The sequence below is a fragment of the Cervus elaphus genome, unplaced genomic scaffold (genome assembly GCF_910594005.1).
Source record: "Cervus elaphus unplaced genomic scaffold, mCerEla1.1, whole genome shotgun sequence".
Lineage (NCBI taxonomy): Eukaryota > Metazoa > Chordata > Mammalia > Artiodactyla > Cervidae > Cervus > Cervus elaphus.
Genome location: NW_025316779.1, coordinates 623255 through 765713, shown reverse-complemented (window position 1 = coordinate 765713; position 142459 = coordinate 623255). Strand labels below are relative to the sequence as shown.

General features: G+C 50.9%; 1 protein-coding gene, 1 long non-coding RNA gene and 1 other non-coding gene across 3 annotated transcripts; 2 read left to right on the top strand and 1 right to left on the bottom strand.

Annotated features, from left to right (window-relative positions):
- Positions 1-43668: 43668 nt before the first annotated feature.
- LOC122691387 lies at positions 43669-67134 on the bottom strand. The gene is made up of 6 exons (XR_006340403.1): positions 67068-67134; positions 66484-66569; positions 64707-64776; positions 44707-44858; positions 44321-44476; positions 43669-43786 (listed from the first exon to the last, which is right to left on the bottom strand). It is a non-coding gene; the product is annotated as an uncharacterized LOC122691387 (long non-coding RNA).
- On the top strand, positions 50186-50258 carry TRNAE-UUC. Its single transcript has one exon. It is a non-coding gene; the product is annotated as a tRNA-Glu (tRNA).
- A 202-nt stretch (positions 67135-67336) lies between the features above and the next one.
- LOC122691386 (proto-oncogene tyrosine-protein kinase receptor Ret-like) lies at positions 67337-120372 on the top strand. Its single transcript, XM_043897963.1, is given in 21 exon segments — positions 67337-67501; positions 90018-90281; positions 92084-92371; positions 94737-94978; positions 96268-96463; positions 97739-97938; positions 100043-100301; positions 101010-101135; positions 102648-102758; positions 103555-103677; positions 104625-104890; positions 107367-107514; positions 108935-109042; positions 110252-110466; positions 110549-110671; positions 112791-112861; positions 114135-114272; positions 115320-115419; positions 116896-117043; positions 118336-118403; positions 118405-120372. Coding segments are annotated over 21 exon segments (3354 nt in total). The 5' UTR covers positions 67337-67431; the 3' UTR covers positions 118495-120372.
- Positions 120373-142459: the final 22087 nt, after the last annotated feature.

The window sequence follows — 142459 nt, the reverse complement described above, 5'->3', positions numbered from 1 at the left end:
CAGCTTCCTGCTCAAGTGTTCAGCTTCTCAATGCAGCAGCTTCTCTCAGTGCATTGTTCTGGATCCCGCTGCCAAGCCCAGCTTCCTGCTGCAGTGCCCAGCTTCCCACTGCAGTGGCTTCTCTTGGTGCAGTGCCCTGCTTCGTGCTGCAGTGTCCAGCTGCCCTCTGCAGTGCTTAGCTTCCTGCTGCAGTGCACAGTTCCCCACTGCAGTGGATTCTCTCAGTACAGTGCCCAGGTTCCCGCTGTAGTGCCCAGCATCCCGCTCAAGTGCACAGCTTCCCACTGCAGCGGCTTCTCTCGGTGCAGTACTCAGCTTCCCACTGCAGTGCCCAGCTTCCCAATACAGTGCACAGCTTCTCACTGTAGCAGCTCCCTCAGTGCAGTGTAGTGCCCTGCTTGGTGCTGCAGTGCCCAGCATCCCTCTGCAATGCACAGCTCCCAACTGCAGCAGATTCTCTTGGTGCAGTGTTCAGCTTCCCACTGCAGTGCCCAGCTTCACGTTGCAGTGCACAGCTCCCAACTGCAACGGATCCTCTCGGTGCAGTGCCCAGCTTCCCACTGCCGTGCCCAGCTTCATGCTGCAGTGCACAGCTCCCAACTGAAGTGGATTCTCTCAGTGCAGTGCCCAGCTCCCCGCTGTAGTGCCCAGCTTCCCAATGCAGTGCCCAGCTTCCCAATGCAGTGCCCAGCTTCCTGTTGCAGTGGTTTCCCTCGATGCAGTGCCCAGGTTCCCGCTGCAGTGACCAGCTTGCCGCTGCAGTGCCCAGCTTCCTGCTGCAGTGCGCAGGTCCCCACTGCAGTGGATTCTCTCAGTACAGTGCCCAGGTTCCCGCTGTAGTGCCCAGCTTCCTGCTGCAGTGCACAGCTTCCCACTGCAGCAGCTTCTCTCAATGCAGTGCCCAGCTTCCCAATGCAGTGCCCATCTTCCCACTGCAGCACCTTCTCCTGCTGCAGTGCCCAGCTTGCCGCTGCAATGCACACCATCCCAATGCAATGGCTGTCAATTCACTGCAGTGCACAGCTTCCCACTGCAGTGCACAGCTCCCTCCTGCAGTGGATTCTCTCAGTGCAGTGCCCAGGTTCTTGCTGTTGTGCCCAACTTCCTGCTCAAGTGCCCAGCTTCCCACCGCAGCAGCTTCTCTCAGTGCAGTGCTCAGGATCCCGCTGCTGTGCCCAGCTTCCCGCTGCAGTGCCCAGCTTCCCACTGTAGCAGCTCTCTTGGTGCAGTGCAGTGCCCTGCTTGGCGTGGCAGTGCCCAGCATCCCTCTGCAGTGCACAGCTCACCACTGCAGCAGCTTCTCTTGATGCAGTGCCCAGGTTCCCGCTGCAGTGCCCAGCTTCCCACTGCAGTGCACAGCTTCCCACTGCAGTGCACAGCTCACCACTGCAGTGGCTTCTCTCGATGCAGTGCCCAGGTTCCCGCTGCAGTGCCCAGCTTCCCACTGCAGTGCCCAGTTTCCCACTGCAGTGCACAGCTCACCACTGCAGTGGCTTCTCTTGATGCAGTGCCCAGGTTCCCACAGTAGTGCCCAGCATCCCGCTCAAGTGCCCAGCTTCCCACTGCAGTGCCCAGTTTCCCACTGCAGTGCACAGCTCACCACTGCAGTGGCTTCTCTCGATGCAGTGCCCAGGTTCCCGCTGCAGTGCCCAGCTTCCCACTGCAGTGCTCAGCTTCCCGCTGCAGTGCCCAGCTTCCCGTTGCAGTGCCCAGCTGCCCACTGCAGTGTCCAGATTCCCGCTGCAGTGCCCAGTTTCCCACTACTGCGGCTTCTCTTGGTACAGTGCCCAGCTTGCCACTGCAGTGACCTGCTTCCCACTGCAGTGCCCAGCTTCCCAATACAGTGCACAGCTTCTCACTGCAGCAGCTCTCTCGGTGCAGTGCAGTGCCCTGCTTGGCACTGCAGTGCCCAGCATCCCTCTGCAGTGCACAGCTCCCCACTGCAGCGGCTTCTCTCGATGCAGTGCCCAGGTTCCCGCTGCAGTGCACAGCTTCCCTCTGCAGTGCTTAGCTTCCCACTGCAGTGCACAGCTCCCCACTGCAGCAGATTCTCTCTATACAGTGCCCAGGTTCCCGCTGTAGTGCCCAGCATCCCACTGCTGTGCCCAGCTTCCCACTGCAGTGGCTTCTCTCGGTGCAGTGCCCAGCTTCCCGCTGCAGTGCCCAGCTTCCTGTTGCAGTGCCCAGCTGCCCACTGCAGTGTCCAGGTTCCCGCTGCAGTGCCCAGTTTCCCACTACCACGGCTTCTCTTGGTACAGTGCCCAGCTTGCCGTTGCAGTGACCTGCTTCCCGCTGTAGTGCCCAGCATCCCACTCAAGTGCCCAGCTTCCCACTGCAGCAGCTTCTCTCGGTGCAGTGCTCAGCTTCCCGCTGCAGTGCCCAGCTGCCCACTGCAGTGTCCAGGTTCCTGCTGCAGTGCCCAGATTCCCACTGCAGTGCCCAGCTTCCCACTGCAGTGCCCAGCTTCCCAATGCAGTGCCCAGCTCCCCAATGCAGTGCCCAGCTTCCCACTGCAGCGGCTTCTCTCGATGCAGTGCCCAGATTCCTGCTGAAGTGCCCAGCTTCCTGCTGCAGTGACCTGCTTCTCGCTGCAGTGCCCAGCTTCCCAATACAGTGCACAGCTTCTCGCTGCAATGCCCAGCTTCCCCCTGCACTGCCCGCCTTCCCACTGCAGTGCCCCTCTTACCAATGCTGTGCCCAGATTTCCATTGCAGTGCCCATCTTTCCGCTGCAGTGCACAATTTCCCAGGGCAGTGTACACCTTCCCAATGCAGCAGCTTCACCTGCTGCAGTGCCTGGCTTGCCGCTGCAGTGCAAACCTTCCCAATGCAGTGGCTGTCAACGCGCTGCAATGCACAGCTTCCCACTGCAGTGCACAGCTCCCCACTGCAGCAGCTTCTCTTGGTGCAGTGCCCTGCTTCATGCTGCAGTGCCCAGCTTCCCTCTGCAGTGAATAGCTTCCCGCTGCAGTGCACAGCTCCCCACTGCAGCAGATTCTCTCAGCACAGTGCTCAGGTTCCTGCTGTAGTGCCCAGCATTCCGCTCAAGTTCCCAGCTTCCCACTGCAGTGGCTTCTCTCGGTGCAGTGCCCAGCTTCCCGCTGCAATGCCCAGCTTCCCGCTGCAGTGCCCAGCTTCACACTGCAGTGGCTTCTCATGGAGCAGTGCTCAGCTTTCTGCTGGAGTTCCCAGCTTCCTGCTGCAGTGCCCAGCTTCCCACTACCATGGCTTCTCTTGGTGCACTGCCCAGGTTCCTGCTGCAGTGCACAGTTTCCCACTACCGCGGCTTCTCTTGGTGCACTGCCCAGGTACCTGCTGCAGTGCCCAGCTTGCCGCGGCATGCCCAGCTTTGCACTGCAGTGCCCTGCTTCCCGGTGCAGTGCCCAGCTTCCCAATGCAGTGCACAGCTTCCCACTGCAGCGCCCGGCTTCCCACTGCAGTGCACACCTTCCCAGAGCAGTGCCCAGTTTCCCAATGCAGTGACCAGTTTCCCACTGCAGTGAGCATTTTCCCGCTGCAGTGTGCAACTTCCAAATGCAGTGCCCAGGTTCCCACTACAGTGGATTCACTCACTGCAGTGCCCAGGTTACTGCTGCAGTGCACAGCTACCCACTGCAATGCCCACCTTCCCCCTGCAGTGCCCAGCTTCCCGCTGTAGTGCTCAGATTCCCACTGCAGTGTGCACCTTCCCAATGCAGTGCCAAGTTTCCCAATGAAGTGCTCATTTTCCCACTGCAGTATGCATTATGCCACAGCACTGTGCAATTTCCGAATGTGGTGCCCACCTTCCCACTGCAGTGGATCCTCTCGCTGCAGTGCCCAGGTTCCTGCTGCAGTGCACTGATTCGCAATGCAGTGCCCAGCTTCCCAATGCAGTGTCCAGCTTCCTGCAGCAGTGGCTACTCTTGATGCAGTGCCCAGGTAGCCGCTGTAGTGCCCAGCATCCTGCTGCAGTGCACAACTTCTGACTGCAGCAGCTTCTCTCAGTGGAGTGCACAGCTTCCCGCTGTAGTGCCCAGCTGCCCGCTGCAGTGCACAGCTTCCCAATGCAGATAGAGGCTGGCAAGCACACCGCAGCTTGCTGTCTCATCGTCCCTGCAGGACGCTCGCTTTTCCCGCCTCCTGCGAATTTCCTGTCCCAGGCTCCTGGAGAAGTGCTTCGAGCTGGAGGTCTCCCTTTGGATCAGTGACATTCCCGCTTCAAATGGAGGCTGGAAAGCACACTGCAGCTTGCTGTCTCGTCGGTCTTGAAGGAGGCTAGCTTTTCCCGCCTCCTGCGAATTTCCTGTGCCAGGCTCCTAGAGAAGCGCATTGAGCTGGAGGTCTCCCATTGGATGAGCAACATTCCCACTTCAAACAGAGGCTGGCAAGCACACCGAACCTTGCTGTTTCGTCGGCCCTGCAGGAAGCTCATTTTCCCAACTCCTGCGAATTTCCTGTCCCAGGCTCCTGGAGAAGCGCGTCGAGCTGGAGGTCTCCCATTGGATCAGCGACATTCCCACTTCAAACAGAGCCTGGGAAGCACACCGCAGCTTGCTGTCTCGTCGGCCCTGCAGGAAGCTCACTTTTCCCGCCTCCTGCGAATTTCCTGTCCCAGGCTCCTGGAGAAGCGATTCGAGGTGGAGGTCTCCCGTTGGATCAGCAACATTCCCGCTTCAAACAGAGGCTGAAAAACACACTGCAGCTTGCTGTCTCATATTCCCTGCAAGAGGCTCGCTTTTCCCACCTCCTGCGAATTTCCTGTCCCAGGCTCCTGGAGAAGCGCTTTGAGCGGGAAGTCTCCCGTTGGATAAGCAACATTCCTGCTTCAAATAGAGGCTGGTAAGCACACCGTAGCTTGCTGTCTCATCGTCCCTGCAGGAGGCTCACTTTTCCCGCCCCCTGCAAATTTCCTGTCCCAGGCTCCTGGAGAAGCACTTCGAGCTGGAGGTCTCCCGTTGCATCAGCGACATTCCCGATTCCCAACAGAGGCTGGCAAGCACACCGTAGCTTGCTGTCTCATTGTCCCTGCAGGAGGCTCGCTTTTCCTGCCTCCTCCGAATTTCCTGTCCCAGGCTCCTGGAGAAGCGCTTCAATCTGGAGGTCTCCTGTTGGATCAGCAACATTCCCACTTCAAACAGAGGCTGGCAAGCACACCGCAGCTTGCTGTCTCATCAGCCCTGCAGGAAGCTCCCTTTTCCTGCCTCCTGCGAATTTCCTGTTCCAGGCTGCTGGAAATGCGCTTCATGCTAGAGGTCTCCTGTTGTATCAGCGACATTCCCACTTCAAATAGAGGCTGGCAAACACACCGCAGCTTGCTGTCTCATCAGCCCTGCAGGAAGCTCCCTTTTCCTGCATCCTGCGAATTTCCTGTCCCAGGCTCCTGGAGAAGCGCTTCTTGCTAGAGGTCTCCATTTGGATCAGCGACATTCCCAATTCAAATAGAGGCTGGCAAGTGCACCGCAGCTTGCTCTCTTGTCATGCCTGAAGGAGGCTTGCTATTCCCGCCTCCTGCGAATTTCCTGTCCCAGGCTCCTAGAGAAGTGCATCGAGCTGGAGGTCTCCCATTGGATCAGTGACATTCCTGCTTCAAACAGAGCTTGGCAAGCACAGCACACCTTGCTGTCTCATCGTACCTGCAAGATGCTCATTTTTCCTGCCTCCTGCGAATTTCCTGTTCCAGGCTCCTGGAGATGCAGTTCATTCTAGAGGTCTCCCGTTGGATCACTGAATTTCCCGCTTCAAATAGAGGCTGGCAAGCACACTGCAGCTACTTGTCTCATCGTCCATGCAGGAAGCTCGCATTTCCCACCTCCTGCGAATTTCCTGTCCCAGACTCCAGGAGATGGGCTTCGAGTTGGACGTCTCCTCTTGGATCAGCAACATTCCCGCTTCAAATAGAGGCTGGCAAGCACACCGCAACTTGCTGTCTTGTCGTCCCTGCAAGAGGCTCGCTTTTCCCGCCTCCTTCGATTTCCTGTCCCATGCTCCTGGAGAAGCGCTTCGAGCTGGAGGACCCTGTTGGATCAGCGACATTCCCGCTTCAGAGGCTGGCAAGCACACAGCAGCTTGCTGTCTCGTCGCACCTGCAAGAGGCTGGCTTTTCCTGCCTCCTGTGAATTTCCTGTCCCAGGCTCCTGGAGAAGCGCTCCGAGCTGGAGGTGTCCCATTGGATCAGCGACATTATTGCTTCAAACAGACGTTGACAAACACACCGCAGCTTGCTGTCTCGTCGTCCATGCAGGACTCTCGCTTTTCCGGCCTCCTGCGAATTTCCTGTCCCAGAGTCCTGGAGAAGTGCTTCGAGCTGGAGGTCTCCCGTTGGATCTGCTACATTCCCGCTTCAAATAGAGGCTGGCAAGCACAGCGCAGCTTGCTGTCTCGTCGTGCCTGAAGGAGGCTCGATATTCCCGCCTCCTGCGAATTTCCTGTCCCAGGCTCCTAGAGAAGCGCTTCGAGCTGGAAGTCTCCCATTGGATCAGTGACATTCCCACTTCAAACAGAGGCTGGCAAGCACTCCACAACTTGCTGTCTCATCATCCCTGAAGGAGGCTCACTTTTCCCGCCTCCTGCGAATTTCCTGTCCCAGGCTCCTGGAGAAGCGCTTCAAGCTGGAGGTCTCCTGATTGATCAGTGACATTCCCGCTTCAAACAGAGGCTGTCAAGCACACTGCAGCTTGCTGTCTTATTGTCCATGCAGGAGGCTGGCTTTTCCCGCATCCTGCGAATTTCCTGTCCCAGGTTTCTGGAGAACTGCTTCAAGCTGGAGGTCTCCCATTGGATGAGTGACATTCCTGCTTCAAATAGAGGCTGGCAAACACAACGCAGCTTGCTGTCTCATCATCACTAAAGGAGGCTCGGTTTTCCCGCCTCCTGCGAATTTCCTGTCCAAGGCTCCTGGAGAAGCGCTTCGAGCTGGAGGTCTCCCGTTGGATCTGCGACATTCACGCATCAAACAGAGGCTGGCAAGCACACCGTAGCTTGTCTGGTATCCCTGCAGGAGGCTCGCTTTTCCCGCCTCCTGCAAATTTCCTGTCACAGGCTCCTGGAGAAGCACTCCGAGCTGGAGGTCTCCCGTTGGTTCAGCGACATTCCCACCTCAGATAGAGCCTGGCAAGCACACTGCAGCTTGCTGTCTTGTCTTCCCAGCAGGAGGCTGGCTTTTCCCGCCTCCTGCGAATTTCCTGTCCCAAGCTCCTGGAGAAGCGCTCTGAGGTGGAGGTCTCCTGTTGGATCAGCAACATTCCCACTCCAAACAGAGGCTGGCAAGCACACCGCAGCTCACTGTCTCGTCGGCCCTGCAGGAGGCTCGCTTATCGTGCCTCCTCCGAATTTCCTGTCTGAGACTCCTGGAGAAGTGCTTCGAGATGGAGGTCTCCCATTGGATAAGCAACATTCCCACTTCAAATAGAGGCTGGCAAGCACACTGCAGCTCGCTGTCTCATCGGCCCTGCAGGAGGCTCGCTTATCCTGCCTCCTCCGAATTTCCTGTCCCTGGCTCTTGGAGAAACGCTTCGAGCTGGAGGTATCCCATTGGATCAGTGACATTCCCACTTCAAATAGAAGCTGGCAAGCACACCGCAGCTAGCTGTCTCATCTTCCTAACAGGAGGCTCGCTTTTCCGGCCTCCTGCGAATTTCCTGTCCCAGAGTCCTGGAAAAGCGCTTGGATCTGGAGGTCTCCCGTTGGATCAGCGACATTCCTAATTCCCAACAGAGGCTGGCAAACACACCGCAGCTTGCTGTCTCGTCGTACCTGCAAGAGGCTCGCTTTTCCCGCCTCCTGTGAATTTCCTGTCCCAGGCTCCTGGAGAAGCACTTTGAGCTGGAGGTCTCCCGTTGGATCAGCGACATTCTCACTTCAAACAGTGGCTGGCAAGCACTCCACACCTTGCTGTCTTGTCTTCCCAGCAGGAGGCTCGCTTTTCCCGCCTCCTGTGAATTTCCTGTCCCAGGCTCCTGGAGAAGCACTTTGAGGTGGAGGTCTCCCGTTGGATCTGCTACATTCCCACTTCAAACAGAGGCTGGCAAGCACACCACAGCTTGCTGTCTCATCGTACCTGCAAGAGGCTCGCTTTTCCTTTCTCCTGCGAATTTCCTGTCCCAAGCTCCTGGAGAAGCACTTCAAGCTGGAGGTCTCTGGATGGATAAGCGACATTCTGCTTCAAATAGAGGCTGGCAAGCACACTGAAGCTTGCTGTGTCATTGTCCCTGCAGGAGGCTCGCTTTTTCTGCATCCTGCGAACTTCCTGTCCCAGGCTCCAGGAGGAGCGCTTCGAGCTGGAGGTCTCCCGTTGGATCAGCGACATTCCCGCTTCAAACAGAGGCTGGAAGCACACTGCAGCTTTCTGTCTCTTTGACCCTGAATGAGGCTTGCTTTTCCCACCTCCTGCGAATTTCCTGTCCCAGGCTCCAGGAGAAGCGCTTCCAGCTGGAGGTCTCCAGTTGGATCAGCAACATTCCTGCTTCAAATAGAGGCTGGAAGCACACCGCAGCTTGCTATCTCTTCGACCCTGAATGAGGCTCACTTTTCCCACCTCCTGCGAATATCTGGTCCAGGCTCCTGGAGAAGCCTTCGAGCCAGAGGTCTCCCATTGGATCAGCAATATTCCCTCTTCAAACAGAGGCTGGCAAGCACACCACAGCTTTCTGTCTCGTTGTCCCTGCAGGAGGCTCGCTTTTCCCGCCTCCTGCCAATTTCCTGTCCCTGGCTCCTGGAGAAGCACTTCAAGCTAGAGGTCTCCCATTGGATCAGCGACATTACTGCTTCAAACAGAGTCTGGCGAGCACACTGCAGCTTGCTGTCTCGTCGTCCCTGCAGGAGGCTCACATTTCCCGCCTCCTGCGAATTTCCTGTCCCAGGCTCCTGGAGAAGCACTTCCAGCTGGAGTTCTCCCATTGGATCAGTGACATTCCCTCTTCAAATAGAGGCTAGCGAGCACACCGCAGCTTGCTGTCTCGTCGTCCCTGCAGGAGGCTCGCATTTCCCGCCTCCTGCGAATTTCCTGTCCCAGGCTCCTGGAGAAGCGCTTCGAGATGGAGGTCTCCCATTGGATTAACGACATTCCCTCTTCAAATAGATGGTGGTGAGCAGACCGCAGCTTGCTGTCTTGTCGTCCCTGAAGGAGGCTCGCTTTTCCCGCCTCCTTTGAGTTTCCTGTCCCAGGCTCCTGGAAAATCGATTCTTAGAGTTTCTTTCTTAAGGGCAGTTACCCCTGAGCCTCAGCCACTAGGGAGTAGTTCCTGTTCAGAAGGAAAGTTACAGCCTCGTGCACACATCCCTTGCGTCCCTTTTGCTCTGTAGGAGAGGTCTGGTGAGCCAGGGTCTCTCTGGAAGTTTCTGGGCTCTGATGGGAACACACCCTGTCTGTTAAACTGTATTCCTGACCTAGGGGCACCAGGGCGACTGATTCTCCCAAGTGGGCCTTCATGTTGTTCAGATTGGCAAGGGCATGATCATCCATGCAAGTGCCCTTTTCCAACCTCTCACAGAGCCAGCTTGGTTCCACCCATTGGCAGGCTGGAAGGAACAGGGGCAAAGCCCTTCCCCGGTGGGATTTGGGGCCTACTTCGAGAGGAAAGGCCCCTTTGAAGAGCTGAGCCCAGGAGGGCACCCACTCATGCCAAACACACTCCCGCTGCTTTCTTCCTCATTGGGAACACTGCTCTCAGCCAGCAATGTCTGTGCTAGGATTGCAAAGAAAACGGGATTTTCACGGCCCTCTCACTTGAAGTTTGGGGCTCTGAGCAGAGCTGGAGGTCTCCTGTTGTGTCAGCATCCTTCTGGTTTCAAATAGAGGCTGGCAAGCACACTGCAGCTTGCTGTCTCATCTTCCCTGCAGGAGGCTCGCATTTCCCGCCTCCTGCAAATTTCCTGTCCCAGGCTCCTGGAGAAGCACTTCGAGATGGAGGTCTCCCTTTGGATGAACGACCTTCTTGCTTCAAATATAGCCTGGCAAGCACACCACAGCTTGCTGTCTCTTCATCCCTGAAAGAGGCTCGCTTTTCCCGCATCCTGCGAATTTGCTGTCCCAGGTTCATGGAGAATCACTTCGAGCTGTAGGTCTCCCTTTAGATCAGTGACCTTCTTGCTTCAAATAGAGGCTGGCAAGCACCCCGCAGCTTGCTGTCTCTTAGTCCCTGAAGGAGGCTCTCCTTTCACGCATCCTGTGAATTCCCTGTCCCAGGCTCCTGGAAAAGCACTTCTAGCTTAAGGTCTCACATTGGATCAGCGACCCTCTTGCTTCAAATAGAGGCTGGCAAGCACAGTGCAGCTTGCTGTCTCTTTGTCCCTGAAGGAGGCTAGCTTTTCCCGCATCCTGCGAATTCCCTGTCCCAGGCTCCTGGAAAAGCACTTCTTAGAGTTCTTTTCTTAAGGGCAGTTATCCCTGAGCCTGGGATACTACGGAGTAGTTCCAGTCACAGAAGGAAAGGTACAGCCACGTGCACACAACCCTTGCATCCCTTTTCCTCTGTAAGAGAGGTCTAGTGTGCCAGGGTCTCTCTGGAAATTTCTAGGCTCTGATAGGAACACACCCTGTCTCTTAAACTGTATTCCCAACCTAGGGTTCCCAGGGCAACTGATTCTCCCGAGTGGGGCTTCAAGTGGTTCAGATTGGCAAGAGCATGAACATCCACCCAGCTCACCTTTTCCTACCTCTCACAGAGCCAGCTTGGTTCCACCCATTGGCAGGTTGGAAGGAAGAGGGAAAAAGCCCTTCCCCAGTAGGATTTGGGGCCTACTTTGAGAGGAAAGGCCCCTTTGAAGAGCTGAGCCCAGGAGGGCACCCACTCATGCCAAACACACTCCTGCTGCTTTCTTCCTCATTGTCAGTACTGCTCTCAGCTGGCAATGTCTGTGCTAGATTTGCAAAGAAATGGAATTTTCTCGCCCCTCTTACTTGAAATATGCCGTGCTGAGCAGAGCTGGAGGTCTCCCGCTGTATCAGCAACCTTCTGGCTTCAAATAGAGGCTGGCAAGCACACTGAAGCTTGCTGTCTCCTCATGCCTGAAGGAGGCTAGCTTTTCCCGCATGCTGCGAATTTCCTGTCCCAGGCTCTTGGAAAAGCACTTCTTAAAGTTCCTTTCTTAAAAGCAGTTATACCTGAGCCTGGGCCACTAGGGAGTACTTCCAGTCTCACAAGGAAAGGTACAGTCACGTGCACACATCCCTTGCATCCCTTTTCTCTGTAGGAGAGGTCTAGTGAGCCAGGGTCTCTCTGGAAATGTCTGGGCTCTGATGGGAACACACCCTGTCTGTTAAACTCTATTCCTGACCTAGGGGCCACAGGGCTACTGATTCTCCCGAATGGGCCTTCAAGTGTTTCAGATTGGCAAGAGCATGAACATCCACCCAACTGCTCTTTTCCTACCTTTCACAGAGCCAGTTGGTTCCACCCACTGGCAGGCTGGAAGGAAGAGGGGCAAAGCCCTTCCCCAGTGGGATTTGGGGCCTACTTCCAGAGGAAATGCCCCTTGAAGGGCTGAGCCCAGGAGGGCACCCACTCATGCCAAACACACTCCCGCTGTTTTCTTCCACATTGGCAGTTCTGCTCTCAGCCGGCAATGTGCTTGGACTGGAAAGGAAATGGTATTTTCTCAGCCCTCTCACTGGAAATATGGCGCACTGAGCAGAGCTGGAGGTCTCCTGCTGTATCAGCAGCGTTCTGGCTTCAAATGGAGCCTGGCAAGCACACCGCAGCTTGCTATCTCTTCTTCCTTGAAGGAGGCTCGCATTTCCCGCCTCCTGCGAATTTCCTGTCTCAGACTCCTGGAAATGCGCTTCTAGCTGGAGGTCTCCCATTGGATCAGCAACCTTCTTGCTTCTAATAGAACCTGGCAAGCACACCGCAGCTTGCTGTCTCTTCGTCCCTGAAGGAGGCTCACTTTTCCCGCATCCTGCAAATTTCTTGTCCCAGGCTCCTGGAAAAGCACTCTTAGAGTTCCTTTCTTAAGGGCAGTTATCCCTGAGCCTGGGATACTACGGAGTAGTTCCAGTCACAGAAGGAAAGGTACAGCCACGTGCAGACATCCCTTGCATCCCTTTTGCTCTGTAGGAGAGGTCTAGTGTGCCAGGGTCTCTCTGGAAATGTCTGGGCTCTGATGGGAACACACCCTGTCTGTTAACCTGTATTCCCAACCTAGGGGGCCCAGGGCAACTGATTCTCCCGAGTGGGTCTTCTAGTGGTTCAGATTGGCAAGAGCATGAACATCCACCCAACTGCTCTTTTCCTACCGCTCCTATCTTCAGAGGTGTCATCCAGGGAAAGGATCCTCTCCAGGGAAGTGAATTGCATGGGGAGGGGTCCTGCAAGCCCCAGTCCACATAGGCCCCACTTCCAGGCACCTGTGTTCCCTGTGCCTCTTGCTAATCTTACCCCTGCTCCTCCAGCCTCACAGCTCAGAGCACCTTCCTATCCAGAACATTCCTACTGGGGCCTCTCTGTCAGCTAAGCCTGCCATACCAGACACCACAGACCAGGGAGCTAAATGACAGAAATTGATTTCTCACTGTTCTGGAGGCAAGGCTGGTTTCTGGTGAGGCCTCTCTTCCCAGATTGCAGGCAGCCACCTTCTGCTGTGTCCTCACATGCCCTGTCCTCTGTGCATGAGCAAAGAGAGAGAGAGGGGGGTGGAGAGCTTTCCATGTCTTTTCCTCTTCTTATAAGGATGCCAGTCCTGTAGGGGCCCCACACTTATGACCTCATTTAACCTTAATCATCTCTCTTAAGACCCTGTCTCCCTATACAGTCACATTCGGAGCCAGGGTTTCAATACAGGCATTTGGGGAGGATACCATTTAATTCATAACTGCTCTCGGGGTGTGTCCCCTGCCCAGCTGTATGCCAGTGACCGCCAGAAGATTCAAGGCCCTCAGAGAGACTGGGAACAGATCCAGTGCATCCCGGGTGTCCTGTCTGCCCTCCCTAGAGTCCAGAAACCCTGAACCAGCCTCCCTTTAGAGGGATGGAATTCATTGACTCTGAGGACCCTTAGTCCCCAATTCTCCTCTCCCCACCAATCCCCCACTACTGTGCTGACCCCGTGCCTGTGAACACCTCTGATGACTCCAACAGGAGCTAGGGTTCCCATGAGAGATGCGAGACTTGTTATGGTCCTTGCGAGGGCAAGACCCTGAAAGAAAAGGGGCCTTGGAATCTGCATCCCACCTCCAATGCTCCAGAGCAGGTCCAAGAGCCCCATGAGGTCCATTCCCGGACCTCTGGGCCTAGGTCCTCTCCTGAGAGTTCCTTTCTGTGTCCCCCAAGGCTCTTGTGCAGACAGAGACCATTACTTCCTTTCAGAAAGAACTCTTTGAAGAAGGAGGACTTTAGAAGGAGATGTTTCGCAGCAGAGATTTCCAACCAGCCCCTGGTGTGGGATTTTTATCATTGATTTTATTGATAAACAGAGAACACAGCTTGACAGAAAACAAGAAAGGGCTATTATAAATACATGAAGATGGAGCAGAGCCTGTTTTCTGGAGGGAGTGGGGCTAGCAGACTTGCCCTGAGATGCCCCTCCCTGCTGCCTGCCTGGGCCTGGGCCCTGCCTGGGGAGGGGTGGGGAGAGGTGTTGGGGCCCCTGACACGTGGTGGTAACCTCCTTTAGTGGCCTCACCTGCCTCCCTGTGTGGGGTCCTGGGTCTGCTGCTCTGGGCTCTGCCAGAGCAGAGATGATGTCAGCAGTGGAATCCAGACACAAGGAGTGTGCTTAGGGAGGGGTGGTTCAGCCCCAGCAGGAGAGGGGACGCAGCAGAGGGTCCCAGGAGGGCTGGATGGGGTGGGGTGGGGAACTGATGCTCAGGGGAGGCCCCCTACCATGGGAGCCAAGCCTTAGTGGAGACACAGTCATCACCCCAGGGGGAGGCTGGGGTGGGGCCACCCCTACTCTGCACCTCACAGCTCTGCCCATTCCCAGGTAAATGGACCCAATTAGTTTGGTGGAGGAGGCTTCACTGGATTCTAGGGTGTGAATCGGGCTGTGAGCAGGAGAGAATGTCTGGGGTACACCAAGGCCTGTAAGCACCAGCACCTCCTGCCTGACTGCCCAAGCAGGGCTCCCCAGGGCTGCAGAGCAAGTCAACAACAGTGTAGATTCCCACTTCCCAGGACCAGGGGAGACAGCAGTGTAGGCCAGCAGTTCAGGTGGTTGTCTGTATTTTCTGGGCTACGAGATTGCTGTGAGAGGAAGGCCTTTCAGAGGGCATTCAGTCTGGCCCCAAGTGGGGAAGGACACCAACTTAGACAGGCTCTCAGTGTGGTGGGCCAAGTCTCAGACCAGGCTCTCCTGGCCTGGTTGTCCCCCTGAATAAAAAATGAGGTGACACCAAGGCTGGCAGGCAGCTGGGAGCTGAATCCCACACAGATTCTCCTGGATCCAGGGAGGGACAGAGCCCTGAGTAACAGAGATGCCTGGAGGCAGTCTCTTAAGTACTTTCTTGAAGCTTCATGTCCCATGTTCACGTTACTTTGGCCTGAGTGACGTTGTTTAGCTTTCTTTTTGTGAGGAAAAACCCATGGAATTTACTTCCTTTTTATATTTCCACTGGGCTGCAGCCTACACCTTAAATGTATGTCAGGATAAAGTGGGTCAGGGGATATGCTGAGTGACCACATCTCCAAGTGGTCCAGTAGGAGCATGCCCAAACTCTGTTGGCCCATTTGAGAATGGGACAGGTGCTGACTGGCTTCATGATGGTCATTCAGGCTCTGTTGAGAGGCTCCCATGGGCTCCAAAGAGATCAGGGCTGCTATGTAATTACACAGCCACAAGGCGAGAGCTGCCACCTATCTGCACAAGCTAATGCTCAGAGAAGCTCACCCATGTGGCCATCTTTCCCTCCAGGTAATGGGGTCATAGCTTTCCAAGGGAATCTGGCTTTTTAGGGAGTTGGGGATTCTGACTTTGATCTTTCAGCTCTAGTACCTTATCTGCCCATTTTCTGATTAGTTTTTGTCTGACAGGAGTGTTGGGTCCAGCGTTCAGCCCCAGGCTCTTAAGGTTGGAAAGGTCATATCCCAGATTTCCTACAGAATATTTGATCATGATCGAAGAACCATGAAACTTTCAGTTAAAATTGGCTGAAGGAGCATATAATTTATTTTCACTCTCTCCCCAAATCCTACCAAAATGATCATGAAAGAAAGAGAACTCTGAAAGCTAAAAAGACAAATAAACAAGAGGGTCCATCAAAACACACAGGAAGAGACAACCGAACAACTGATGTCAACACACTTGTGGGAACATGGAAAGCAGATAGTTTGGTAGAAACAGCACTGAGTCCCATGGAGGGAAATGAATGAGAAGCAGTGACTGAGCCCCAGAGTCAGGCCCCAAGACCCCCACCACACGCCTGCAAGAGGTGGGAGGAGTGTTCACAGGAAAAGTGATCCAGAAAGGTCCTGGTATTGGAAACATCAAGTATTAGTATTGGGATTGTAAACTGATATAGCCACAATGGGGAGAAGTATGGAGTTTCCTTAAAAACTAAAAACTGAACTACCATGTGACCTAGCAATCCCACTACTGGGCATATATCCTGAAAAAACCACAATTCAAGAAGACACATGTACCGCAATGTTCATTGCAGCACTATTTACCACAGCCAGGACATGGAAATAACTTAAATGTCCACCAATAGAGGAATGGATGAAGAAGATGCGGTACATATATACAGTGGAATATTACTCAGCTATAAAAAAAGAATACAATTGGGTCATTCATAGAGACGTGAATGGACCTGTGTCTGTCATAGAGAGAGAAGAAAGTCAGAAAGAGAAAACCAAATAGCCTATGTTAACACATATATATGGAATCTAGAAAAAAGGTACAGATTTGTAGGGGGAATAGAGATGCAGACATGGAGAACAGATGTGTGGACAGGGTCGGGGGGAGGGAGTGTGGGGTGAATTGGGGCATTAGGATTCACACATATACACTGCCCTGTGTTGGTAGCTGGGGGAACCTGCTGCAGAGCACAGGGAGCTCAGCTGAGTGCTCTGTGAGGACCTACACGGGTGGGGTGGTGGGGGGAGTGTCCAAAAGGGAGCAGGGGTGTCCAAAGGGGAGAGTATACATGTACACGCATAGCTTGTTCATCTTGCTGTACAGCAGAACTAACACAACACTGCAAAGCAACTATACCCCAATTTTTAAAAAAAAAAAATCTACTGAGAAGGGGAGGTGTCTTGTTGAAAGTGAGGGACAGGTGAGGAAACATTTGCCTCCTGAGCACACAGGCTCCCCATCCCCTCCCCCCCATGAAGCAGCAGCCAGTCCCATAGTCTCCAGGCCAGAAATCTGAGGGGTTTTCTCCAGGGAAGAGAATCATCCCAGAGAAAAGGCATTTAGGAAAATATCCCTTACTTAAATGCCGGCACATCTATGACATCTCTCTACACAAAGTTTCAAATCCATTTTTTTTTAATAAAATTTTTTCTTTTAGAAGAGCTTTAGATTTACAGAAGGATTGTGAAGATAGTACAGGGAGTTCTTGTATACCCCACACCTAATTACCCCTGTTATTAGCTTCTTTTGTCAGTATGGTACCTTTGTCACAACCAAGGTACCAATACTGATGCACTGTCATCAATTAAACAGCACACCTTGTTTGAATTTTCTTGGTTTTATCTGATGTCCTTTTTCTGCTCCAGGAGCCCATCCAGGAGAACACATTACCTGTGATCATCATATCTCCTTCAGTTCTACTTGACTGTGGCAGTTTCTCAGACTTTCCTTGTCTTTGATGACCTTCATAATTTCAAGGAGTACTAATCAGGTATTTTGTAAAATATCTATCAGTTGGGATATATCTGATATTATATCATGATTAGGCTGGGGTAATATGTTTTGGAGATGAAGACCACAGAGGTAAAAGGTCCATCTCATCCTATCATATCAAGGGTCTTTGCTGTTAATATGTCTTGGGATTGTCAATATTGACCTTGGTTACTTGGCTGAGATAGTATTAGTGAGGTTCCTCTACTGTAAAATTACCCTCTTTCTTCCTTTCCCCCCCCTTCTTTCTTCCCTCCCTCCCTCCCTCCTTTCTGTCTTCCTTCTCCTCCACTTTTTTTTTTTTGCAAAGTATACCATATTCTATAAAAGAAAGTAACTAAGAATAGCCCACACTTAAGGAGTGGGAGTTACACTCTACCTCTAAGTGTGTAGCATCTACAACAATTGTTTGGAATTCTTCTCCATGGGATATTTGTCTATTCTCCAAATTTTATTTATTTACTCAGTAATTTAATTATATAAGGCTTTCCTGGTGGCTTGGTGGTAAAGAATCTGCCTGCAGTGCAGTAGACCTGGTTTCGATCCCTGGATTGGGAAGATCCCCTGGAGAAGGGAATGGCAACCCACTCCAGTACTGTTGCCTGGAGAATTCCATGGACAGAGGGGCCTAGAGGGCTCTAGTCTCTGGGGTCACAAAGAGTCAGACACTACTGAATGACTGAATGACTAACACTTTCATTTTTATTTATATCAGTAAGGAATCATCAATATTTATTTTATACTTTGGGTTATAATCCAATACTAGTTTATTTTGTCACTCAAATTATTCCAGCTTTGGACATGAGAACTCTTTCACTTGACTCCTGTGCTCCTTTTAGCTCCATCGTTGTAGACTTTTTTCTTTTACTCTTCTGTTTTTATCATTTTCTTACTTTCTGGCAGTACAAGATGCTCCAGCCTCACCTTGTATGTTTCCAATCCCAGCCTAGATTCAGCCATTCTCCAAAGTGCTCTGGTTCCTTTTATTGGAGAATGGTTTGAGAAACCAAGATCTGAGTGCTGAATATGCTCATTGCTACTGGGGTGTTGTTGCTTCTAGGCTTTCTTAGCTGACAAAGCAAAGAAATAACTGCTTATACTACATGCAATGATTAGTTTTTCTGTGTCAGCTTGGCTAAGCTATAGATCATTCTACCTTTCCCTCCTTGTTCAGTTGAAATCTTGCACTCCAACAAGGAGAAACCTGACTTCCAGAATCAACCACCCTTATATTTAATTGCTCAGTTTCAGTATACATATAGAATGGCTTCAGAATTGTTAACTCATACTTTTGTGAGGAACGACTATATCAACTAGAATACAGTGCTTATGTACAGTTCCTTTTTAGTCTTACAAACTCCATTCATTTTTTTAAAAATATGTATTTATTTATTTATTTGGCTGCACTGGGTCTTAGTTGTAGCATGCGAGATCTATTTCTTCGATCAGGGATCGAAGCTGGGCCCCCTACTTTAGGAGCACGGAGTCTTAGCCACTGGACCACCAAATAAGTCCCTCCACTCATTTCCAAAGTTCCTTAGATCAGCACCTTTTTTCCCCCATCCTTTTCAGGGAAGTAATGTCAGACATTTCTAGTGCAATTAGATTCTTTTGTCACATTCTTCATTCTATTCTAGCACCCTCCAACTTCCTAAATTATTTATTTATTTATTTGGCTGTACCACATGGCGTGTGGGATCTTAGTTCCCCAAACAGGGATCCAACCCACACCCCCCTGCTTTCAAAGTGCTGGGTCTTTACCACTGGACCGCCAGGGAGGTTCCCTTAAATGATTTTATTTTAATCAAAGCTTACTGCATATGAACAGCTCCATGCCTAAGGCATTTGCTAACAGCGATGAGCAGCAAGCAGTTCTCACTCCGACTGTCTGAGGTAGCAATAGTAGTTGGGGCAGACAAGAGGCTGAACAAAAAACTGCAAAAGAAAGCCTAGGAAACATGATGCTTCTAACAGGGGGATTTAAAAAGCTCTGACACATTCCTGAGAATCTGAAAGGTCATATGCACATGCAGGTCTATGCACATGCTTAGGAAAATCTGTCATGAACCTAATCTCTCATTTCTGATGTAACTTGAGGCTCTCTGCAAGCAGAGAGTGAAAGTTAAAGCAGACTTGTAAACTGCCTGCCTGAGTGTTAAAGATGCCCCCTCACTCCCATTTCTCTCTCTCTCTCTCTCTTACACACACACACACACACACACACACACACACACAAGTCCCTCAGCCAAGGCTAATGGACTTATTGGTTCAAAGCATTTAAGGAAATCTTCCTAAACATTAGCTGATTGTTAATATGTCCACTGTAATCTTCAGGGATCTGTTAAGAAAATAACTTTAAAAATACAGTAAAAGAAACAGCAAGGACAGTAAAACAGTATGCTAGAATATATAACACAAAAGAAGGAAGATAAAATGGTGGAAATAAATGAAGCAGAGAGGAAAAAAGAAAAAAGGATCAAAAGAAATGAGGAAAACCTCAGGGACCTCTGGGACACTGTGAAATGCCCCAACATTCGAATCATAGGAGTTCCAGAAGAAGAAGACAAAAAGAAAGGCCATGAGAAAATACTTGAGGAGATAATAGCTGAAAACTTCCCTAAAATGGGGAAGGAAATAGCCACCCACGTCCAAGAAACCCAGAGAGTCCCAAACAGGATAAACCCAAGGCGAAACACCCCAAGACACATATTAATCAAATTAACAAAGATCAAACACAAAAAACAAATATTAAAAGCAGCAAGGGAGAAACAACAAATAACACACAAAGGGATTCCCATAAGGATAACAGCTGATCTATCAATAGAAACCCTCCACGCCAGAAGGGAATGGCAGGACGTACTGAAAGTAATGAAAGAGAATAACCTACAACCTAGATTACTGTATCCAGCAAGGATCTCATTCAGATATGAAGGAGAATTCAAAAGCTTTACAGATAAGCAAAAGCTGAGAGAATTCAGCACCACCAAACCAGCTCTTCAACAAATGCTAAAGGATCTTCTCTAGACAGGAAATGCAGAAAGGTTGTATAAATGTGAACCCAAAACAACAAAGTAAATGGCAATGGGACCACACCTATCAATAATTACCCTAAATGTAAATGGGTTGAATGTCCCAACCAAAAGACAAAGATTGGCTGAATGGATACAAAAACAAGACCCCTATATATGCTGTCTACAAGAGACCCACCTCAAAACAAGAGACACATACAGACTAAAAGTGAAGGGCTGGAAAAAAATATTTCATGCAAACGGAGACCAAAAGAAAGCAGGAGTCACAATACTCATATCAGATAAAATAGACTTTCAAATAAAGGATGTGAAAAGAGACAAAGAAGGACACTACATAATGATCAAAGGATCAATCAAAGAAGAAGATATAACAATTATAAATATATATGCACCCAACATAGGAGCACCGCAATATGTACGGCAAACGCTAATGAGTATGAAAGAGGAAATTAATAGTAACACAATAATAGTGGGAGACTTTAATACCCCACTCACAACTATGGATAGATCAACTAAACAGAAAATTAACAAGGAAACACAAACCTTAAATGACACAATGGACCAGCTAGACCTAATTGATATCTATAGGACATTTCACCCCAAAACAATCAACTTCACCTTTTTCTCAAGTGCACACGGAACATTCTCCAGAATAGATCACATCCTGGGCCATAAATCTGGTCTTGGAAAATTCAAAAAAATTGAAATCATTCCAGTCATCTTTTCTGACCACAGTGCAGTAAGATTAGATCTCAATTACAGGAAAAAAATTGTTAAAACTTCAAACATATGGAGGCTAAATAACACGCTTCTGAATAACCAACAAATCATAGAAGAAATCAAAAAAGAAATCAAAATATGTATAGAAATGAATGAAAATGAAAACACAACAACCCAAAACCTATGGGACACTGTAAAAGCAGTGCTAAGGGGAAGGTTCATAGCATTACAGGCTTACATCAAGAAACAAGAAAAAAGCCAAATAAATAACCTAACTCTACACCTAAAGCAATTAGAGAAGGAAGAAATGAAGAACCCCAGAGTTAGCAGAAGGAAAGAAATCTTAAAAATCAGGGCAGAAATAAATGCAAAAGAAACTAAAGAGACCATAGCAAAAATCAACAAAGCTAAAAGCTGGTTTTTTGAAAAAATAAACAAAATTGACAAACCATTAGCAAGACTCATTAAGAAACAAAGAGAGAAAAACCAAATTAACAAAATTAGAAATGAAAATGGAGAGATCACAACAGACAACACTGAAATACAAAGGATCATAAGAGACTACTACCAGCAGCTCTATGCCAATAAAATGGACAACTTGGATGAAATGGACAAATTCTTAGAAAAGTATAACTTTCCAAAACTGAACCAGGAAGAAATAGAAGATCTTAACAGACCCATCACAAGCAAGGAAATCGAAACTGTAATCAAAAATCTTCCAGCAAACTAAAGCCCAGGACCAGATGGCTTCACAGCTGAATTCCACCAAAAATTTAGAGAAGAGCTAACACCTATCTTACTCAAACTCTTCCAGAAAATTGCAGATGAAGGTAAGCTTCCAAACTCATTTTATGAGGCCACCATCACCCTAATTCCAAAACCAGACAAAGATGCCACAAAAAAAGAAAACTACAGGCCAATATCACTGATGAACATAGATGCAAAAATCCTTAACAAAATTCTAGCAAACAGAATCCAACAACATATTAAAAAAATCATACACCATGACCAAGTGGGCTTTATCCCAGGAATGCAAGGATTCTTTAATATCCACAAATCAATCAATGTAATACACCACATTAACAAATTGAAAGATAAAAACCATACGATTATCTCAATAGATGCAGAGAAAGCCTTTGACAAAATTCAACACTCATTTATGATCAAAGCTCTCCAAAAAGCAGGAATAGAAGGAACATACCTCAACATAATAAAAGCTATATATGACAAACCCACAGCAAGCATCACCCTCAATGGTGAAAAATTGAAGGCATTTCCCCTGAAATCAGGAACAAGACAAGGGTGCCCACTCTCACCACTACTATTCAACATAGTGTTGGAAGTTCTGGCCACAGCAATCAGAGCAGAAAAAGAAGTAAAAGGAATCCAGATAGGAAAAGAAGAAGTAAAACTCTCACTGTTTGCAGATGACATAATCCTCTATATAGAAAACCCTAAAGACTCTACCAGAAAATTACTAGAGCTAATCAATGAACATAGTAAAGTTGCAGGATATAAAATTAACACACAGAAATCCCTTGCATTCCTATATACTAACAATGAAAAAACAGAAAGAGAAATTAAGGAAACAATACCATTCAGCATTGCAACAAAAAGAATAAAATACTTAGGAGTATATCTACCCAAAGAAACAAAAGACCTATACATAGAAAACTATAAAACACTGATGAAAGAAATCAAAGAGGACACAAACAGATGGAGAAACATACCGTGTTCATGGATTGGAAGAATCAATATTGTCAAAATGGCTATTCTACCCAAAGCAGTCTATAGATTCAATGCAATCCCTATCAAGCTACCAACGGTATTTTTCACAGAACTAGACCAAAGAATTTCACAATTTGTATGGAAATACAAAAAACCTCGAATAGCCAAAGTAATCTTGAGAAAGAAGAATGGAACTGGAGGAATCAACCTGCCTGACTTCAGACTCTACTACAAAGCCACAGTCATCAAGACAGTATGGTACTGGCACAAAGACAGAAATATAGATCAATGGAACAGAATAGAAAGCCCAGAGATAAATCCACGAACCTATGGACACCTTATCTTTGACAAAGGAGGCAAGGATATACAATGGAAAAAAGACAACCTCTTTAACAAGTGGTGCTGGGAAAACTGGTCAACCACTTGTAAAAGAATGAAACTAGAACACTTTCTAACACCATACACAAAAATAAACTCAAAATGGATTAAAGATCTAAATGTAAGACCAGAAACTATAAAACTCCTAGACGAGAACATAGGCAAAACACTCTCCGACATAAATCACAGCAAGATCCTCTATGACCCACCTCCCAGAATATTGGAAATAAAAGCAAAACTAAACAAATGGGACCTAATGAAACTTAAAAGCTTTTGCACTACAAAGGAAACTATAAGTAAGGTGAAAAGACAGCCCTCAGATTGGGAGAAAATAATAGCAAATGAAGAAACGGACAAAGGATTAATCTCAAAAATATACAAGCAACTCCTGCAGCTCAATTCCAGAAAAATAAATGACCCAATCAAAAAATGGGCCAAAGAACTAAACAGACATTTCTCCAAAGAAGACATACAGATGGCTAACAAACACATGAAAAGATGCTCAACATCACTCATTATTAGAGAAATGCAAATCAAAACCACAATGAGGTACCATTACACGCCAGTCAGGATGGCTGCTATCCAAAAGTCTACAAGCAATAAATGCTGGAGAGGGTGTGGAGAAAACGGAACCCTCTTACACTGTTGGTGGGAATGCAAACTAGTACAGCCGCTATGGAAAACAGTGTGGAGATTTCTTAAAAAACTGGAAATAGAACTGCCATATGACCCAGCAATCCCACTTCTGGGCATACACACTGAGGAAACCAGATCTGAAAGAGACACGTGCACCCCAATGTTCATCGCAGCACTGTTTATAATAGCCAGGACATGGAAGCAACCTAGATGCCCATCAGCAGATGAATGGATGAGGAAGCTGTGGTACATATACACCATAGAATATTACTCAGCCATTAAAAAGAATTCATCTGAACCAGTCCTAATGAGATGGATGAAGCTGGAGCCCATTATACAGAGTGAAGTAAGCCAGAAAGATAAAGAACATTACAGCATACTAACACATATATATGGAATTTAGAAAGGTGATAATGATAACCCTATATGTAAAACAGAAAAAGAGAAACAGAAATACAGAACAGACTTTTGGACTCCGTGGGAGAATGTGAGGGTGGGATATTTCAAAAGAACAGCATGTGTACTATCTATGGTGAAGCAGATCACCAGCCCAGGTGGGATGCATGAGATGGGTGCTCCAGCCTGGTGCACTGGGAGGACCCAGAGGAATCGGGTGGAGAGGGAGGTGGGAGGGGGGATCGGGATTGGGAATACATGTAGATCCATGGCTGATTCATATCAATGTATGACAAAACCCACTGGGGAAAAAATAATAATAATAATAATAAAAATTTTAAAAAAAATAAAAAAAAAGAAGGAAGTAATGGAGAAACAGAGGAACAAACCACAGGTAGACTGATGAGAAAGAGAGAAAGGGAGGAGAAGGAGAGGGAGAGATAGAGTGAGAGGATTCAAATTATTAAAGTCAGAATTCAAATAAATAGGGAACATTATTACCAACCTTACAGAAACAAAAATGAATTATAAAGAAATACTATAACTGAGTTGCCAACAAATTAGGTACCTTGATAAAGAATCTATTTCACAGATGACTGAAATGGATTCAGGAATAAATAGAATATCTCAGTTCAGTTCAGTCGCTCAGTCATGTCCGACTCTTTGCAACCCCATGAATCGCAGCATGCCAGGCCTCCCTGTCCATCACCAACTCCCGGACTTCACTCAAACCCATGCCCATCGAGTTGGTGGGTGCCACCAGCCATCTCATCCTCTGTCATCCCCTTCTCCTCATGCCCCCAATCCCTCCCAGCATCAGGGTCTTTTCCAATGAGTCAACTCTTCACATGAGGTGGTCAAAGTATTGGAGTTTCAGCTTCAGCATCAGTCCTTCCAATGAACACCCAGGAATGATCTCCTTTAGGATGGACTGGTTGGATCTCCTTGCAGTCCAAGGGACTCTCAAGAGTCTTCTCCAACATCACAGTTCAAAAGCATCAATTTTTCGGCGCTCAGCTTTCTTCACAGTCCAACTCTCACATCCATACATGACCACTGGAAAAACCATAGCCTTGACTAGATGGACCTTTTTTGGCAAAGTAATGTCTCTGCTTTTTAATGTGCTATCTAGGTTGGTCATAACGTTCCTTCCAAGGAGTAAGCGTCTTTTAACTTCATGGCTGCAATCACCATCTTCAGTGATTTTGGAGCCCCCAAAAATAAAGTCTGACACTGCTTCCACTGTTTCCCCTTCTATTTCCTATGAAGTGATGGGACCAGATGCCATGATCTTAGTTTTCCGAATGTTGAACTTTAAGCCAACTTTTTCACTCTCCTCTTTCACTTTCATCAAGAGGCTTTTTAGTTCCTCTTCACTTTCTGCCATAAGGGTGGTGTCATCTGCATATCTGAGGTTATTGATATTTCTCCTGGCAATCTTGATTCCAGCTTGTGCTTCTTCCAGCCCAGAGTTTCTCATGATGTACTCTGCATATAAGTTAAATAAGCAGGGTGACAATATACAGCCTTGACATACTCCTAGATAGACTTATAATAGGTACAGAAGTTGAATTAATAATCAAAAGTATTACCCACAAAGAAAAGCCAAAGCCCAGATAGTTCACTGGGGAATTATACCAAACATTGAAAGATGAGTTGCTACAAACTCTTTCACATACTCTTCCAAAAAATATATGGGATCATTTACCACCTCATTCCATGAGGTCAATAATGTCTTGGTTCCAAAACTCAACAAAGACACCACAATAAAAGAATACAACAGGCCAGTATCCCTTATGAATATAGATATAAGAATGCTAGCAAATCAAATCCAGCAACATGATTTTTAAAAAGGATTACATACTATAAGCAAGTGAGATTTATCTCGGAGTGTAAGGTTCATATAACATCTGAAAAAGAGTCAGTGTAAAATGCCATATTAAACAGAACAAAGGAAAAATATTCACATGATTGTATAGATATAGAATAAGCATTAGACAAAATACAACTCATTTTCATCTGAAAAACAATCAACAAACAAGTAGAAGGGAAATTCCTTAATCTTCAGAAGGGCATCCATGAAAAGCCCACAAAATCATACTTAACAGTAAAAAGACTGAGTACTTTCCCACTAAGATAAGAAACAAAATAAGGATGTCTGCTCTCACCACTTTTATTCAGTACTGTCATAGAGATTCGAGCCAGGGCAATTAGACAAGAAAAGAAAAGACATATAGATCATAAAGGCAGAAGTAAAACCATCTCTACTCACAGGTAACATAACATAATCTTGTGCATAAAAAATTCTAAAGAATCCTAAAAAAACTATGAAAACTAATATGAGTTCAGCAAGTTTTTGAGATAGAAAGTCAACAGACAAAAATCCATGTATTAGTACTTTCATATACTTGCAAACAACAATTTGCAAATGAGATGAAGAAAAAATCCATTTAATAGAATCAGAAAGAATAAAATGCTAAGAAAAAAGTTAATAAAAGATGTGCAACATTTGTTCACTGTAAACTACAAAACATTGCTGAAAGGAATGAAAGAGGATCTAAATAGATGGAAGGGCAGGACTTCCCTGGTGGGGCAATGGTTAAGAATCTGTCTGCCAATGCAAAGGACACAGGTTTGATCCCTGATCCCAGAAGATTCCACATGTTGAGGGGCATCTAGGCCTCCATGCCTCAGCTACTGAAGTGCAAGTGCCTTAGAGCCCATGCTTTGCAACAAAGAAGCCACCACAATGAGAAGCCCACATACCTCAACTAGAGAGTAGACCCCACTTGCTGCAACTAGAGAAAGACTTCACACAGCAACAAAGACCCAGACCAGCCAAAAATTAATAATTGTTTTAAAAAATGGAATGGCGTCCCTACCACCCCTTCGTCAGTTAAACCCACACATAAGGATCTGAGATGAAACACTGAAAATCCCTGAGATAGATTCAGCACCCTGGAAACAGCAGTTGCTCTGGTAATAGCTATGAGAACCCACGTGAGGACTAAATAAATGAGATAATGCATCTAGAGAGCCAGGTCCAGCATGGCTGTGCAAGAAGCCTGAGTTCTCCTTATGTCCACTTCCCTAACCTCCCTGCCCAGCCCTGCCTTGCTGACCTCACAGAACGGCTGTATCACACAAGGTCCTCTGTGTGTGTGTGTGTGTGTGTGTGTGTGAGAGAGAGAGAGAGAGAGAGAGAGAGAGAGAGAGAGAGAGAGACCCTGGGGAGGTAGAACAAGGGAGAAGGGAAAAACCATGTGCCACTTTCCCCAGAAGCTAATGGAGCCACTTCCATCACCGCCAGCCTTGGCTTTAATCATCCACACTTTCAAGTGGAAGGCAGCACTCCCCAGACACCAGCCGGCTGTCAGCTTCCTACCCGGGCTGCAGAGCAGGGCTGCTGAGTGAAAGGAGAGATGCTGGACCTTCCTCACAGGTTGACCTCACTCGGGGCCAAGACGGCCTCCAGGCTAGGGGTGGGGCGAGGTGTTGAAATCAAACTGCTTCCCATAACCACAGCTCCCACGGTGGACCTTGGTGGGGAGGAGGTGTCTTGGACCTCCACAGAGCTCTGGGTGCCAGACTGGAAGTACTAAGTCCAGTCCTGAATTCAGCCTGGGAGTTGGCTTTGCCCCAGGTCTCCACACAGCCTCTGAACTATGTTCAAGAGAAATGTTACTTGGAGGTCAGATGCATAAAAACTGTTGGCTGGCACGAGGCAGGGGGTTGCTCCTTTTCTGCCCTGCACCCCGACTCCCAGGCTGTCCCTAAGAGGGCACTAAATGGCACACTTGAGAGGTCCACTCCACCCTACTCCTCCTCCCTGCAGCGACCACAGCTGGTGGGCAGCCACTGTCCCCCAAGACCATGCTGGACCCTCATCACAGGCTCCTCTCTGACCAACCCCTTTTCCCCCACCTGCTCCCACATACCTTTTCCAGGCACCATGGTTCCAATACAATGCTCACTCAGGCTCAGTGCAGAATGAGCCATGGGCCCCACATTCAAAAAGCAAGGACAAAGTTCTGAAATGTGAAGCTTCTTCCTTTCTTTCTCCATCTTCCTCTTTTGCAGTGTTTTAATTTGTTATTTAACGTCATTCTAAGGAAAGAAAAAATTTTAATTTTAATTATTAGCATGAACCTTACCATTTCACCTTTCTGTTTTAAATGCAAGTGTAAGAACATTTAACTGATACCCAAAATTCCCAAGACTGCTATAGCTCATATGTTCATGTATGTTTTTTTTTTCTTTTCTCATCAGAACAGTGAAAATACTTCACACTACTGACTCAACTGTTTTAATTTTGCTTCTTGACACCAGGGGACCAACACCCTCAACTTCAACTTACTCATGAGAAAGGAAGTCCCTCTCCTATCATCATTCTCATCCAAGTGGCTGACTGATATGAAAAGTGTCAAAGTGACATGAGAGAGAAAGGACATGATGGGCCCCTGTTTGGATTTCTTACACTGCCAATGCCCAGTGCATTCAGATTCTACCAGAAAGCATGGGCCCTCAGGTCTCACTGCCACCCTTACTCAGTGATCAATGTGACAAGCTCTCTTTGTCCTTGCTGAGTCACTGTCCCCAAACACTGTCCACCCAGGACCCTGTGCTCATGAGGCGTCATGAAGGCCTATGTAGTCCACTGAAAAAATAGTCACAACCTAAAAGTTGAGTTATATTTTGTTTGGCAGAAATTTTTAGGGCTTCAAGCCCTGGAGACAGCATCTCTAGTAACCCTGAAAGAGCTGCTACAGGGAGGTGTGGGGAGGAGTCATGTTATATAGAAGTTTTACAACACAGGTCAGATAGCCCTGAACATCAAGTGCATGCATGTGTAGTTGCTTTGGTTGTGTCTGACTCTTTGCAACCCTATGGACCATAGCCCACCTCTGTCCATGGGGCTTCTCCAGTCAAGAATATTGAAGGGGGTTGTCATTTCCTCCTCCAGGGGATCTTCCCTGGAGATTCAACTCAGGGATTGAACATGCATCTCTTGCATCTCCTGCATTGGCAGGCAGGTTCTTTACCACTAGTGCCACCTGTTAATTAAAGGAAACCAGATATCCCAAGTTAAGGCATTTAGTGCTTTTTTATGTATGGGAAGATGCGAGAGTCTGAGCTCACTGAAATCACTCTTCATCTGCTATCTGAGGCCAGTGTCCTGTGTTTTTCACATCCTGAGCTCACCGTAGGTAGTGGCTGCCTGGTAGCTGCCAGATAGCAGGTATTGTTCTCCTTCCTATTTGCCCTGAAGGGCTAGAATCACTGATGACTGTGATGTCCTTGTTTATTGATATGGCAGGAAATAATCCATTTCTCAATATAAAGGAAGCTGCAATTTACATGTCTCCCCTGATCACAGGTGCTCTGTTTTTCTCCAGAGCCTTACTCAGAGAACACAAGGTCAAAGGTAAAATGTTAAGAATTTCAAGATGGCCACAGCTGAGACTAGCCATGCCTCCCATCCCTTACTCTCTGCCTTGTCTGATTCTCTGTCTATGACCCTGGGACCTCACAGGACGGGGACCGTCACTGTGCCCCAGGGGTTCTCTCAGGGATCTCTCCTGCCACTCAGGCTGTTGTTTATGGGTCTGTCTCACCCACTAGAACACAAGCTCAGGGGACAGGGCTGTGTCTGTCCTATTGGCCACTGGCACCACACTGAGCCTGGCACCTGTGCTGAATAGCTATTAATGTTTGCTGAACAAACACATCAGCCACTCGCTGAGTATCCATCATACACCTAGGATGGGCTGGGCATCTCCAGGGTCCAGAGTTACAGACAACATAACAGCTTCTGCCCCCTGGGAGGCTGGGTCCTCCCAGCCTTATTCCCACCTGGATGGCTTCTAATTTTGGGCTCTGTGAGGTGAGTGGGGCCCAAAGGATTGACCCATCTTGCTGATGTAAAAGCCTGGTTGCCAGGAGCATCCCCAGGACATGGGCCGACTGTCCTTTTGGCCCTGGGCCCTCAGGACTCAGACCCTCAGGAGCCTGAGAATGAGAAAGGGCTGGGCAGGCGCCCTGTCCAGTCTGGCACCAAGCTCACCCTGGCCTCCCCACTGCCCTGGGCTGCTGGGTTAGGGAGGAGCAGCCTGTGCCTGGATGGAGGCCTTCCTGACTTGGAACCAACCTGCTCCACCTTCCACTTTCCACTTTAGAGCTTCCAGGCCTGTGCAAGACCAAACATGGGTCAACTGAATTTTGCAAAATGATTTGCATTTACTGATAGAACACCTGCTGTGTTCAACTGGCCTGTTTTTCCTATTTGTATACCTATTCTTTTTAGCTCAAGCTTGTTTCCCCAAAGATGACAAAGACTATTTCTAATGTATTATTTGAACCTGTGCATACTAACATGAATTGATCAGATTTACTGCTCACAAGTTTGCTTTGGGACACTGGGCATGTAAATGAGATGTCATCTGAGAGTTGGCTTCTTGCAGATGAGCCGAGGACGTGGCCTCTGAGCAGGGCCTCTGGCCCAGAAGACAGTTAGACTGGGAATGGTGGACCGCAGGAGCCAGTGCCGGCCAGATGGAGGGCGCCAGCCCCAGAAGGGCCTCAGCCACCGCTCTATCTAGCTGTGTGCTGGGTCACAAGGCGTGAACGTGATACTGTGGCAAAAGCTCTCGGTCTCGGGTGGTGATTGCATTACTATCCTTTCAGGCACTTCCCAGCTCTGAGCCTCCCTCCCTGGGGTCCACTGTGAGCAGACACCACGACCATCTTCTTGGGGGTGGGGGTGGGGGATTCAGGGCCCAGAGAGGCCACCCCAGCTCCACCCCCACTGCACTCTGACATGTAAACATGGATGGGCTTCTGCAGGAAAAATCAGATGTGACCATGGAATTCTTTGAGTCTAGAGAGTGCTGCGGGCTGTGGAGAGCATGGCAGCATGCTGGGCCCCTGGAACTTATTTCTGATTTTACCAAGTGCTGGTGAGAAATGAAGAGACCAGCTCCTGCCCACTACTGCCGGGGGGCAAGTATATGTGGGGGACATACCCCAGCCTCTGCCCCTGAAACCTGAGTAGGCCAGATGGGTGCAAGGGTCCGGTGAAGCCAGACATTAACATGAATCAGCCATGGATTTACATGTATTCCCCATCCCGATCCCCCCTCCCACCTCCCTCTCTACCTGTCCCACTCCTTGTGTCCCCATGGACTGAAGCTCACCAAGCTCCTCTGCCCATGGGATTCTCCAGGCAAGAATATTGGAGTGGGTTGAGATTGTTTTTATTTTTTCTTACTGATTTTTTAAGTTGCTAGTTCTCAGTTTGCTGTATGTTGGTTGCTTCTTATTGAAGCAACATCTTTTCTCTGTTGGTTACTTTTCTTATTGAATTGTTTTTGAAGCATAACACCACATAGTGACAGCATAGCTCAAAGGTGTAGCTCCATGAATTCTCCAGAGTGCCTACGTTGGTGTCACCCACCCAGGTCAGAGCACTGCTGGGTCCTAAAGTCCCTTTGCACCCCTCCAAACACTGTCCACCATCTGACCAATTAAAGAGTGGACTCTGTTAATACCCCTTCTACCAGTGTATTGCCTTGCTTACCAGAGGGATGGGCCTCCTGGTTGTGGCATATTATTTTATTTGCTAATAATTTAAGGTTTTTTGCATCTGTCTTCATAGAGGAGAGTGGTCTATGGTCTGGTGATCTCCATTTTTTTTGCTGTTTATTGAGTTATGGTATTCATGTTGGGCTGGCTCTGTAACTACCTTTCAAATATGACTTTGTATTGATAATTAATCCCAGAAGCTGTGTTAGGGATAAGAAAAAGCAGCAAAGAAATGCCCGTTTAACTCTGGGCATCGAGTGAAGGATCCATCCCATAAGCAGAAGCCTGCAGCCTAGGGCAGGTCAGGCTAGGAGCTCAGGGACCAGGGATGTCCGAGAACAGAGTGACAGATGCATCCTGCCCATTGGCTCATGCACTGACTCGTCCCCAGGCAGAGGCCCAGAGCTTGGCCCATGGGATGGAGCCTGTGATTCTGACTTCATCACTACGTCTGTGGTCCACTGGTCCAGCTGGGTAGGGCTCTGGAGGGATGGTGACCTGGTTACTGGACCCTTTTTCATCCCACCTGCCAGCAGGGCCTAGGGGAGGGGCAGGTAATGCCTAGCCCCTCCCTGGAGCAGAATAGCCTAGAGACTCAGAGAGGCAGGGGACTGGCCCTGTCCCCAGCCCTGCCATCACAGGAGGTGTCACAGAGGAGGCTCACCTGGGGACATAGAAGGGACAGTGCTGATGGTGCCTAGGGCCTGGGTACATGTGAGGCTCAGAGAATGGGGTGCCCTGGAATTGCAATGGGAGGGGCCAGGGTCATGGGTTGGCCAGTGGGTAGGGACTTTGTGTGGCATGATGGGGTGGCCTCCCCAGGGTCTTCATCCTGCCTGTGTGATGACAGTCCTTCTGTGCAGGAGCACTGGGCCTCAGAGGTGGTGGGAAGCACAAGGCCTCTGTCCAATGCTCTGTGGTGCAAGAGGAGGAGGATTCAGAGGCTGGTGCTAGTCTATGGCCCAGGCTTTCCCTCAAGGAGTCCCACCAAGCAGAAGGCATGGCCAGGCAGCCTCAGTTTGGCAGCTGGGTTGTCTCATGCTCTGAGGGGATATGCCCAGGTCATGGGAAACATGGGGTACTAGGTGCAGTGTTCTCCAGCTTCCATCCCCTGAGATGGCATATGCACGTGAAGAGCTAGAACAATCCATGATCAGGGAAAGCCAGCTTGGACAGATGCCAGAAAACACAGGAAAAACCCAGCCCAACTCCGGAGAAGGAGAGCACAGAGGTAACCCCGTGCTGGCACCGCGAATCAGAGGGGAAACTGAGTTAGAGGGCAAGGCTCCGGGGCTGCCCACTGGGCACAGATTGCAGTGCTGCAGGCTGAATTTCTGGTTGGCTACACGCAAAGGAATAAACTGTTCATCATCTCATTACAGGGAGGCATTCAGCTCAGCCCAGAGCCAGGGGAGTTAGCAGAACTAGGACATGGAGGGTAAAATAACAACCTGTGCTGGCTTGTGTTCATTATTTTTATTACTTCCATTCTTTCACACAGCACTGTCACTTGGACTTCAGGTGGCCCTGGAGCAGGCAGGGCAGACCAGCTCCCATGACATGGCTGAGGCCTGGGAGGTACAGGGGGCTTCCCCCACCCAAAGGTCCCCACCCTGGGTGGCTGGAGAGCGTTTTCTGACACTGCTCTTGTTTTTTGTTTGTTTAATAGAGTGTAATTGATTTACAATGTTTTGTTAGTTTTAGGTATACAGCAAAGTTATATAAACAATCAGTTATATGTATCTTTGTTTTAGACTTTTTTTCCCACATAGATCATTACAGAGTGTTGAGTGGACTTCCCTGTGTTATATAGGAGTTCCTTATTAGTTATCTATGTTATATATAGTTGATTGGGATTGGTCTTCCCTGGTGGCTCAGATGGTAAAGAAACCGCTTACAATGCAGGAGACCTGGATTCGATCCCTGGGTTGGGAAGGTCCCCTGGAGGAGGGAATGGCAACCCACTCCAATATTCTTGGAGAATTCTATGGAGAGAGGAGGCTGGCGAGCTATAGTCCGTGGGGCAGCAAAGAATTGGACACGACTGAATGATTAACACAAAGATGCAGATTGGGATTAACTGCTCTTGTTTTCAATCCTCTCCACATCCCAAATCTGGCTGCTGAAGGAGAGCACCTTGGAGAGCAACATGGACCCTGAACCTCCAGAGGACTTGCCCTGGAGGCCTGAGACAAGAGGTGACAGGAGGTGAATCCTACGAGAAGGAGGGTGTGTGGCCTCAGCTACCCCATCTCTGCCCCAACAGCCCCAGAAAACCCACAAACCTGGCTGGAGGAGTGGGTGCACCCTCCCTGTGTGGTAGAGCACAGGTGCTGAAGCTTCTTGCCCCTTGCCAGCTTCCAGGGAACCCCTGGGAATCCCCAAGGGCTGGCACTCTTCATCTTCCCAGGCTGGAAGATCTCAGGAGGCTCCAGAGGAAAAAGCAGAGTCTCCAAATAGGCCCACACCCAGCAGTGGAGGCCTGAACAGAGCTCAGATTTCAGTCATGAGCGTGACGGTCTCTCTAGCTCCTGTCACCGGGCCGGCTTTCTTGGGCCTATATCCTCTCATGGACCTTCCCAGCTACCTCCTGAGTAGTCAGGAACAAGGTCGCCTTTGAGGTTCCCGGCTTCCCCAAGGTCCTGCCACTAAGTGTGCTGGACCCCAAGGTCTCCCTCCCGCCCCACCCCAGTCCTCTCCATGACACTTCCCAGCACCTACTCGGGGTGGGACGGGCCTTCAGCACTTGTCCTGCATTTTCATCCTCATGGTGAGCCTGAGGGTGAGGTAGAACTGTTGCCCTGTTTTATAGATAAGTATACTGAGACCCTTGAGAGGTTGAATGGGGTGGAGCATCAGGAAGTGTGGCCTCTGAGATTCCAAAGCCTTTAGACATCCCATGACACTATCTCTTTAAAAAGCAGACCCAACTGTGCTACCTCTCCACCCCAGGCCTCTCAGTCCCCGAGGAGCGACTCTACACACTCACATGCACATGCATACATGCATGCACACACACACACACACACACACACACACACACACACACACACACATACACACAGGCGCACGTGCCCGCACACACGTACCTACAGGGAAGCCCACCTTCTGCCCACCTGCAGCCGACCACTCCCCAGGCTCCGGGGAGCTAATTACGTCACAGGGAATTGCAGTGTGAGTCTCACATCACCAGGGGTGTCCCCAGTGCAGGGTCTGAGACAGAACACATGTGGCAGAGCTGCAGGCCAGGCCCAGCTGCAGCAGATGTCCGCTGCAGCTGGAGGGCCACCAGGCGTTGGGCCATGTGTGGCTGGTCAGGGTCAGGGCCTCGCCTGAGGGTCAGCACAGGCCTTCCAGCCAGTGCTGGCCCAGCTGCCGCTCTGCTCACTGGGGAGCGCCCCTCCAGGGCACGGGGTATGGGAGGCAGTGTTTCCTCGTCTGTACAGTGGGAAGAAGATCAGCACCATGACCCAGTGAACGGAGCCCATGCAGGTCAGGGCATCACACCGTGTACCCGGCTTGGAGGCAGAAGGAGTACTGCCCTCAGTAAGCTGACAGCCTGCGGGGCAGAGGGGGGCACTCTTGTGCCTGAAGCAGCAACCATTCAGAGCATGGGCCAGAGAGGTGAGTCCCCTACTTCTGTTAGCAGAGAGAAGGCCAACAGGTCAATAAGGAACATGCTTGCCAACTCTGACCAGCAGGTCCGTGAAGGGGGCAGATGGGCCAAGGGGACAGGGTTTGCTGGGAGGTGATTCACGCAGGATGGCTGGGAGTACTCAGGAAGGACCTCTCCTGAGAAACGACAGTTGAGCTTGAGAGAGACAAAAAGCCAGACAGGTGAGGAGACAGGGAGCCCAACAGAAATATAAATGCAGGGACCTGAGGCTGGAAGGATGGATAGGTGGCAGCGTGGTCCCAGGGAAGTAAGTGGCTGAAGAAGGAGAGGAGTCAAGAGGCCATGAAGGGCCCTGAGGGCCATCAGAAAGGATGTGGAATTTATTCTGCTAGCAACAGGAAGCTGCTGGGAGGTTTGCATGAAGGAGTTTCAGGGTCTGACTGTCATTTGGAAAGCTCACTCTGGCTAATGCTTGTGTGAAGGAGGGTGTTGGGGGACCCGAGGGGAGCAGGGAGGCCAGTGAGAGGCGTCTGCTCTGGTCTAGGACCCAGATGCTGCTGCTATCCCCTCCCCCCTTTCCCCTGCCCTCTTCCCTCTGTGTCCCCTCCCTTTCCCTTTCTTCCCCCTCCCAACCCACCCCTCCCCGCAACTCACCACCCCCTGTGAGGAGGCCCAGGCCTGACCCCTCAGATAGGCTCTCAGCATCCGGGACTCTGCTCACCCCTATATGCTGACAAGACTAATACTTGACCCACAGGGGCTTCCTGGCAGGTGGGATCATCCACACCTCCAGTAAGTAGAATCTGGGCTCCCCCATCCCCACTCCCACCTGCTCAGCCCCACCCACTGGGCCACTCCAGGCCTGGCGGCTCAGTCTCCTCTCAGGAGGAAGGCAGTTGTACTCTCCTAATCCACAGATGTGCAGCCCTTTCATGATGAATTAGGCCAAGGATCCCTAATTGTCGGTAGTTGATTTTGGTTAAAATGGAAACACCTCCTGTGGTTTGCAGGCGGGAGCTGAAGTGGAGGTTGTGGGGTTGTTTATATAGACATGGAAGGTTGATGCTTGAAATGGGTCCATGGGCGTGATAGCAATTTATAACTATGAGCTGGGCTGAGAGTGATTTAATTAAGGCCAAACCAGCCCCGTGTCACTGGAAGACAGTGCCGAGCCTGTCCTTCTTCTCTTTTCTCCAGGACAGGTAAGAACACAGTGTTGGAGTGCACCAGTGTTCCATCTGCTTGCAAAGCCAGGTTCCAGGACCTCATACCTAGACTGCATTCCAGCCATGGTGAGGGAGACGGGGACCCTCAGAGTGCTGCCCTGGGGAAGGTCCAGCATGCACAGCAAGCACCCAAGGGCCCCCCACGGGGCTGCTCAGCAGGCCCTCATTGGCAGCTGTGCAGGGTTGGGACTCACACCCCAGTCAGTGTGACTGTGACGCCTTTGTCTGGTGCTGGGGGAGAGGCAACACCCTAGTGCAGCCACCTCAGAAGTGCTTGGGTGATGGCTGATGGGGAAGGAGATTCCTCTGGCCACAGGTGCCCCTGGCACCTTGAGACAGATCCCACAGAATAACTAGGATTGTTAGCTCAGAATGAAGGCTGCCAGCAGTTAACTCAGCCCTTTGACTGCAGGGGAACCCCTAGCAGATGCTGATAACAAAGACACAAAGGAGAGCAAAGGGCACAGTACACAAGATTCAGAGACAGACTAATACAGGGCACCACCGATGGAGCTGGCCGGGAGTCCCCAGTGGGGTCATTGACCACAGTCCCACCGAGAAGGAAGCCATGGTCTTGCCTGGTCTCTTTCTGTCCTGCCCCTCAGAGCATGGGGCCAAGCAGAGATTGGAAGGATCCCTGCACCTGTGTGTGGCTGCCTACCACCCCCTCCTTTCTCAGGGAAGAAGGGTGGGGGAGAGGCTGGCCGCCTTACCCGCTCCTGGGCGCTGGGGACCAGAGGCGGAGGGTATAAGCTGTGTGCAAACATCCCGCCTTCTCCCCAGGATATTTTCTTTAATAAAATACCATGGAAATGTCAGCTAGTCTAAACAAATAGCCAGGCTTTACAGAGGACGAACAGCCTGCATAAAGCACCCCCAGGGCCCGCTTTCCGGGGTGGCTTTGCAAAACTGTGTGCCAGGAAGGAAGCTCAGAAGCCTTCGTGGTGGGGCAAGCCTTTAGGGCCCAGATAGGTGAGGTTTACAGGGTTCCCGGGGAGGAAGGGGCAGCCGGACTGGGGCCTGGTGTGGGGGTGACTGTCCCAGGTGGTCCTGAGGACCTGGGCTCCCATCAGACCAGGGATCCCTCCTGAGGACCCTCAGGCAAGGCTGCACCCTGTGGGCAAGGAGGTGGAGGAAGGGACTGACGGCAGAAGACCCTCAGGTTCAGTTCCTCCTCTCCCCCTACAGGAAGCCCCATCTTCCTGGCCCATTACACAGATCTCTTAGATGTTAGGGGAGGCACCCATGGAGTCTGATCCTGAGGGGCCTCCCAGGATGAGGTGAGCCTCCCTGCATCCACTGGACTAGGGGACCAGGAGGCCCAGAATGGAGGAGAGAACTTACAACAGAGCATTAAGTGATGGAGCCACCAGATCCCCACTCCTCATCTGTGGAGCAGGGCAGTGATTTCCACTGCATGTGCCATGAAGAGGAGGCAGACACAGGGCAGGGCACTCAGTCAGTGGAGGTTTGTTCCCCCCTCATGATCCCTCCACAGTGGGCACCAAGATGGGTGCTTCTCAAGGCCGAGGACACCATCCTCAGGTCTCCAGGAAGGGATCCAATGTAGCAGGTGATGTTTTCCAAAACTGGCCACAAAAGTGCTCTTGTTCCACATGCTCTCTCAGAAATCTGCCACTCCCCTGCCAATGGGGAGTCCATTTCCTCTCCCTTTGAACTTGAGTTGGGTGCTGAGCATAGGAGGCTGGGCACCCACATTACCTGATCCACCTCTGGTCAGACAAAACCCGGCAGAGCCCTTGCCTGTTGGCGAGGCCTGACTCAGAAGACCAGGCCCCCTGACCGTTCTGTCCCTCCTACCCTTGGCCCCAGGACAAGACTGAACTTGAATTCCTTGGCCTAGAATTCCTTGACAGTCAGGAATACAGCCCCACCTGTCATGAACCCTCAGAGCCATGCCACTCACCATCCAAGTTCTGCTTCATTTAGTCCATGAAAGAATACCATGTTATCAGCCCTGTTGTTTTTCACATGAGAAAATGGAGGCTCCAAGATCGACTGACTCCCTTGTCTAATATGTCCCAGTTTGACCTTGGGAGAGGCACACTGGGGAGTGATTTAAAAGCCCCCACTTAGGATCACTTCCCGGTGCCCCCATGCCAGCCACCGCCCCACACTGCTGGGAAGAAGCAGCCACTTTCGGCCCCTGGTGCCCCCATCAATCAATATTTTTAATTACTTACATGATTGACTAATAAAATTCTCCACCAACTAATTGATTTTGTGGTCAAGCAAGAGCCTCTGTTTTTATTAAAAAGCTACTTAGATGAATTTTTTCCCCCACTGAAATGGGAGGCTGTATTTCTTTTGGTCATTTTGGAAGAAGAAAAATGGGAGGGGACAGCGACAGGAGGAGACTCAGAGGCCAGGAAGACTCCAGGCCCAAACCAAGAGGCCTTGGGATCCATGAATCGGCAACTGGCTCACTTCTGTGTCCTGCCAAACACCCAGAGGCTCCGCAGTGGGTCAGGTGCTGGCCAGAAGACCCCTCAGGTGCCTACTTTACCCAACTCAACTTGGCCAGAGCCATTTCTATTGTTTTTATAAGTAAACTATAAACTTTCCTCTGAATCTTAATGGAAGCATTGGCTTTTCAGTTATAAAGGTAACTCACGCTTGGTGCACAGATCAGAAAAGACAGGCTAATCTAGCAAAACAACAAAGTGATGAGAGGGCTCTCACCCTGGAGACTCGGCTGAAAAGGAAGTTGATGGAGATGCTGTGAGAAGAACTGAAGCACTGATCCCCACATTTCCAGGGGTCCAAAGCCCCAAGGAACCATCACCATAGAAACCACACAGAGCCCAGGGTCCAGAGAAAGCTGCTTATGGTTACTGCATTAGCAGACTTCTGGTTTTTGATTTTTTGTTTTACTGCATTGATTTTCGACTGGCTTGGAGTTGTCCTGTGATGTGTTTATAAATGACTCCAGTGTGGCCTGTCCTGTAGAGGAGCCACTGCCTGTGACCTGTCCCTGTGGTACAGGCCAAGGTCACCATTCCTGGGCAGCATGCCAGGTGGGGCCAGGGGCTCAGCATGGGCAGCTAGGGTGAGTGAGCATGGAATGTTTTGTGAAGGAGTGGCAGTGAGTGGGCTGAGGCTGGGAGAAGGGCACTCACTCACGACGCTGGGCAGCACTTTCTGCCCCAGTCCTCAGACTCCTCGCCTGGTGTGGGGCTGCTTCTGCAAAGGGCTCCCAGGCCTGGCCACTGTCAGTTCTCCACTAGGAGAGGCACTGCAGACTGGGCTGTAGCAGCAGCTCAGCTCAGGCCCTTGGGCCTGCCTCTGCTCATTGCATCCACAGTCACAGTCATCCTCCTGTTCCTGACCTTTGTTGTTTTTGTTCAGTCACTCAGTCGTGTCCCACTCTTTGCAACCCCATAGACTGCAGCATGCCAGGCCTCTCTGTCCTTCACTTTCTCCTGAGTTTGCTCAGACTCATGTCCATTGAGTCAATGATGCCATACAACAAGAGGATGAGATGGTTAGATGGTCCCTGACCTTACTCTGACTGCATCTTCCCTTAACTGCTACATACCTAGCAACCAGAATGGTGGATGGCACAGAGTGGGTGCTCAGTTACCACGTAACAGGTGAATGCTGAATAAATCTATTTTAACCATGGATACTTGTGATGGCAGTCAGATTGCCCTGCTGAGCTGGCCTTGGAGCCAGGAGACAATGACCTCCATGCCTGCCCTCTGAGGAAGGTCATGGCAGACAAACAGCATGGCAGGCAGTGATGCCCCTCTGCCCCTTGCCAACCCAGTGTGCAGAGGCCACTTTTCCGTCCTCATGGACAGAAGCAGCAGCACCACAGAGGGGACAAGAGACTCTACACAGGCTGTCTGAAATGGGAGTCTGGTTCTCTCCAGGGGAAGCTGCTCGGGATCACCTAGAAGTCCAGCCCCACTGAACCAAAACCCAGGTGAACTGTCCTCCCCTGGGTGTAAAGTCCCGAGACGCACTTGGTAGCCATGAGGTTATCACTAGCCCACCACTGTGCCTAAAGGATCTAGATTATGTCTGGAACCTAACTTACTTTTTTTTGGCTATGGACATTGAATTTGAAAAAATAAAAAGCAGTATTTGTGATACACAGTACAGCAAAGGATGCTGAAAGGAGGTATGTCTGTATTTAGGTCCTTTGCCCATTTTAAATCAAATTTCTTTCATTTTTTCTTTTTTTTTTTGCTTTTGAGTTGTAAAAGTTTGTTGTATATTTTGGTTATTAACCCTGTAGCTGATACATAATTTACAAATATCCTAACTTACCTTTAAATTAAATAAGATACACTGGTTTTTCTTACACAAAAAAATAACATCTGCTCAAAGTAGAAAACAGATTTTTAAAAAGTCATAAAGGAGAAAAGCTCAGATGTCCTCCTCCAGAGTGCTAATGACATATCAGAGATGCAGCAGCTCCCGAGGCAGCTGACCCCTCCTTCCTGAATCTCGGGATGTCTGAGGGATGCGCTCGCATCCAGGCTGTCATGCCCTCCACACTGCTGTCTGCCCTTGACGGGGTGAGTCACTCCCTCCTGGCAGCACTCCTCTCCCTGGCTGGGACCTGCAGAGCAGCAGCAGAATCCCGGCTCACACAGCTGGCTTGGAGTCTCACCTCACCTGCCACCCACCCTCCTTGGTTCCCTGGCTGGCCTCACCCTCTTGTCCTGACGTGTGGATTTTGGAATGTCCCAGGAGCCTCCATTCTTGGTAGCCTCCTCTCTTCCCCACTCCTTCCATGGTGAGCTCATTCAGGCAATGGCTTCATGCATCTGTGCACTGATGTCACCCACAAAGGTCACTCTGACGCTCTGGAAGGCACCTCCAGGGTAACTAGCAGCACTTGCACAGCTCTGCCTGGAACTCTCCCGCATAGCAGCAGGTGGCAACCTCGTCCTTCCAGTGCTCCATTCCAAAGCCTGGGAGCAGAGCCACCATGACTGTGCTGTTGTCCCCCATGGTCTATCAGCAAACCCTCCAGTCCCAGCTACAGTGGCCCTCAACTCAACCGTGGCAGATGCTCCTGACTGGTCTCCCCAAGCTGCATGGACACCCTGGGGCTCAGCAGCCCACCAAGCAGGTTGCCTTGGTCCCCACCAAAGCAGGGCCTGAGATAGGACTTGGGGTGGGAGTTGGTTGGGGAGGTGATGGCAGGAGGCAGGAGTAAGAGAGGAGAAAGTCCAATAGAAGGGTGGTCATCATGGGGACCGGGGGCTGCTGGGCCCCCCGAGAAGCTTTCAGAATCATCCACTAGGAGGATGTAAAGTTGGAACTCTGTCTATCCTCCCCTCCCCTGTAAGGACTACTATAACTTTATCTCCCAGACCCCCACTCTGCCTTGGGAAGGCCCCAAGTTACTACTTTTCCTTTTGTAATCAACAAGTTCATCTGCTGCTGATCCTCGTCTGTATCAGTTATCATTACAATTGTTGCCAAATGATAATTTTTCTAAGTTCTATCTATACTTCTTAGCTGACATTCTACTGTGAAGGCTAGCCTTTCCTTTTTTCTTTACTAGGCTTCTCAGGTGGCTCAGATGGTAAAGAATCTGCATGTCATTGCAGGAGATGCAGGTTCAATCTCTGGATTGGAAAGCTCCCCTGAAAAAGGAAATGGCAATCCACTTCAGTATTTTTGCCTGGAGAATCCCATGGACAGAGGAGCCTAGCAAGCTACATAGGGTTGCAAAGAGTGGAACATGACTGAGCAAGCATGCAATCTCATAGGATGCATGGAGTTTTTTAATTCTAGTGGTTATAATTCATTTTTGTAATTACTTATTTTGATGCTCAAAATACCCCAGTTGGGTCAATGGGAGCCTTCAAGTTGGCTCCTGTGTCCCTTTGACACACCCCATCATAGTTTGATTACTTTCTTACCTTCTGTCACAGCAAGCTATTCTAAGCCCATTTAAAAAATTATGTATTTATCTGGCCATGCTGGGTCTTAGTTGTGGCATATGGGATCTAGTTCCCTGATCAGGGCTCAAACCCTGGCCCCCTGCATTGAGAGCACAGAGTCTAAGCCACTGGACCACCAGGGAAGTCCATCTAAGCCCATTTTTAAGTTCCCTGCCCCAACCCTGGAATCAATCATTTCTCCAAGGAGCCTTGGTTCCTGGTTCCTTTTAGTGGGGGCTGTATTTAGAAACCAAGATTAGGGAACTGCATGTTGTGATGGGGTGTTTGCAACATTTTTAAGTATTGAAAGTATCTACGATTAGCAAGGCATGGATGAGGAGCACTCTTGTCCTCAGTCAGTGGAAGAGGGCCTGGGACAGGAGTAAGAAAGGGCACTTGGCCATGCCTGTCATACCTGTTTGATGGTGATAGGTGTGCACATGCACACAACTGTGCCATTTATAGGAACCCCTTTAACCCAAACTAGCACACAAGTACACAAAAGCAACACATTGGAAACAATCAGTGTCCATAGACACAAAGTTAACTAAGGAAATTGTAGTACTTCCTTCCTAAAATGAACCAAATTTAAGTCCATGAATTATTTTTGGAGAAGCAGAAATTTACAAAATGCCATGTATAGTCTGATTTTTTTTAATTTAAGATAAGAGATGTGCATCTTACAAAGGTGACTGTGTTTCTGTAGAGAAAACTAAAAGGACACACTCCAATCTCATAGGCAACATTATCCTTCTGAGTTATGGGGAAAGACCCTGGAGGTTGAAAACATAGGAGCAGAAAATCATACTTTGCATTTCACACACTTCTGAACTATGTTAAGGGTTTATAGCAGCCATGTATTTCCTTCACAATTGAAAAAAAAGCTGTAAGGACTTCCCTTCCCTGGTGGTACAGTGGATAAGGCAGGTAGATACCTGCCAATGCAGGAGTTCAATCCCTAGCCCAGGAAGATTCTGTATGCCTAGGAGCAACTAAGTCCATGCACCACAACTGTTGAACCAGTGTGCCTAGAGCCTGTGCTCAGCAACAAGAGAAGCCACCGAACTGAGAAGCCTTCACACCTCAACAAAGAGTAGCCTTGGTTTACTGAGACTAGAGAAAGCCCACACAGCAAAAAAGCACATTAAAATAAGTAAATGAATAAAGAGAAAAATGCTCTAAGTGATAATAGGTGAAGAAGAGACAGCCAGCTCCCCATCCTATAAGACTCACCAGTATTACTGAATACTGCTGCTGCTGCTGCTGCTGCTAAGTCGCTTCAGTCATGTCCGACTCTGTGTGACCCCATAGACATCATCCCACCAGGCTTCTCTGTCCTTGGTATTCTCCAGGCAAGAACACTGGAATGGGTTGCCATTTCCTTCTCCAATGCTTGAAAGTGAAAAGTGAAAGTGAAGTCACTCAGTCCTGTCCGACTCTTAGCGACCCCATGGACTGCAGCCCACCAGGCTCCTCTGTCCATGGGATTTTCCAGGCAAGAGTACTGGACTGGGGTGCCATTGCCTTCACCATTACTGAATACTAAAGTAGCTTTAAAAATAAATGAAAAAGATGTTCATCAGAAGTGGGGTTAATCAACTTGGGAAATGGGAGAAGGAAGAGAAAAAATATTGACAGTGTTCACTCATACATGCCCTGGAGCAGAGGAGGGGTCTTGGCTGTCTGTGAAGTAGCCCCAAAGGCTGCCCCAGCCCGAGGCTGTCAAACATTTCAGATCGCAGTTCCTCCAGCTCTGATCCTGGCTCTCCACCCTCCTTTAGCAGGTAGCTGGCTTCCCTGGAGAAGTGCATGAAAGGAAGGAATGAGGCAGCCATGAAGCTCAGGACAAGAAGCCTCGATCAGGGCTATGCTGGTCTCCCCTGACTCCTAATTGTAGAGAGAGAGAGGGTGAGTATCACATGTGACTGTGAGGATGGATCCTGGAGCCAGACTTTCTGAATTCACATCTTGGCTCACTGCTTACTAACTTGAGCAAGTTCCCTCAACCTCTCTGTGCCTTAGTTTTGACACCTGTAAAATGTTCCCCATGGGATTGTTGGAAGATCAGATGAGCCAATATGCTAACTGCTTAGGATAGTTGTTGGCATGTAATGAATACTCAGAAATGTTATTTGTATTGTTATCATTCTTGGTGGTTACAGCGAACACACCCCTATCTCAAAATGTAGTGGGAATGCAGGTAGGGTTTCACTGTCACCTGTGATGCTGGCTGATACTTTGTCATAGTGGTGTGCATTAGCCAGCAGTGCTTTCAGCTGCAGAAATTCCAAACACAACAGCTTAGACAAATAAAGCTTGGTTTCACCTCAGATTACAAGAGGCCTGTGAGTTGACAGCTGCTGGCCTAGGTTCAACAGCTCAGCCATGTCAAGCCCTGTCTCCATAAGGACTTTGCCTCTTTTTCATGTGTTCTGCCTCAGTGTTACAACATGACTGCCACAACTCCTGGTGTCATATCCACCTGCAAGGCAGGAAAAAGGGAAATGGAGAGAAAATTAGAAATACCAGCCACCTCTGGCTCTTTAATCAAGAAAACAAGTCTTCCCAGAACCCCCCAGCTGACTGCCAATTATATCTCATTTACTAGAACTGTATTATTTGACCACACTTAGTTCAAGACAGGCTGGGAATTTAATTAGCTTTCCAGCCGCAATTAGTGCAGATCATAAGGGAAAGGAAGGTAAGAATGACCTTGCCAAGTCTGCCACTATTTTCTTTATCCCATGAAAGGAATATCCGTGACCATGTTCAGTGAATCAGGAGTGGGTAGTGAAGTTCACCAAACGTTTTCTCAGCAGCAGAACCCTCTTCCGCTCTTGGGTTCCATCTAAATAGAGGCCCACCTGTTGTGAAACAAGAGGCAAATATTGAGCCATGGGGACCACCTGGGAGCCCACATTTTCTTGAGACAGCAAAGCTGAGAACCATGCAGACCAGGATCCGAGGCTTCCAAAGAACTCCTTTCCAACTTTCAAACCCAGACATCCTTCTGCCAGAAATGGCCATCACTACCAGCCTCAGGCCGGTGAGGAAGCCAGAAGCAATCGGGTTGCTGAACGAAGCCCTTGGCAGCAAAGGCATCTCTGCTCATTTCCTCCTGGACTTGTTAACCTGTTTTCCATCTTCCGGGCTCTCAGGAGCACTGGGCAGGCCAGCTGGAGAGTAGGCGACTCCCATGTGTGACTGCCCTAGTTTTCCTTCATGTCCTCTGAGCAGGCCAGGCTGATGCTATCTAGTTCCTGAGACCCTGCAGTGAACTCAGCCCTCAGATACCGCCTCTTGATAACAGTTTCACCTTTTCCATCTCTTTTAACAAATACCAAGTCCTGGCCAAAGCCCAAACTCCTGGCTGAAGACCAACTGCTGGCTGACAGCTCCTTGCTCCTTCCCAGAAGCAAACCTGGTCTGAGATGGCCTGGAGGGTGGGGCAGGGAGAAGCAGGCCAGGTGCCCAGGACTCCCTGCCTGCCCCAGGCAGCTCAGTGCCTTCTCTGGGCCCTGGTTCCCCACAGCAAAAGGAGTATATTAGATGCTTCCTGGGGTTGCTGCTCTCTGCATGCCTTCTGCAGGCTCCCCTGGCTCACCCATCATGGCACCTGGACTCTGCCGCTGTGCCAGCCACAGATTCTGTGACCAGCCATGGGCCACCTTCAGCAAAAGGGTCCTTGCCATGGTCCCAGGCCTCAGCGGAAAGGCAGCTCGTTATTTCTGAGTCTGTGGAAAGTGCACTTTGAACACATTTGCATCAATGCAGGACACAATATCTCCCCAAGGAGGCCAGAAAAGAAGGAAAATTCAATTTGTCAAGACATCCAGCCCTCACGTCCTGCTCTTCCTACCTGCTTTCTTGGCCCCTGAGAGGCAGCAAATCCTCCTGGGCCCAGACAAAGAGGAAGGGAAGCAGATGCTGTTTCAGACGGCATTTTCCCTCAGTTCAGTGGTAGGTTTATACTTTCACAGATATGATTTTGCACCACCCTCCCACCCATCACACAGAGCAACACTTCGACTTTCCAGGGCACTCTCCCCACCCCCCACCACTGGTGCCACCTGAGTCCCTCTCCCAGAAGGACACAAGGTCCCTCCCTGCCCACCTCCTGCTCCTGCTCTACAGCCTGTGAGGTGGTGTTCCCAGGCACGCCATTTGTCTGATGGAGAAACAGGCTTGGGAAGTCCAGCCCCACAGCGGGTGTCTGACCGGGGCTGGTCTTGCAGCCTGGCACACTCGGCATCCCCTGGCTGCACCCTCAGCTCAGACCCATGCCCCCTGAGTCTCTGTCCTTCCCCTCACTGGCACCTTGGAGCTCACTCAAAACGTCTTGGGTTGGTCTCTCCTCCCCTCTGTGAAGCTTATCAGCCCTTTTCTTTTTTTTCCCCAGCTTCTCACAAACCACATGAGACAAGGCTATAGATACAACATGAGATTAAAGGCTGAACCTCATCCAGGTCAGGAAATTCCGAAGGCAGTTGCCCAGTTTATCTCCAGCCCTGCTGATACCCCCAGGGTAACTAGTCTGCTAGTGAGGCGGGGGGCCGGGGGCAGGCATGAACTGCAGAGGCACCTGGGTCCTTGGAATTTCCCGAGGACCAGATGCCCTGACTCCCCACCAGCTCCCAGGGCTGTTGCCCTCTCCCTGTCTTGGGCCTGGTTCCCACTCCCTCCCTTGATGTTGTGTCCTGAGTGTGTCCCTCTGCAGACACACTGTGTCTGTTCCCACCAGATCCAAATATGCTTACTTCCTCGTCCTTCAGACAGGCCTCTGTTGGACTCACTCTACACTGACCGTCCCAGTTGCTAAGTCAGTGCTCAGCCTCAACTCTCGGTAACCCAGCACTTTGGTCCCATGCTGTCCTTGGCTGGACTACAAACTCCCTGCCTCACTCCCACCCCTTGGTCCTCTCCTCACCTACCCCCACACTCACTCCTGTCCTGTGGCCTTAAATACTGTACACACTGCCTGACCCAACTGCCTGCTCAGCCCTCCGCCTCAAGGTCGGACAGGCATCTTGGGCCTGTGAACCCCAACCGCCAGGTTTCCCCAAACCTGCCCCCTACACCCCACCCCTTAGATGTAGGAACTCTTCCCTCACACCCTACGTCTATTATTATGGTCACCTTTCATGTAAACTGGGGACCTGACACCTCTGGCCATCTCCCTGCTACCCTCCACCTTCCCTTAAACCTATCACCCACCTGGACCCTGTTGAAATGTGCATTTGCTCAAAGTCTTAAAATCCCCCTTTGCCCAAGTTCAGGGTCAAAAAAAAAAAATGCTAGCGTGACATCCTTCCATCCATCTTTTTCCTGCCCCTGCCTCTTGCCCCTCTCACTCTATTCCAGCCACCCTTGTAACTGCCATCCAAAATCCAACTTTGCCCCTGGAATCCCAAGGCTCAGTCTCCCCCTTCTTCAAGTCTTCTCAAATAATTCCTTCCCTCCTATCCTATTTTAAACTGCATCACCTCCCTGGCACTCTCTATTCCCCTTTGTGTGAGTTAGCTATTGCTGAGTAACAAGTTAGCCCAAAATGTAGAAGCTTAAAGACAGTATTTGCATGTTTATCTTACAGTTTCTATGGGTCAGGAATATGGGTGTGGTCTTGTTATTCCTCTGGGTCTCTCATAACTTCAGGCAAGCTAGGTTGGGGTCCTTTCAGGGCTGGGTCTGCATAAGGCTGTCTTATGAGGCTGTGGGCAGTAATTGTCTCTTCCCAGGCTGCCCTCAGTCCCTGGCACATGGGCCCTCCTGTGCTGCTCAAAACATCAATGTGAGCAAGGGGAAAGGGAGGGCGTGCCAGTGAGACAGACTCACAGACGTTTGTTTTGTTTTTTAATTAAGTAATTTGGCCGTGCCAAATCTTTAGTTGCAGCATGTGGGATCTAGTTCCAAAATCAGGGATTGAACCTGAGCCCCTTGCATTGGGAGTGCAGAGTCTTGGCCACTGGACTGCCAGGGAAGTCCCCTCACAGGCATTTGTAACCTATTCTTGGTAGTGCCAGCCCATCACTCTGCCTTTCCTAGTCATTAAAAGAAAGTCCCAGGTCCAGTTCAAACTTGGAGGGAGGGAGCTGCACAAGAGTGTGAGAACCCAGAGGTGTGAAGACCTGAAGCCCCGTCTGAAACTGGCAGTCATATGGTTTCTGCTGGTTTGGCTTTCTCATATCCTTCCTTCCCATCTGACGTACTCTCCTGTTCATTATCTGTCTCCTTGAATGCCCTGCAAGCTCTTTGAAGGCCAAGCTTTTCTGGGTTGTTGAAGGCTGTGTCCACACTGTTGCAGCACATAGCCAGCATTGAATAGATCCTTATTGGGTTGGTGCTTCAGGAAGTTCCTGACAATACAGAATAATAACAGCCCTCCACTCTCAGTGACTGTCCTTAATTTTTCCCAAAGTCAGCCAGTGACAGGCACTGAAGGCTGATTTCTGTAAGGGTGAAAGAGGCTAGGGTGTGGGACCCCAGGGCTGGAGTGTGTTGACTACCATGGCCACGGCCAAGGAATGACAGTCCCTATGCCCTCCCTGAGACTCAGTCTCACCCTTGTGAAATGACACTCAGTCGCAGAGCCTGATCTCAGTTTCAAGAGCTCTTTAAAGGAGTGAGGCTAATTCATTCTTTGACATATGGATTTTCAAATATTTTAAAAATTCAAAAATCATAATTTGGTAAAAAATATTTTTGGGTGACAATTTAGGATTATCTACCAAAGCTTTAAATGCACACACTCCTTGATCCAGCAAGTGCAGAGCCTGTAATTGTTGATTTTTCACTATATTCACACATAAATGCAAAGATGGGTGTACAAAGATGTGCAATGCAACTTTGTTTATTGTAGCAAAAGAATAAGAATGATAAATGTCCTCAAGTGAGGGGCCAGATAATTAAACCTGAGCATGTCCACCTGTGGAATAGCACACAGCTATTGGGAAGGCCCAGGAACCCACATGTCCTGATGTGGATGCAACATCATCTCATTTACTGAGTTAATCAACAGCTATTTGAGCATCTACTATGTTCCAAGTATTATTCTAGGCACTAGGGACACAAAAGAGCAAACTCCCTGTTCTTGGAAGCTTACATTCATGTAAACCCATACATGCACGTGCAAAGCACACCAACAAATATAACCATGCAAACATAACAGGATTCTAAAGAAAGCCCAGTGGAGCAGGGAGAGCATGGGAGACTGCTTCTTAGAGCATGGCCACTGAGGAACATCTGAGCCAACATCTGGGCAAAGTGAAGGAGAGGTCAAGGGCAAGCATCTCCCAGATAGAAGGGACAGCCAGTGCAGAGTCCCCAGTACCAACAGGCTTGCTATATTTAAAGAAGAGCAGTCCTGGGGTGGGCGGGGCACTTCCCAAGTGGCTCAGTGGTAAAGACTCCGTCTGCCAATGCAGGAAACAAGGGAGACAAGGGCTCTATCCCTAAGAGGCGACGAGCCCCTGGAGGAGGAAATGGCAACCAACTCAAGAATTCTGGCCTGAAGAATCCCCATGAACAAAGGAGCCTGGTGGGCTGCAGTCCATGGGGTCGCAAAGAGTTGGACACGACTGAGCAATTGAGCACACACCTACAACAGGCTGGAGAAGCCCAAGTGGAGTGAGAAGGAGGAGAAGAGGGAGGGGAGGAGGAGGCAGGGGGAGGCTGAGGTCAGGGAGGTGGGGTGAGCAGAGGTTGGTGGGTGAGCATCAGATGGGTGACAGCCACCCATCTGAGCTGGCTGTGGACTACTTACCCTTCAGGATGCAGGCTCAGGGGCAGGTGAGCTGGTGCAGCTGCTGAGATTCCACCCTGGTGGGGCTGGGACCTCAGCTGCCTGCTCCATGCAACGGGCTGAGTTTTTCCCCAGCACCCCTCTGGGACTGTGGGAAGGGGATGAAACAATGGTGGGAGCCTGAGAAGGAGGCCACTGTGACAGCCTGGAGAGGACAGCAGCTTGGACCAACGCAGACGGATGAGATTCTGAGTATGTTCTGGAGACCCAGCAGAACATGCCGTTGGGTCAGATTCAAGGTATGAAAGAGAGAAGGGAATCACTTGTAACTCTTTGGTCTTTGTCCTGAGAAAGTGAGTGAATATGAACCCTTTTACTAAGATGGGAATAAGTGAAGGACAAGCAAGATTTGGGGATGGGAAAAGTGGAAATTAAGAGTTTGTTTTTGGGAATTCCCTGGTAGTCTAGTGGTTAAGACACCATACTTTCAATGCTGAGGTCACTGGTTCAATCCCAGTTTGGGGAACTAAGATCCTGCAAACCACATGACACAGCCACAAAAAAAAAAAAAGTTTACTTTTGATGCATTAAACCTGAGATGCCCTCTGGGGGCCATGCAGAGAGTCCATGGAGGGCAGGCAGCTTAGTGAGTGGACTTTAGTGGGGAGGAGAGGCTGGGAATAGATGGGGGATGGAGGAGAGTGTTGGGGGTGGGGTGGACTGGGTTTCAAGCTGGGTCTGGATGCGGTCACTGAGGAGTCAGTGTGGGCTAAACTGACGGCCCAGGTTGGGGATCTTTTGTGAACACATCCATGTTTAGTAATGGAGACAAGGAAGGCACACAGATGAAGAAGAGGAGGAGGTGTATCCAGGAAGCCAAGTGAGGAGAGGCCTGGGGATGGGGGCGGAGGAGGGGGTGCGGGTGTGCAGGCAGGTGGAGGAGCAGTCCAGTGCTGCCAGGAGCTGAGTGTACATGGACAGCAGAGGGTCACTTCTGGCCCATTGGGTGGAGGTCCTTCAGCTTTCAGGCTTAGACAAAGCCAGAGTCAGGGCAGGGCGGGGCCCACAGGGGTTGCAGGGGGCTGCAGGGACCACAGGGGCCAGAAAAGGAGGTGGTTACAAAGATAACACCTGTCAAGAGAGCTGAGGGAATTCCCTGGCAGTCCAGTGGTTCAAACTCCATGCTTCTACTGCAGGAGATACAGGTTCGATCTCTGGTTGGAGAACAAAGATCCTGCGAGCAATGAGGCCCCTCCTCCCCCCAGAAAAAGAGCCAAGGAATAAGGGATAGGCACAAGGTCTTGGAGTTTGGGTTTGAAGATGAGGAGCATTCCAGCATGTTCTGACAGGGAGTGATCCAGGAAGCCTGAGAAGTGGGTTCAAGCTGCAGCAAGACAATGCACAAGGCTCAGGAGCTGTGACTGAGTGGGTGGTGCAGACGGACTGGAAAAGGCTGAGTAGGTCCTTCTAAGAGATCTGGAGGCCCAGGGAGGTGGCTGTGAGGGCTGCGGAGGCACAGAAGACAGGGAGCGAGCAACCAGGGTGGCTGAGACCACTGTTGTGGAGAGAGGGTCCTGAACACAGACAGCTTCCCTCACCTCCTCCAGCCAGGCGAGGACTCGGGGGAGGCAGAAAACTGGGCCACCCAAGGTCGAGCTTTGCCGGGTGAATAGGAACATTTGGGGGGCAGTGTTGGGAAGAGGAAGAGAGATGTCCGTGGATTGTCCTTATCACACTCAGTTCCCAGAGCCCTCGCCCATACCCTGCTCTGTTTCACCCCCACCCTGGGGCAGGCACCACTTTGAACCCTTTCTGCACTGATGACAGGGGGTTTGCAGCTGAGGAAGGGCTCAGTAATTGGACAGAATCTCTGGGAGGGGCCATGGGGATTAGTGACAAGGAGAGAAATGCGGGGGTCAGACCAGGAGTGGAAGAGGCTCCAAGGAGCCCAGGACCCTCACTTCCTGAGGACTCAAGTGCTCCCTTTTCTTCCATTGACCTTGGAGATGGCTGCAGTCCCTTCTGAGTCTCAGATCCAATAGTTTGATCCAGAATTTGGAGGGAACTCCAACCAGGGGTAGGAACACACCCACCCCAGCCCTCTGGGGTCCTCATAGCAGCCCTGCCTAGCATCACAGCCACAGCCCACTCTGCCCCGTCTCAGAGACCCTGAGGTCCATGTCTTCCTTGACCTGTTCTGAGAATGAGCAGGAGGCCACGGGACCCTGTGTGTGCCCAGCACTGTGCTAGGCCTCATGGGGAAAGCAAGGGAAGGAGGAGAGGGTGTGCCCCTGGCATCCAGCACTCCTGAAGCTGAGCCCTTTGCTGCCTGTCGCTGCCAGGTGAGTGTCACCTGTGAACAGGTGCACAGGCCTCAGGTGGTGGTGCACACTCACCCATACCAGGCAGTGGAAGACCAGGGCATGGGCCTGGGTGCTGGGTGCAGACAGCTGTCTTTGCAGCCTGGCCAGCTCCTCCCTTGTGTTGGGGTCCAGGGGAGCCCAGCTCAGGGTTGTTTTGTCTCACACAGGTGTCACAAATGTAGAGTGCAAGCTTGAGCCTGCAACCTCCACTCTATGATTTGGCTGGGAGGAGCTGAGCACCCAGGGTCCCTCTCAGGTAGGTGGGAGGAAGCAGCCATGGTACGGGCCACCGGTCCCCCCCATGTGCCCTCGATCCAAGCATCTGCCCTGGCAGCATCATCTCATGCCAGCTGTTTTTCCTAATGGAATCACAGCTTGCCAGACAAAGCAACAACATTCATAAAATGCCCCAGGCATGACAAATCTTCCCTTTGAATGGGTCATTTGCTGAAGGAGATGCCACTGATGACTCATTCCATAGATCAGAGAGTCCTGGCATTACAGACAGCTGAAGCTGAGGAGTCTTGAGAGAGGATTATTGCTGGTCTTTGTGCCAATGGGCCTACGGAGCCAAAGGGGACACAGGTGTGGCCTGTTCAGTGTTAGCTCAGACTCACTTCAGGAGCAGTAGGGAGGCATTTTTGGACTCTGTCCCTAACTCCTGATGGTGGACCACATTGGGAACCTGCCCCCTTGACCCAGACTCCCCAGTGTGACCTCTGGACCAGGATGTCGCAGGCTGCAAATGACCACAGCAATATTTCTGTCCTGCCGGCTCTTCCAGAATCCTGCCACCACCACCCCCATCCAGAGATGGATTCTGTTTCCCCTCTCCTAGAAATTGGGCTGGACTTTGTGACTGCTATGATAAATAGAATGTGATGGAGGGATGCAGGGGGACTTTGGAGACGAGGATACAGAAGGTGATACGACTTTGACTGCCGTATTGTAAGGAAGCCCAGCTCCTACAGGGCTGTATGTCTGTGCCCTGGTGGACAGTTCCAGTGAAGGCAGAGGGTCTGGGCTAGCAACCAGCACCACACACAGTCATGTGAGGAAGTCCATGTGATTCTACATGACACAAGTCATGTGATTCCAGTCCTGCTGTGAGCCACCCTAAGCTAAGCGGAGTGCAGCAGAGACAAGGTATGCCTGCTGAGGACTGCCCATGTTATAGACTCGTGAGCAAAAGAAATAACGGTGTTGTTTTAAGACAGTTTGGGGATGGCTTGTTATTGAGTAATAGACAGTGAGAATGCTGCCCTTGATGATCTCTTGGACTTCCCTGAATTTCTCTGACCCAGGGACGCAGCACCTGCTCTGTGGATGACCGACTGAGAATATGGGTGGACACAGAGTTCCTTGTCCTGGGGGAGCTCTAGTACATTTGGGTCAGTGAGAGCTACTCCAGAGGGTCTGCCATATGTGGGAGAGGAAGTGTCTCATTCCTGGAAGTGGTTTCTATTTATATTTTTTTAAGATTTTTTGATGTGGACCATTTAAAAAGTCTTTACTGAATTTGTTACAGCATTGAAAGTGGAAGTGTTAATCACTCAGTTGTGTCTGACTCTTTGCGACCCCATGGTGTAGCCTGCCAGGCTCCTCTGTCCATGGAATTCTCCAGGCAAGAATACTGGGGTGGGTTGCCATTTCCTTCTACAGGGGATCTTCCCAACCCAGGGATCAAACCCAGGTCTCCTGCACTGCAGGCAAGTCCTTTACTGTCTGGAGCCACCAGGAAAGTTCATATTTACAACATTGCTTCTGTTTTATTTACTTATTTTGCTTCAAGGCATGTGGGAATCTTAACTCCCCGACCAGGGAGCAAACCCACACTCCTTACATTGGAAGGTGAATTTGTAACCACTGGACAACCAGGGAAGTCCCTGGGGGTTTCTGTTTAATGGGAAATGTCTTCTTGGTAGCAAAATGTTTGGTATTAGTTTTGATATTTGGTCATTTTCCCAAAGGTTGTGAGGTCTGTGAATCCCTCCTGTGATCTTAGAGCTGTGGCCTGCAGAGAAATTGCTTTTTTTAAGCCTCCACTGAAACCCAGTAGTGACAGAGCTGCTGTGAGAGCAAAAATGCACTAAGCAGTGTGAGTCAACAGGGTGTCAAACAATACACTGAAATTCCCTGGAATAAGTTTCACCAAATGGGGGTCTGTGATTTTGTTTAGAATTCATATTGTGTGATTACACCTACAGCAGTAATGCCCACAAAGTCCTTTTCACTAGAACAACACTGACCTGTTTTTATGTGAAGGGACAAGCAAGCACTCAGTAGCCCATTGCTTCCATCTCTTTGGCTGGATGGAGGTGCCCTGTATGGGTCACCATGGGGTTCCTGATCAAGGTCACTGCCATCAGTGTGGACAGAAAACATCACTAAGACAGCGGGAAATGTGGGCTATAGTGTCCTCATCCATTTCACACTTCAGTGGCCCACACACATATCCAGCAATTCTCTGCCCTCTATCCCAGCAACCTGGGAACCCACATCCCAGGAGGGCCTCAGCTCCTGGAATGCACTGAGCAGACTTCCCCATCAGCATCCTCTCCTGAGTCTCTGACCGTTGATAAATACACCCCAGTTTGTGAATTCATAATGAAAACTAAAAGCATACAAATAATTGGAACTGGAGAAGGAAATGGCAACGCACTCTGGTATGATTGCCTGGAAAATCCCATGGACAGAACAGCCTGCAAGCTACTGTCCATGGGGTCACAAAGGGTCAGACACGACTAGTGACTAAACAACAGCAAAATCTGAAACACCAAAAGCACCCCCCCAAAAAAAGTAAAATTAATAGTGCTCTATGTTCATTACCAGGACCTTCTTTCCAGTCTGCATCAGTTTCCAGTGACTGCATGGCTTGTTATTATCTCACGGTTCTGGAGTCCGGAAGTCTGAAATCGGGGCTGGTTCCTTTGAGGGCTGTGATGGGAGGATCTTTCGACGGGCTCTCTCCTCAGCTTATGTCTCTTCACCTCACCTTCCCTCTGGGCCTGACTCTGTCCAAATTCCTTCTTTTTATAAGGACACCAGTGATATTGGATTGGGGCCCACCCCAGTGACCTCATTTTAACCTGATTACGTCTGTAAAGACCCTGTTTCTGAATCAGATCACATTCTAAGCTAACAGAGTCAGGACTCTAATATATGGATCTGGGGGGACACCATTCAACTCCTGATACAATGAAAATCATATTTGAGTTTATGTTTCTCCCTTTAGTAGGACTGAGGATGACTGCACAGTAGCCTAGACCAGCATCAGGGTGATTTGGCAGGCAGAGGGCAGAGGGCACTGCCCTCAGGCCAGGAGGCCGGCTTTACCCTGTGGCCTTGGCCAGTCTCAGTGGAACCTCAGTCTTTCTGTGATAAGGCTTAGACCGAGTGGTCCCTTTGGGCCTTTCTGTCCCTGAGATTGCTCAGGGTCACTTGTCCCTGGCTTTAGTTCACATGAGGCATGGAGGCCTGTGCTGGGCCCACTCAGTGTGGGTGTGAACAGAAGTGTGGCGGACACCGGGGCACTCAGCCAGGCTGCTCAGGGTGGATGTGCTAAGGAGACACCAGTAGGCCTCCCGGGGAAGGGCCAGGTTCTTGTGGGATCAAGAACAAGGAACCCTAGTTTCTCTTTCCTGCAGACTTTCCTCACTGCCAGCCCTACAGGAATTTCCCTTGAGGGCTGGATGGTCAGAGAAGAAGATGACACTCCTGAAGGGCAATGACTAGGCTTAATGCTAGAGCAGAGGGCTGGGCAGTGCATGATGAGAGGCTGGTGCCCCTTCCCCCAACAGCTGCTGCAACTCCAGAGTAGAGAGTGTGGCTGAGGGACCATGGGAGGCTTGGCAGGGAGGGGCTGAGGAGTAAGTAAACACTTTGTCTTCCTTGCTTTCGCCTCTTCCAGGGCCTCAACATCAAGGGCCAGATGACAGGATATTCCTCTGCCCCCCGCTCCACCCCCCAGGGGCAGCCTGGCTGGCCCTGACACCGGCTGGTCCAACCCACTGCCCAGCCCCTGCCAAGTGTGGCAGGTGCACACTGGGGCAAAACTGAGCAGGCATAGCCCTCACCATGGAGGAGTGGGGATGATGCACATCTCACCTAGCACAGCAGGGAAGCCAGCCCTGTAGCTGCGGTGAGGCCCATCTGTTTCTGGGCACGAGCCCCAGCCTGGAGCTCCCTCAGGGAAGCACCCCAGGAATGCCCAACAAGGGCTTAAATCCAACAGCAGATCCTAAGTCTGGGACAGTGGGAATAAATAGTTGCTTAGGCAAGTTTCACCCTAAACCAAGACTTGGGGACAGTAATTCTTGCAGAGCAAAGATGGCTGTGTGATTGCTTACTGTCAGGAGGTTTGCCCAGGCTTCCAGGGTTGGGGTGCGGGTCCCACTGCTCTGGTCTTGGCAGCACCTGGCTCAGCCTGCCCTGCCCTCCTCTCCCTAGGCCGCCTCCTGTAGGCCTGGAGGAGCTGGGCATAGGGGTGAGGACCAGTGGGACCATGGCCCAGGCTTCCAGAAACACATGGGCCACGGGTCTGGAGCTCACCAGTGAGGCAGAGGAAGGGGAAGAAAGGACAGACAGCTCAAATGGGTTGTTGCTCCTAGCAGCCTGTAGGGCTGCCCTGTGTCCCCTCAGTTCCCCTCCCCAGCCCTGCAGGCAAGCATGGCTGGGTGGCCCCATTTCTCACCCCTATCGATTATGCTGGCAGAGCCCTGCAGCACAGGATGTAAATCATCATCCTTGGGGTATTTAACCCAGGGAGGGTTAGCTGGAGGTGGCATCCCTTATAAATCCTGCATCTGATGTTTTTATATTAATTCCTAGAGTAGCCAGATTACTTTTTATTCCACTGACTATTTATTCCACTGACTTCTTCATTGACTAGGAGACATTTCTGAACAGTGCGTATCTTGTGGAGCATCAGTCATTTAGTGGGGTGCTTCCTCTGGTTGCAAGTTTTTTCATTAATGTAAAAGGAATGAAAATTCCTTTGCTTCAAAGACTCGGTCTTTGGAAATAACAATGCACAGGCCAGCCAGAGTCACTGCTGCCAGGACCACCACCGCCATGTATATGCGCTGTCTGGAGGGGCCTGTGAGCCTCTGACTAAGGGGCAGAGTCCCCTGGCATCCTCTCTTTCCTCTTTTTCCCCAGTCCCCCTTGGCCATGCACAGGACCTGAATTAGCCTCTGTCAAGGGACCATGGCTTGGCAGAGACCAGGTCCCCGAGAGCCAAACACGTGGTCATCAGGATGATGGCAATAACCGTCTTGCTCTGAGGACCCAGTTGAAGACATGGGTGTTAGGGGAAGAAAGCTGTCTGCAAATACAGGTGTGTCCCTGCAGAGGAATGGAGCAGGCATGTTCTGGGTGATGGTGACAGCCCACTTGCTTTGCAGATGAGAGAATCATGTTTGCTGGAGACTCTCTGAAGCTCCACCCCATGCAAGAGTTGGATGGCAGTAGAATCCAGCCAAAACAAAGAGATGACCACCCTTTACCTGCACAGTGAGTGTGCTGGATCACCCAGTGGACTCAGTTGGGTCTGAGTCTCCCATGAGGGACCCAGCTGAAAAAAACGGGTGTTAGGAGGAGACAGCTGTCTGCAAACACAGGTGGGTCCCTGAAGAGGAGCAGAGAAGGTGAGTTCTGGGTGGGCTCCCAGCAAAGCCAGGGCCATGGGCATCAGCCAGGGGCAGATGGAGGCTGCAGAAAGGGAGGAGACACAGAGGAGGGGAGGCTCACTGGGAACAGGGCGTGCGAGCAGCAGAGTGAAGCAGGCACCTTCCATTTTGAGATCCTCACCTGTGTCTCTCCCATTGCACCATGCTCTGGGCAGCTGATCCCCACCCAGTGGGCCGGGTACCAGCGGCATCAGCAGCCCCAGGGATCTAGTCCCGAGGACAATGTGTCACCCTACCCCCACACCCAGAGTTAGAACCTGGGGGGCAGGCTCACAGTGTGTTTGACCAGCCTTGCACTAGAATTTGGAAACCAACAGTGAAGTGAGGGCAAGAAGCCCAGAGAAGGAACAGCTGGGTTTGCACCTCAGCAATCTGCCTGGAAAATGGGGCACTGCTCCCACCCAGGCGGGTGTTGTGACCCTGAATGAGTTAGAAGCTCCAGTCCAGGGCTGCCCCCATGTAGGTTCTCCACAGCCATGAGCCATTCCCACTGTGCTCACTCAAGGCCGGCCTCCTCTTCTAGGAGAGATGATTCAGGCCTCAGAGCTTTGCCTCCCAGGGAAACCTCACTCAGCTTTTCTTCCAGGGGTCAGACATGCATAATTCAACCTTTAGGATTTTGAGATTGCTGATAAATTACAGATACAAATGGGTAACCAGGCAAAGCCCCTCTGCAGCCTGGGTATCCACCTGGGAAATAAAACAGAGGTCACTCCCTCCTGCCCCCCACCATAGGCAAGGTCGCAGGAGCCCCCAAAGACGAAGGCTGCTTGCATTTGTGGGCAGCTGCTTCCAAGACAACCGTGAAGAAAACAAAAAAAGGTTGTGAATGGTGTTAGAGAATCAGCTGTATCCAAGCGTCTGGATCCTGTAAGGAAACAATTATGAGGCAGGAGCGAAGCTTTAGAAGATCATAGGTGCTTCATCCAAACTCTTCTCTTCCATCCCTGAGGTGGACTCCTGATGAGGGTCTGGGCAAGTCCCAGGAGCGAAGGAGGTAAGCTCGGGGCCCCGGGGCGGGGGTAGGGAGGAGAGCAGGCACCCAGGTGCCTGCTCAGTCCCGGCCTCTCTGCATCAGTCTCCCTGTTCATTCATTGCCTGACACAGCCATGGATGAAATGACTAGGACAGGGAGTGATCTGGCCATTTAGATAAATACATCTTGTAGACCAGCCATCAGGTTCCTGTGGGTAGGAGGGGGTGGGGGTTGGGGAGGGGAAGGAGAGTTGCTGTGAGTGAGGAGGATGCTTCTAAGCTTCTGAATCAGCTTTCCATGAGACCCCAGGGATCTGGGGCAAAGAGAGGGTCTGAGACAGGCCTCTGAGGGCCATTGCTAGGGGGTGGGAGATGGAGGGGCGGAGTGGGAGGGCAGAATTATCCACAGACGTGGAAAAGCCGAGGTTCAGTTTCTCAGTTACAGCAGTTTCTCAGTTATAGGAGTGGTTGAAAATGTGGTTCCGGGTGTCCTCAGAAGTCACCTAAGGGAAACGAGGGGCCCTCCCTGAAATCAGTGTGGAGTCTTGGTGTATTGATTGATTAGAACCTTTCTCCTGCCCTCGGGAGATGTCCTGTGTGGAGAACAGCACAGACACAGTGGTCCCTTCTCTCCCATCCCCCACCACCTGAGTGCTCGTCTCACAGCTGTACTAGGAGGTGGACTGCTGTGCCCACAAAGTTCACATGGGCTTCCTTTCAGTTCCATCCATGTGGTTTCCGTGAGCCAGGTCCTAGGCCTTCCTGTGGGCCCCCAGCCCACCCACACCCACGTGTGGTGGAAAGACAAGCCCAAGTTCTGCCTGGCTCAGCCAGGGGGCCTCCCTGTGTGGCTGAGTCACAGCACAGACAATCTGTGGTGAGTTCTTCCATGGTAGCCTCATTCAAGGACAGGCTACAATTCGCAGAGGTTGCAACTGCATCCACCCCTCACAATGCAGCCCCTGTCTTGGGGGGCAGGGCAAGGGCTGAGCAGCACACATAGGGTAGTAGAAGCAGCCCCACCAGTGGCTACTTGGTGTCCGGGCTGGAGCTGGGCAGAGAGCAGCCGCAGGGCTCCCTGGAGGTCCTGGGACAGAGCCCGGGATGGGCAGGTAGGGGCCTGTCTCTAAGCCAGAAGGGAGAAGCTTCCAGACATGATTGCATCTGACCTTCTCCTCATGTCTCCTTTCTCTGGCGTAGGGCCTGCAGTGAGCCCAGCTCCTTCGTATTCCTGGGCTTCAGCGTGGGGGAACTTTGTAAAGTTTCCAACCCACAGAAAATTGCCAACCTCTGTAGGCTTGAGGGGGACCCACGATCTCCACACAGAGCCCTTCTCATTCCTGTGGACCTCTGTGGAGAGAGGAATTGGGGGTGGGGAGTGGGAGAGCTGCTCTGAGTGAGGAGGGTGCTTCTACGCTTCTAAATCAGCTTCCTGAGAGACCCTCACCCCCAACCCTGCTGGCCTGGAGCACTGAGGTCTTCAGAACCTTCCAGAACATTCCTCAGTTGAGCAATCCCAGCCCAGGGCCAATCCCCAGGGAACCTGGAGAAAGAGAAGCTCCCCTTGTTGAGGATCCCGGTATCCTTCTGTTTAAAGGGCCAGAGGGAGGAGAAGGATTCTGAGCTTTTAAGAGAAGGTCTCTCAACAAAACACTTCCTGATGCTCATCTGACACTAAAAACCTATTCAAGTCATAAACTTCTCCTGTGGAACACGTCTCAATAATGTATTTATCTAAAGGGCATCTGTGTTTGGTCTCAAACTCAAATGCTCCAAATGTCAGGCCCTGAATGATTTATTTGGGGCCTCCTGTTCCCTCCCTGTGAATTGTCTTCCGGCTCCAGCCCTGCTCCTGTCACCCTTTCCACTGATGTTTACAGACTCAACAGGCTTCTGTTCACACCAAGGAGGCAGCCCAGAGGGAGTTGGGGGCAGAGGGGTGTGAGTGTGCACCGGTAAGGACTGATGCTGTCACAGCAGATGGCCCTGCCCTACCTCCTGCCTCCTGAATGCACCTTGTGCCTCTGCCCAGGCTGTCTTCTTAGCTTCCAGGGCCATTCCTCACAGCAGGTCATCCAACTAGCACCCTGAGTCCTCATCATGTCCCCACGGAGAGGGCCGGGAGATAAATCCAGCACAGTTAAACCAGGAAGCAGGACTTCCCTGGCTGTGCAGTGGTTAAGACTCCATGCTCCCGATGTAGGGGATATGGGTTTGATCCCTAGTTGGGGAACTAAGCTCGCACATGCTGCAGGGCATGGCCAAAACAACAACAAAAACAAAAACAAAACAGGAAGCACACTGTGTGTGTGTGTGTGTGTGTGTGCTCAGTTGCTTCAGTCGGGTACAACTCTTTGCGACCCCATGGACTGTAGCCTGCCAGTCTGCTCTGTCTGTGAGATTCTCCAGGCAAGGTTGCTGGGGTGGGTTGCCATATCCTCCTCCAAAGATCTTCCCAACCCAGGGATCAAACCCACGTCTCCTGCGACTGCTGCAACGCAGGCAGATTCTTTACCACTGAGCCACCAGGGAAACCCAGGAAGCATACTGGGTTCCCTTCAAATTGTTTAGATGGAGCATCTGAGTATTGGCTAGGGAGAGTGGTATCCTGGAGCCCAGACTTCTGAGTGACAATTAAGAGTTGAACAACAGAGGGGGCCAGAGGCAGGCAGGAAGACAGAAGGAACAGCCAGTGGAGGTCAGTGGCCACAGAACACGTAGGGAGTCTGAGACCATTGGAGGCAGGGTGGCTCGGGAGCAGAGGGAGGTAGGCCCTGGAGAGGGGCTAGATGCTGAGCTCCCAGCCCCAGCAAGCAAGCCCTTGGGTCTCAGGCTGCTGCACAGAGTCCCCTGACAGCCCTTCATCACAACATATTAACATGCATGAGCTCATCAGCCCCTTTCCAAAGAGGCCCCTGAGAACAGGGCCCTCCAACACCCACTCTGCCTATAGGAGGCAGGGGTTTCAGTAGACGTGGTCAGGCTTGGTGCTGGGTCTGCAGGGGAACAGAAGATTCCCCAGGACGAGAGAGAGTGTGCCCAGGGGGAACCCCAGCAAGACTGCTGCTGTTGAGGGTGGGGGTGGGGGCTCTGGCACTTTCAATCCACCAGGAAACAGAGTGGAAGCTGCTGGATCAGACAGCCCACTGGGACTCAGCAGGCTCTGGTTTCTCTGCTCTCCCCACAGCGGGGGAGGTTTGGGCTAGGAGCCTGCCCAGCCCAGGAGCCCCAGGGAAAAGCCGGGAAGGTGTTTCTTAGAGCATCAATGTCCAATAAGTACATAGCCATGTATGACTACTTAATTTTACATTATTGTAAATTCAGTTCCTGAGTCGCACCATCCATATCTCAAGTGCTCCACAGCCACACTTGGCTAGTGGCCCTCACATTGGATGGAACAGAGGAGGAAGTTACCACCATCACAGAACATTCTGTGGACAGCACTGGGGATGAAGGCCAGGCTGGCCAGCTTCTCAGCAAACAGGGGTGCTGAGGGGTGCCCACCTGGGCTGGGTGAGGTGTCTACAGCAGAGCTGGGAGCTACCTCCCAACCATGCACCTAGGTTCAGATAGCCACCTTTAGGGAGGTGTTAGAGAGGAAGCAACGGTGGCACCCTAGATCTACCCGAGACAGCACTCCCCACCTCCCCTGGCCACCTGGGGCTGCTGCCATCACTGAACAAGGTCTTTAGGAGCACTTCCTGGATTGGGGTGGGGAGAACGGGGGTCAGTCAGTGCCCTGCTGCTCGTGGGCTTGTCTGTAAGCACAGGCGGCTGGGGGAGCCACACAGGTTATGCCCTCCCACAGGCAGGTGGCCGGCCCCCCTCCCCCTCCTTTCCAGGGACGGCGGCACCCCCACACACACACTGCCTCAGCACCCGCAGGCCTGAGATGGATGTAGAAGCAGCACACCGTGCCTGGAGCTGCACCCACCCCATCCTGGGCAAGGAGGCCTCAGAAGCCATTACAGGACATTAAGTCAATGGACTTCCTATTTGTCAGCACACCAAGAACACAGCAGACTTTTTCCACTCCTAAAGATTGCCTGGGTCAGAGCATTCACTCTGCCAATCCTGCAGGCTGTAACCCTCTCAGAGACCAGAACTGCACCTTCTAGAGGGGTGAGGTGAGGCTGCCAAGGAGGTGCTTCATGGGGAGACAAAGACCCCTTATCCCTGCTGGGGCAACAGAGGAAACCCCAAGGCCCACCCTGTCACTTCCCCCACTCCCTGTGGGCAGCACCATCCCCAGAGCTCTGTCTTCTTTGCCCAAAGTCAACTCCCCGGGACATCCGCCCTGACAGACACCCTGCCCCATGCCCCTCCCCATCTGGGGTCACTTGTGAATGCTCTGTGTGTCTGTACCTTATGTGTTGGTGATTGTCCTTGAGAAGCACCCCAAAGGAAGGGTCTTGGCTTAGCTCACTGTAGTTTGAAAAGGGTGCTGGGAAAATAGTGCCCAGCAAATATTTATTAAATAGATGAACTTTTCAAGAAGAAGAGTAAATGGTAAATGTGCAGATCAGGTGAAATACAGACTCGGATGTGAATTTTTGAGCAAAAACAAGGCTCAACTTCATGCTTGTTGATCATTTTAGGTTACATGGCCAGGGAGGGACATTCAAGGCCCCTCCTTGTAGACCCTGGCTAAGCAACCCTGCCACAAGGCAGACCTCCCTGGCTTTGTGATTCTGCCCACCTGAATATGACAGGTAGCATATGCTACCTGTCACCAGTTTTGTTTTGTTTTTCCACTGTGGGCCACAGAACAAATCGAGAGGCATCATCCATCTTACCTGAAGGTTTTGTCATTTCAGTCTGGAAACTGGAGAATTCATAAATAGGTTTTGTGATGGTAAAGGTAAGCTTAATTTTTCATTCACCTCTAGCTAATAACTGATGGAGAGGTTCGCCTTTGCTTCTAGAAGCAAAAGGGAAAAGAAAAGGCTTCCCAGTGACAGGATAATTTGTCAGAAAGTTATGAATGAGCACAAGCAGGACTGTATAGGAAGTGTGTATTGAATGATATGACATACTGGCTTCTAATTGCTGCTGCCTTTCTGATCAATAATACATGTTTTCAAAAAACCTTCTGTTTGCATTTACACAATGGGCTGTAACTACTGCAAAGGATCCATTAAGACCTATTTTAAAAAGTGCATTCGTAAAAACTTGTCTAAATCTGCATTACGAGGCAGATTATGAAACTGCCCTGGGAGATGTTTTTTCTAAAGAGCATTCAGGTCATACCTGTTGGACTGGCCAATTCGAGCTCCCTGTTACTGCTATGGCTTGCTTGTAAGCTAGGTCAGTCCTTCTCTTTGGTGTCCTTGAGGCAAGAGGCAGGCACTGCCAGGCCTGAGGCCCCATTAGGTTCCAGTGGTCTCCAGCCAGTGGTACCCTTGGGCTGGGGACTTGATGTGAGCAAAGCCCCCAAAGCCTGGGTGAGGTATGAGCAGAAATCAACCCACCACTCCCGAATGTGTAATTACATGCTCAGATAAGTGCTGCAGTGGTAAAGAGGACTCTGGGGTTCTAGGGCTCTCTCTCCTTCCACTGAGAAAGCTGTAGGTCCTGTGGGGAGGGCTGGAGACAGGCATTGGCTCCTGCAGGCTGGTATCATTGGCTGCCAGCCCCATGCAGGTGTGACTTGTTACCTGTGCAGGTGGGAAGCCAGAGCTGGGGCAGCAGACAGCCCGTTTTAGGGGTCACCTGTGTTCTGTGCTACCTGAGCTAGGTCCACTGACCACTCTTGCCTCAGCTCAGCTTCCACAGCTGACGGGAACCAGTGATAACAAGGACAGCTCCTGCCCATTGCCTCGGATTCACCTGTCCTCAGGCACCTAAAGGGAGAGAGCTCTGCTTTCCTGAGGCCCAGAGATGTTGCAAACATGCTGAGGTCACACAGACCAGAGAGAGATGGCTTCGATACAACTCAGAGCCTACCTGCAACCTTCACACCAGGTCACTGCCCCCAGCCTAACATCCAGACAGCACCTTGGACTTTAGAGGACCCCTGGAAGAAGAGCCAAAAAAAAAAAAAAAAGCTCATTTTCTAGACAACCAGAAACAGTGCTGATTCTGTCAAAGCTTCATTTGGGTTCAGCCTCACAGCACTGCCAGGTAGTTACTGTATTATTACTCCCATGTTCTAGTACATGATGAAGACCCCAAGGCCCCAGTGATGCAGCTAGCCTGGTTCTTGTGCTGTGGGGAGGAATGGAGAAGAGATTCTTCCAGAGAAGAGGGAGGGAAGCAGGCGAGGGAGGAAAAGGAAGAACAGAGGAAGGAAGGGAAAAGAGCAAGGTGGGGCCAGAAATTCAGAGGAGAAAAACAACTCCATTGGGGTGGCCCATGGAAGGGTGACTGGGGCAAAGAGTTGATGTCAGGCCTCCTGGTGGAGATGGGCCTTGTCTGGGACTCATGGGGGTCTCATAGATATGCAGGACCCAAGGCCAGAAAGCCCAACGCTTCACCTCTGCCCTCTCCTGGATGATTATCTGGTCAGGTCTCTGGGCATACACATGGGGGCGAGTGTACATCCGTGTCCTGCACATGACACAGGTATATGCTCATGCATACATGTGTACATACACAGACGGGGATAAAACTACACATAGGAGGCTCCCTGGACTTTTTTCTAAGAAGAAGGCAATACCCCCTCCATAGTCTTAGATGTCCTCTCAAGACCCCCAAGGGTGGTGGTGGGGAAGGAGTGGAAGGGCCTGAGGGGATCAGGCAGGAGCACAGTGTCCAATGGGCCCTTGAGGTGGTCACCCAGAGCACGACTGGACATCCGGCCTGACCAGTGTCAGCCAAGGCTTGGCTGGGGCAGTTCCACAAGGGTGGGGCCAGTTGGAAAGAATGCACCAGGCCACCCCTCTTCATTCTGCATCCTCCTGTCACAGAAGTCTGTGTGTAACAAAGAAGTCTTTCTTGGGATCTCCCTTCCTAACTCAGGTCCCTTCGCTGTGCACAGGCCTGAGCAGCTCAGCCTTGGTGGTTACTATTAGCACCAGAGGTAGCTCGCCCACACCCAGGGGAATCCCTCACAGCCAACTCCAGCCCCAGATGTCCAAGAGCCTGAAGCCCTGGGAGGGTGAGGCAGGCAACATAAGGTCTGGTGGCCGCAGGGTGGCTCTCCTGAGCTGATAGCACTGTGCCCTGGCCTTCTGCCAACAGGCTGGCTTGGACATCTCAGGGGGCAGAGCCCCCAGCCAGCCTGTCTTGGCAGTTCCTCCTCCTCATGGCGAGTGACTTCACTTTGACTTCATATCTGCAGTGATGTGCACAGCTCTTACTCAGCTCTGAGCTCAGCCAGGCAGGAGGGCGCAGCTCTGTGCACAGCAGGAAGAAAAGACCCTGAAATAGGGGCACCTCAGGCCTAGGGACCTGGGATCCTCCCACCCCAAGCTCCCATGTGCATCCCATTCCTCTGTGCCCTGGTGGGGGCTAGACCTCAAAAGGCAGCTGGGAGGCGGGAGGAGAACAGTGGACTTTTCCCACAGGAGCCTAGTACTCACCTCCCCTCTCACCCCAGGACCTCCCATGTTAGGGACCCAGAGTCTTCCCTCTTTAGTATCAGATGTGTTTATAGGCATCATTTCTTGGTGCAAAAATTAAATTCTTTTGGGCTCCAGTTCCTTCTTGTTACTTGCTCTGCTACCCTGTCAGCCCCACATCCTAAGAACTCTAATGTGTGGTGGGGGGGAAAGGGTATTACCCTCCAAGCATTCCGTTAACGCTGGCTCCAGGTCTCTTTGAAAGGTGTGCCCGGTCAGATCCCTGTTTTCATTGGCTGGACCAGTCCTAAAGAGGGGTTCACAAACTAACGCTAGGACACCCCCAGAGGGACTACAGAAGCCACTCACCAGGCGCACCCCTGGAGTGCACAGAAGGCGCCGGCTCAGGGTCCCTCGCGGGGGCTCTTCCCCTCCTCCCACCTTCGGCCGCCAGAGAGGCCGCGCACCCACCGCACCTCCCCCCTCCGTGAAATGGCGGAGGATGCGCCCGTGCCCGGAGCCTGGAGGCGGGGCACCTGCCTGGTCTGCAGGTCCCTTCCGGCTCACTCCCAGCCAGTCCGCCCAGAATCCGCATCCCCGCCTGGTTTCCCTGCCCTCTCTGGGCGGCAGGGAAGGTCGAAGCGCAGAGACAGCGAGAGGGCGCACAGGCTGAGGAAGAGTGACTGTGCGTGCGGAGGTGCACGGCTTGGGGCTGCGGCTGCCAGGCCGGTACCCGGATCCCGCACCTCGCCCCTACTCGTGCCCCGCCCGGCCTGCACCCCGCGTCCGGCTCTGGTCTACTAACCCTCGCCCTGGGGTAAGCGCACCAGGGATCGCCTGGGGAGGTACCCGGCGCCCCGCCTTTACTTCCGCACCCTGGCCCCGCCACCCCGCCACCCCGCCCCCCGCCCCACACGGCCCTCACTGCCCCGCCCCGCCCCTGCTCTCGCCTCGTGCGCAGCCCGCGCCCTCCCCGCCTCAGTCATGTGCTCCGAGCCCCGAGCACAGCTGCGGAGAGTGCCCTGGAGCCCGCGCCCTGACGCTCGGTGCCCGCAGTGTTCACTGTGTCCTCTGCTCCAGGACGGGTGGTGCTGAGCGCCGCACCCCGCTGCTGAGCCCCCCAGCCCAAGGAAGCGGCCCTCTCGCCGCAGCCGCAGCATCCATCGGCGATGGCGAAGGCGACGGCCAGCGCCGTGGGGCTGCGGTTGCTGCTTCTGCTGCTGCCCCTGCTCGGGGAAGGTGAGTTCTGTCGAGGACTGGTGCCCGCAGCGGCCGGGGTGAAGTTAGAGCAGCGCGGTGGAGTGGACGCGTTTGAAAATGCCTTTCTGTTCGCGGCGGGCAGCGGGCCAGGCAGTTACTGGCCACTTGGGCTCCACTGGGAGTGGGGTGGTGTGGCAGGCAGCGCGCCTCGGGCCCCAGGCTGGGTGGGTCTCGGCCGGAGCCGGACACGGGCCAGGCGCCTGTGCCCAGGGCCTGAGTCGCAGCCACGCTCGCCTGCCTGGTTGCGCCTCGGGCCACAGCAGCGTCTCGGGGGGAACCAAGCGGATCTTGTTGGCGTTTCGGTGCAGGTAGGGGAGGACGGGTAAGGTAGCCCTAAAAAGCCTGCCACTGGGGCAGGAGGAGTTGTGTTTCTGTAAACGATTGCTCCATTTTGGTTTCCTTGTCACACTCCACGTCAGTGCGTTTCTCCTCCAGCTCTGATATCCTCTCTCAGGTGAGAGCGGAGGGGATCTGATCTTTTTAAAACGGTTGCTTTTCCTTGTGAGTTTTTGCCACCCTACTTCTTAAAAATCCCCCAAGCCTGTGGTTTTTAGGGAGGCTGCCCTCGAGGGCCCGCTCAGGCTGGCCCAGCGCCACCGGCCCTGGCTCCAGTCCCACCCGCTTCTTTAGAGTCCCCTGTTGCTGCCCCGCAGGGGTACCTGAAGGTGCGGCCTTTGGCACCATTTGACAGTTCGGGGCCAACATGCACCAAGCGCTTTTACCATCCTGGAGTGGAGTAGGGCTGTGTGTTGTCAGCATCAGTGCTGGGAGGATTCGAAGTGGCTTTGCAGAGGCTGGTCACTGCCCCCACCTCCAAAACTCTCAACAGATGAATGAACCCCAAGGCTGTGGAATCTGCTCCTTACCCCCTGCCCCCCCGTGGCCACGAATTTTAGTTTCTCTCAAATTGTCCCTGATTTCTTTTTCTTAAATACTTATATGTATGTACTAAATTTCCCTCTGAGAGTAGCCCCCACCACCCTTCCCCACCTTTCCCTTCAGCCTTTGGGAATACAAGAGGCAGTGAGTGGTTCCCTGCTTCTGGCCCTGGGTCCTGCACAGACGGTGGGTTCACAGGCCTGCCCAAGGTTTCATTTGTATGACTGGATCCTAAACTCAAGAGTCAGATACTTACACTAGGATGGGCCCCCAGCCCATCACAGGAAAGGCAGGGGAGAAATACTTCCCATGCCCCGGGGAAGAATGGGGGAAGCATTGGGAGTCTGGGGTCAGGGTGCTGTGAGGCGGAAACAGACAGAAGAAGGATGAAGACTCCGCAGAAGTAAACACAGACAAGGCCTTCAGAAGATCTCTTGTAACTCTGCGTTGCAACTTTGTAGTAATGGGCGGGTGATCAGGTGAGAGGCCGAAGCCAGGGTGGACTTGGTGGCCTCAGAACCTAGAAGAGGACTTCCCATGCCTCTCCTGTGCTTAGCCAAGGTGTCCAGCTGAGGCTAGGAGGACTGGACTGGGAGCGGGGCTGCTAGCATGGACCTGTGACACTTGGTAGGAATGCAAGTGGCTTTTTCACAGCCTGGACTTAAGGAGTTGGGTGGTGGGAGAAAGGCCCTCCAATCCAGGGAAAGCAGGTCTCCTGCCCCACCCACTCTTCCAACAGGATGAGTAAGAAACTGATTGACGACACTGAGAGTGGAGAGGTGGCCCCGCGGTACTCAGGAGGAGACAGCTGGGCGTTTGGAGAGGCCTGCGGGCACACTACTCAGAGTGGCAGTTCTGGAGCTCTCTCAGTGTGGCGCTCCAGACTGCCGCAAGTGAGCCAGGGCCACTGCTCCGGGACTCACCCAGGCTGGGAGTAGCCCGGCCTCAGGGCGGCCCCTTTGGATGCAGCCCTTCAGTGGCCGTGCCTCTTACCTGGGGTATGGGCTGGGTCTCTAGGGGATGAAAGCCCTCCCTGCTGGCCTAGACCTACCTCCCCCAGACTGGAAGCTCTCTTCTGTGCTGGATGACTGATGAGAGGCAGGGTAGGGAGGCAACCAGATGGAGCGGCAGTGGCCTGGACCCCAGTGTTGGGGAAGGAAAGCACTGCCTCAGAGCTGGCAGGGATGGGCTAGAGGGCTCAGGGGTGCTCAGACCAAGGTCATAGGACATCACCAGACCCCTAGTGTGTGCCCCTCTCCATGTGTACACACTCTCATTGTGTAAGAATTCACACGCCTTCAGAAAAAGGCGCCATCCCAGACACAGACTCCCAGAGTAGGGCAGTACTCCTCACCCACACTCTGGTATCTGTGTGAGGGCACACATGGGCACACACACACACTCTTGAATCCATGCTCACACACTCTCATGCTCACTCTTGGTGATCACCGAGACACCACTGCCCTTTCTCAAGGATATGTGATCATGAGGCCTGTGGACACACTCACACCCATGCTCGGCCCCTCACACTACACCCTTATCTGGGAAACCCAGCCCCCCTCCCTGCTACTCCCACACATTGTGACCCCCATGTGTATACACAGGGACACCTGCTCCTCCCTATTCACACCCAGGGGGCACAGCCTGTCCACCTGGGGCATCCTGGACCCATCTAGAAGTTGTTCTCAGAAGAGTGTGTGGCGTTTTACTGCTCCAGTGCAGGTACAGATGTCCCCGTGGCATGGATGAAGAGACTGATTCCCAGCTTCCAGGGCTCTCCCTGAATGTCTCAGGCTGACTGCTCACCCAGCACCTTCTCCCTGCTCTTCCTCATGAGGCCTCGCACCTCCCATCTTCCTGGCCTGGCTTCTGGGTTCCCGTTTTGCTCAGTACCTCTGCCCACAAGGAGAGACCTGCCCCCTGTGCCTGCACGCCCCTGGGGCCTCTCACTCCCAGTACTGGCCATGACTTCCAGCCTGCTCTCCAGGCTGTGGGCCCTGCCCCTCTGCAGTTGGACCTGGGTGTGCCACTTTTGCTGGGACCAGCAGGTGCCAGCACAGCCCCTCAGCCAGGAAGACTGCTCTGCCGACCTCTTTGTTTCTCTTTCTGCCCCTTCCCTCTCTGGCCAGGGACGAGTGGTGGTGTGCTTCATCAGGCTCACCTGGGTCCCCCTAAGCCCTTCTGGCCTCTGAGAGCTGCCTGTGCTCCACACTGACTGTCCTGGGCCCTAGCAGAGTCCAGCCTTCTGAGGGAGCAAGGGGCTGGGTCAGCTGGTAGGCTCCTAAGAGTAGGGTCTGCAAGCAGAGAGCAAATGGGGAAGTTTATTGAGACCATTGCAAAATTGCCTTTATTCTGCAGAATTGCATTAAGGATGGCTAAGTAAATCACTGTTTCCTTGGTGGTGTGAAGAAAATGGGATTCTTTTACCTAATGGGGTGCTAATGGCCTTTTAGCCAGGGGAGGAGAAAACAAATGAAAAATTATGGGATCTGTTAACCTGAAGTATGGGGTGCCAAGCGGAAGTGGGGTGGGGGGGGCAGGAAACTGCTGCCTTGCCTGAGGGCTTCTCCCCCTGTGACCCAAAAGAGGTGCCCTCTGCCTATTGGTCTTAACTGGATAAGGTGATGCCAGCAACAGCCACCCCAGGGGGCCCACAGCATGCTGATCCTGTGCTCAGCACCGCCTGTCTGCTACTCACTGTATCCTCCTGAAACCCTGAGGGATGTGGCCTTGTATTCCCATTTCATAGGTAAGAAAACTGAGGCTCCCACAGCCCGTGTACCTGAGCCCGTGAAGAGGACTTCATGACTCTGTGGCCCTGGTCCTCTGGTTTTCAGCAAGCCCCTCCTCTGGGCCAGCGGTGGTGGGGAACTGCAACAGGGCTCAGGAGGAGTCCGGGGATGGGTGTGGGGAAGGTGGCCCTGAGTCTGCTCACCCACTGGTCACCCTCTGGTGGGGTGCTCCAGGGGCCCGAGGGACAGCCTGGCCTGGGTCTGGGACGGAAGTGTGCTGCCATGCTCCCCAACACCTGAGTCAGGAGCCCGCAGGACTCTGGCTGATTCTCAGATGGGACTGCTACTGTAGCTGATGTCTGGGAGTCCTACAGGTCCAGGAACTGCCTCCAGGTGGGATCCTGTCATAACTGGCCCCAGGGGAGGGAGCGTGCTAGTGGTGTAGGCTGAGAGTGTGACCCTTGTACCCGCCTCTGCCTGGGGACCTAGAACCTGACAGAAGCCACTGTGCTGAGGAGTGGGGGAGGGCAGGGGCTGGGCTTCAGGGCACATGGGTATGACTGTGTCTCCTTACCTGGACTCCAGGACATTCTGGGAGAAGAAAGTGCCCACTGGGCTCCCCAGGAAAGAGGCAGAGCCGGAGAAGTGCCCCCCAACAATGGTATTGCTTCCTTCTATCCTGAAGAAGTGGCTAGTCTCCACTCTGGAGACCCACCCCCTTCCTGTGGATGTGGGGGAGGACACTTCCTCATGTGGGGGTTGTGTTCAGGCTCCAGTCCCTCATCTTCTCCTCTTCATTTCTTTCTCTTCTTCCTCCTGATTTCTGCAATTGTTTTTCTGAGAGAGTGACTTAATAGTAACAATAACAGTACTGGTGAGCAGCCCACATACACGCTCCGAGGGACCACCTGCTACCCAGGCAGCTTCTCCAGGACTAGGGGTGCACCCGGGGAGAATGCAGAAGGTGACTTTGACCTCAGAGCTGTCTCCATATAGGAGAAATGGGCAGTAAAGGAAGCGCCAAGCTGTCATTTATCTCAAATGTGTGTGTGTGATATCAAATGGAAGTGCATGGCAGAAGGCAGGCTGTGGGGCCGGGTGGAAGCAGGGATGGTGGGCTGCCAGGCAGGAAAGGGGCCCTTCTGGGCTTGGGCCACAGGGTGTGAAGGCAGTGGAGGACATCCCCCTCCCTCCCTCCCTCCTGCCTTCTCACTTGCTTCCCCTGGGTCTTCAAGGGCAGAGTGCTATGCTTTATGGGTGGGCATGCTTCAGCTCCTGGAAGACTGGGGGGTTGGTGTGACTCAGAGAGATCACCCAGGGCCATGACCTGGGTAGTCTCAGAGGGGCTTGAAGGGGTATGAAGACTCAGGCCTCCAGAGCCCACATGGCTTTCCCTCCCTACCCCAGAGCAGCGGACTGGCAGCGCAGGTCCCCCTCCCCGACCCCCGTGTTCCCATGCTCAAGGGAGGCTGTGGCTCCCAAGACAGAGCTCCGCCATACCTGAGAGGACCTGAGGGTATTGTCCTCTTTGGGCTGAAGCCCTGGGAGCCCCTGTGGACGGGGCCCACTTCCTGCCTGGCTTCACCTCCCAATTCTCCCACCATCCGCCTTCCCAAGCTCTGGACCAGACGAGACCTGGGCTTCCATCAAGCTCTGGCCTCACAGCTGGGTAATTGTGGGAGCCCCTGGCACCTGTCCCTGAGGCTGGAGCCTGAAAGCCAGTGGCCCTATCAGCTGTCCACTGCAAGACCCTGGGCAAGGTAGGGTGGGGCGAGAGAGAGCAGGGAGGTAGAACTGATACCCCCTAGAAAGCATGGTTGTGGGTGTGATGACGCCAGCAGGAGCTTGGGGAAGGCAGATCAGGCACCACCTGGGCCCTCAAGGAGAGCAGGTGGCCAGCCCTGAGCAAACACCTCTGTTTGCTTTTGCCTGGTGAGCGGCTCCACAGAGTATAGCAGCCAAGGCACCACTGTAGAAAGGTCACCTGTGCACCTGGACAGGTGTGTGCCCACCTGTTGGTCCGGCCGATGCAGGCTCTCCATGACATCAAGGATACCTAGTGGGACTGGGGGCCTCTGTGGCAGGCAGGGATCAGTTCTGGGACCCACTCAGGGAAGACACCCCTGCCCCTGCAGACCCACGTCCTGGGGGCCCCAGCCCACTGCCCCCAGATTCAGGTACTGGGACTTTACTTTATCCCCATCTTAAGCCTTCACTCTTCTGACCTGGGAGCTACTGTCTGGGTTCCACAGGGCCCTGGGCTCCAGAGAAGTATCTAAGGGGCAGGGTGGCCGGGAGAGGGAGGCAGAGCTCCAAGCTGTGCCCTGATTACCAGCTCTGACTGCCCTGTGATTGAAGAAACAATTTGGCTTCTGAAACAGTCAGAACCTCTCTGGTGAGACAATGGACATCAGAACTGGTTCTAGTCCCCCATTCCTGCCTATGGGATTGCCAGAAAACTCCAGTGGTTCTTAGTCTTAGCAAAAGGGGGAAAGAAACCATGTAAGTTCCTAAGCTTTAATTAACAAAAAAAAAAAAAAAGGAAAAGAAAAACTATAAGTTCCTAAGCTTTAACTAACAGCCTGGAAAATGCTTGGGAAGATATATGTTCTGTGTGCCAGAACCTGAGAGTGAGACAGGTGTGGGGGTGGGGGGGCGATCTGGGGTGCACAGCGTGGTGGTGGGAGTCCGAGTGGAGGGAAAGAGTTTATGGAGTTTCTTTCTCAAGTTTTTCTACCCCTGAAACAGTCAAAGACACAGATACGGTGAAACAGGGAAAGACCCAGAAGCTGAGGGGCTGGTTCAGAGTGTGCTTTCTCCTTCCCTCCTCCCCTATCCTGCCTTTCCAGCATTGTCCATGGTGCATCTGATGCTCTTTTTTTTTCTTTCTGGGAAGGAGAAAGGATGGAATCAGCACTCCATTCCGCCACCTCTTGGCCATGACATGGGTGCAAGGTGACCGTGTACTCTGTGCTGTGAGCACATGCTTTGCCACTGGGTTGAGCCTCCTCATCAGATTGGCACCTGCAGGGGATCTTTACAGGAGATCACACATGTGACTCCACAGAGCCTTGAGAAGTCTCCCCTGGGACCCTCTTGAATCTTCTTCTGCAGCCTCCTATCCCCTGTACCTATGTGAGCAGGAAAGACTATGAACTTGGGGGTGACAGAAACCCCCAGTCTCAACGTCTCAACACTGTTCATTTGTCTCCTGCTCCCCGCCCCCTGCCCTTGGCAGCCACTCCACACCTGACTGTGTGCACAAGAGGGGCCCAGAGCTCTGAGGAGTCGGGTTTCTAGGGCCCTGGGCTCTTTGCCCATTTCCACAGGCTGGAATCCCATCACAGGGTCCTTTTCTCTGCAAGAGAAGCCAGTGTGCAGAGGAGAGCATGGTGGTTTGGTGGGATGCACACTGGGGCACCTGTGCAGGCTCCTGGGGTCCGCTCTGCACTTGTGCCCCTGCCTCTTCCAGGGTGGTCTCTCCTGCGGAGATGGGGGGAAGAACAGGGTGGTAAACAATTAAAATTCACTTCTTTTGAGGTATGAAATTCACATAACAAAATTAGAGTGAACAGTTGAGTGGGATTTAGTACATTCACAGCATTGCATATTCATCACCCCTGTGTAGTTCCAGAACATTATTGTTAACCCCCCAAAGAAAACCCCATACCCATTAGGCAGTGCGCCTAGTCCCCCCACACTAGCCCCTGGTAACTGCCACTCTGCACCTGTCTCTATGGGCTTGTCTATTTTGGATATTTAAAATAAATTGACCTTTCATTTGTATCAGGCTCCTTTTACTTGGTTGGAGGTATATCCGTGTTGTAGCATGTATTGGTATTTCATTCCTTTTTAAGGGTGAGTAATATTACATTGCATGTATTGGGTTGGCCAGGAAGTTTGTTTGGGTTTATGAACTTTAGGGCCAATGCAACATGTATCACATTTATTTATTCATTCATCTCTTGGTGGACATTTGGGTTGTTTACATCTTTTGACTTTTGTGAATAATGCTGCTGTGGATATTTTTGTGTGAGTATCTGTTTGAATCCCTGTTTTCAGTTCTCTTAGGTGTTTATTTTGGGGTAGAATTGCTGGGTCATGTGATAATTTCAACTTTTCTGAGGAACTGCCAAGCTCTTTTCTGAGGAACTGCCAAGCTATTTTCTGATAACAACTGAAACATTTTACAATTTTACCAGCTGTGTGTGAGAGTTCTAGTTTTACCACATCCTCACCAACACATGTTAGTTTCTGTTTATATTTTTAAATTGTATCAATCTTCTTGGATACAAGCAGTGTCCTCACCTATGGTTTTGATTTGCTTTTTCTTAATTATCAGTGATGCTGAGAGTCTTTTTACTTCCTTCTTGGCCATTTGTATCTTTTGGGGGGAAGCAACTATTTTGCCCCTGTTTCAATTGGGTGGACCTTCTTTTGTTGTTGAGTTTACTTTGCTTTATCAAATTTCCACCAGGTGTTGCCAAGAAGCAGCTTTTGGCCAGAGACATTTCAGTGTCTGAACCCCAGGTCCCTTTTGAAGAGGACATGGCTTCATCCAGTGTCCTTCTGTGGGGTTGAGTCATTGTGACCCCACTGGGACCCTAAGGATAGTCTCAGAAGACAGAGACCTTAAAGCCACATTGAGCTCAAATGTCCCAGAAGCAATGGTGTCCCTTCTTATAAGTGAGATGCCAGTGCCCAAGGATCATTCTGTAGAAGATCTGGGGCTGGGGAGGAAGATGCAAGGTTCTGGGGACCAGTGACCTACTCAGCCCACTTGACAAGGCAGGACTGAGCAATAGAAGAACCCAGGGCTGCCCTGTCTTCGGTTCAGTTCAGTTCAGTCGCTCAGTTGTGTCCGATTCTTTGCGACCTCATGAATCGCAGCACGCCAGGCCTCCCTGTCCATCACCAACTCCCGGAGTTTACTCAAATTCATGCCCATCGAGTCAGTGATGCCATCCAGACATCTCATCCTCTGTCGTCCCCTTCTCCTCCTGACCCCAATCCCTCCTAGCATCAGGGTCTTTTCCAACGAGTCAACTCTTCACCTCAATCCAGACTCTAAAAATAACCAGGCTGATCTGGCGTAAGTTGATTACCATGATTGCAGCTATGTGATGTCGTACTGCCAGTTCCTTGAAGCTGTTTTCCTGGGACAGCAGAATGTACCAAAGCAGTGTGCCACACCCCTCGCACCCAGAAGCTGCACGAGTGCTGGGACCCTGCTCAGGGTGGGAAGATCTTGACTGGGGGGTTATCAGGAAGCCTTTGTGGGCCCAAGGAGGTCTCATTCAGGAGTCAGGGAGGAGGCGGCTCCTTGCCAGGCTGTCCTGTGGATGCTTCTGGGACTTTGTATGCTTCCCTTTTTCTTCCTCTTCCCACACAGTATCTGGGAGATTTTTGCTCTTTATTCAGACTCCTGGTTATTTATTGCAGGTTGGCAAGTGCTTGGTTTGGAAATGAAGGGTAAGGCTGGAAAGGAGGAAGCAGGTTGGAGACATGGTCTTCCTGACCTTCCAGAGTCAATCAGCATCCTCTCTCCCTGCCTTCTGGGACCTTCCTGGTTTTCCAGAAGGTCCTGGCTGGGGGAGCTCTGAGCTCTGTGGTAGAACTGAGTGTAAGGGAGAACTAGTGTGTAAAGACACCACACCAGTATGAGGCAGAAACACACATCCTCCCAGCAGCCTGGGTCACCCTTGTACCAGAACTCGTCTGCTGGTGGTCAGCCCCTGCGTGATCCCTTCACAGCCCGAGGCTGGGGCCGCAGCCTGTGACCCAGCAGACACTGACCAGGACCCCAGTGCATTCCCTCTCGCCTGTCCCTCTGCCCTCCTCTTTCCTGGGACCGTCCTGCATCACTGCATCTGATTTGCCTCAGTGGCAGACCTGGGTCCAGTGTCCTCTCCTTGACTTTGTGATGAAGGTCAAAAGAGCACAGGGACCATACCCAGGTTAGACTGAACTCCTCCAAAGGGAAGAATTACCCTTGGCAATTTCCACGCCCCCACCCCCCGGCAAGACTCTCAAGGGAGGTGCCAAGAGACCCCGAGACTCCAAGGCTTCCTCCTTGGGAAGCTGCCCCTAGGATTCTGGACACTGGGCTGAATGAATTCAGTTAGTCTCACTCTAAGGGTCAGAATGTTAGTCTGATTTTATTTTTTCATTTGTTTTGTTCTTTGAATAAATGCTGCTGACGACAAGTTGTCTTTAATAAACCACAAGTTCTTTGCAAAAAAAAAAAAAAGAGAGGGAGAAAAGAGGAGAAGTGGCTCTGGCTCCCACCAGTAGGTGCTTGGTCCCAGCAGCCCTTCCAGGGAGGGTCCCTGTCCTTGTTCACAGCTGGGAACAGATGCAGAGAGGCTGAGCACTGAGTGGGCCATGCAGGAAGACAGAGAAGGAGCGTGGCCTGGGCCTGGCTCTGCACTTGTCTCTCTGCTTTCACGAGTCACACTGAAATCTCTCCTTTGTATCTAGACTCACTTCTGAAGGTGAAATGTGTGTGTGTACGTGCATGCATGTGCACGTGTGCACGCACACATGCTCAGTTGTATCCTACTCTTTGCAACCACATGGACTCTAGCCCTCCAGGCTCCTCTGTCCATGGGATTCTCCAGGCAAGAATACTGGCGTGGGTTGCCATTTCCTCCTCCAGGGGATCTTCCCAACCCAGGTATCGAATAGTAGGATCTAACAGCAGCAAAGAAAAGGACCCCTCAAGGCTCAGTCCTGTGTCCAGGGGGCATGGGCACATCAGGCCCCCAGCATCCCCAGGTACCTGCACACTCAGCAGCCTTGACCATGTCTGTCCCTGTTGGACAGCGCTGGCTGAGCAAACTCCCCCCTGTTCACGCCTTCCTGGGCCTTTGCTCTGTTTCACTGAGATATGAAAGAGCAAATTTCCACGAGGAGACTTTTAAGGGCACCTGCATTTTTGAGGAGACTGAAGAAGACTATGGAGGATTATTTAGGTTGCATTTTCCACCTGGTCAGCAAGCAGGTGGATGGGTGGCCTGGAGTCCCAGGTCATGGTGCCCTGGCTTTTCCACATGTGTGTGCACAGCCGTCACCGAGCAGAGGAGCCTGGTGGCCATGTATACCTAAGAGTAGAACCCTTAAGTCCTGGCTCACTCACTCTGTACAGCCTTGGGCAAGGTAGCCTCTCTCTGCCTTGGTTTCCTTGCTCTAAGACAGGAACCAGAAGTTGTCCTTACCTCTGGCAGTTGTCATGTCCATTAGTAGGGTGATGCACGTGAAGCATTTGGAATAGAGCCTCTCGGGAAGAATGCATTGGCTTGCCAAAAAGTTCGTTTGGGTTTTTCTGTAATATCATGCATTAAAAACTCAAACGACCTTTTTGGCGAACCCAATAAAGAAGTCTCACTCTTGCTGAGTTAAATCCAACTCTTTGCAATGCCATAGACTGTAGCCCATCAGACTCCTCTGTCCATGGGATTCTTCAGGCAAGAATACTGGAGTAGGTTGCCATTTCCTCCTCCAGGGGATCTTCCCGAGCCAAGGATCGAACCTGTGTCTCCTGCATCACAGGCAGATTCTTTACCTGATGAACCTTCGGGGAAGCCCTTGCTGGTTAATGGTAAACCTGGGCTGGGCGAGACCGGTGCTGGGGGGAGGGGCAGAAAGGGGCAGGACCATGGCTGTTCAAGGAGGTCCAATGAGGTGACACATTTGTTGAGATCTGAGTCATAGTGCCCTGCTGGGTGAGAGGGGGACAGTTGCTGGGCAGCAGCACCAGAGTCAAAGCCTGGGATGTCCTGGCCAGTCGCCAGGGCTGACCTGACCAGGCCGGGGCTGATACACCTGCCGTTGGCTGGGGTTACAAAGCACAGGAACCCCAGAGCCAAGGGAGCCTGGTGACCTGCAGAACAGTCATCATCAGGCCACTTGGGTGGCCAGTCTTTTTCCAGTCAGGCTTTGCCCTGGGTAAAGAAATTAATTGTAACCTAATTCGCAGTTTCCTTTGCATAGAAGCTGGAAGGAACTGCTAGTGAGGCTGGTGAGTAACTCAGCGGCAGCTGGGAAATCACATTTGGGCATGAGTGTCCATCATCTGAGCGAAGCTGTTGCAGCTGGTCCGGGTGGGTGGGGATGTGGGTGGTGGCCACGGGTGCCTGCTAGGTGCAGCCTGGCCCTCAGGCCTCTGGGAACAGAAGGTTGGGGCCTGGGCACAAGGGAGGAATTTGGGCTGCTGGCTCCATGCAGCTGGGCTGCAGATCTCATCTGCACACCTCACTACCCCAAACTTCAGCCACACCCTGACCCCTTCCTGCCCATCAGCAGAGGACTACATAGATGGCATGGCAGAGGAGGGGGTTGTCAGGAGACCTAGGCCTGGTTGCAGTTCCATTCTGAGAGCAAGAAGTGAATTCTCTTCCTCAGAATTGGGAAACAGACGGGGAGACTGAGGTCTACAGTAAGAGCTCGGGTAAGGTGGGCAAGTCAGAGCTTTTCACGTGTGGAGGAATGTACCTGTACGTACAGGTCTGTGGTGCCTCTGAGGCAAGGCCTGGCCCTCGGGTTTCTCCTCCTCTCTCCAGGCCACCAGCCACCCTGTCCAGGCAGGGCCCACGCAGACAGGTGTGTGGGGAGACACAGTACCCCTGCATGTGATTGCCTGCCCTGCCCACCGTGGACCACACGATGAGGCTCAGTCTGAAGGGATGATGGAGGGAAGGCCTGCAGAGCTGGGCTATGTGTGAAGTCCCTGACCAGACAGGCAGGCAGGTGCCTGGGCTCTGCACTAGACAGAATCCTCAGGAGCGTGGAGAGCCCCAGGCATCCAGGGTGTGCCAGGGTGGCTGCTCACTCCTCCTTGTGTGCCAGGCCTCTGTGCCAGCTGGCCTTTGTTGTGTGCCCAGTCCGGGCCAGGAAGGCCACTCAGCCTTGTGGCCACAGTGGCACACAGGCTGTCCACTGAGGGCTGCTGGCAGCATTTGGGAAGAGGGAATTTAAGACTGGAATTGAGGCTGCTCTCATGGTGATTAGTGTCCTCACTGGGCACCAAGTAAAGTAGCTAGCCCTGGCTTGTATTCACCACCCATGTATGCACTTAGCTGTTCAGCTTTGGGTACACCTGCACAGGCCAGAGTTTTCTTGATGATTTTGTAGAGAGGCTTCAGTTCCCAGCATGAGGACTGGGGCAAGCTGTCATATTCCCTGCAAGGAGGCACTGGCTTGTGACATCTAAGCTGAGCCCAGGACCCGTGAACAGAGGTGGCTGGCTCTCAAAGGGCCACCCAGGCCTTCCCTTCTCGCCTGCTCTGTGCCAGGCATCAGGCAAGGTTCTGGGAATGCAGCAGTGAACAGGACAGGCCCGGGCTGGCTTTGTGGGTCTTTCCAGTCCAGCTTTCTTCCCACATCTTATGTGGGTCAAACCTGGCAAAGCTGCTTCATTTGGAAGCCTCTGGATGCCTAGCAGAGTGATGATGGTGGCGATGGTTGGAGGGTGGAGTGATGGTGGGTGGTGATGGTGTAGGCATGGTCAGCAGTAGTGGTGAAGCTGGTGGGTGAAGGTGTGAGGTGATGGTTGTGGGGAGGGTGGTGATGGTGTCAGTAGTGGTTAGGGTGTGGGGATGATAATATAGTGGGGGCCTGGAGTTCAGGTGAAGTTAGTGATGGTGGTGGTGATGCTGTGTAGGTGAGGGGGGTGAAGGTGATGGTGCTTGTGGGGAGAGTGGTGATCATGGTAGTGGTAATGGTGTAGCTGGGGGTGGTGATTGTGGTTGGGTAATGGTGGTGATGGTGGTGATGGTTTTATGGCCACACACAGGAGGTACTGAGCATACCATCAGCCCCATTTATGGCCAAAGTGGGGCTGGCCTGCAGGGCCCTCTCTGCGCTCATAGGCACTGGTTCTCCTGACCTGTGCTTTTTTCCTAAAAAGCCAAAATTACATTACAATCCCTTGCAAAACCAGCCTCCATCTGGGACAAAAAATGGAGATCGTGGGGTGTGTGGAGCATCCTACAGGGTGACCCTGCCTGAGAGTGCACATGTGTGTGTGTGCATGTGTGTGTCATTCTGCCTAATGTCTCCCAGTTGGCAGTGTTCCTCAGTTACCAGGCCATCATTTCCTGAGCCGTGGTCAGTGATTTTGTTCTTAGGTGTCCTCAGGGTTTCTTTGCTCAATGCCAACTCTGGCCTCACCCAGGCAGGTCGTGCACTAGAGGGTGCTGTGTGCCCCACGTGAGCCTCATGGGGCGGGGAGGGGCATCCGTGAGGCTCCATTGCACTCATCCTGCCACTGGCCACCCACCTGTGGCTCCCTGTGCCTATCAGACCAAGCCAGGGGGTCTTGACCAAGGTGATATCACCCATCTCTCTGATACCCTGCCCCCTCTCCTATCCCAAAGTCTCACTGTTTTCCAAATGTGCCCAGCTGTTAACCTCCCGCCCACCTTCCCCCCGCCACTCTGTGCTTAAAACCATTTATGTATTAGTTTGTTCCTTCCTGGATTCATTTGTTGTTTCACTCACTAGTTTGTTGTTTCAGACAGATTGTGACATGATCTGACTGACCCTGGCTGCTCTGGGGCAAGTGGCCTATGGGGTCAAGAGTGGTCTCAAGGAGGGACTTCCCTGGTGGTCCAGTGACTAAGACTCTGTGCTCCCAAAGCAGGGGGCCTGGCTTCAGTCCTGGTCCAGGAACTTAAATCTTGCATGCCACAACTAAGATCCAGTACAGCCAAAAAAAAAAAAAGAGTGGGCTCAGGGAGGCTAGGTGGTCCTCTAAGCTGAACTGAGATGAGGGAGAGGATGGAGCGAGTTGGTACGGATGTCTCTGGTACTTGGGTGGAGGTCAGGGCTGGTGAACGTGGCATTCCTTGGCCCAGAGGCAGCCATTCGAGCTGTGGGACTGGCTGCCATTTGCTGAAGGATGCTCTGGAGAGAACACCTAGAAGATAAGCTGAGACGGAGGAAACCCACATGGGGGTGAGCAGGCTGGCTCATCAGAATGAAATAGGAAAGCACCAAACACAGGAGGTCCTGAAGCAACCAGAGAGAAGAGAGAACCAAGAAGGGAATCATCAGAACGAGTACAGAGCTCTCAGAAGCAGGACAGCAGAATCACGCTTTTGAAGGACAGAATAACTGTCCTGTAGAAGTCTCAGGGCTTCCCAAGTGGGCTTCCCAGTTGGCACAGTTGATAAAGGGTCTGCTTGCCAATGCAGGAGATGCAGATTCAATCCCTGGGTCGGGAAAATCCCCTGGAGGAGAAAATGGCAACTCCCTCCAGATATTCTTGCCTGGAAAATTCCATGGACAGAGGAGCCTGGCAGGCTACAGTCCATGGGGTCACAAAAGAGTTGGACATGACTGAACACTCACACACACAGAATTCTCTGCCCAGCAGAAGTGCCTTTCAAGAATAAGGTAAAAGTGTTTTAAAAAGAGGGGCAAGGGAAACAAAGACCCAGATTCATGTTTCTGTGAGTGTATGAGGTGGAAGGGGCGTGTGGGAGGGGCAGCACTGTTGCTAAACGTCCAGTTAAGTTGGCCACAGGTTCATGAGTGTCTGTTGCAGAACACTATTTTGACATAAATGTTCTGCAAAATATACTGCTTGTACATGTCAAATATTCAACTAGAATAAAGAGAAAATGTGAACAGGATATGAGAAGAGGGGCATGGGGTGGACGAGGAGAGGATAATGGTGCCAAAAGTTGCTGTCTGGGCGGTGGGGCTAGGGGGACCCTCCACAGGGACAGCTGGCCCTCAGGGAGAGGGGCAGTCCCTGGGGAGGAGTCCATGAGGTCTGCTTCCTGTTCCTGCAGAAGTGATGGCATTAGGAAACCACCGTCTGTTAAGGAGATTGTGCTGGGCCATAATAAAACTGTCATCTGCAGGATCTGGTGCTCGTCACAGGCAGGAGCAGGGCTGCCCGGTGAGTGGATTCTGCGGGAAGGTACTGCCTTGCACACACATGTGGGCACTATTGTCACCCCACTCAGTTCTTAGATCAGACCATCTTGCCATGTGTTTTTTTCTTGAGAGCCCCAAATTCTGGCTTTTACATTGCAGTCCTAGGACATTGGTTGTCTGGGGCCTTGTGTGGGATGACCACGGTGACTGCCACTCACTCTAGTCAAGGGTGCCCAGTTAGGAAGCACCTGCCTGGATCTGGGTTGGTATGGTCAGACTGGCAGCACATCCTCGGTCGAGGGTAGCAAGGAGGTCAAAGGAACCTCAGGGGAGTTGTGCATGGCCTCTCATGGCCAGGGCTGACCAGGGGGCACTGGTGAGGTGAGCCTGCAGTTAGGGCTGGGTAGGCTCGGTATGTCTCACTAAATGAGCAAGAAGATGGGGGAGGTGGGGGTGGGTCTGCAACAGTGTGAGAGAATGTGCATGTGACATGCTAAGTGTAAGAGAGATGTGTGTATCAGTCTGGGTCCAATCCAGAGACACCCACACAGCGACTGGACCAGAGGAGGTTAACATAAGAGTTGATCGGCAGTGATGAGTGTAAGAGAGCTGTGGGCCACCCTGAGGCAGAGGGCAGGAGCTTGGGGAAGGGGCTCCCTCCCCAGAGTGGGGTCACAGCTCACTGCATATTGAGAAGTTGGCTGGGTTGCAGGGGCCAGGACTGGTCTGCAGCCTCGGGGGCCAGTGGGAGGTGACCCTCCAGTACACGGGGGAGCTGAGGCTGGTGCACAAAGGCTGGTGATGGGTGCATCTGGGGGCTATGGGAGGTGATCGCGGGGCAAGGGCGTGGGCTACGTTGGCGCCAAGGGGCTGCGTGCATTTGGCATGGACTGAGGCAGAGCATGCAGGATGTCCCCACAATGTGCTGCAGAAGAGACGGATGACAACCAGAAACCCTCGTCCACCTGCGTGGTTCTCCACCGCACAGGAGGGCACTCACAGCTTCTGTGTGGGTCTGAGAATGTGTACGAGTATGACCAGTGTTCATGTGTGAGTGTTCACACAGGGCTGAGCTTGTGGACAGTTGAATGAGTGAAAGTGAAGTAGAGACTTGGGCCTGCTTCTCTCTGCATACAAATGTGAGTAAATGACACATCCAGCCAGGTGTGGAGCATTGAAGACTGCCTTTCCAGGATACAAAAAGGCTGGTGACTGCGTGTGCCGAATGAGACCATCCATGCCTGGTGGCTCTGCTTGTAAAGATGCTGGAGGAGGCCCTCCTTGGAACAGGACAGCCCGCTGTCCCCACTGAGTGTTAGTTGCACATCTTCTCCTGCAGGGGTGGGGCAGGGTGGGAGCATATGGGGCCTTGGGCCCACATGCCTGTCTCTGTTTCCATCTGCTGCATACCTGTGCCTACACATTCATGCATATACACACACAGGCCATGAAGGGGGCCTGGGGTCTCTGCAAATGCGAGCAGCAACCAGGACCTTTGGCAGGTATGTCATGAGCAGTGTGGGACCCATCCCCACTCCTGTGAGAGCAAAGCCCAGCTCCTCACCCTCTGGTGTGATGCCAGGGCAACTTGAGGGGCCAGAACCCCACGTGGTGCTGGCAACATCTGTCGAGGCAGAAACGTGGGACTAGGTGTTGGGGGAGGACCCTGTCACCCAGCAGCATTCGGGGTGGAAGGTGTGGGTGGGGCAGGTTTTACAAGTCCTGCTGTGTCGACCTGCCCCAAGTTCCAGGGGAGACTCTCATCAGAGGTTGGTCAAAAAGCCCTTCCTGGCAAAACGGTGCCAGCAGGGAGGGGTGGTCAGCTGGCAAGGCCTGGGGCTTCCTGGTGGGGCCAGCATCTGCCTTGCTCCTGAGTCCCATCGCCGCTTTGTTAGTCATCGTCCAAACCCCAAGATGCCCACCCTCCAGCTGTTTGACCATGGGAAGTCTTCTCACCTCCCAGCCTCCGTGTTCTTACCTATTTAATGGGGCAGTGAAGAGGTTTGCCCAGTGATTATAAATCGGAAGTGTGAACTTCATACCGCATGTACCTGTGCAAATGTGAGGCCTATACCAGCTCCTCCTCTCCCCAGCCTGCCCTTCTCTTGTTCACAGTCAGAGAAAGTGAGGCCCAGAGGAGGCTAGAACTTTACAGAGGCTGCACAGCCCCAGGAAACTGGACACCTCTGATGGCCCTTTCCGGGCTCTTCTCCTTCACCCTCTGGGGTTGGCCCCATCATCTGTAGGGCCCACCATAGAATGCAGATTGTTCTAGAATTATGAATTATTTTAGGACAATGACAGGAGAGCATTAAACCAAGTATGGGGAACTGTGGTCTCCCCAGGCTACACCCCCCTGAGGCCAGCCCTGCACCCACACCCTCGTTCCCTACCTTGGACCATGTGTTTTTCCATCTAAACGTGTCTGTGACAAGGAGGAGCATTAAGGCGGCCATGCCCTGAGTAGGGACCACCTGGGAAGCATTTTAAGTGCATTTAAGACTGTTTCTGCTCACAATCATCGCCCAACCCACAAATCACTTTTGGCAGCAACAGACCAGGCCCCACATGGATCCTGTAGGACCTGGCTCGGAGATGAGAGCAGGCAGTGCTCTCATCCTGCACGTGAAGTCTGTGTGGTGGTGGCTGGACCAGCTCGGAGGTGGGGGCTCCCTGGAGCTCAAGGCACCTCCCAGCCCCTGGACCACTGAATGTACATGTGCTCAAGGGGGCCCCAGGGGAGGAGCCCTATTCTGGATCTGCTCCTCACTACCTGGTAGGTGGAGTGAGCATCTCGCCCCCGCTTAGAAGACCGATCTGCAAGCCCTACCCCCCATGGGTGGCTCCCAGGGCTGCCAGTTCTTGCACAGCTGACCAAGGCCACAGGGATTATATCCCGAGAGAATAAGAAGGCAAAAGTCGTGATATTCTGCTGATGTGGGTGCAGGCGTCCCACACCATCCTTGACAGTACTCCGGAGACCAGAATGCAGACCTCACTTCTCCACGGAGAGCTCTGGCACACCAAGGAGAGCTGGTGGCCAGGCAGGCTGGCAGACACAGGCTGCCCTTGGCTTTGTGCCATCTGGGGGACCCACCCACACCCACCCTGGGCTTCCCCCCTCCCCACCAACTGAGTCTCCTGCAGCTCTGGGGTTGGGGCCCTGAAGGCAGCATCTCAGATCGCTAGTGGTTGGCGCTCACCTTTCTGCCAGGATGAGAAGGAGGCTGGCAGCACAGAGCCCCCTTCCCATCCAGCATGGTGTCACAAGCCTGGACTGCCACTAGGTCACCACCCTGTCAAGCCACTGGGAAATCTCTCATTCTCTTTGTGGCCAGAAAGTCAACCTTCCCGAAAGATGGTGCACCCTCCGGGGCTGCTTTCTACTGCAGGCCAGCGTCCCTGACTTGCGGTCACCGCTCAGGACTTGGGGTGGGGGTGGAGGGTGGGCACAGTAACCGTGGGTTCTGGACCATGTGACATGGGGTTGAGCAGGCCGGTGAGGGCTATGCTGCTGGAAAGACAGCCCTCCAAATCCCAATCCCCTGGCTGGCTGCACATGTGCCCTCGAGCATACAAACAACTTTCTTTCTGTCCTGCCCAGGTGTCTGTTTGCAAAGCAGTGATCCCATCAGCATCTCCATCTGGGGCTGCGAAGAAAATGCAGGGTCACCATGTGCCACGGGGCCTGGCCTCGTGCTGTGTGAGTCCACCTGGCCGTGCTCACCCCACTCTGCACCTTTGAGAGGCGGGGTGGGTGAATGCGGTGGGCCAGGTCCTCTGGAGAAGGTGGCAGTGGAGGGAAAAGCAAGCCACTCCTCTTGCTGTCCGCAGGGCTGTGAGCATCAGCTTCTGCGCTCCTTCCCCAGCCCCCCACAGCCCACCCCAGGCCTCCCCCTAGACTCTTTGACTTGCAACCTTCATGGAGTGTTGGAGGGAAAGGAAGCTGGGCTGCTGCTTATGAATCAGGCACTTGTTTTGGGGCAGCAGGGCTGTGCCTGGTGTTGACCCCCACTTTGAATCTGCCTTCCCAGACCTGGCCTTACTGGGGCAGGACAGGGGGCCACCGTGGGCTCGGAGCCCTTCTGATTTCTGTGAGGAGTGCAGACCCAGGTTTATTACTCTGCCAGGCAGTGAAGTGGGGCTTCAGTGCACTACAGGTGGGGAGCAGCTGCCCCTTCCCTCTCGTTGGCTGAGGAAACACCACAGGGACCCTCCTGCCTTTGTCACAAGAGCACTATGAGCAGTGCTGTAGGGTCCTCTTTGGGACCCCGAACTGTGTACTTCTCAGGAAGCGTGAGCCAGTGGAGTGCATCCTAGCTGTGCAGGAGGATCTGTCAGCTGTGGCCTGTCACTCTGCCCAGCTTGCAAAAGGCCTGCTCCGAGCTAGTGCCATTGGCTGCCTTTTCACAGAAGCATCAAGGCCAGTCTTGAGGCCATTTGGGGCTGACACAGTTCTCTGAGCTGCCAGCCATCCCTGCTAGGGTTGGCTACTAAATCCCGAAGAAATGAACACTCTGAGTGTATCTGAAAGGCAGCCCATGTCCTCGTGGCCAGTTGGGAGGCTGTGGGACAGGAGGGTGGCATCCAGCCATGTGTGGGTGGCTCCTGTCGTGGTCTCTACCAGTGAGACCCCCGGCAAGGGAAGTCAGGTCTCAGTGCTCCCTCCCCAGAGTTCCCCAGAGTGACTTCTTCCTAGGGCTCCTGGAGCTGCCACCCCCTTGGATGGCAGGCAGCATGATGCTCTGGGTGGATCCCTTCCCCCAAGAGGTGGCAGGGCAGGAAGGCCACACGCAGAGCCTGACTTGGGCACAGGGCCAGCTCCTTGGAGTTCAGCTGCCCTTCCCAGTACCTCACCTGCAGAGATCCAGTGATTCTGGGTCCCACTCCAGGGACAGCACTCCTAGGGAGCAGTTTTCCGAAGGTCTAATAAGTCAGCTCTGTACCTGCAGCCCCCTCCTTCCATCTCTGTCTTTAGTGCCGGGTGTGCAGTAGCCTTTGACTACTGGCCAGAGCATCTCTCCCCTCCATCCTCTCCGCCTTACTTACCTTTGTCCTTAGCCCCATTTGTCTTTTCCCTCCTTCCCTCTCTCTCCCTCTGTTTCTCTTCCTGTTCCCTCCCTCTCCTGCTGGCTCCGTGGTCCAGCCTGTTTGGCAGGGCAGCACCCACACTGGGTGGGTGGGACCCAATCAATGCACACTTCAAGTTGGCATTCCCAGCCGGGTTGCCTTTGAAGTCATCCTTGGGAAGCCTGGCACAGTGCTGGCAACCTTCCAGTTTTCTTCTGTTTCACCACTTTGGGATCCAAAAGGTCTTCACCAGTTCTCCTCACCTGACTCCAGTTGGCTCTTGATTGTTTCCCACACACTAGTGTGTCTTCAAGGACCCAGGCAGCCCCAGGGTGTCTTCCACTGGTGTGGAGTGGACCAACCACTCATCTTGGTGGCTGCAAGAGAAGCAGAATGTGGGTGGAAACAAATTGATTGAAAAGAGCAATCGCTTACACACAAGTACAATGTTTCTCATGTTTGCTTTGTGTGTTAGTATTTTTTATGCTTTGTAGAGAATATTGGCAGGTTTTCAGTTTTTTTTTAAAGCATCACCTGCCCATTTATCCATCTTTTTAAAACTTCTTACTATTTAAAAATAACTGTTTATGATGCACAATGTTGAACATACACCAAGTCAAGAGAGTAGTAGGATGAGTGCCCCATTGGTTCACCCAGCGTGGCCATGGTCAGCATCCCTCTTCCTCATGGCATTTACAGCTCTACCCATAGCCTCTCAGTGATAAATTTAGGCCACAATTACATACGTTGAAATGCACAAATCTTGGCTGTATGTTGTTGACAAATGGATGTCCCTGTGTGACCCACACCCCATCAAGATATGAAACATGTATGTTTCCCAGAATATGCCCCCTGCTTTTCCAGTCTATTACCTCCCCTACCCCCAGCTGGTACCCAGTTTGATTTCTGTCACCTAAAATCAGTCTGGAACGGTGCCATGTGATTCTTTTGTGCTGCTTCTTCCACTTGGCAGGATGTCTATGAGATGTGTCCAGGCTGTCGTGTGTATCAATAGTTTGTGCCCCATCCTAACTGCATAGGGTTCCATGGTGTGATGGACTGAGGTTTGTTATCTGATAACCTGCTGGAACACATCTGGGTTCTTCCCAGTTCTTGGCTCTGTGAATAACCCCAGCATTTGTGAACAAGTCACTTGACGGACATATGTTTTCATTTTTCTCAGATAAATGGAGTGGAATTTTTCGGTACTATGGTAGGAGCATGTTTGACTTTAGATGAAGATTTTGTTACTTACAGGGGCTTCCCAGGTGGAACTAGTGGTAAAGAACCCACCTGCCAATGCAGGAGGTGTAAGTGATGCAGGTTCAATCCTTGAGTCGGTAAGATCTCTTAGAGGAGGGCATGGCAACCCACTCCAGTATTCTTGTCTGGAGGATTCCAAGGACAGAGGAGACTGGAGGGCTATAGTGCATAGGGTTACAAAGAGTTGGACACGACTGAAGTGACTTAGCATGCACGAATGTTGTTACTTATAAAGTGCTCTAGTTCATCTTTGGGGACCCCTGCCTGCTCTGCTTGTCTGGCAGCGTCTTGTACACTTCAAAACTCTGGCTCCAGGTGATTTGCTCAGAAGCTTGGGTGAAAGCCGAGTGGTTTACGTGCTTATCTATCTCAGGTAATCGAGGATGATATTGCAACTGTTTATGCTTCCTCACTTCCTCCTTTTTCTGTTTTAAAGCAGTGTATTTGCAGCTAGTGTTTAGCTATACAGATAACTGTGTGTTGATGTTCTTAGGAATACAGATGAGAAAGACCTAAGTTTTCTTTTTTGGCCCACAAGGAAGCTATTACTAAAATGTGAAGTTAGGCCGCTGGGAAAGGTGATCTGCCTGGGAGGGCTGCTGGGCTCTGCACCGTGGTCGTCCCTCAGTCCCTCCTTCCCTCACGTGTTTCCCTGCCTCCCACAGCCCCGCTGGGACTCTACTTCTCCAGGGACGCTTACTGGGAGAAGCTATACGTGGACCAGCCGGCCGGCACGCCCCTGCTCTATGTCCATGCCCTGCAGGACGTGCCAGAGGAGATGCCCAGCTTCCGCCTGGGCCAGCACCTCTACAGCGCCTACCACACGCGGCTGCACGAGAACGACTGGGTCCGCATCCAGGAGGACACGGGGCTTCTCTACCTTAACCAGAGCCTGGACCACAGCTCCTGGGAGAAGCTCAACATCCGCAGTAAGGGGGCGGCCCTGACCCCACCCCCACATGCCTCATTACCCACCCCGCCCCGCCCTCACCTGGTCCTTCCTTAGAGCCCATCACACAGCTCCTACGACTCCTGCTGTGTAAGAGTGGAGCAAGTGAGATGGGGCTGGCCTGTCCTCTTTGTCCAGCCCGTGAGGGAGCCAGGATGAGCTTGAGGACCACTGATGACCCTCAGGCCTCCTGAGGCTGTTGATTTTGGAGAACTTATGTGGAGGACTTGAGGGGCTCTCTCCATGCTGGCTCCAAATGTCTTCCAGTTGGATTAACAGAGATGTGGGGTTGTGAGAGAAGAGTTAAGAAAGGCTAGAGACATCCCAAGATCTTGATTTAGTGGATGATCTGGAACTTGGTGGAGAAGCAGCTGTTTGCACGGAAAGCCCACCTTACCATCAGCAGCAGGCTGCTCTTGGCACCTGGTGAGGACTGGGGCCTGGTGCCGGGGAGGAAAGTGGAGCAGGAGGAAGGCCTGGACGGCTTCTCAGAGCAGGGGTCCAAGCTGGAGTGAAGGCCACGTGTGACCCTGGTACTGGGAGGAGGTTGTTTGTGGAGCAGAGTTCTGCCTTGTGGCACCAAATGGTGATCACAACCCCACCTCTTGCTCTATAGACATGGCCTCCCTGGACCCTCACGCCAGCTCTGAGCTCCTGTGAGTGCTGAGAGGCAGACACTCTGCTGTGAACAGTACTGCCAGAGTGAAATTTGCCAAGGGTCTGAGTTTCATAGGAGGCCTGTTCTGTTTGTAATTGGAGAGCAGCCTCATGCACCTGCCAGCTCTAGTCAGGAGAGAAATCACAGTAATTAGAACAGAGAAAGTTTATACGGAGAATTATTAACCACAGCAGGGGACTGGAGCAACAGAGGACAGGCTAATAAGAAGCAGAGAACTGATGAATATGGGAGGAGTAGATGTAGCGGGGGGACACTTACCTAGAGCTAAGATAGAAGGCCCAGGAAGAGCCCCCGCCCCAGCTGAGATCCAGATGGGTTGGACGGGGGTTGCTATGGTGCCTCCATGATGGAATTTGCCAGAAATCCCCTCTCTAGGTGCTGGGGAAGTCTGTGTCTCTGCAGGGGTGGCATGGAATTCCCTGGGGGTCCCGTGGTTAGGACTCTGAGCTTTCATTGTTGAGGTCTTGGGTTCAGTCCCTGGTCAGGGAACTAAGATCCCACAAGCAGCAACACTGGCAAAAATAGAATAGAATAAGTGTTTTATTTATTTTTAATTGAGGGATAATTACAGTATTGTGTTGGCTTCTGCCATACATCACAATGAATCAGCCATAGGTATACATATGTCCCCTCCCTCTTGAACCTCTCTCCCCCCTCCCACCCAATTCCACCCCTGTAGTGTTTTTAAAAGTGAGAAAAGAAAGAAAGTGGTTGGGGTAGTGGGTGAGGGAGGGAGGGGAGGTCACCTGAGGTGCCAAGAGCCTGCCTTGGGGAAGCACTCCATCTTAGACCCAGGGTTCAGCGCACCTCTCTGAGGAAGGGTATTTGAACTGAGACTTGGAATAATCAGAGAGATGGACCTGTGAGGCACCCCCCAGGACGAGGGAGCAGAGCCATAGGGCCCTGAGGCTGCCAGATCCCAAGTCCAGGGCCATAGGGGGCAAGCAGGAGGTAGGGGGCAGGGCGGGGTTCCCAGCAGAGCCCTGCTAGCCTTGGTGAGGACTAGGCTTTGCGCCAGCCCCGAGCTCCTGCCCTCTCCCCGTTCAGGTCCCAGCTGGGCGGGTGTGGCTGACACCCTGGCGGGGCCTGACTTGTCTCTGCAGACGGCGGCTTCCCGCTGCTTACCATCTACCTGCGGGTCTTCCTGTCACCCACATCCCTTCGTGAGGGCGAGTGCCAGTGGCCAGGCTGTGCCCGAGTGTACTTCTCCATCATCAACGCCTCCTTCCCGGCTTGTGGTGCCCTCAAGCCCCGGGAGCTCTGCTTCCCCGAGTCAGGCCTGTCCTTCCGCATCCGGGAGAACAGGCCCCCTGGCACCTTCCACCAGTTCCGCCTGCTGCCCGTGCAGTTCCTCTGCCCCAACGTCAGCGTGGCCTACAGGCTCCTGGGAGGTGAGTGCCAGGCGCATGGAGCCTTCCTCGATGCCTGCCGAGTGCCAGGCATGGCCCTGCGGTTCCTCTACATGAGCCGTCCAAGTTGACTACACCACCCCACCATCCATTCATTCAGAGGCCCACGTGTATCTCATGTATGCTGGCCACAGGCCAGGCATGGTTCTAGGGACCAGGGATGAAACAGTGAACAAGTTCAGGCCCAAATCCTGCCTGTCTGGACCTTCCACGCCTGGGGCAGGTGGAGACCACACAGGCGTGAAGGACGTCGGGTGGCCTCTGAAGGGGCCAGGTGGGAGGTAACGCTGAGAAGGCACAGAGTGGTGGAGACCACTGTCCTAAGTCAGGTGGCTGGAGCAAGGTAAAGGAGGGTGCCCAGCAAGCAGGGCGAGCTCATTCAAAAGTGCGGAGGGGGAAGTGCGGCTGGAGGGGAGGGCAGAGGCTACTGAGGGCAGAAAAATGCAAGGGAGGGGGCAGGACTTCCTGATGAGGGGACTAGGGAGCCATAGAAGGTGTTTTCAGGGGTGGGGGGTAGGGTGTCATTGACAGGATATAACTTACTTTAAAAGGTTAGTCGGGCTGATGTGTTCAAAATGATTTGGGGCGAGTGGTTTGGAGGAAGCAGGAAAACTATGAAGAGGCAGGAGACATCCTTGAGTGAGAGGATGAGGACTGGGGTTGAGGGTGAAAGCCTTTAGGCCACAAGAAGCAGGCAGATTCTGGGCATGTTTTTGCAGGAAGATCCAGCAAGATTTTCTGGGGAGTTGAATGTGGGGTGTTGAGAGATTCACGAGGGGACCAAGCATGGTTCCAGGATTCCGCCTGAGCCACTGTAAGGACAGTGGACCTTGTCACAAGATAGTCCTACCACACGATGGCCCTGGGGAAGCCACATGGATTTGGGGTAGGGGAAGGGCACTGGATCCGAGTGGAGATGAGAGAAGGCAACTGAGCCGCTGTGTGAGGTGCCATTGGACAGTTTAAAGGGGACTTAAAGGGGACACTTATTACGCTGGACGGCTGGTAAGTGAAGCCTGGATTCCCACCAGGTTGATGGCACCCACACATGGTCATAATGTTAAAGGAGTGCTCAGTAGTGTAAGGAAAGTAGTCACTCACACTCCCACGCTCCTTCATTTATCCTGCCACAGGGATGGATGTCTTTGTACAAAGTTGTCCCCAAAGCATATGGTTTAGTGTGCTGCCTTTTTCACTTAAAAAGAAAAGCCATTTTTGTAACCATAAGCAATACAGGGAAATGTGTAGTTCACATGTAATATGTGGCTCTGATGTGATTTTCCACCAAGTGGAGTTGACAGCCCTCCTGAGGTTGGCTATGGGGTGGTCACTGTTGACCTTCAAGCATTCAGCTTTTCCCCCTTTCTGGGTCCTTTCTGGAGGATGAATTCCAGGACAGGCTTGGGTTGAAGAGTATGTTGTTATTACTGGTCCTCCCCTCACCAGGTTGCAGTGAGTCATTGAACTTACAGCAGTGTCTGGCGATGAATACACACAGCATCTCATCTTCTGGGGCTTCCCTGGTGGCTCAGCTGATAGAAAATCTACCTGCAGTGCGGGAGACCTGGGTTCAATCCCTGGGTTGGGAAGACCCCCTTGGAAAAGGGAACGGCTACCCACTCCAATATTCTGGCCTAGGGAATTCCATGAACTGTATAGTCCATGGGGTCGCAAAGAGTCAGACACGACTGAGCAACTCTCACTTCACTTCATCTTCTGGCGAGGAAGCTGAAGAACAGAGACAGAACCATCAGCCTCAGGCCACGCAGCCTGCAGGTGTATAGGGCAGGGATCCAAACTAGGCAGTCAGAAATATTTGTGTGTTAACATGAAATTACACCAGATGTCCCCAATGTTGGTTTTCAAGTGGTGGAATTGTGGCTTTTTTCTCACATTCTCTAAAATGAGCATGTCTTACTTCCACAGTTAAGAAAATTCCTGACAGTTTTTCAGATACCAGCAAACGCTAGGAGCTGGATCTCTGGGCCTGCAGCGTGACTGGTGCCAGCCCTCGCCACAGAGGAGGCAGGCAGGGTGTGTGAAGGGGTGTGCCCTCCTAGGTGATTGGGTTGAGGACCTGAGGCAGACCTCCTGGTCCCTGCTCTTCCCTATCAGCACCAGTGCAGGCTGCAGGCACAGTGACGCTCAGAGCATAATCTTCACTGCAAACTGTGCTTGGAGGCTGTGCTCCACTGTGGAAGCTGAAGAGGGGCCACGGCCCAGGCCCAGCATGCACCCCAGCTCTGTCTCCTCTTGCACACTGCTCCCTGTGGGGCCCTGAGGAAGGCAGCTCACCCTCCCCTCAGCTCAGGGTCATCCTGGGGTTGCTGGTCTGTTTGGTGCTCAGGTGAGAGTCTGCCTTTCCGCTGCGATCCGGACAGCCTGGAGGTGAGCACGCGCTGGGCCCTGGACCGTGAGCAGCGGGAGAAGTATGAGCTGGTGGCCGCGTGCACGGTTCACATGGGCATGCACGAGGAGGAGGTGATGGTGCCCTTCCCTGTGACCGTGTATGACGAGGACGACTCTGCGCCCACCTTCTTCGGGGGCGTCGACAGTGCCAGCGCAGTGGTGGAGTTCAAGCGGAAGGAGGTGCCTATGCGTTTGTCTGGTGCTTGTCTAGTGTCTGTCATCTCTTTGTTGGGCATCTGGGTCTCTCCATTCGTCATTTGTTCCTCGGTCTATTCAGCTGTCCATCTAGCCATCCAGACATGTGGCTGACCATCACTGTGGTTATTCGTCTTTCATTTGTCCATCAGTCTGTCTGTTGGGGTTTTGTTGGTTTCCAGGACAGCTGAGGAGGAGAGAGGACCAGCCCCGCTGGCCCCGAGCTGACCTCTGCCCTGGGAAGCGGGTGAGGGGAGGGGTTGGGGTGCCGGTGGGGTTGAGGGTAAGGGTGCCCAGCCTCTGACTCAACCATCAGGGCTCGCATCAGAGGGGCACAACTGTGGTACTGCAGAGGCGGGGCACACTGCCCCGAGGAGACGGAGAAGACATCTGCCAGGAGGGCGTTCCCTTCTTCGGGCTGTCAGCCCCTCAAGGGAGGGCCAGTGAGTTCAGGGAGGGTACCCCGGAGTGGAGGAAGACAGGACAGTGGATCCGGCAGGGGTGTCCCTGCGCCGCCCCTCCCATCGGGGCCCCGCCTTCCTCTTGCCCGTGCAGGCGGAGAGTGACTGCCACCTGCTGGGCCCTGGGCTGTCCTGCAGCCGGCAGGCTGGCGGGAGCAAGGGGAGGGTCGGGGTCGGATATGCTGTGGTTGTCTGCTTCTCCGGACACCCAGGGAGCAGGTTTTGTGGATGGATGGGCAAGAGGAAAGCACATGGAGTAGGGAAATGTCCCATGAGCCTGGCAGGGCAGCTCCATGGTAACACTGTGGAGCCTGGCCAGGAGTGAGAGCAGAGATGACATGTGGCTTTACTCAGAACCCCCCTCATGACCCCATCTAGCCTGGGGTACAGAAGAAGCTGTAGGAGAGCATTCTGGTGGACACTGTGCTTAGGTTCCAGCTCTGTCATCTGTCACTGCATGACGTTGAGCTAACTTCTCCACTGTGCGGGGCCCAGCTTCCTGGAAGGAGAGTGGGGGTGCCCACTCTGCCCTGTGGGGACCTGAATGAGGTCTTCCACAGAGCACCAGGGCATCTGTTCTAACCCATAATCATGGGAAGTCTGGAGATGCCATTGCACCTGTTGCAGAGGTGAGGTGCAGTGGCCCAGGAAGGGTGACAAGCAGGCTGGCTGGGGGCCCCTTGCAGCTTGAACCCTGGTCAGTCTGTCCCTGGAGCCAGCTCTGACCGCACACACCTGATCCACCTGCGGGGCACATGCCCTCCTATGGGCTCTGGCTTTTGGGGCCCTGACTGGCCCCCGTATTCTCTGCAGGGCACAGTGGTAGCCACGTTACGTGTCTTCGATGCAGACGTGGTGCCAGCCTCCGGGGAGCTCCTGAGACGGTACACGAACACGCTGCTCTCTGGGGATGCCAAGGCCCTCCAGACCTTCCGAGTGGAGCACATGCCCAATGAGACCTTGGCCCAGGCCAACGGCAGCTTTGTGCGGGCAACCGTGCATGACTACAGTAAGAGGGGACCAGTGTGGCCTGACAGGGCCCCCTGGGGAACTGGCGACCTGCTTTCCTTGGGCAGGGCAGCACCCTGCACAAGTAGACACCTGTCCTGGCCCTCTCAGCCCCAGGTGGCCACCCCTTCCAACCCTCTTCCCAGCCTTTGTCTCTGCTGGGCTCACCTTGGCCACCTTGGTGGGTGTTTACAGGCTGTCCTTTCTCTCTGAACTGCCCCAAGGCCAAGGCTGACCCTGGCAGGACCCCCACCACACTACCCTGTGCTGACCACGCCAGGGCTCACTGCAACCTCCTAGGTGCCCAAGTGTCCAGGGATCCTTGACCCTCCCCAGCAACTCTCCACTAACAGGAGTTGATGTCCAGTAGCAGCTCTGTGCCCTCAGATTGGAGGGTTCTGGGATGACTGTCCTGTCTGACTTCTGAAATGTGCCCACCCTCAGGGCTAAGCACCACGTACCCCCAGGGCTCACCTGCAGGATGGGGTGTCCTCGCCAGTTGCCAAACCTCCCCACCTCCCTCGCCTGCTCTCCTGCCTGTGTTTTGTAGGATCACCTTTCAAATATGCCACTTGTGCTTGGATCCTTGTTTGGAGGCCCGCTTCTGGGGAACCCAGGATCACTGGTGCCTTTACCCCTTTCTGCCTGACCCAGTCCTATTTCCTGTCTTCTTCCTCACCAAGCTCTGATGACCTCTGTTCTGTGCAAGGGAAAATGTCATCCTTGCCCCTGCACACTCCCTTTGTATGCCACGTGCACCCAGAGATCCTCGCCTCCTCTGTTCTCCACTAAATGGGGATCTTAGCCTTGGCACACGGTGACAGCTCAGGAGTGCGGAAGCCCCTGGGTGCTTGAGGCCTGTGGAACCTGAGGGTCCATAGGAGGCTGGTACTGTTGCGAGGAGTTCTCAGGGGCCAGGACGGTCTTTCTGGGACCTTGCTGGTGGTGGTGGTGGGTCTTTACCTGTGTGTGCTTGCCCCGACATGCATCTTTCTCATACACATGCACACACACACACACCTCACTGAGGTTACCTCCCAGCTGAGGAGGGTCTTCTGGGCTCAGCTCAGCACAGTGACTCACATTTAAAATAGTTCAACCTTAGTGCCTCCAGCCAGGTCTGTTGTCCGTGTACCGTGCGGGTAGAAGTACCTGTTGTCACACGTACGCCCGTGTGTCCAGGGAATGCTTTGCAGGGGAGATGTGCAGCAGCGTGGGGCAGTGGTCTCCACCCTGGGCAGGGCCCCTACCTATCATCATGTGCCTCCACCCACAGGGCTGGTTCTCAACCGGAGCCTCCCCATCTCGGAGAGCTGGGCTGTGCAGCTGGCCGTGCTGGTCAATGACTCAGACTTCCAGGGCCCGGGGGAGGGTGTCGTCCTCCTCCACTTCAATGTGTCCATGCTGCCCGTCAGCCTGCGCCTGCCCAGTGCCTACTCCTTCTCGGTGAGCCGGCGGGCCCACCGCTTTGCCCAGGTGAGCTCCTGGCCTCTTGCCAGCCTGGGGAGGGGAATGGAGGAGCAGGGACCCCCAGGGTGGGGTCACATGGGGGACACCACCTCCCTGAGCACACAGAGTGGCCCTGGGGAGCAACAGGCACAAAGCCAAGTAGGCTAAGGCCGTGGGAGAAAGGAGTGGGGCTGGTGGGCTTTGTGGGCCCCTCTTTGCCCTCTCCCTTCTCAGCATTTTTACATTTTTTACTAATGAAAGAGCAGTGCCAGGTAAATCTATGCTGACTTGGAAAGACATTCCCGGTGAAGGAAGTGGGAAAAGTAGTTTGCAGAAGTATTGGTCTTAGGTGGCTCCGTATGTTCAAAACCAAGTCTTCATTGCTAGAAATTTCCAAGTGTGCAAACACAGGCATTAGTGGAGACCTCTGCAAGGAAAGACAGGAAGTGCTTCTATTTCCTACTTTCCTGCAAGTCTGTTTGCTAGAGCTTATTTTGCATTTGTCATCAGAAAATAGTGATTAGAAGTAGGAAAAAAAAGGGAAGTAGTAAGAATTTGTCAAAAGGATATAAGGGATAGACAAGAGCGATCTCTTTTCCTCATATCAGCCAGTGTTTTACGTTTTGGTGCAATTCTTTCTAGAATGTTTCTCTGAAGCACTTTTTAAAGTTTACTTGCAATTATGGCAAGCATGACTTAATATACTGCATTCTCCTAATGGCATAGCTGTGGCCATGTGCCCTTTAGAATATCCCATTTAGGGTCATCTCCTAACTAGGACAGTGGCTTTGCCAGTTTCTGTGGTTGGTTCCCATGCCACCTCCGCTCCTGACAGCCACTTAGTACCCAGCACAAGAAGAGCCCCACCCTTGGACACAGCCAGGCTCCCCACTTGCCACCCCCGCCAGGCCTTTCCTGGAGGCAGAGGGCAAGGCTGGTGAGAGGTGACGAAGCAGAGGGGCCTGACGGGTGTCCAGGGGGGCTGAGGCGGGCATAGGCATTGCCAGGGGTGTGTCAGCGGAGCCAGGCAGTGGGGAGGGTGATGAGGGCTGAGTGGGAGTGGGGTCTGGGAGGGCAGGCCCCGCCAGCCCCTGCAACACCTCCCACTCCTGACCACTAAGTCTTTCACTGTGCCTGGACTCAGGAGGGTGCAGAGACCCGAGTCTCAGCCCAGCCTTACACACACTGCTGTCTCTCACCAGCCCCCCCTTAGCATTCATGATTATAAATTGAAGGTGGTGATCTCAGGCAATTTTGAGGATCACAGGAGAAAGTGGAAGTGAACCTGCTCTGTACAAGGAAGTGCTCGGAGCCTAGGAGGTAGTTTTGTTGTGGTGTGAGGAGTGGGCTTGGTGGAGCCTGGCTCTGCCCTGGGCCTGAGCAAGGCTGAGCAAGGGCCTGGCCTGTGGCTGCAGGCAGGGGGCCCTGTGCCACCACTGCCGCCAGGCCCGCAGCCCTCGACCTTGACTGGTCAGAGCTTCTGATCTCAGGCCCCAGCAGCCCTAACTCCACCTTGGGTGGTGAGGGAGGGAAAAGGAGAGTCCAGGCCCCAGTGACCACTGCGGCCGTGAGGCATCCCTGGAGAAGTATCCCTTCTCTCCCAGGGGTTCCGGCCCAAGTCTTGGAGGAGGCTCCAGGACCTGGGTGGGACAGCAACCCTGCTGTGTGAATTATGGCCCGGGTGCTGAGCTCTGGCTGACCAGGCAGGCGACCCAGGCAGGACACTGAGGATGGACCCTAGTGGTGCCCAGAGGGGAGGGAGGTGTGTGGGAGGCACCCAGGCTGCCTCTGTGCCCGAATGAGGGAGCAAGTGAGCGGTGAGCCGGGCAAGCCAGCAAGTGCCTCCCGGGTGGGCCAGTCCCTAAACCAAACCCGGCACCTGTGTTCTTTTCACCTCCGGCTCCCAGGAGCAGGGATGAAGGGTGGTGTCACGGTCTGCGCAGGGCCAGGCCAGGCCAGGCAGGCAGATGGGTCTGCAGATTCCAGGGGCATGGAGCATGGGGAGATTGGGGGCCACCATCTCTGGGCTGAGTGGGAAACTGTCCTGGGACTCAGCTGGCATGGAGCCCCTCCAGCCACTGTCCCAGGTGGTCCACTCACCTGGCTAAGGGTTCCGTGATCCCATGCCTAGATCGGGAAAGTCTGCGTGGAAAACTGCCAGGAGTTCAGCGGCATCCAAGTGCAGTACAGGCTGCAGCCCTCCAGCGCCAACTGCAGCGCCCTGGGGATGGTCACCTCGGCGGAGGACACCTTGGGGACCCTGTTCGTGAATGACACGGAGGCCTTGCAGCGGCCCGAGTGTTCCCAGCTCCAGTACACAGTGGTGGCTGCCGAGAAGCCAACCCGCCAGCAAGCGCAGGCCCTGCTGCTCGTTACCGTGGAAGGGAAGTGTGAGTGCCCGGCTGCGGGAAGGGTCAGGGTGGATGGGGCGTGGCAGAGCCTCGGGCTGTTCCTACAGAGGGGTGCTGTCCTATACCCCGTCACTGATCAGTGGGCTTTCTTGAGCCTCCTCTGTAAGACGAGAAGACAGCGCACAGCTGCACTGGAAGGGTGATGGGGGAGGCATGACACAGTTTAGTCCAGTGTGACAGCATTGTGGGTGGCCGCTGCTGCCCATCGCCTCTGTCAGCGGGTCCTACGTGTGCGCTTGTTTTAGGGCTGCCAGGTACGATATAGGACCCAGGTTGAGTGTGAATTTCAGGTAAACAACGAGCAATTTTTGTGGTGTAAGTACATCTCGTGCAGCCTTTGCAGTGAATTAGAAGACAAACTCCCCTATGTCCCTGTGATATTAGGGCCATATTTACACAAAGCAGGTATTCACTGTTCTCTGAAGTTCAAGTTTAACTGGGTGTCCTGCGTGTCCCTGGATGAGTCTGGCCACCTCCCATCCCCACTCCATACTCAGCCCCCTAGCTGCCCCTGCTGTGTGACTGTGATGCCACCCCTCCCCCAGCAGCCCCCTCACTACCCTGTGCCCCCAGTTTAGTGACTGCCTCCCCTCTGGGCTCAACTTGGGACAGCTCAGCCAGTGCTGCCTGCACCCATGGGTGCCCGTGGCAGGCTGACCCCCCATGACTGCTTTCTGCCACCCCTAGACGTGCCTGAGGAGCCTGGCTGCCCCCTGTCCTGCGCGGTCAGCAAGAGGCAGCCCGAATGTGAGGAATGCGGTGGCCTGGGCTCTCTGACGGGCAGGTGCGAGTGGAGACAGGGAGATGGCAAAGGTAAGCCCTGGGCAGAGCCAGGCGGCGGGGAGCGTGATGAGGGCTGAGGGGGAGTAGGGTCTGTGCCTGTGGGCCCTGCCAGCCTCTGTGACACCCCCCACCCCTGCCCATCTAGTCCTCCCCTGCGCTTGGTCCCTGCCGTGGCTCCTGATGCCAGGAGAGGGTGGTCACGAGCGCAGGGAACAGAGAACCTCCCAACTGTTTATCACCGATGGGATCACAGGTGCCTGAGACTGAGCTCGCTCTGGACTTGAGAAGGTCGGGGCCAAAGTTGAGATGTGTGTGTTTTCTTTTTACTTTATTCTAAAATTCTGAATTTCTGTATTGGTGCCCACACCAGATGGTAATTAACATGTATATATCCATTTCTCTACCCATATACACATAAATACACGTGCAGTTGTGAATGTGAAGTTGAAGGTGTTAGTCGTTCACTCGTGTCTGACTCTTTGTGGCTCTGTGGACTGTAGCCCACCAGGCTCCTCTGTCCATGGAATTCTCTGACAAGAATACTGGAGTGGTAGCCATTTCCTTCTCCAGGGACTGTCCCAAGCCAGAGATCAAACTCAGGTCTCCAGCATTACAGGCAGATGCATTACTGTCTGAGCCACTATATTCACCCAATGCCTTTTTTTTTTTTTAACTTTTTATGTTATATTGGAGCATAGTTGATGAACAATGTTGTGTCAGTTTCCAGTGTACAGCATAGTGATTCAGTTATACGTGTATATATTCTTTTTCAAATTCTTTTTTCATTGAGGTTTTTATAGCATATTGAGCAGAGTTCCATGTGCTATACAGTAGGTTCTTGTTGGTTGTTCTAAATATAGTGTGTATACATGTGTATCCCAAACTCCCTGACTATCCTTTCTCCCCACTCTTCCCCCCATTCACCCAACGCTTTTAAACACATAGTTCACAGACACTTTTCGAAGATCTCTTGGTAATATTACTGTGCATCCAAGAAGTGGAGGAATTAAGGTAGACTACACTGTTGACACGTCATTTATGGTTGGCTTTACTTCATGAAAACACAAACCTTAAAATAATTCAAAATATCCAAAATGGTCTTCAGAGAGGCTCTACCCAGGAGGTCCCAGCCCAGGGGACGTGGACTCAAATAGGAGGGACCTGAGCAGCCTTGGGTTGGACAGTAACTGGCCGCCAGCTGGGCCCACCAATCTGAGGGTCCCACCCACAGTGCAGGCTGGAGAGGGTCCCAGCCTCATCTGGTCTCTTCTGGCCTCTCTGATGTGAGCCTGGCACAGCTCTGGGACTGCCTGGCTCCTCTGGCCCCCACCATCCTGGCTGCCCTGTACCTCAGGGATGCCCTGCTGGTGGGGCTCTGTGTGTGGTTCTTCTCTGCTCAGATCTCAGTTTGCTCTTCCTTGCAGGGGATGGGGTGGGGTACAGGGTTGACCTGGAAGGCCCTGGGGTGTGACCCTCCTGGCTCTGCAGTCTGAACAGGGCAGCTGCTCCCTTGTGGTCATAACTGCCCACTCTGTGTTGTAGGGATAACCAGGAACTTCTCCACCTGCTCCCCCAGCATCAGGACCTGCCCCGATGGCCACTGTGATGCCGTGGAGAGCAGAGACCCCAACATCTGCCCCCAGGACTGCCTCCGTAAGCAGCCCGATGAGCCTGCACCGTGACTCTGAACAAGCAGGAGCCTGAATGGGTGGGGGAGTAACAAGCTAAAGGGGCTTGGACTCTCACCTGCACTTCAGCCATACCAGCCAAGTTTCCGGGTTTTGAGTGCTGAGCCCTTTCCTAACATTTTCTTTGAATAAAGGCGCTCCAAAATTAGAGCTTCCACACCCTTCCAGTGTTGCTCTAGCCAACTCATGGGGCATGACTCCCTGTCCCCCGTTTTGCTGACTGCCAGCTGCCCCCTCTGCCCCTTTTCTGCTTCTGAAAAGTGACCAAGTGTGGACCTTGGCCTGGGCCCAGGGCAGCCTATGGTTCCTCCTCTCACCCGATGCGGCCAGGGAGCTGGTTTGGGGGCTCATCATGCTGCAACTGGGGCTTCCCAGATGGCACTAGTGGTAAAGAAACCCACCTGCCAATGTAGGAGATGCGCAGGTTTGATCTCTGGATCGGGAAGATCCCCTGAAGAAGGGCCTGGCAACCCTCTCCAGTATTTTTGCCTGGAAAATCTCATGGACAGAGGAGCTTGGTGGGCTACAGTCCATAGTGTTGCAAAGAGTCGACCTGACTGAAGCGACTTAGCACACACGCATGCATGCTGAGGCTCTTGCCTGGGGTGACCTAGACTTCTGATCTCACTGTGCTCCCTGGGCATGAGAGTGCTGACATCAGGTGGGGAGGGGCCTCTCATGATCCTGTCTGGTGGTCCTGGCTGGCCAGGTCCCCCTGGAGGCTGAGAGTGGGCTGCTGAGTGGGTGGTGTCTGTCCTCAGGGGGCGGCAGCATCATTGGTGGGCACAAACCTGGGGAGCGCCGAGGGATTAAAGCTGGCTTCGGTATCTGCAACTGCTTCCCTGAGGAGAAGAAGTGCTTCTGTGAGCCGGAGGATAGCCAAGGTGCATTGGGGGTGGGGGGGGTGGGGGACACAGCTGGCCGGGATCCCCACGCCTCCCTGAGCCTCCAGGGAGCGAGGGAGAAGATTGCCGGAAGGAAGAGAAACCTAGGAGATCTTCCTCCTTCCCTGGGGTCTTGGTTCCCCCATGTGTGCAGACAAGGAGCTGGCTCAAGGCTACTAAGACTGCCTTGTGGCCCGAAGTTCCTTTTTTTTTTTTTTTTTGGCAAGGCTTATGGGATCTTAGGTGCCCAACCAGGGATTGAATCTTGGCCACAGCCGTGAAAGCTCCTTGTGCTAACTGCTGGACCACCAAAGAATTCCCTGGCCTCAAGTTCTATAATAAAGATTGGGCTGGAAAACTAGTTATTCCACCAAATAGCTCAGCATCTTCTCAGACTGTGCCTGTGTAGAGCCTTTCCTGGGCCTGTGGCATTGGCCAGCTGGGTCCCCCCTCCCAGCACCCTCCAGGTGCTTCTTCTAGAACAGGGGGGCCCCACTGAACACATGGGGAGCTTTTCTGGCATTTGGGTGGTCATTGCATGGCCCAAATCCTGGGCCACTTGTCTTTCCTCTCCACTATATATTGAACATGAAGAAAATACAGAAGATATTAGGAATGCAGGAGAAGAACTTCTCCCACCCCCAGGGCCCCTGGGCCTCTGGCTTCAGTGCAACGTTCCAGGGTGGGGGAGGTGCAGGGGTGCACAACCTCTGGTGTGTGACCTCAGGCAGGATGTTTATAAATGCTCATTCCTTCCAGAAAAGGGCAATAATAGTCTCTTGTAGCAAAAACATACAGAACAGTACCTGCCATGGGTCAGGAGTGTTGGCAGGCAGCTCACAGTCGGTCACAGCAGCCACTTCCTGGCTGTCACAGGTGTGGCTCTGTTGGGTATTGGGGGTCCCCCTTGTGGGGTGTCTACTCTCACAGCCCCTACTTGCCCGCAGACACCCTGCGTGATGACCTCTGCTGCACAGTGATCACGGCAGCTGTGGTCTTCTCCATCGTATCTGTGCTGCTGTCTGTGCTGCTGTCCACCTTCTGCATCCACCGCTACCGCAAGAATGCCCACAAGCCGCCCATTGCCTCGGCTGAGATGACCTTCCGTCGACCCGCCCAAGCTTTCCCGGTCAGCTACTCCTCATCTGGTGCCTGCCGGCCCTCTCTGGACTCCATGGAGAACCAGGTCTCAGTGGACACCTTCAAGATCCCAGTGAGGTTCTCCATGTGGCAGCAGGGCCAGGGAGGCAGCCCTTCCAGGTAGCCCTGTGGGTAGCCTCTGGTCTAGGGCAGCTGGGGAAGGAGGGGGGGACAGAAGGGGCAGGGCCCTTGGGGTTGTTGCATCCTTGCCTGCCAGGAGCACCTCGTGAGCTTCCAGCTGTCTTCTAACCTCCACCGAGATGTCTTTCAGGGAGGGCAGAAGGCAGGGGTGGGGCAGAGAGCGTGAATCAGTGTGGAAAAGGATGGGTGCGGATTTAAATGACTGAGATCTGGGCCATTAGGCTCCAAGGAGAGGGCAGGCCATGCTGTACCCGCCTAAGATATCTCCTACGGAGGCCCCAAGTGCTGGAGGATGCAGCCTTGGGGGAGGCCCTGAGGAGGAGTGTGTGGGTTTTATTCTCAGAAGGTAGGACCACCCTAGGGCTGGAGGCTGATGTTCTGCCTTCATTTCCACAGGTCGCTCTGTTGGGGAGTCTGTTGGGTAGGAGCCCCATGATGAAACACTGTCCCCATCCAGGCGAGAGAGACTGGCAGGTGGGGGGCCTGGCCGCAGCCAGGAGGGGATTCTGTCTGTGGCTTGGAGAGTGGGGTTGCTGAGAGGCCTCTCAGGCACCATCAGGGGAGCCTGGCCCCAGGACTCTGTGACTGGCCTGCCAAGAGGGGAGAATCAGCCCAAGCCTCCTCCTCCATGGCATGGTCTGGGCCTGCAGTTAGTGTGGGAGGCTCAGACACCACCTCCTGCCTGGCCAGGCTGCTCCTCCGCCTGTCTGCCCTCCAGTGTTTTTGCTGAGGAGACTGAAATACTATGGGGACTGGGGGCTGGAGACCTCCCACCTGCTGAGTGTTTGGAACCAGCAAAGTCAGGAAGGAGGCCCCTGTGGCCATCACATCTGGGAATGGCCCTCGTGGCCCAGGGACGAGCCATTTGATTCCCTTATATGCCCTGGCGGTTTGTGCTGCGACACACAATGAGAGAGGTTCTTCTGTGGGGGGGCCACAGACCACTTTCAGCCTCTAGCCCAGAGTGCAGAGAAGCCAGAGCTGGGCCGCAGGCCCAGGACCACACTGACCAGCTCTGAGGTCTTAGACACATTATTCGACCCTTTGGCCTTAGTTCTGTCTTACATAAAGTGGGGAGGACACTTTGGGGTTTTAGCACTTTTAAAGAGAAACAAATCAGAGATATCCCCTCTTAGCCCAGTCTTTGTGTGCAGTCAGCTGTTATCCAGTGCAGTGTGGACACCAGGGTGGTGGTGACTGTGTTGTCACCTTTGAGCCTGACTATGGATTCTTGGTAGAGGAGGAAATGGCAACCCACTCCAGTATTCTTGACTGGAGAATCTCATGGACAGAGGAGCCTGGCTACAGTCCATGGGAGTCAGACATGACTGACTCTTTTGCAACTTAAAGAACAAACAACATGGGTTATTGGGGAAGCTGAGACACCAGGACACCTGGGGAGCTGGCTGGAAGGCGCCCCTGGCCGTGGTGCTTAGAGGAGCCTGCCTCTGCTCCCAGACGTAAGAACACAGGGTTCTGGTCCCTGGGGGGGGGGGGGGGCGGGGCAGTGGGTCACCAGTGTGTGTCTGTGGGTTAGGCGAGCCTGCCAGGCACATCATAAGCAGCCCCTGGAGCCATGCCCACACCCAGCCACAGCAAGACTTGGGGACCTGGGCATCCAGTGCTGACGGGAAGGCAGGTTCCAGACAGGCTTCAGCATCCCCAGAGTTCAGGTCTTCGAGCCAGTCTTGGAGATCCCACCCCAGAGGGGTCTTCAGTGGGCATGGTGTGTTGGGAAGGCCGGTGTGTGCAAGTTCTGGCCAGTGGCTGGGCTGTGGGAGGAGCAGACTCTTCCACAAATTGTCAGGGAAGGATGGGGGGGGTACCTGAGGGGCACAGTGGTAACTTTCTAGAGGCTGCCACACCAGGAAGGTGTTCTTGACACCCCATCCTGTAGCTGGGAGTGCAGGGCTGGTAGGCAACTGGGGCCACGGCTGCCACTTGAGTTCTCTTGGAAGTCCTGGAGCCTGGGCCACTGTCAGTGCCTGGTGTCCAAAACAGAGGTGGTGCCATGAGGCTTGAGCCTGAGTCCCAGGGAAGAGGCTGTGGTCCCCCTGTGAGCACCTGTGGGTGCTGAGTAAACCCTGACTCCCTCACTGGAGATACCAGACCCTGGGCCTGAGGTGGCCCAGGGCATCTACAGTAGATGGAGGCCAGTGAGGGTATGAGCATACGGAGTCCAGCCAGTCTGTGGCAACACCTGCCTTCCTGTGGGGGGACGCATCTTGTCATGGCACCTCAGGGCCTGACTGTGGGGTCTTGCCCTTGGACATGGTGACTGTCACCTGTCACTTCAGGTGACAGTCGGCCGTCTGCACACGGAGCTTGTCCGCCGGCTCTTGCCTTCTTCCTTTCTTCTTACCTTCGCCATCTCTCTTCCCTCTCTTTTTCCTTCAAACCCAATGTAGGAGGATCCCAAGTGGGAATTCCCACGGAAGAACTTGGTGCTTGGACAAACTCTGGGAGAAGGTGAATTTGGAAAAGTGGTCAAGGCCACAGCCTTTCGGCTGAAAGGCAAAGCAGGGTACACGACTGTGGCTGTGAAGATGCTGAAAGGTACGTGCCCAGGCAGTACACAGGGGGCTCTGCCACTCACACCTGCGGGGGCCCCAGTGGGTGGATGAAGCCCTTATGACAGCCAGGACTCTGGCAATCAGCCTGCTGCCTCCTGAAGAACCAATACGCCTCCCCTGCTCTTCTTGAGTCGCTGCAGTATAGGGACCTCCACCATGGATGATGTGGGTTGGTGTGGTCCCTGGAGAAGCAGGGTAAGACATTCCTCCCTTGAAAGCTTTCAGAGCCATGTTGCTTGTGTATCAATGTTGGGTAAAGATCCAAGTTTAAATGAAAAGCCCTTAAGTTCAAAACCGACAGCTCTCCCCACCTCAGTCTGCCTCATTAATTTCTTTGGCCAAGCGTCCACTGAGGTCCTGGTGAAGAGACCACCTGTAAGGACTGGCCCCTGTCCCCCAGGTCCCTGCCTTTCCCAGTCCCCATCCCCCCCAGCCCTTAGTGGGCCAGCACTGCCCCAGTCTTACCACATGCTGGGTATCCTCACTGCTGCTTCTCAGCAGGGACTGGGTAGACAGTCCTCTGCCATGGCTGAGTTCTGCCTCAGCTTGACCAACTGAGGGCCCAGTGGCCATGTGATGGGCACATTTTAGGCTGATGCACTCTGATGTTCAGCAGTCGGGGAGCCATGCAGTGCCGGGTACTTTTGTGTACTTACCCAGGCCCTCAGACTAGGGTTGCCCCTTGTCTATGAGACCCCAGGCCCTAAGAGGGCACAGTGAGACTGGCCCTGGGTCACTCATGTGTGGTCCAAAGGGTTCCAATGCCCCATCTTGCAGCTGTCTTCTCATTTCCAGACAAGTCTACAGCCAGAGGCAGTGGCACAACTGGGCAGTGGGATGTGGGGCCATGACCCAGGAGGACAGTTGGCCAGGAGACCTCCACACCCAAGCTCCTGAGCACAACTATCTCTGCCCTTGGAAAACACACACTCAGCATGGCAAGACGACTTCCGTGAAGTCTCATGGCCTTCACCTTTCTCCAGGGCCTCACCCCCCTTTGCCAAGTGCTTGGTTGGCAGGTGTTTGGGGACACCAGGGAGTCCCTTTACCTCCCCAGAAGGGTTAATGAAGGGTTAATGCCACTGTCTTTGAGAGATGGTGATTGCAGGGAAATAATGCCATTTGCATGCATAGCCCAGCCCAGAAGGCTTTCCATGGAAAGACTCTGCTCACATGGAAGTGCGCTCCTCTGGTTCTTACTCCCTGTAGGCAATTGAGGCCGCTGTTGACCCTCCCATGGGCTGAGAGTAGCTCCAAGCAGTGAGGTCCTGGCAGGCCTCAGTCTGAACCTGAGTAGGATGTCTGGGAAGGAGACAAGTCCGTGTAGACCCCTCGTTTGAGCCTGTGACCCAGCACGGTGGTAGCAGGGACTTTGTGACCTGCTTTGTTTCTGTGCATTTCAGAGAATGCCTCCCCAAGCGAGCTGTGGGACCTGCTATCAGAGTTCAACCTCCTGAAGCAGGTCAACCACCCACAAGTCATCAAGCTGTACGGGGCCTGCAGCCAGGATGGTAAGACCAGCCGGGGACTAGCAGCTGCTGGGCACAAGCCAGGGGCTCTGGGCTGCTCCATTCTGCATTCTCCCTCATCCCCATCCTTTTCTTCTCTGGCACCTGTCCTCTCTCTTCCTGGAAGCATGGTTTCTCTGGCCCTTGCCTGAAACTTGTGTGTCAGTGGACCATGAGGGCTGCCACAGGAGTGTTCCCTGGGGTCTCTGGCGACATCCTGGTTGTCAGCACCCTGCCCCAGGCTGAGCCCTTAAGACAGGGAAGTCCAGAGATGAGCAGTGTCTCCTGGGCACCTACTAGATATGCCATAACCTCCAGGTGATCTCAACCCCACCCCAGCCTGGGGTGGCAAAGGCAATGGCAGATCATTTTTCACATAAGAGCATTTTGCTGTATTGGTCTTCCAAAACTGCTTTGCCACCCTGGGGGCCTCCCACTTTGTGTGTGTGTGTGTGTGTGTGTGTGTGTGTGTGTGTGTGTGTGTGTGCATGTGCGTGTGGGTGCATGTGTATTTGGGGTGTGAGGGAGATGGGAGGCCGACAGGGAGAGAGCAGCAGGGGCACCAGTAGCACTCAGGGCCGGGCCTCGGGGAGGACTGTGGCCTGAGAGCAGGCAGGGCAGGGAGAGGGTGGCCAGGGGCAGTCCAGAACCTCTGCCTCCATCAGCTGTCCCCAGGCCATACTGTGGCAAGACCAGGGGTGCAGAAAGTTCCTGACATCCGAGCAGCAGTGGTTATCTCCCAGGGCAGCTTCAAATGCAGTGACTGCTTGCCCTGGACACCCAGGAAAGAGGTTGTGGTCAACTGTCCAGGCAGCTGGCTTTGGAATCCAAAGCCCCTGCAAGATGCAGGAGCTTCCCAAGTGGCACTAGTGATAAAGAACCTGCCTGCCAATGCAGGAGATGTAAAAGACTTGGGTTCAATCCCTGAGTCAGGAAGATCCCTTGGAGGGGGACATGACAACCTACTCCACTCTTCTTGCCTGGAAAATCCCATGGACAGAGGAGCTTGGCAGGCTACAGTCTATAGGGTCACAAAGAGTCAGACATGACTGAAGTAACATAGCGCTGCAAGGTGGAGAGCAGAGTGATGTGAGAGTGAGCTGAGGCTTGAGTCCTCAGGATGCTGGAAGCGATTGCCCCGTGCTGGCCCAACTTCTGCCTGCCCAGGGTCACCTAAGCAGCCAGCCCACGTACCTACTGCTCTGTCCCTAGGGCCACTGCTCCTCATCTTGGAGTATGCCAAGTACGGCTCCCTGCGGGGCTTCCTCCGAGAGAGCCGCAAGGCGGGACCTGGCTACGTGGGCAGCGGGGGCAGCCGCAACTCCAGTTACCTGGACAACCTGGAGGAGCAGGCCCTGACCATGGGCGACCTTGTCTCCTTTGCCTGGCAGATCTCACAAGGGATGCAGTACCTGGCTGAGATGAAGGTGCGTGCCGCCCCAGCCCCGCGCCCCCTCCGCCAGCGATTGGCCCGGGGTTCAGGGGTCCCTGCTGTTGTCTTTTCCACAGCTTGTCCATCGGGACTTGGCAGCCAGAAACGTCCTGGTAGCCGAGGGCCACAGGATGAAAATCTCAGATTTTGGTCTGTCCCGAGATGTTTATGAAGAGGATTCCTACGTGAAGAGGAGCGAGGTACCAGGCTCTGGGGTGTGATGGCCTGAGGGCAGAGGGCATGGTCAGGGAGCCCACAGGGTGGGGACAGATTTTGATCTGAGGAAGGTAAAGCGGGTTTTTAGAGTGCAAACTTCCAGTCCTCATCCCCGAACTCTTTCCTAGTCCTGGGTCCCCAGAGACGCAGAGCAGGACTCAGTCTTGAGCCTGTTCCTTCTCTTCCTCACAGCCACACGTGCTGTTTTGGAGCTCCCTGCTGGGAGTGGGGTTCCTGCAGCTTCTCTCACTTTTCATCACTATCACTTCTAAAGGTCACCCACCACTGCAGAAATAACAATCTTCTTGTCTGCAGTTGCTCCTCTCACTGCTGCAGAGTGAAGGTCACTGTTTTACTTTCTGTGTAACTTTAGTCCTTTGCTTGGGGAAAAGAAATGAATTAAACTCAAGCTTGCTAGTCATTCTTTACAGAAAGGATTGAACCACTTTACAGCAGGGTATGCTCCTGGTCCAAGGGCCTAGGAACGGCTGACTAAGTGAGTTTGGAAGGCAATCAGGAGGATCCTGGAGACAAAGTCCAGAGTTGCAGTGTAGAGATTTGGGAAGCTTTTTCCAAGTCACTAAAACAGGTGGTTCGGGGACCTTCTTGGGAAACCTGGTTCCCTGGTATGGTCCCCTTCCCTGTGACATTGGTCTTGACTTTCTTGGTGCTGCTATCCTCCCAACCCCTTTCTAGTAGCCTCCCTGTGACAGACTAGATAGGGAAGATCACAGGCCCCCTCAAGACACACAGCTAAGCTGGCATTCAGAACAGATGCTGCTCAAAAAGAAAAACACAGAAAGCCACGACATACACTTCAGCTTTGCTCTGAGGGGCGAGTGAAGCCCAGGTGCTCCTGGGGCTGTGAGGATGACATTTGATTTCTTGTGGGGTTTCTGTTGTGACAGCACGTCTTAGAAGTGCTGAAGGGGAAGTGGAGAGGGGTGCTCCCTACCCCGTGGAGGGGGCTGGATGGAACTTCCTGTTGATGCACTGGTCCTCAGGAAGGCCCTGTGTCACCCAGCAAGGAAGCACAAGGTGCCCAAGCTCGGCCCCTGAGAGCACAGCCTGCAGGTTGCATTGTTAGAAACACACACCCTCGAAGCAGTCACACTTCATGTAGGGTATGAATCCTAAATAGTACTTTAAAAAAAAAAAGAAGTACAATAAATGCATTAAAATCCAAAGCAAATGCCTTTTTTTAAATTGATTGTGCCTTGATGCTGACCTGTTTGTTGTTGTTTAATCGATCAGTCGTGTCTGACTCTTTGCGACCCATGGACTGTAGCCCAGCAGGATCCTCTGTCTATGGAATTCCCCAGGCAAGAATACTGGAGTGGGTTGCCATTTCCTCCTCCAGGATATCTTCCTGACCCATGGATCAAACCCGCATCTCCTGCACTGCAGGTGGATTCTTTACCACTGAGCCACCAGGAAAGCCCACTGATCTATTTGTACCAAAAAGCTATTTCTTAAGTTGCATTAGAAAGGATTTGTTAGGTTGAACTCCAGCCTCTCCATGGTGGAGGACAGTCTTTCAGAGGATGCTAAAAGGGCCCTGGGATAAAATAAGAGGGAAAAATCAGACTCAAGACACTCACATTGATTTCTTCACTCAGAGCTTCTTAGAAAGGCCTTTAGTGTGTTCGTTTGTGTCAGAAATTCCCAAGATGGAAACACTGGATGTTGGCTTCCCAGACCCCTTCACCCTCAGAAATCAGGGGAGATCTTGATGGAAGTGCTTCCAGCCTACCCACTGGGCAGCACCCAGGGTGCGGTGCCCCTGATCTCCAGAGAAGTGACCACAGTGGGGCCTGGCTTGCACTTAGCATCAATTCCTTGCGATGTGGTGCATGACCAGCACACCTTGTATAGCTGTGGGCAGGCCGACTGACTCCCTCATGGGTCTCAGCCAAGCCTAGGAAGGCGGGGCTAGGACTCCAGCATCTGTGAGGCTGGGCTGCTGGCCTCTACCCAGGAACACACTGGAGTCATTACTCAGTGTTCCCTAAGAGCTGAAAGAGCCTGAGATGTGTCCCCCCCACACACCAGTTCCTAGGATCTCAGAGCAACGTTAATGCCTTTCTTTCACTCCTTCCTTAGGGTCGGATCCCAGTCAAGTGGATGGCCATTGAGTCCCACTTTGATCATATCGACACCACCCAGAGTGATGTGTGAGTCTGGGTGTTGCCTTCCTGGGGTGGAGGTTACATGTATGCACCTGTCTGGGCAGCTCCGCTGGGGAACAGAGTTGCCCTGAGTCCCTGTCAGCTCATTCCAGCCGTCCAGAGTGACCTCCCCAAACTGGGGGGCTGTGGATGGGGGAGCTTTGTGTACTCACACAGCAAATGGCAAAGGCCCAGGCAGTAGTTCTGAGTGCCACGGTGGAATGCATGAGGATGTGAGCCATAGCTGCAGCCCCCCTTGCCTCCCCCACCTCCCCTGCCCTCTCTTTGGACATCTCAGTGACACACAGTCCCAGCTGAACAGTTCCCTCTCTGTGAGCCTGAGTGTGAGCGGGCTTCAAGCAGGTCCCTGGAGACTGGTCCCCACCCAGAGACAGGTTTAGGGTGGAGTGACCTTGAATGGGTTTCCGGTACCCAAACTGCTCCAAGACCAAAACTCAGTCTTCCAAGTCCAACTGCATTCTCAATTGTTTTCAAAACCACAACAGACTTGTTTCCAAATGTTCTGCTGTAAACAGCCTTGCATGTTTTAAATAAGGTAGGCTGTGAAAAGGCAATTCTTAAACAGTTTTAACAGCTGTGTTCTGATTACCAAGTTGACTGTAAAACAACTGGAAATGCAGGGGAAAGCATAATGAAGAGACTAAAAGTCAATGGGGCCCCACCATCCCTAAATAACTACGGCCAGCACTCACAGGCCTTGCCTAGAGTTGTCCGTGGCATGCAGGCATTCTTTATTACTGTAAACGGGCTTGTGTGATAATGCTGTTTTGTGATGATTTTGTCCCCACTTGACAGTAAATTTTCCCTCACAGTTGATATTTTCCCATTGCAGTGTTTTTTCCTTTTAACATCTTATGAAAATTTCCAGGCACACAGAAAAGGTGAAGGGGTTTTGCAGAGTGCCCTGGTGCCCTGTGGCCTCAGTTCGACCTGCTTTTCACTGTGCTCATTTGCATTCCCTATGCCGTCTCTGATGCTACAGAGCTTCACCTCAGGGGTCAGCCACCTGCCCTTTTTGGATATGGGGGCTGAGCTTGGGCAGCAGCTTGCCAGGGGGTTGGGGCAGGGTAGGCAGACACCTGGTCCCGCCTCCATTCCACTTCCATCTGTCTGGTCAGCCTAGGCTGAAACTGTGGGCACTTGGACCACTCTCTGTACAGGGAACTCGGGTCCTGTTGCTGCTCAGGGGGAGGATATCTGGGGCGCTGAGGATGCCACAGACTCAGTGCAGTCGCTCATTGGCCCTCTGGTTCTGCAGGTGGTCCTTTGGTGTCCTGCTGTGGGAGATTGTGACCCTGGGCGGCAACCCCTACCCTGGGATTCCTCCAGAGCGGCTCTTCAACCTTCTGAAGACAGGCTATCGGATGGAGAGGCCAGACAACTGCAGCGAGGAGATGTGAGCATGCTTTCTCTGGTCCAGCCTCCCCAGACACTGACACTCCAGGTTTTGGAGGGGTGGGGTCATGCACACTCATCCTTTCCCACTGCTGGGCAGCCCTGGGTGCCAGCCCCAGGCGAGCTGGGCAGCTGGAAGCGACGGGCTAAGACAAAGGCACAGATGACAGAGAACCACCCTTGGGCATGATGGCAGATGCTGGGGACCCAGATTCCACTGGGGGCTGGGTGGGCCTCCTGGGGGGACTTACAAGCTGAGGGGGAGCAGGACCCCAGGAGAGGTGGTGGAAGGATGAGGGAGCAGCTTCAATCTAAGGCTAGAGACCTGTCCCAGGATGCTTGGGGAGGGGCAGGTAATTCAGAATGGCCCCAGGGGTACATACAGGGGAGCGCCCAAGTGGAGACACCAAGGCAGGCAAAGAGCAGGCAGATGGCACCTGAACTTCAGCTCGAGGGCACCAGAATCTTCTCATCAAATGGTGGTTCCATCAGATGATCCTTGGAGAACAGGTTGAGAACACATGAGAGGGGGTTCGTCCATAGTTAGACACACACTGGTCCATTCATTCTACAAAGTCTGTCATGCACCTGCCATGTGCCTGGCTCAGGGCTGTGGGAGTGCAAGGGTGAGTAGGTGCTGCCTCCCTGGGCACCCTAGACTGGCAGGCACAGGCCCAGCACTCACCCACAAGGTGGCCCCTGCAGCCCTGCCAGAGCCCCAGGGGAGGGAGGGAGGGAGGTGCAAGACAGAGTGTGCTTGGCAGGTTTTTGTGTTCATACACAGTTCATCCTTCATAAGAGTTTTAAGGACTGGCATTTCTGCGTTAGCTGCCATAACAAGCATGGCTGGACCACAGCGCCAGACACTGTGAGCCCCTGCTGACCCATCATACCCTGGCCCAACTCAGAGAAGGATGTCAGTGACACAGGAACAGCTTTGGGATTTTGGACCAGAGCCTCTGGGGCCCAGGTGCACTGTACTGGGTGTGGTGGCTGTGACTGGGCAATCCTTGCTGGATTGTCACCACCCACCTGTTTGTCTCACCAGGTACAGTCTAATGCTGCAGTGCTGGAAGCGGGAACCAGACAAGAGGCCAGTGTTTGCCGACATCAGCAAAGACCTAGATAAGATGATGGTTAAGAGCAGAGTGAGTACCCGGAGCCAATCCCTGGTGCCACTTCCCTCACCCCAGTTCATGGAATTCCCAATACAAAGGCAGAGTGCGGCTGTGCAGAGTGAGATGGTCATGTCGTCTCCTGGTAGGGGGCAGGGCAGATTGGGGGTGGGGGGGGGGGGCGCGGGCACGAACCTTTATCCTTAATCCAGGCCTCTTGGACTTCTTGAAATTAGGGAGAAACCAGGATTTTTACCTTGACACTTAGGAAGAGCCCTCCACAGACAGGGGTGGGAAGAAGATATGCCAAAGCCAAACAAAATTATTTTCAATAATGGAACTTGAGGAAGTAAAGTTGGAATGAATGTGTCCTAAATTCAGATTCTATGAAGGGTCCGGCTAGGGGTGGGAAGTGAAGGGAGCAGTGGAAACTGTGACAAATAGTAGCCTCCCAGCTGGCTCTGAAGGACCTCTTACCATAGACAATGTAACCTGTAGGAATAAGAGTGCCAGCATGCCAGGGCTTTTTAAGGGATGTTTATGTTTCCCAGTTTTTATAGCAATTTCCAAAAGCTCAGTGTGGGCCAAACAACATATCTGTGTGCCTCCAGTTTACAACTCTAGGTGACAGAGGAAATCAACACAGTTTTCACTAATATTGATTGGGCAATGGGCTGCCTCCTGTATTCTGCCTTAGATGCTGGGGATGCAAGTAAAGAAAATAGACACAGACCTTGCTTGCCCTCTGGTGGTTTCATCCTTAAATTGACACAGTTACTGAAAGTTGTCATTTCTCCAAACATGGAAGGCAAGATGCATGGACTGGGCCCCTTGGAATAAAACCCAACCTTGGTGTATCGTTTGGGCACATCCTATGATTTGCCCTAAACAGAGGTAATAGCTGATGCCTACAGACAGCTTTCCTAGAACAGTGCTGAGAACCAGCCAGAAACACACTGGAAGCATTCTTGACACCTTTAACCAGGGCAGTGGAAGTAGCCGGTCCTCACAAATCATCCTGCTTGGGAGCTGAAGCCTCTAGCAGCATCTTATGCAAAACCCACACCGATGACTCAGATTTCTTGGTCCTGACTTGATATTGGAGATGGCAGGAGTGCCTGGAGGGAAGCCAGAAAGTGTGGAGCAGATGGGGAATGTGTCTTGGCCTTCCCACATGAGTCACGGGACTGCAATCCCGGAGCCTCAGGTTTTATAAACAGGCCTGTTCTCCAGTGCTGGGCCTGGTGCCCCTAGCGCTGCAGAGAGAGGACCAGAACAATGAGGGAACACATTTCTGCCTCCAAGAGGTGATTTTCTGTGATGAGGACCAGAGGCTGGGGGAACTCATGCTGACAGACCTGGCCAGGGGCTCAGATCTGGCGAGAGGTTGATAGGTGCAGGGTGGGACTCGGCTGGGGCTTCTGCTATCAGGCAGGGCGGGGGTGGGGCGGGGTGGGCATGTCCAGCAATGGCCTGCTCCAGGAGTGACCAGGTCTCTCTCCCTTCCAGGACTACTTGGACCTGGCCGTGTCCACCCCATCTGACTCACTGCTGTATGATGATGGCCTGTCAGAGGAGGAGACACCCCTGGGGGACTGTAATAATGTTCCCCTCCCTCGCACCCTCCCCTCCACGTGGATTGAAAACAAACTCTATGGTAGAATTTCACATGCATTTACTAGATTCTAGCCACGTTGTTCCTGCTCTCTGCACTGTCCTTACTCTCTGTAATGCTTTTTAAGAGTGTTTCTGGTTTGAATGAAACCAAAGTCTGCTCTGAACCTTTTTGTTTGTAAATGTCTGACTTTGCATCCATTTACATTCAGGCATTTTTTTTTAAACTATGTTTTTTTTAAAGGATGTGAAAATATGTGTGATGATCACATTGCCCAGCAGCTTAAGATGATAGAGGAGAGGGCGGGGCAGAACTCTCAGGGGATATTGAGAAATGATGACTCAGTCATTTCCCGGGTGGGGATTTAGTCATAGTACTTCTAATTTAACTACTGGGGTACATTTTCCTGACCTGGGGAGGCATTTAATCTAGAAAGGCAGAACCAGAACTACCCTGCCTGCACTGAGAACACAGCCAGCAGCCCCCCAGGCTCTGTCTGGGTGAGTGGAGGGGGGCGCCTTGGAGGCCACCCGGTGCTGGGGACCACCATCAGCGGGAGGGACACACACAGAGTACTGTTTTCACATCCTTTGTATCACACACTGTCATGACAGTTGTCACTTATGAAGTCAGTGCTAAAAGCTGGAGCAAAATGCTTTTTGAAAGAACGTAGTCTGTGGTGCTGTGGTCTTGCAATGGACAGTAAATATGGTTCTTGCCAAAACTCCTTCTTCTGTCTTTAATACTTGAAATTTTTTTCCTGTTTCCTAACTTCATCATGGAGTGTTTTGAACTCTTGGAGTCTCAAGCCTTTTTCAGCCGAGGTTGTTCCTTTCGCATGCCTCCTGGGTCATTGATTCCTTGCTGGCTAGTGTTCCTTGCCATTTGTCCCGTCAACGCTGTGGGACTGGGCTGCGTGCACCCTTGATTTGGAAAGATCCTCTCCTCCGTAGTAGGCTGGGATGGAAGACAAGTAGGCTCCTTTACGTTAGAGCACTGTATATCCAGGCAGTACAACAAGGTGCTGTTGCATTATGCTGCCTTACAGAAAGAGTTAAACAGGTCACCAGAGATTGATCAGATTTGAGAGTCTGAAGCTTATAAAAGTCAAAATTGGTAGTTTCTGGTAAGCTACAGTTACCAAGAGAACATGTGATGTTCCCCCCTTCTCCCAAACATGTTTTGGAAACCTGGAGCATGAAACCCTGCAGGCAGTTGGCCCAGAAACCAGAAGTTTGGTTTGAACCTCAAAGGGAGTTTTGCCAAGGCCTTACTGTCTGGACATGAAGTTTGGGTTCTTCAGCACAGAACAAATGATCTGTTTTCATTTTTAGGCATGTCAGACCCGAACTGGCCTGAAGAGAGTCCTGTACCACCCACAAGAGCCGCTGGCACCAACACTGGGTGTCCCGAGATATGCAAATGATAGTGTATATGCTAACTGGATGGTTTCACCCTCAGCGGCACAATTAATGGACGCGTTTGATAGTTAACATTTCTTTGTGAAAAGTAATGGACTTTCGAGGGGAAGAAACATGCTGAGAACAGATCTGCCGGCCCCTATTTGCACATTTCACACTGGCTGGCGGTCTTGCCACCCAGCAGATGTAGCACACTGGACGGTGTAGGTGTTCCTTCTTCAGCCCTCCGCAGCACCCAACCGGTGCATCCGTGAGCACCACGCACTCCGCGCTCACACGTATCGGTCCCTCACTCACTACCTGAACTGTTTGACTTTTTTCTGGTTGCCTCCAAACAAGGTCACATGATTTAAACATGTCCTTGTTCAAAACAAGAGCCCGGCCAGGCTGCATAGGGATGTCAAAGCCCGACCAAGGCTGGAGGGGAAGAGGGGACTTCTGGACAGGCCTCGCCGCAACCTTCAATACCCTGTTTTGTTTCTTTTTAAATCATGTAACCTCTTCTTAGGAAGACATTTGATTCTTATTATGATTAAAATGATCCTTAGGTTTAGCACAATGGAGAGACGTGATGCCACATTTGGTATGTAGGTAGGTGGTGTGAGGGGAGGGGGCTTCTAGGATACATCTGTCCACCTGGCTGAGAGATCACACCCCTGTGATGAGAAGTGTATGGAGGAGGGGGCCTTGGAGTGGAGTGGACTCATATCCAAGTATTGCTGACCACAGAGACTTGGCTGCCGTGAACTCCCCAGCCTACCCCACCACAGCCTTCAGTACCCACCCATCCAGTGCCCCAAAGTGGCAGGGGCTCATCTCACACATTCATGGTTGGGACTTGTGCTCAGTCTCAGCTAGTTAGGTTAGAAGTAGTGTCGACAAATGACCAAGGACTGTGACACCTCTGATGACAGTTCTGATGGGGAAACGACAGGGTTTTGGCTCTTACAGAGCTTGTGTGAAAAGGTACATGTGTCCACTCTTGCTGTGTCTGTAACGTAATGCTGCTATGGCCAGACATTTTTGTTCTTAGGTTCTGACCATGACTCATAAGCTTCTTGTCATTCTTCACTGCTTGTTTGTGGTCACAGACACTCAGCACTCCTCCCATCCTGTGGGGGTGGCTTTCGGGAAGTCCTGGTGGCTCTTCTTTCTGTCCCAATGCTGTCACTTTGCAGGAGAGGGTCAGTTACCAAAATACTGCCTGGTCTTCATACTTAAAGCACTGTGAAAGAACCTAACGATGTCTCATGAGAATGCTGGCTTTTATAGCTATTTCACCAAAGTGGTAAAGTGGTAAAAATTATGGCATTTTTGTGGCCAAGAAGAATTGGATGAGTTTTGTGGAAGAGCTGTGTGTGTGTGTGTGTGTGCATGCGCATCTGTGTGTGCACGCACATGTGTGTGTACACACCCAGGGAGAGCACTGGAAAAACACTTAACTGCAGATGTAACATGGCTTTAGTTTGGGCCATTGTTCAGACGCACTGTGATAAGTTCTTTTACAGATATCTAGTCATGGTAGTAAACTTGTGGGTTTCAGATGTACTTGATGATAGTCTTGTTAAATGCAGAAGTAGGGAGAAACTTTCTCAAGTTATTAAAAATGCCTACTCAGTGTGAGAGGCTGTAGCAGATTTGTCCTCAGCAGGGGGAGAACTCCAAGTCTAACTGGCTGACCCAGTGCTGGGGAGTTAACCCTTGACTCATAACCTAATTGTCTGTTCCTGAGTTATCCAGGTACTCATACTTGTTAGTCTATCAGACAATTTTCATATGCATATACACAGAAGTTACTAAGTATTTAAGTATTACTGAGTATTACTGTTTTAAAATTTGTTAAATCTGTTTATGAAAGGTTATTAAATCATACTGTGTCAATTTGCTTTTGTAGTCAAGGTGACTAAGAAAATCATTTCAGTTATGTAAATAAAATCATGTATCATACAATGTGTAAACTTCTTTTCTCTTTTTAACCTTCTGGTTGGAAACATTAGGTTTCTGATTTTAAAGTTTCCATATAAAGAGTAAGATATCACAAGGGGATCTATTGTGGTGACCACTGGGGAAGTAAGACTGATCGAAGGACCGTGGGGGCTCTTGGTGATGTTATTGACTTGTCTTTTATAATATGTACATGAACAGCCACATTTATAGTAATTGTGAAAACTAAGCTCGTTCTGCCACTCAAAGGATTCCTTCCCTAAAACAGAGCAGGTATTTGCTCTTGTCTAGTAATTTGCTGTTTGTTTCTTGAAGCTGGAGTTGGACAGTTGTGAGAGAGACTGTAAAATGCATTGTCATGACTGAAGGTCCATTGGAGGAAAAACTTTGCTCTGAACCACTATGAAATCTAAAATACTAAATGCTTCTGTTTATGACTTCCTGTTGGGTTATGCAGGGATGCTATGAGCTCCTCAGAAATCTGGCAAGGAGCAGATGGTGGGTCAGTAGGGAAACACAAGTTATTAGCAACGTAAGTCTGATTTGTGGTTACATTGTGCACTGGATACTGAGGGCCTTGGGTGCACACGTGTACACATAGTCAGGTGCGTAAGTCACCCAGGGGCTGCCCCAGGCCCATAGTGCTCCAGCTCCTAGCCCTTAGTGCCTCCTTCAATCTAGACCTCAGGGATGGGAAATGAATGTAATTTCTAGACTCAGTTGTTTGCCTCTGAATGTTTAGAAACCCGTGTTGAAAAAAGCTAATACTAAAATATGAAAAACTCCTTTTTCAAGAGGAGAAACCTTCCATTAGTAGTGTGTGTGTGTGTATGTGTGGTTTACATTCTCCACCAAGCTCCACACAGGATTGCTTAGCCACAAGGTCAGCTTATTTGGCTAGAAATGTAGTTGAATATTGGAGGAGGGAATGGTTACCTGTTCCAGTATTCTTGCCTGGAAAATTCCATGGACAGAGGAGCCTGGTGGGCTACAGTCCATGGCATCGCAAAAGTCAGACACACGACTGAGCAACTGAGCAGGTATTTGAATATAATATCTGAGAACATGTCTCGGACAAACGCTTAACATAAAAGGGAAAGCAGAGTTTCCCCCACTAGAAACAGAGCATTTTTCCAGGCAGAGGAGTGGATATTTCCTTCTTCTCCTTTGAGCATGTTTATATGTGGGGTATTTGGATGGTGGTATTTAGGGTGATTCTAGAAAGTGCAGAAGAAATCCTTATCTCTGTGTCCCTGGAAAGACATGCTCTGAAGGGCATGTGCCACAGTGGGGCACACCCTCCCTTCCACGTGAATTTGCACGTGGTGCTTACCCTCTGGGTGGGCCTATACATCCAGAAAGCACCATCCACTCAGGTTGCCTGCCCCACTCCATCCCTTCTCCACGGAAACAACCTTGGCAGGCTCACTAGAACTTTATAGGAACTTCCCTGGCAGTCTGGTAGTTAAGACTCTGTGCTTCCACAGCAGGGGTCATTAGTTCGATCCCTGGTCAGGGAACTAAGATCCCCCACATGCCACCCAGCACAGCCAAAGTTTTGTTTTTTTTTTTTTTTAATAATTAAAAGAACTTTGTAGAGTTTCCCACATCTTTAGGGAGTTGGGATTCACATGAATAATTCTTGGCTGAGATCAGGAGAAACCAGAACCTGTATGTAGAGAGTTTTTCACTGTGGAGTATGGTGCTGTGCCTGCAGAAGAGGCTGGCTGGGTGGCTGTGTTAACTAACAGCTGGGAGGATAAGCTTCACTCCTAGAATTAAAGAGGGACGTATGTGAATGCTTGAAAGAAATCCGTTAATCTGTGCAACTCAGATTTCAATTGCTGTATCAAGTGACAAGATATTTTTTCAGAAGTTTCTGGAATGTGCTAAGTCACAGGACCTGGTGAATGGTGATCTCTCAGGGGGGCTGTGACTGGGAGGTTGTCTCACTGTGTCAGCTTCAGGGACATCAGTGTCACAGGAACTGGGCCAGGCACATGGAGGGAGCCGTGACCAGAGACCACCAATCAGTGTGACCACAGCACTTATGTATCACCCCAGGAGAGACCATGATCCTGCATCCTTTCAGATGACACTGTGCAGTTCAAGTTCAAAATTGGTGTGGGGAGTCGAGGTAAGTGCATTCTAAAACTAAGAGGGAAAAAATCATTTTTCAAGAAAAAAAATTTTTGATGCTTCAGACACAGACTGTATTTATCATGCAGACCATCAGTTTTTTGAATAAAAATGCAAAGTTCATTTTTTATATCCCTATTTTTATTGATGTCAGTTTTGTCAATGGTACTCTTTCAGGCTGCACTTGGTTTTCACCTGTGGTCCAGTCCTTTTCTGCACTTTTCATTTTCCCATAGAGGAAGGTCATTCTTGTGGGTTGGGAAGGATCTAGCCCCAGGTGGCACAGTGGAAAAGAATCCGCCTGCCAATGCAGAAGGTGCAAGAGATGGGTTCGATCCCTGGGTTGGGTCTCCAGTGTTCTTGCCTGGGAAATCCCATGGACAGAGGAGCCTGGCGGGCTCCATGGGGGTGCAGAGAGTTGGACACGACTGAGCAACTGCACACACATAGCCCAGAAGAAAAGAACATAAGGCTGCCTCTTGCTACCGGAGGCAAGGGACTTTGAAGGACTTCAGGGAGCCCATATATGCCTTGTCACAGACTCTGCCCTTAGGAGCTCCTCTCAACAAAAGCAAGTGACTTGCTCCATGTCTTGTACCTTTTTTTCTGGGAGTTTTAAAAAATTTTTTTAAACTTGAAATTTTTAAAACTTTTTTAAAATTTTTAAACTAAAAAATTTTTAAAACTTCAATTTTAAAAATTGAAATTTTTCCTTGAGACTCTCTGGCCACAGGACGTGAGAAGCCAAAGTTCTTGGATTTTTCAGAACTCCAGGGTAAAGCAGTTGGAGGACTTCATGAACATATTAATAAAGAAGATTACAGGAAACAAATATATATATATATATGTGTGTGTGTGTGTGTGTGTGTATGGGTTTATTTAGTGTGGAGTCTTAGCCACTGGACCAACAGGAAAGTGCCCATAGGAAACAATTTTTAATGTCAGGAATGACACTGAAGAGGGAAAGATTGCAGTTTCTCAAAGGACAGTCATTGAAAGAAATTAAAAGAAGTGTTATGGCAAAAAATAGAATTTTTTTTTGTCTGCGCTGTTTGCAGGATCTTAGTTCCCCAACCAGGGATTGAACCCATGCCCCCTGCAATAGAAGCATGGAGTCATAAACACTGGACCACCATGGAAAATTGTACTTTTTAAGAGAGCTGAATCATCCATATAGCTTTGTAGAAATAAGACCACCCAAAAGAGAACATGCAGGGTTTATTTATTCTGCACTTGCTATTGCAAAGGAAGAGGCCACCATCTTCTTGCTTATGGCAGAGACTCAAAGGCAGGCAGAGGAGGTAGAAAGCTTTACAGGAAAAAAAATAGTGGGGGAGGCTTCAGGTATACTGTGGAGGCTATTGGCATGAGGAGGCTGAAGGCACTAAAGTAACTAGAAACAGCATCTTGGGTGATTCACTTGGAGAATATATTTGGCTTTCTTTGGGCAGTTTCAAGTTGGAAATTGGGGCAAAATAAAACAGGGAAGCTGGCAGTCATTGACAAAATCCTGACCATTTTGGGCTGGTGACTGCAGAGGTTATGGGAACTCCAGTTCTTTGGTTATTCATGGGCTGGCCGTTGTCTGTTTGCATATTCAGTCTCTCAGTTCCTCTCTTTTGTTCATTTTTTTGCTTGAAAGTTGATGAATACAAGGAACTTTAGAAATTCCGGCCTTCACCGCTTAGAGGCTGATTGTTCAGTCATCTCCATGGCTAACTATATTGTGAGGTATTTTTTTTAATGGGTGGATTATATTTATTTACTTTCAGTGTTTATTTATTTGGTCATGCTGAGGGAGTATGTGGAATCTTAATTCCCAGACCAGTGACCAATCTCATATCCCTTGCATTCTGGAAGCATGGAGTCTTAACCACTGGACCACCAGGGAAGTCCCTGTTGATTGTCTTTTTTTTTTAACAAGAGTCATTCTAACAAATGTGAGGTAATATGCCATGGTTGTTTGGACTTGATTTTCCCTTACCTTCCTGTTGTATCATCATGTTGATCACCTGACAAGAAAGTGGCTGTTCAGAAGCATTTGGGTCCCAGATAGATGCAAAGAACCAGCATCATGACCACTAGGACAAAAACATGAACAGTTAATAAACCCTCTAAGGTTTATTGAACCAAGAATTCCAACCCAAGCCAAGCACAAATCCCATATAGACCATGAGGATCAAATTTATTACAGAGTGAAGTAGCTTTGCCAGAAGGCATGTATTGTCCGTCTCAGCTTCCCTGTTTCAATGACACAAGTATGGTGTGAGGAATGGCACAGATCATGACTAACCAACAAGAAATCTAAAGCAATTATTAAGCAATAATAAAGCTCTAGTGCCAGCCTCCTGGCAAAGTGCTTCTTGTAGTTCCTTTCTTAGGGGCAGTTATCCCTGAACTTGGGACCATGGGGAGTAGTAGCCCCACAATCACAGGGAAAGGCAGACCCACCTCCACACATCTCTTCCGTCCCCTTTGCTCTGTAGGACAGCTCTAGTAAGCCTAGGTCTGTCAGAAAATTCTTGGCTTTGATGGGAACACATCCTGGGTGTGAACCTGCATATCCTACCTAGGGGCCACATGGTGCCTGTTTCACTCGAGTGGGCCCTGAATTGTTGCAGCCCAACAAGAGCTTGAAAATCCATCCGATTGCTCTTTTTGTACCTCTGAAAGAGCTAGCTTTGCTCCACCCTTTGGCAGTGTGGAGGGAAGAGGGCCCAACCCCCTCCCCAAGGGGACCTGGGGCCTACTTCGAGAGGAAAGGGCTTTAGAGTGTTATTGAGATTTTCAGTTATTTGGACCAACTTGATGGATTTAAAGCAGACCCGGTGAAAATGGGATCTGGGTGGGCTTTTTTATATGGATTTTTTTCTCTAAAGAGGGTTTTAATGTTTATTCATGTTGTAATATGCATGACTCCTGCATTCTTTTTTTCCCCATAGTAATTAAAAATAAATAACATGCCATTTACCATTTAGATATTTGTAAGCATAGAGTGTTGTAGTATGAACTACCTTTACTTCTTTTGCAAACCAGTTTAATAATGTGTACCTTGTGCATGCTTTGGAGAAACTCAGGAAACTGAGTCAGTGACTGAAATGGCCCAAGATAGCACCTTAGATAGCATCTTCATCTAAAAACAGAACCCGGGCTTCCTGGTGGTCCAGTGGCTAAGACTGGACACTCCCAAAGAAGGAGGCCCAAGTTCAATCCCTGATCCAAGAACTAGATTTCCCATGCCGCAATGAAGAGTTTGCATGCTGTAGCTAAATATCTGGCTTGCCTCAATGAAGGTCGACCTGGCGCAGCCAAATAAAAAAAAAAATAAAACCAAAGGAAAGGAAGGGTATGGTTGTTGTACAGATTTACATCTTAGCTTTCCCTACTGATTAAAAAAAAAAAAGGAGTTTCACAAGACTGTCATCCTTCTATCTGGTATATACCAAGGATTCCTTTGAAATGAGATTCCTCTTGTAAATGTGACTCACAGAAGAGCCGTCTTGAACTTGGGTTTCAGAGATGATCATATGTCCTCTTTAAAAAAAAAAAGTTAATTAGGTCCAACTAATTCTCACGCTTAAGAGGTATATTTTGCAGCAGCATTTTCTTCCCTTCACTTTGGATGTATCCCAATTTGCTTACACAGTCATCTACCAAAGACATCCTGATATTTAGCTGTTACAAGTAGAGCTGCTGTTGTGTGATAGTTTTTGTCTGGATACTTTTTCAAAGCTGTTTACTAAGTGCTAAACATGTAGTGTTCAGGTCACTGGTGAGCCTTGTTTAGCTGTGGAAAAATCCAGCTAAGTTTCTCTGGCATGTGGGATCTTCCTGAGTAAGGGATCGAACTTGAGTGTCTTGCATTGTCAGGCAGAGTCTTTACCACCGAGCCACCAGAGAAGCCCCGCCCCCTCCACTTTTTTTTAGTTTACTGGATCTAATAGGTGTGCAGTGCTACTTCACTGTTGTTTTAGTTTGTAATTTCCTAATGATATATGATTTTGAGTATTTTTGATATGCTTATTTACTATCTGTATATTTTCTTTGGCCAGGCATTCAGATTTATACATTTTTAATGAGGTTGTTTGTTCCAGATTTTTTGGTACAGTTGGAGTACAATCCTTTATCAAATATGTATTTTGTAAATGTATTTTTCTGTGGCTTGTGTGTAAGTTTTGTGAATAAGGTTTTTCACAGTTTAAATTCATAATTTTTTAAAGTTCATGTCATAAATTTTATATCCTTTTTTGGATAGACTTTAGGGTTTTGTTTTGTTTTTGGTTAAATTTCATAAGCAAAACTGAGGTACTGTAGATACAGTTTTAAGCAAAGCTGAGGTACCATAGATACAGTTTTGCCTTTTGTCCATTGAGAAGTTTGAGTGAGGTTGGTGTAAATTGTAAAATTATGTCTACATTCATTTGATTAGATATGGCTTCCAATTATTTGTATAATTGGTTTTGGAGATATCATGGGAAGTCAGTTTCCCTGAAGGAAACTGGGTGTGTTCCATGAAACATGAACTGTGTTTGTTCCCTGGGAATCACTTTCTGCTTTTTCTGGCTTTGGATTTGACTTGTTTGGATATCTCATACTAGCGGAATCACAGAACGTTTGTCCTTTTTTGGTCTGGTGTATTTCACTTAATATAATGACCCTAAGGTTAATCCAGATTGTAGCATTGTCAGAATTACCATCTTTGAAGGGCTGAATCATATTCCATTGTGTGTATACCACAGTTTGTTTATGGAATTGGCTGTCCGTGGACACTTAGATTGCTTCTGTTTGTTGGCCAGTGTGACTCATGCTATTATGAATATGACTGCAGAAATATGCAATTTTTCAGCCCCTTTTTCCAAACCTTTTGGGTACATAGCATGATTTAGAATTGAAATATATGTTCATTCCATGTGTTAGTTTTGGAGTAATTTCTGTAATGTCTTACACAGTGGCAGAACCATTTAAGACCATTTCATACCATTTCAGTATGGTAGAATACTGTTCAAGCTTTTGAATATACCTTGTGTTGCATATTCATTCACCCACCGATGGACACTTGAATGGGTTCTACCTTTGGGCTATTGTGAATAATGTCGTTATGAATATTTGCGTATCAGTTTGTATTTGAATTATTAACAAATACATAGTACTATATATGAAAGAAACCACAAGGACCTACTGTATAGTTTAGGAAACTGTATTGAATATCTTATGATAACATATAATGGAACAGAATCTCAAAAGGAATATATGAAAAAGACATAATACCATGATAATTATTGTGCAAACACTATGAGTTATCATAACACTAGTCAACATGTATTTATACATGCCACTAAAATATTCACATCTGTAAGTATATTTCACTGCTTGATTATGTAAAAATAGAGAATTCAAACAGAGAATAAATAAACTTCCCGTCATTGATCATCATCACTTATGCACTATTACTACCTGTAATACTCATTGTATAAGTGCTGGACTAGGAATTTACATTCGTGTAAACCAAGAGATTGTGAAGGTATAAGGAAGTATAACTTATTTAATTCCTTAATGAAGGATTATAGAACTCTATGTACATGAAGTGAATGAAAGTCCAATGGTTTAATTGAGTCACATTCTTACTAGAGTGATGAGCTTCCACCCCACCCAATGTTAGCTCACAATTAAATCCTGCAGTCACCTGGCCTCAATGTCTGCTTCCTGCCATCCAGAAAGAAAAGGTGAGGAAGTCCTGACAAAAGCATTGCTATTTTTCTTTTTTTGATTTGTATTTTATTGCAGGGCTTGGCAAAAAGAGGGCCTAACCTGTTTTTAGAGTTCCATCCCAAGGCTTGCTCTGGCATGTTACATATGTTAACAAACTGCTGATTATTTTCAACAAAGGACAATGATCTACACTTCACTATCTGCTGCTTGAGCTGGAATAGTAGGCATCCCTTTAAGTGCAGTCCTTCATGTTGAAGTAGGCATACCTGAAGCAATAGCATAAGAGGAACACATTTATCATGTAGACATCACATCCCATGAATTTGTAATAATTTTTCAGTTATACCCATCATCATTGGAGGAACTGGCTTGTCCCAGTAATAACTGGAGTACCCAACATAACAGTTCCTTGACTAAACAATACGCTTACGAGTACTTCTTCCAATGTTCTTTCTCCTACTTTGGTCATGAACAGGAGAAGCGGATGGCAGTGGTTCTTGAAATGTATATTGATTCCTAGGTGGCACAGTCAGTAAATAATCTGCCTACCAGTGCAGGAGATGGAAATGATGTGGGTTTGATCCCTGGGTCGGGAAGATAACAATTCATATACTCGTTTTATGTGATTAAGTTTTATACTCACGAGTTTTTTTCTTCTGTATACAGAATATATAGTTGGACCATAAAGAAAGCTGAGTGCAGAAGAATGGATGCTTTTGAACTGTGGTGTTGGAGAAGACTCTTGAGAGTCCCTTGGACTGCAAGGAAATCCAACCAGTCTATCCTAAAGGAAATCAGTTCTGGGTGTTCATTGGAAGGACTGATGTTGAAGCTGAAACTCCAATATTTTGGCCACCTAATGTGAAGAGCTGACTCATTTGAAAAGACCCTGATATTGGGAAAGATTGAATGCAGGAGGAGAAGGGGATGACAGAGGATGAGATGGTTGGATGGCATCACCAACTCAATGGACACGAGTTTGGGTAAACTCTGGGAGTTGGTGATGGACAGGGAGGCCTGGCATGCTGCGGTTCATGGGGTCACAAAGAGTTGGACACGACTGAGCAACTGAACTGAACTGAACAGAAAAACAAATGCTGTTCAAGGACACTGAAAGAACCCTAATGTTGAAAATCAGATCTGTGTTGTGAGCAATGCTTAGAAATCCATGAGTTGAAGCATAGTATTATGCCTATCATCCTTGTAGTTTCCTCAGTGAAATACGTTGAGAAAGCTCTTCATTCATGGTATAGATTCATGAAGAAGCTAAATAGCATTACTCCTTTACATTGACAACTGTGAATTTAAATCTCCTGTGAATCATGTGTGACAACCACACATACCAACATGATTTATTAGTATTATATCAATATTTTTAGTCCTATTTCATGGAGAAGGCAATGGCACCCCACTCCAATATTCTTGCCTGGAAAATCCCATGGACAGAGGAGCCTGGTAGGCTGCAGTCCATGGGGTCGCTAAGAGTCGGGCACGACTGAGTTACTTCACTTTCGCTTTTCACTTTCATGCATTGGAGAAGGAAATGGCAACCCACTCCAGTGTTCTTGCGTGGAGAATCCCAGGGACAGAAGAGCCTAGTGGGCTGTCTTCTATGGGGTCACACAGAGTCGAACACGACTGAAGCAACTTAGCAGCATTGTATTTCAACTAAAAATATCAATATACAATTGTACATGAAGTCAAGACATAAAATCAGGGCAAATACAAAATATTCCATCCTTTGAGAACGGGAGCGAAAAATCTATTGCTTTGCCTATTGCATTTTTATGTATTAGATCCTTAAGTATTTTATTCACCACACCCAACTGAATGATTCACCAATGTTTCAGAGAGGAAAGGATCATTTCTCTTTAACAATGAGTAGTTCAACTCCTCTCAAAGCAAATATCGGATGGTAATAACTATGAAGGACGAAGTTGATTATTCATATTTATATTACTCATTCATTAGCTTGACAAAGGTACTAGATCTGTTACCACATTTTTAAAAAAATAATATCTGCATGTGACAGTGCAAGTAGCTCAGTCATGCCTGACTCTTTGTGACCCCATGGACTATACAGTCCATGGAATTCTCTAGGCCAGAATACTGGAGTGAGTAGCCTATCCCTTCCCCAGGGGATCTTCCTGACCCAGGAATCAAACCAGGGTCTCCTGCATTGCAGGCAGGTTCTTTACCAACTGAGCTATTAGGGCTTCCCTGGTGGTTCAGTTGGTAAAGAATATCTGCATAACTGTCTATAAATTTGGAATTAGCAATCTGTCTGTGAGCAGGACTGGTCATAAGCAGCTTCTGTGATAAAACAGAAGCATGACTGTCTGACTGTCCTCTACAAGGATCTTCACTATTCTTGTGCTAGTGAACATGGAAAGTATTAGGTTCGGTTTCTAAGTGAGAATTACAGTGAGAAACTAATGGCTAATATCACAGCTGGCCATTTAAGTACTTAATGGGAGAAGCAATCCTAGCCCTACCAAGTAGTAACCATCATGAAATTAGGTATTGTCATTGTAGCCTTGTTCCTTGAATTTGTAGTGTTATTGGCTGTGTTATTCAAGAATATGCCTTCACCCTGTCAATAACACATATTTCATAACACATAGCGATGCACTCAACCGATGTGCATCCTACAGTAAATCCCAGCCCTGATGTCTTTTAGGAGCCTCTCCGGCCATTGTCATAATTTTGTGTGAGACCGTGAAAGCTCAGTGTTTTTTATTATGCTTGTGCTTATGACGGGAGGTCTGAGAAGGCACTTCTGAAGGTTTATTCCTACCAGTTGTTATCATTTTTATAGAGTCTTTAAGGTTTAATCACTGAGGTGTTGCTTCTACACTTGTACTAGGCTGAGTAGCAACATGCCCTTTCTCCCTAAGTGCAGTAGAAGTCATTCCCACTTCCCAACATGCCTGTCTTCTGTCCTCTGAAGTATGTATTGCTTGAGCTCACCATAGCCTGGTAGATGGAAATTGTCAGGATATTCTAGAAAGTGTTTTTATTGCAGTCTCTTCAGGAGGTTACAACAGCTGCAAACCTCAGGATTATACAAAGCACTTTTTACAACCTCAGATGAAGGAGAAGTCAACACTCGTGACAGCCACAGGCTTCCATGGCCTGTACATGATCGTGGGCTTTGCTTTCATAGTCATCCTCTTTCTTATACGAACTAAGATGTCACTGTATTTTTATTAATCATCATTTTATCTTTGATGTTTTTTAGATATATTATGGATTTTCCTATGTATCTTCACTTATTAATGAGGGTCTTATGTTAGTAGTAGTTACTAAGACTGACTTCCAATCAGTTAGCTGTGGTAGAATAGGAAAAAGAATGACCAACTGTATATTTTTAACATTATGTATTAATATATTATTAGTTTTATTTGCAGTCATCCAACTCTAACTTTCTGAAATAAACACTCAGAAAAATCATGTCCTTTTGAATGTTCATTTGACTGTATAGGAGCATGGCAATGTTATTAAATTGTTTAGTTTCCATTATGTTTCTCCTGTTTGATGTAGATATCGGCCTTTGGTTCTATCACAAGCATTGCAAGTAAAAAAAAAATTAATTAGAGCTGCAGTGGTAGTTTTACTGTTAGCACTAAGTATAGCATAATGTGAACACAGAAGAGGTTAGAGTAGACCAAATATGAAAGTTAGTTTAAAAGAAAATATACAATGTTGAATGATTACAGTAGGATTAAATTTATAGATATGAAGTTCCTTTAGTATTATTCTATCCTTTCAGTTTCTTTTGCAGGGGTGTTAATGTACAGATTCCAGTACCATGGCTAGAGTGAATAATGCTATCATTATTCATGAGAGCAACTCTACTAATTCTTAATGCTCATGTCACTCAAGGTATTTTAATACCTATTATGTTATTAGTGTTTGTAGTTTGTGAAGTCACATAAGTTGTATTCATTCAAGCAATAGTATCAAACAGCTGTGGCATCAATTATAGATGTGAATAGATATAGAATGTGAATCTTTTTCACTGTGACGTTATTATTTAAGGTATTCTATTAATACCAGTAAAAAAGCTGTACAGAAATAATATAACGTTTATTAAGAAAACAAGATTTACTAATTCATTTTATTATTCTATTTCTTTTAAACTGATTTAATGACAACAGGCTTAATTTTTCATTAATTTGTATGACCATCAGCAGTTTGACCAAGTTGAAGAACATGGCTCGTTCGTAGTCTTCCTCATCAGCTCACTCCATCTACTAGCTTTAAAATTATTTAGTACAGAACTCAAACACTGTTTAGGTGTTAATCCAGTGTTTTGTTTGATTATCATGCAGGATCATTTTAAAAGTAAAAGTACCATGGGATGTTTTCATACCTATTGAGGATTTACTTCATTTATTTTGGTCATACTTGTTTAATTTTCTGTCTTACAGTCTTGTTCATAGATCAAAGCTATTAAATATTGAAAATGACACTGGAAATGGTCATCTTTATTTTTCATCTGTTTTTAAATTCCTTGTGAGGTTATTCATTGGTAGTTTATAAAACTGAATGGATTGTGTGTAGCCATACTTTCTTATTGTCATTCTGTGAATTTGAAAAATGTCTGAAGTTGTTTATGCCTTAAACATTAATACAGATGATGTCCAATATTTATCTGAATAGACTTGCTTTCAATTTGTAGTTTCCTATGCGTATGTCTTTCTTTATGGATTTGGGTAGAACTTGTATTGGAACACTGAAAAATCTGTTAGAGCAACCATACTGACCTTTTTTCTGATGGTCATAATTAAGATTTTCATTGTCAATGGTGAGTATGACATTTGTACTGTCATTTTGTGTTGGGAGCCGCTGGGATGCACCCAGTCCATGACAAGGTCATGGGACGAGAGAGGAACCTGCAAGGCAGCTCTTCCTTACATGGGGCTGCCCCGGGGGCCCAATATGTCCCCTCTGGAGCCACTGGGACGAGAAAGGAACCTGCAAGGCAGCTCTTCCCCTCGAGGTTTTCCCAGGGGCCCAGCATGTCTCTGTCTTCCTTCTGTCTTACTGTTGCTGGGCTTTCTATTAATTTTTGGAAATGATAATATATAGTAATAAGGTCTCGCTGGAAAAGTCCAAGCCTTTTTGGAAATGTTTAAGATTGCTCTGGCTCAGGACACGACCATAAACATCAAGTCATAAAAGAAAAGGCCACGGGTGTAGTTTGGCTGCTTGCCTAAAAGATTATAACGTTCTAGAATAGAAAAGAGTAGAGGTATTTAGATTTAGAAGTAGATATACTGCTTTAGTTTACTTGCTCCTTGGTTGAAAGGGTTTTCACTATTGCTATTTCCTTGCTGTTATTTGTTCGTTGCTTCCCTTTCTTTAAACAACATGGGATATTATGGGTACTTTTGTAAAATTAGAAAATGGGGTATATAGGATTTTAATAGAAGATTTATATTAACCAGCTTTACTGCCATTATCTTACTATTAATAGAGGTGTTTTGCTGCTTTAGAGGTGTTTTTGCTGTTTAATAATTAATCGTTGTAAATTGAGATTTTGTGGTTTCAGGTAAAGAAAAATATCAGGTTTTTCTCATGGTACTATTTTCAGAAATGTCAAACATGTTACTGTAACCCTTCCCATGCATTGTTTTATTGTCTAAAGAATTTACACTATACCTGAGATTTGTAAAACATTGTTTTTGTTAGAGTGAAAATGTTAGGCCATTGAGGCAAGAAGACTATGTACGGGACATTTAAGTATAAACCCTGTAATCAGAAACGTTCTAGATGAATGCTTAGGGGAAAAACATGTGGAAAAAAAAATATTGATGGAAGCACAAACCAATATCTGATGTAATATGTGGTGACTTAAGGTGGAGGTAACATTCATTCTATAAAAACTGAGTTATCCTAAAAATAAAAAAAAAAAAAAGCTACCTCTTCTACACAATGTCTGTGTGTGTGTGTGTGTGTCTGTCTTCTTCCTCGCTGACGCCACTCATCCCTTGGGTATTCCTGGTCCTGCTGGGGCTGGACCTCGGCAATTTTGCTCAATGCTTTGAATCCTAGTGGAAAAACATGCTGTTAATCCTACTTTTGTGAGGATTGAAACCATCGTAAAAACTGGAATTTGTTTAAACATTTTTGGTTTAAATATATCTTGTGTATATAATTATCCAGATTACTGTTGGGTATTAGATTGCTATGTTACAATATGTATGACATACATGAGTTCCACTGTTATTGATAGGATATGTGGTGGAGAGGTATTTGGTGGTGCAAGTGATTTAAATGATGTGTTCACACAGTGTTTATATTCCTGTTATGTGGTTAATGGGTCTTGGATTCACGTTTGAAATATGACTCCCTTGTCTTTTGTGATGCATGAGAAGTGCTGAAATTGAAGATGATGCAGGTTAAGTCTAGGGTTGAGGGTGTGAGTAGGGTGGGGGGGAGGGTGTGGGTTAGGTTAAGGGTGTGGATTAGGGTGTGGGTTACATTGTGGCTTAGGGGTTAGAAGTTAGGGGTGTGGGTGAGGGTGAGGGCTGAGGGGTGAAGGTGTCAGGTTAGGGTTGGGGTGATGCATTAGGGTTAGGGTGTCAGGTTAGGGTTAGGGGGTCGGGTTAGTGTTAGGTTCTGGGATAGGGTTATGGTGTTGGTTAGGGTTAGAGTGTCGTGTTGGGGTTAGGGTTAGGGCAAGGGCGAGGGCAGTTTCGCCTGGGACCTTATGGAGGGGCCTCACAGTCAAAGGTAAAGGCAGAGTCACATTCACAAGTCTGTTCCATCCCCTTTGCTCTATAGTAAGCCTAGGCCTGTTAGGAAAACTCTTGGCTCCTGTGGGGACACACCCTGTGTGTGAATCTGCATACCGGACCTAGGGGCCACAGGGCGCCTGTTTCCTTCTGGGAGAGGGGACCCTGAAGCGGTGTTGCCTGGCAACAGCTTGAAAATCCATTAAATTGCACTTTACATACCTCTGACAAAGCTAGTTTTGCTCCACCTTTTCGCCATTTGGAAGCAAGCCCTCCATACCCTCTTCCCAAGTAGGCAATGGGCCTACTTTGAGTAGAAAGGCCCCTTGAGGAGCTGAGCCCAGGAAGGCACCCAGTCATGTCAAACATACTCCCACTGCTTGCTTCTTCATGGGCAGTATCACTATCAGCTAGGAATGTCTTTGCAAGGATTGCAAAGGGAAGGAGAGATACATGGCCCTGCCTCTGAAACTTCAGTCCTCTGAGCAGAACTGGAATTCAATTGTATCAGCGAAACTGTGCCTTCCAAAGAGGCTTGCAAACACACGCCGGGTGGCTGCCTCTTCTTCCCGGAAGAAGGCTCCCTTTCCCTGCAGCCTGCGAACTCCCTGTCCCAGCCTCCTGTAAAAGCGCTTCTTGGAGTTCCTTCTTGGAGTTCCTTTCTTAGTGGCAGTTATCCCTGAACTTGGGGCCATAGGGAGTAGCCCCACACTCACAGGGAAAGGCAGACCCACCTCCACACATCTCTTCTGTCCCCTTTGCTTTGTAGGACAACTCTAGTGAGCCTAGGTCTGTCAGAAAATTCTTGACTTTGACGGGAACACACCCTGTGTGTGAACCTGCATACCCGACCTAGGGGCCACAGAGCACATGTTTTGCTCGAGTGGGCCTTGAAGCAGTACAGCCTAGCGAGAGCTTGAAAATCCATCCAATTGCTCCTTTCTTACCTCTGACAGCTAGCTTTGCTCCACCCTTTGGCAGTGTGGAGGGAAGAGGGCCCAACCCCCTCCCCAAGCGGACATGGGGCCTACTTTGAAAGGAAAGGCCCCTTGAGGAGCTGAGCCCATCAAGGCACCCAGTCATGTCAAACATACTCCCACTGCTTGCTTCTTCATGGGCAGTACCACTATCAGCTTGGAATGTCTTTGCAAGGATCGCAAAGGGAAGGGGAGATACATGACCCTGACTCTGGAACTTCAGTCCTCTGAGCAGACCTGAGAGCTCTAGGGGGCCTAGGACTGTCAGGAAAATTCTTGGCTCCTACGGGGACACACCCCGTATGTGAACCTGCATACCGGACCTCGGGGCCACAGTGTGCCTGCTTCTCTCAGTGTGCCTGAAGCAGTGCAGCCTAGCAACAGCTGTTGAGCCTAGGTCTGTCTGGAACGTTCTTGGGTCCTGCGGGTAAAACACCCTGTGCACACCCCTGGATACCGGGCCTAGGGGCCAAAATTCTCACATGTCTCCTGGGGAGCCCTAACACAGTGTGACCTAGCAACTGCTTGAAAATCCATCCCATTGCTGTTTTCCTCCTTCTGATACAGCTAGCATTGCTCCTTGCTTTGGGATATCTCAAGCAAGGGGCAAGTCCATAACTGCTCGCCTGGGGCCCAATGGATGTGCAAGGTGCCCTCGACCAGGTGACCCCAGCATGGCATCTGGCCCCCTCAGACACACTCCCGCAGCCTTCTTCCTCATGGGCAGCACCTCTCTGACCCAGAAATGTGTTTGCAAGGCTCGGAATGTGCAGGGAGACACACGGCCCTGACTCTGGAATTTAGGTCCTCGGGGTAGGCCTGCAGGTCTGACATCTGAGAAGCAAAACACTTGCTGCAAATAGAGGCCTGAAAATACACTCTCTGTGTATGCCTTTCCTTCCTCCAAGGAAGATAGCTTTCCCAGTCTCCTGCGTGCTGAGTGTCACACAGCTGGAATGCACTTGCGTGGAGGTCATGATTCAGTGGCAATGGCCCCTGAGGCCCTGTGCCCAGGTAGGGCTCCCACACTCACAGGCAAATCAAAGCAACTTCCAAAAGAGTCAGCTCTTCGCATCTAGTGGCCAAAGTATTGGAGTTTCAGGTTCAATATTAGTCTTTCCAATGTATATTCAGACTTGATTTCCTTTAGGATGGAGTGGTTGGAGACTTCTTATAGTCTAAGCGACCTTCAAGCATCTTCTTCAGCACCACAGTGCAAAAGCATCATATCTTTGGCTGTCAACTTTCTTTATAGTCCATCTTTCACATCCATACATGACATGGAAAAACCTTAGCCTTGACTAGACGGATCTTTGTTGGCAAAGCAACGTCTCAGCTTTTTAATATGCTGTCTAGCTTGGTTATCACGTTCCTTCCAAGTCGTAAGCATCTTTTAATTTCATGGCTGCAGTCACCATCTGCAATGATTTCCGAGCCCTGAAAAATAAAGTCTGCCGCTGTTTCCACTGTTTTCCCATCTATTTGACGAGAAGTGATGAGACTGGATGCAATGATCTTAGTTTTCTGAATGCTGAGCGTTAAGCTAACTTTTTCACTCTCCTCTTTCTCTTTCATCAAGAGACTCTTTAGTTCTTCACTTTCTGCCATCAGGGTGGTGTCATCTGCATATCTGAGGTTATTGATATTTCTCCCAGCAATCTTGATTCCAGTTTGTGCTTCATCCAGCCCAGCATTTCTCACAATGCACTCTGCATATAAGTTAAATAAGCAGAGTGCCAATATACAGCCTTGACATATTCCTTTTCCTATTTAGAACCAGTCTGTTGGTCCAGGTCCAGTTCTGTTTCTTCCTGACCTGCATATAGGTCTTTCAAGAGGCAGGTCAGGTGGTCTGGTATTCCCATCTCTTTCAGAATTTTCCCCAGTTTATTGTGATACATGCAGTCAAAGGCTTTGGCATAATCAATAAAGCAGAAATAAGTGTTTTTCTGGAACTCTCTTGCTTTTTCAATGATCCAGTGGATGTTGGCAATTTGATCTCTGGTTCCTCTGCCTTTTCTAAATCCATCTTGAACATTTGGAATTTCACGGCTGACGTATTGCTGAAGCCTGGCTTGGAGAATTTTGAGCATTACTTTACTAGCCTGTGAGATGAGTCCAGTTGTGTGACAGTTTGAACATTCTTTGCCATTGCCTTTCTTTGAGACTGGAATGAAAACTGACCTAACAACCTAGATGTTTTCAATTGCATATGCTAAAAGAACTGCCTTTGCAGTTTCCAAGGAAAAAAGTTTCATTTTAACCATTTTTTTCTGAAGTCCAAGGAATATCATGGCCATCCTCCATCAAAAAGTCATCTTTCTTTTATGTAATCATAGTTTCATGCCTAAATTATAGACCAACTCATGCTCAAATTGGCTCTGATATCAGGGGCAGATCAGCTAGCTGATAAAAAGCTTGGATTGCCCCTCTGGAGGAAAGTGAGACCTTGGTCCCATGAGAAGAATCTGAGGGCTTAAGGGAATTTGCAGGAGTGGGGAAAGCTTGGTCCATCCTACATGTACCATAATCTTAAATAATGCTTATTTACTTTACAGAAGTAAAAACAGATGATAAAAACAAATATAAATCACTGAAAGGTAAATAAATTCATCATCTGTGATTGAAAGCTGCATTCTAAGAAAAATTTGTTCTCTTAACCTAGTAAGGAGACTAAATTCCAGTCTGGTACCAGCTTACCAGATAACAAACAAAAACCGTTGTTTATGGGTAAGCTTAGGAAAGTCTTTTCCATGTATCTTGAAGTAGCAGTATTTTTGCAAATGCATCAGTGTGAAACCATGGAAGGCATGTTTAAAACCTGATTAGATAGAAATTGACAAAGTAAATCTGGTCACTGCTGTGACTTGAAACACTTTAATATGATAACTAGAATTATAACTGACAGCATTTTACCAGGACATATCAGATTTTCATGGATGTCACATAGTTTCTAGGATATCTACAATAGTAACTGAAGGAGTCTTTGGGCTTAGGAAAGAAAACAACAGTCTCAAAGGCCCTTGCTTGTATCATTTAACTTCAGAGAAAACAAAATCGAACTTTAGGTCCCACCCTGAGGCTCCAGGCCAGTTGTATCTATCTGGAACTTATCACCCCCTGCCCAGGGGACTTATCACCCCCTGACCAACTACAAATGCTATCTCTCTCTCCTTCTTTTCTGCCTCAGCCCAAACTATACCTTACAGTAACATCCACCATATAATTTGGGAAGATTCATCACTCCTTCTGACAGCACTTCCCATGTAGTTTAACATGCCAAACGAACTCAGGTTCTTTAATATCTCTCTTTGGGAGGTCTCAGGGGCCCTCTGAAGCATCCCAAAGTTAGCTAGAAGTCAATTATTTAGGAAGGTTTGTTCATAAATATCAAAAGGGTTTATGACAGTCAGGTAGGCTGTGAAAGAATATTTATCCACTTAGCCAAAGTTAACAAAAGATTTCAAAGGTAAATCTAGGACAGATCATTTAAGAGGTAAAGAAACTTAAAATCCACTAGCAAAGGCAGTTCAACATCTCAAGAAACCTTGTACTAGGCACAAACTCTTTTCTGGGGGTCCACTTTCCATAAAACCTCCTTATCCCATTCTGTACCCATTCCTTTGCTTCTCCCATCCTGAAACTGCCACCTGTAAGTCAGAACTACTTCTTTTTCCTTCATCAAATGCAATTTCATTCCTTGTACCTTCTTTAATAACAAGTCATACATTTTTCCTTAAGCAACAAAGAACTGACTTTCATATTGGCATTTTACAGATTGGTGAACTGATTGGTATCAGTGATACTATCTAAAAAAACAAAATTGCTTTCTTACACTGCACATCTCAGCATGGCACCAGACACTATTCATGGATAGTCAAAATCTCTTTAGAGTTTCTGTGTAAGAGGAAGGTCCTATCAAGTAGTGAATGTTTCAGAACCTTAATTTATGAAATGACCTAGCTATTCAATACACTGTCATCACTTGTTTTTAGCAAAACCATAGAAATTCAGGTAACCAAAATCTGGAGAAACTATTGTAAGTTCAGTTCAGTTCAGTTGCGTCTGACTCTTTGCGACCCCATGGACTGCAGGCTGCCAGGCTTCCCTGTCCATCACCAACTCCCGGGGCTCGCTCAACCTCATGTCCATTGAGTCAGTGATGATATCCAACCATCTTATCCTCTGTTGTCCCCTTCTCCTCTGCCTTCAATCGAGACTACTATAGACAGATATTTTAAAGTATAATTATTTGTAATAGTTTATCTAAAAGCTCATATCTCATTTACATTTTTTAGGAGTTTTTTTGTTTGTTTGTTTTTAGAGGTACTTTCTTTGTTGACCAGTTTGTGAGAGATATAACAATATAGCAATATTTAACTTATAATAAACCTAGGCACTATGAAAAGTTTATGCTTAATGTTAATGACTCTTAGACATGTCTATATTAGAGTAGTGAAAAAAATAAAATACTAGATATTTAATATTGACTAGTTCCCAATTCATATGAATGCAAAATTCATTTAGGTCAATTTTTTTCTTGTATTTAGAGCTATTTGACTTGTGAGGGCTTCCTTTTCTTTAGATTATTTAAATAAGAACTCACTCACAGCTTCAGCAATATTATCAAAAAACAGAAGACTCACACTGAGACATACAGAAATCCACACAGAGATCTTCTAGTTTTCCGCCTAAGATTGAAAATATCTCTTTGACTTCCCTTTATTTGGGGAGGAGGGGGGTGTTGAAGTTCTCATTTGCCCAAGGCTGAGGTCTCAGGCAAAGTGGGCATTGTTTTCTAAGAAAATGGTTAACTTCAAGCTTTGCCCTAGGCAGGCCTTTTTTACAAGCTATGTTTTTAATTGCATATGCAAAAGAACCAGCTTTACAGTTTCCAAGATAATTTTTTTTTATTTTAACCAGTTTTCTCTGGTTCTATAGAACATCATGGCCATCCTAGGTCAGGTCATCTTTCCTTTCTGTAGTCATAGTTTTATCCCTGAATTATAGACAGATCAGCTGACAAGTTTTCCGTAGTTGAACTTGCGGAAGGATCATTAATGTGGTCGGTTCTGAGAGCGGAGGGTGGTCTCTCCTCGCCCTGCTTGGCTCCTGAGCCTCTCCTCCACCCCAGAGGTGCCGGATGGGAAGGTAAGGGAGGGGAAGACGTCTGGAAGGCGCCGCGCGCCGGGCGGGCAGTCGGGTCCGGTGGCATTTCCGGTGGTAGGGGAAGAGGGGCCGCGGGAGAAGGTGGGGGGCGGCGTGCAGAGTGCGGGTCTGGTGGGAAAGACGGCTCTCCTCCGCCTTCCCGCCCGCCCCTCCATCCTCGGCCGGGCGCCCCGCCACCCTTGCCCCGCGCCCGGTGGCGGCGTCTCCGGTGTCCCTCTTCCGCCCGACCTCCCCGCCAAGTTCCCTCGAGGTTGGGTCCGAGGGTTGGGGTGGGGTGGGGTGGGGTGGGGGTGGTGGTGGGAGGTGCTCAGCGCGCCCCCACCCCACCGCGGGCGCCTTGCCCGCGGCGCCGGCCATGGCTGCCTTCCCCCCAGCCGCAGACCGCACGGCGCGGATCCTCCGGTTGCGTCTTGCGGGCTGTGCGGCGTGACGGCTGGCGGCTCCCCGTCGCTGGGCCGCTTGCCTGCCCGACGCGTCCCGCCGCTGGCCCTGGACCTGTTTGCCTCAGCCGGTCGTCGTCCGCTGCTCTGGGCCTGCCGCGCGGTCGCCAGACGCCTCCTCACGCCCTCCGAGCCTCCGGGCTTGCTCCCGGCCACCCCTCCCCACGCCTCACGCGGCTGTCTTGTCTCTCGCCCTCTCACCTCTGTCGTGTCCCTGCCCGCTTGGCGCCACGCTTCCCGTCCTCTCTGCCCTTGGTGGTGGAGGGAGGAGGGTGCCTGGGCCGCGGGCGCGGGTAGGGGGCCCCGGTGGTTGAGGGGAGCGGACGGGGTCCGGGGGGGCGGCCGTACCGGTGTAGGAGGTGGTGGGGGAGGGCTCTGCCCGTTTCGGGGGGATGTGGGGGTGGTCTTTTGGCGTCGGCGGGGACCTCCGGGCGGTGGTCGACCGGCGCACTGGGGGCCCCCATGCGTCACGGGCCCGGCAGGGTCGAGGCCCGCGGGCGGGGACGCGGCGGCGGTGGTGGTGGTCGAAATCCGGCCGGTGGCCCGCAGGGCGTGCCTTGCGCCTCGCCCGCCTCCCCCTTTCCAGGTACCTAGCGAGGGGCTTCCCTGGTGGCTCAGATGGGAAAGCGTCTGCCTGCAGTGCGGGAGACCCAGGTTCGCTCCCTGGCTTGGGAAGATCCCCTGGAGTAGGACTTGGCAATCCATTCCAGTATTTTTGCCTGTGAAATGCCATGGACAGAGGAACTTTGTGGGCTACAGTCCATGGGGGTCACAAAGAGTTGGACACGACTGAGCGACTGAGCAGGAGCACAGGATAAAGGTTGTTTTCAATGCTGAATTAGTCCCTCTAGAATGTGTGCTTCCTCGGACTTCGCGGGCAGTTCAGGGGTTAAGACTCCATGCTTCCAATGCAGAG